The following is a 121,896-nucleotide window of genomic DNA, read 5'->3' on the forward strand; positions in this document are numbered from 1 at the left end:
CTATATACACCCCACACTACATATATACCGCAGACCTAATAAATTATCTATATTCATCCCACACTATATACCCCAACACTAGAAATATATCTATATAAACCCCACACTATATATATACCCCAGCCCTAATAAATTATCTATATTCACCCACACTATGTATATACCCCAGCCCTAATAATATATCTATATACAACCACAACTATGTATATACCCCAGCCCCAGCCCTAACAAATTATCTATATTCATCCCACACTATTTATATACCCCAGCCCTAATAATGTATCTATATACAACCCACACTACATATATACCCCAGCCCTAATAAATTATCTATATTCATCCCACACTATATATATATACCCCAGCCTTAAAAATATATCTGTATAAACCCCACACTATATATATATACCCAGCCCTAATAAATTATCTATATTCACCCACACTATGTATATACCCCTTATAATATATCTATATACACCCCACACTATGGAGGTTATTCTGATCGGAGCGACCAAACGTGCGTACGTTCACTATTAACGTACGCTAGCCGTACGCGGCCGTTAGGGTTAGGTCCACCCACAAATCAGCCGCTTACGTACGGGCAGAAATACCGTAGAAGGGGAGTGGCGTACAAATGAGCGTACGGCACCGTACGCGGACGGGCCAGCCCTTGCACTCCGACAACAGGCGTACAACTGAGCGTACGCCGCCGTTTACGGACGTCTTTCGTCCGTCTTCCCACCGACTTCTTGCGGAGATCTGAGCGTACGCCAGCTTGCACGGACGGGTCCCTATTGTTTTCAATGGAAAACACAGGTTATGTCACCGCTCGTGAGAGTGAGCGTACGTCCGTGTACGCTGCCATACCCTTCACATATATGGACCTGCAAATCTTGCCTCTCAACTACTAATCTGACAATTGATTAATTAATCTATTTGTTATTCAATTATTGTTTTCTATTAACTCAATTGTCTACCTTAATAAAGACCTAATACAACTACATTTTAACCCTCATTACATGTATATTTGTTATGTTCTAATGTGGCATTTTAATCACTATCTATGTGTCCCCATATTGCTGTTACTTTTACATCAAGTTATGTTGGTGTTTCTGTATATGTACTAAATTATGTCCATAATTACTTTGTCCACAATGTGTAACATGTATACCTACCCTGATGTTATGTGTGATGTTTTAATCTAACAACATTAAACATGCATGCATTTTCACTATGTGTTATTTTACTCAAAAACACACACATTCACACATCAATCATTACCCCTCACCTCAAATTACAAGTATAACGTACAGTACACATCTGTATGTACCTACCCTTACAAGCCCTCTAACATATTTATTAGTAAAAACACAGGCAATTTCGAACTGTACATAAACGTTTATTTTGGGCAAAAATAATAAGGGGGGGGGGGGGGGATAAAACAAAATTAAATCCGGGCCTCCAACAGTCCAAACAGTATCTGGAGGTACAGGAGGGTAAGTAGTATCTCCCTCATTAGGGCTGCCACCTCCTCCTGCTGCTGTTCAGTGTCTGTAGTGAAGGGATAAAAAAAATTTTTTTTATATATAACATACACAAAAGTTTGTTGTATTTGTACATAATAAAAAGTTCAGAGTTATGTGTGAAGGCCACATACATTTGTAAACTACATTGAAGATGGGTCTGCTGTAAACACAGTACTAAAAAATAATATGTTAACACACACATATACTGTACATAGTAAATAACATTAATTCAATTACTCCTTCATCAATGAATGTATGCTGTATCCCAATTGGTACTTTGGTTTTGGGGGACTGTCCTCTAACCTCACAATTAGCCTGTGCTATTTAAGGGTTATGGAGGTGGTGGGGGTTGTGGAGGTGGTGGGGGTTGTGGAGGGGGAAGGGGATGGGGAAATTGTGTGGGTCCAAGCTGCACCCAGTGTCTCCAGTGTTGGGGAGGGGGAGGGGGTGGGGGTTGGGGAGGGGGTGGGGGTTGGGGAGGTGGTGGGGGTGGGGGTTGTGGAGGGGGAAGGGGATGGGGAAATTGTGTGGGTCCCAGCTGCACCCAGTGTCTCCTCTTCTTCCTCCTCCTCTTCTTCCTCCTCCTCTTCTTCCTCCTCCTCCTCTTCCTCCTCCTCTTTCTTCTCCTCCTCCTCCTCCTCTTCCTCCTCCTCCTCTTCCTCCTCCTCTTCCTCTTCCTCCTCCTCCTCTTCCTCCTCCTCCTCTTCCGGCTGCTCCTGGGCTGCCTGGTCCCGGCGTGCCTGCTCCCGGGCTTCTCTGGCGGCTCTTGCCCGTGCTGAAATGTTCATGTTGATGGCATAGAAATCGAAGATTGGGTTTCATAAAAAAGGGGGAAAGAAAAATTCACATTAGTCATGCTCATAACCTTCAAAATTATCATTGCTGTGATATTTCAGACATTTATCATGCAAACTATTTGATATCCTACACCCAAAAACTGATCAACTACTTAAACCCCCCCCTATACACCCCCTATACACCCATATACCCCCCATATACACCCATATACACCCATATACACCCCCATATACACCCATATACACCCCCATATACACCCATATACACCCCCATATACACCCATATACACCCATATACACCCCCATATACACCCATATACACCCCCATATACACCCATATACACCCCCATATACACCCATATACCCCCCATATACACCCCCATATACACCCATATACACCCCCATATACACCCCCATACTCAGCAACATATTTATAAAAAGTACACAAAACATTGCTAAAAAACGCTGACATACTAGTAATCAAAACTTACATCGGGCAATATGGCGGCAAAGGGTGCTCAGCAAAACTGGCTGCCGCCGGCGCAGGTCTGACCAGCGCCGCTCAACCTGCCCCAGGCTTCTGCGGACGCCGGTCGTCGAGAAGATCAGGCGGCGGGCAGCAGTATACGCCCGCCGCTTGTCCGCATTGCTAACATATGGGCCCCTGGGCCCCAGGTGACGGTCCATGACGTCGACCAGGGCCAACAGCTCAGGGGTGGAAAATGGCCTAGCTCTGTTAGAAGTCATATTGGCAATGGCGCAGTTATTAATTGCAGGTACATATATCACTTTTGGTGCTTGCTGATTGGTCGAAAAAATTGTTTGTTTGGTATTAACTTTATTAATCCCTCTTACATTAACAAACTGGATGCGAATAGAAACTTACGCGGACCGTTCCGATATACACACACCACAACCAACAGCATGCATTCAATGAAGAGAGTACTGTATTTACAGTGTGCGGAAAATAATACACGCAACCCTCTACTTATAACTACGCTGCTTAAAGGGGGCACGATACACCGATATCCGTGGAGAGGAGTACTGTATTTACAGTGTGCGGAAAATAATACACGCAACCCTCTACTTATAACTACGCTGCTTAAAGGGGGCACGATACACCGATATCCGTGGAGAGGAGTACTGTATTTACAGTGTGCGGAAAATAATACACGCAACCCTCTACTTATAACTACGCTGCTTAAAGGGGGCACGATACACCGATATCCGTGGAGAGGAGTACTGTATTTACAGTGTGCGGAAAATAATACACGCAACCCTCTACTTATAACTACGCTGCCTAAAGGGCCACAATGCAACATGTTGCTGTATGACAATTTCATACACATTACATATGTAAGGAAAGCATTATAACGTGATGTTTTGAAATGTGATTTACAAAGCATACACGAACTCCAACAGATACCAGCTGACAACACTCGTCATTGGAATGACAGGTGCCCACATTTCACGATGTAGCACAATGCTCCACAACCTGTGTATGTGCATATACAGGTGTTTGATCAGGTGCGTTGAGACCTGCGTAATTTAAGCGGGAATTATCGGCGGGAAATATCGGCGTAAATTTGCATCTACATTGCGTGGAAAAATATACGCCCCCTTGTTCATGGCGGGAAATTAACATATAAATATTCAGTCAGATGCAGCCCACAATTGCTGCAAACATGTCTGACTCAGACGATTCCGCAGCTGAGGACGCTCTGCAGAGAGCTACAGCACAATCCCTGCTTGATGCACTGAACAAGAGGGAACAGGAGCGGAGAAGGAGGGCCCAAGAGAGGAGTAGCCTGCAAGACCAAGCGGGCCCCTCAGTAACAGGCCCTGTTGAACCTCCACCAACTCCACAAGGGCCAAGCAACCAGCCAGAACAAGAGGTTGCATCTCTCCAAACAGGTGTGACCCAGCAGGTGCATGGTGAGAGAACTGGGGCCACCAGAAAACGAGCTGCAACATCGAGGGTGAGGACTGAGCAGGATACCACCACCAAAAAGAGAAACCCTGCATTTGTAGAGGCCGAAATGCGAATTCTAGTGCCCAGGGCACGCGAATGGATTGAATTGGCAACCAGGAAGCCTAGTGCCAGTGCAAGGAGAAACCTTTGGGAGAAGATCACAGAGGAAGTGAACCAGGTGGCACCAGTGGTCAGAAAATGGGACGCGGTGAAGAAAAGGTTAGTGTGTTTGTCAGGGCTATTTTTCAGCAGTCTCCAGCAGGAACTGAGGCCCTTATTCTAGTTCACTCTTTCTGGCCAAATATTTCTTAGATGGACAAAACCATGTGCACTGCAGGTGAGGCAGGTGTTACTTGTGCAGAGATAATCAGATTTGGGTGGGGTTTTACACCTGCCTCACCTGCAGTGCACATGGTTTTGTCCATCAAATAAATATTTGTGCAGAAACAGTGAACTAGAATAAGGGCCTCAGTTCCTGCTGGAGACTGCTGAAAAATTGCCCTGGTCTTTGTCCCCCTGATGTCATATGTGTGTACATATGTTACATGTATGTTTTGAGACTAATAGAAAGGTGTGTTTGTAGATAGTGCTACACTTCAATGTCACATGTGAACACAACCATGTCTAATAACCCACATTGATATATGAAACATGCACCATTGGTGTGATGTGAGGTTATGGGCACAGTTCTGCTCATGTGAAGTATGTGATGGGACAAGAGAAAGTGTGTTTTTGAAAGAGTTGTTGTAACATGTTCCATATGATGCTACTGAAACAACAATGACCAAACTGTGCACATGTAGCTGCTGAGAAACTACACATCCCAGTATGCCATTCCATAGTTAAATTACTCCATAATAACCACATTGTCAAGCTATGGTGGAATGTGTAGTTTCACACCAGGTGGAGGTGCATAATTTGGCCATGGATGATGTCATTTCTGCATAGTGATGTATGTATGTGCAGTTAGTGGCCTAATGAATGAGATGAGACACTGAAATGCCTCCTAATTAAGACATGAATGTGTGTGTGGGACACATATGGCCAAAAAACATTAGATCACCCACACTAGGAAATGTCACGTAGCTAGGGGTACCACATAGTCCCTTTAATTCCGGACACATATTAATTACACAGGTTCTGTGGGTGGCTGACTTCAAGACTCCACTTCACCTAATTTTAAACTGCCACAGAACCTGTGTAATTAACATGTGTCCGGAATTTAAGGGACTAGGTGGTAACCCTACACGTAGCACAGTGGTGCACATATCTCATGGTGATATTTGTATTTTTAAACTTGTAGGTGGACTGACTTCAAAACGGCAATGAAGAGGAAGATGACTGACCGGTACAACCACAGCATGTCCACCGGGAGAGGTCCTATGCCTGACCATTTGGAGTATACCCCCCTGGAGCAGGACTCCTTGGACGTGATTGATGTGGGGGAGGTCAGGGGGATCTCCAATATGGACAGTGAGCTCCCGGCGGAGGTCTTTGCTGCTGCTTTTGATGGTAAGTCACAGTAATGCATTGTATTTAGAAAGATATTTTTTATTGCGTATGTGATGGTGACATTGTTTTCAATTCTTTTCCTAGAAGAAGCAGAAACACAGTATGTACCGGCAGCATCTTCCTCTGCAGAGCCACAGGTGGAGCAAGTGGTCCAGCCTCCACCAACACGTCGCACCCAGCACCAGGAGACATGGGATGAGAGCATGTTGGTGATACTGGAGAGGATAGAGCAGCAAGGGTTGGATGCTGCGATCCGTCAGCAGCAGGTGGGGGAATTTCTGGCGGAGTGGAAGGCCACAAACAGGCTGCAGTGTGAGGCCTTGAACCGCATTAACGACACTCTGGCGGCTGGCATAGTAAGCATTGGCCAACACCTCAGCCGCCAGAATGAACTTCTTGCGGAGCAGCTGTCCACCGCCAGGTCCCTAAGGGACAATCCCCCATCTGCTGCCCCACCCCAAGCTGCTCCCCACCCTTCCACCTCTGCTGACCCTCCTGTGTCGACTAGTGGAAGACGCCGCAAGGCAGCTGAGCCAAAGGCCCCTGTCCCCAAGGCCCCATCTAAAAGGGGGAAAAAAGGGCCCAAATAATGAGACCTGGTTCACTTCCTCTGTGGTTGGACCCCAAATGTTTAAATTGCACTGGACATCCGCTTCCTGAGTTGGCCATCTATCCATTTGCGTGCCATGGGCATGAAAGTTCGTATTTTGACCTCTACAAATGCAGGATAAATTTGTGGTGGTGTGTATCTTGCTTAGTATTCACCCTGGTTGTTGCAGTACGTATTCTGGTGTCCCCATTTCTTTCACCATTGCATTTGCAGGGTTACACATGTTTGGAGATATGCAACCTCTTGTTCTGGCTGTTTTATTATTTGTGTGTCTATTTTATTTGTTTATTTGATTTCTCACATTAAAGTGTGAAATAAGCTGTGATGCTGAACAGCAAATAAATTTATTTTACAAATTAAATCAAAATTGTGCTATGTGTCATTTCTTGTGTGAAACAAATACTAGATTTATGTGTACTTACTGACCAGGGTATTTTTGAACATTTGTTGAAGTGTGGTAGAAGTTTCCCATGTGTAACCCTCTCCATGGCCATTCCCATGTTCCTATCCAACTTTTCCCTGCTAATTAGTTTGTGTCAGCACATGTGCAGAGCAACTTAATAGGTGAGAAAGCAGTTTGTGTGCAGGTGAGGTAGCTCCTACAGTAGTAGGTAAAAGCAGGTCCAGAACAATGCTTTCCTCATGGAGTGGGTGAGGCAGACAAACAAGGGTGAAAAGGTACATTTGTGTAGGAATGCATATGTGTCCTCCCTAAAAAAAGATGTGTGAATGGGCCAAACATGATAAAATAGCTTGTGAACAAACATGCATAACTTTTTAAATATATATGATTTTACAGTGTCATAAGCAGATGTAGGAATCCTTTGTTAGAGAGATGAGAGTGCAATAATGTGATTGGTGGCATCTTACATCCAGAGTGTAGTCAAATCCAAATCATAGCAGATGAGATAGTGGTACAGGTCATTATTTTGGGTACTATACAAAGATTGTGTGCAAAATAGTGGACATGGGCTTAAAACATTGCTGAAACATCCTTTGTAGGTGTTAGATGTGGTTTATGTTATTGTATCCTAAATACAAAACCTATGTTAGTATTAGAGTGAACACGTTGACACATGTCGACTTGTGTAGATTGAGTGTGCTACTGTGTAAAGTCTATGAAAGCACGTAGTGAATGTGTCTAACTGTTTAGCAAATAGCTACCTTAGCGTATATAAGCAGGTCTTAAAAAGATTCTTACCTTAAATTAAACAAACCTTTAAATGTGGAGAAGTATAGAAAATAAGCTTCCAATGTGTTTGCGTGCTGTGTGTGGCTTGCAGGCAGTGAAATAATGGTTTGGACTTAATAGACTGCAGCATTGCTTATTACATTCAGGTGTATGTGTTTGAGTAGTAATCAGCGTTAATTAGCAAACTCAGGCGCACGCCGGCATGCGGTATCTGTAGGGGTGGTCTGAGCTGGCGGTTGGCGGGCGCTTGTCTGGTGTCCGAAATGAACGGTGCTTTAGTAGATCGTGCGGTAGTAGCACCGCTCATTTTTGGTGCACACCCCCGTGTACGCCCATATTTACGCCCATTTTCCCTCATTATTTCGGCCGCTCCCCTCAACACGCCCCTATGCCGCCCCCACTACCGTACACTCGCGTACAGGTTTTTTCGCACGTTGAGACCCCGTCCGAAAGCGTTGTTCAGTGGTCGCGCCTGCGCATTAGCGAATCTGCACATGCGCAGATCAAGAAAAATCCCGGAACGTACGCGTACGGCCCGGCCGCACCAACCAGAATAAGGCCCTATGTCTCTACCCCCACCCTAATAAAATATCTATATATACACCCCACACCATATATATCCCAGAACTAATAATATATCTATATACACCCCACACTAAATATATATCCCCGAACTAATAATATATCTATATACACCCCACTCTAAATATATATATCTATATACACCCCACACTATATATATACCCCAAACCTAATAGTATACACCCCACACTATGTACCGTATTTGCCGGCGTATAAGACGACTTTTTTTCCCCTGAAAAACATTCCTGCAAGTGGGGGGTCATCTTATGCGCCGGGTACACTGGGATCAGGACAGGATGCGCAGGGTTAATGGAGGGGAGCCGGGCGTAGGGATCAGCTGTATGATACCTGCACCCACAGTACAGGTGCAGCGGGGATTGCAATGGCAGACGGCTGCAGCGAGCCAATCAGCACTCGCCGTGCCATACTCAGCCTTGCCCCCGGCGTCTGACGTCAGACGACCCCGGGAGGGCGAGGAAGTAAGTCCCCCGGCTGAGGAGCAAGAGGACGCCGGAAGCTGCCAGAGGACGGCGCAGAAGACTGCGGCGGGGAGAAGAGCTCCTGCGGCCGCTGAAGAGGCCAGAAGACGCCGGGATCAGGAAAGAAGATCTCCAGCGCCTTCTGCAGGAAGAGGAGAAGCAGCGCCGCCGCTGGCCAGGACAGGCCAGCAGCAGAAGAAAGATGGCGGCCGGATCCGGAGAGGCCAGCAGTGGTGGAAAGCAGAAGAGCTGACGAAGCTCCCCCCTGAGGCCTCCCCCCTATACACCCCACACTATATATATCACTGCTCTAATAATATATCTATATACACCCCACACTATATATATATATATATACCCCAGCCCTAAAAATATATCTATATAAACCCCACACTATATATATACCCCAGCCCTAAAAAAAATCTATATTCACCCCATACTATGTATATACCCCAGCCCTAGAAATATATCTATATAAAACCAACACTATATATATATATACCCCAGTCCTAATAATATATCTATATACACCCCACACTACATATATACCGCAGACCTAATAAATTATCTTTATTCATCCCACACTATATACCCCAACCCTAGAAATATATCGATATAAACCCCACACTATATATATATACCCCAGCCCTAATAAATTATCTATATTCACCCACACTATGTATATACCCCAGCCCTAATAATATATCTATATAAACACCCCACACTATGTATATACCCCAGCCCTAATAATATATCTATATAAACCCAACACTATATATATATATATATATATATATATATATATACCCCAGTCCTAATAATATATCTATATACAATCGCCACTATGTATATACCCCAGCCCTAGCCCTAATAAATTATCTATATTCATCCAACACTATGTATATACCCCAGCCCTAATAATATATCTATATACAACCACCACTATGTATATACCCCAGCCCCAGCCCTAATAAATTATCTATATTCATCCCACACTATTTATATACCCCAGCCCTAATAATATATCTATATACAACCCACACTACATATATACCCCAGCCCTAATAAATTATCTATATTCATCCCACACTATATATATATATATATACCCCAGCCCTAAAAATATATCTGTATAAACCCCACACTATATATATATACCCAGCCCTAATAAATTATCTATATTCACCCACACTATGTATATACCCCTTCCTAATAATATATCTATATACACCCCCACTATGTCTCTACCCCCACCCTAATAAAATATCTATATATACACCCCACACCATATAAATCCCAGAACTAATAATATATCTATATATACCCCACACTAAATATATACCCCAGCCCTAATAATATACCTATATACACCCCACACTAAATATATATCCCAGAACTAATAATATATCTATATACACCCCACACTAAATATATATATCTATATACACCCCACACTATATATATACCCCAGACCTAATAGTATATCTCTATACACCCAACACTATGTACCGTATTTGCCAGCGTATAAGACGACTTTTTTCCCCCTGAAAAACATTCCTGCAAGTGGGGGGTCATCTTATGCGCCGGGTACACTGGGATCAGGACAGGATGCGCAGGGTTAATGGAGGGGAGCCGGGCGTGGGGATCAGCTGTATGATACCCGCACCCACAGTACAGGTGCAGCGGGGATTGAAGCGGCGGCGAACAGAGCGGTGCTTTGAATCTGGTGCCGCTGCGGCCGCCAATCCAAAGCGCTGCTCGCGGTGGTTTAAATCTCCCGCCATTCGGGAGCCAATCCGGGCTCCCGCCATTCGGGAGCCAATCAGGGCTCCCGAGTCGGGAGTCAATGGAAGACGGCTGCAGCGAGCCAATCAGCACTCGCCGCGCCATACTCAGCCTCGCCCCCGGCGTCTGACGTCAGACGCCCCCGGGAGGGCGAGGAAGTAAGTCCCCCGGCTGAGGAGCAAGAGGACGCCGGAAGCTGCCAGAGGACGGCGCAGAAGACTGCGGCGGGGAGAAGAGCTCCTGCGGCCGCTGAAGAGGCCAGAAGACGCCGGGATCAAGAAAGAAGATCTCCGGCGCCTTCTGCAGGAAGAGGAGAAGCAGCGCCGCCGCTGGCCAGGACAGGCCAGCAGCAGAAGAAAGATGGCGGCCGGATCCGGAGAGGCCAGCAGGGGTGGAAAGCAGAAGAGCTGACGAAGCTCCCCCCTGAGACCTCCCCCCTATACACCCCACACTATATATATCACTGCTCTAATAATATATCTATATACACCCCACACTAACTATATATATACCCCAGCCCTAAAAATATATCTATATAAACCCCACACTATATATATATACCCCAGCCCTAAAAAAATATCTATATTCACCCCACACTATGTATATACCCCAGCCCTAATAATATATCTATATACACCCTACACTTTGTATATACTCCAGACCTAATAATATATCTATATATACACCACTCCCTATGTATATACCCCAGCCCTAATAATATATCTAAATAAACCAAACACTATATATATACCCCAGCCCTAATAATATATCTATATAAACTCCACACTATATATATACCCTAGTCCTAATAATATATCTATATACACCCCACACTATGTATATACCCAAGCCCTAATAGTATATCTATATATAACCCCCACACTATGTATATACCCCAGCCCTAATAATATATCTATATACAACCGCCACTATGTATATACCCCAGCCCCAGCCCTAATAAATTATCTATATTCATCCAACACTATGTATATACCCCAGCCCTAATAATATATCTATATACAACCCCCACTATGTGTATACCACAGCCCTAATAAATTATCTATATTCATCCCACACTATGTATATCAGAGTTACCGACTTTATAATTCTCCTCTCCGGGAGAAGCCCGGAGAGGAGAGTTCCAGCAGCCACTCAGGGGGGCGTGGCTTAAGTGTGACATCCCTAAGCCCCGCCCCCACGATGACAAACTGCCGAATTCAGATCTCCGTGGAGGGGGCGGGGCTAAAATAACACGATTGTGTCATTTTAGCTCCGGCCCCTCCTCTGAGACCCGAGGATTGCGGCATTTCAATGCCGCGATCCGGGGCGCACAGGGGGGGGGGGGGGGTCCCAATTTTCGGGAGACTATATACACCCCATGCTATGTATATTCCACAGCCCTAATAATACTATATATATCTATATAAACCCAACACTATATATATATACCCCAGCCCTAATAGTATATCTATATAAACCCAACACTACATATATATATATATATATATATATATATATATATATACACCCCAGCCCTAATAATATATCTATATACAACCCCCACTATGTATATACCCCAGCCCTAATAAATTATCTATATTCATCCAACACTATGTATATACCCCAGCCCTAATAATATATCCATATACAACCACCACTATGAATATACCCAAGCCCCAGCCCTAATAAATTATCTATATTCATCCCACACTATGTATATAACCCAGCCCTAATAATATATCTATATACACCCCACACTACATATATACCGCAGACCTAATAAATTATCTATATTCATCCCACACTATATACCCCAACCCTAGAAATATATCTATATAAACCTCACACTATATATATACCCCAGCCCTAATAAATTATCTATATTCACCCACACTATGTATATACCCCAGCCCTAATAATATATCTATATAAACCCAACACTATATATATATATATATATACCCCAGTCCTAATAATATATCTATATACACCCCACACTATGTATATACCCCAGCCCTAATAATATATCTATATACAACCCCCACACTATGTATATACCCCAGCCCTAATAATATATCTATATACAACCGCCACTATGTATATACCCCAGCCCCAGCCCTAATAAATTATCTATATTCATCCAACACTATATATATACCCCAGCCCTAATAATATATCTATATAAACTCCACACTATATATATACCCTAGTCATAATAATATATCTATATACACCCCACACTATGTATATACCCAAGCCCTAATAATATATCTATATATAACCCCCACACTATGTATATACCTCAGCCCTAATAATATATCTATATACAACCCCCACTATGTATATACCACAGCCCTAATAAATTATCTACTGTATATTCATCCCACACTATGTATATCAGGGTTGCCGACTTTATAATTCTCCTCTCCGGGAGAAGCCCGGAGAGGAGAGTTCCAGCAGCCGCTCAGGGGGGCGAGGCTTAAGTGTGACATCCCTAAGCCCCGCCCCCATGATGACAAACTGCCGAATTCAGATCTCCGTGGAGGGGGCGGGGCTAAAATGACACGATTGTGTCATTTTAGCTCCGCCCCCTCCTCTGAGACCCGAGGATTGCGGCGATCCGGGGCGCGCGGGGGGGTCCCCCCTGAATCCGGGAGGGTTGCCCGCCCTTCCGGGGGGCCGGGAGGGGGTCCCGATTTTCGGGAGACTCCCGGCCATTCCGGGAGAGTCGGCAACCCTGATGTATATACCCCAGCCCTAATAATATATCTATATACACCCGATGCTATGTATATACCTCAGCCCTAATAATACTATATATCTATATATATATACCCCAGCCCTAATAGTATATCTATATAAACCCAACACTACATATATATATATATATATATATATATATATATATATATATATATATATATATATATATACCCCAGCCCTAATAATATATCTATAAACACCCCACACTATATATATATATATATATATATATATATATATATATATATATATACCCCAGCTCTAATAATATATTTATATACACCCCACACTATATATATCCCAGCCCTAAAAATATATCTATATAAACCCCGGCCCACACTATATATACCCCAGCCCCAATAAATTATCTATATTCACCCAGACTTTGTATATACCCCAGCACTAATAATATATATATATATATATAAACTCCACACTATATATATACCCCAGTCCTAATAATATATCTATATACACCCCACACTATGTATATATCCCAGCCCTAATAATATATCTATATACACCCCACAATATGTATATACCCCAGCTCTAATAATATATCTATGTAAATCCCACTCCATGTATATACCCCAGCCCTAATAATATATCTATATACACCCCACACATTTCTTGTTCCCGCTAGGCTGTTTTAGCAGTGCGCTGCACCCTGCCCGATTTTTAAAGGGCAAAGTGCGCACTGTCCCTCTGGCAACGCCCCACTAAAACAGCCTGCCTTTGACCCCTCTGGTGTGACCGGGGAAGCCCGGTGCCGCTGTAGATAGCGATGCCCTTCGCTTCCCCCTGCAGTGTAGAGCCTTTGGGGTGGCTGAGACTGCCCCCTTACAGTGACCCGGCGACCGAGCCTGCCTCTTTTCTTGATGGAGGTGGCCAGGCCCGCCCCTATTCGTCACGGCCACGCCCCTTTTATGACGTTGGCAGCCCAGGACAGCCCAAAACAGTGACGTTGGCGGGCCCGGTCCGCACCCCGTATGCTACCATCGTGCAGTGGCGCCCTGTCCGCCCTAGTTCATAGAAGCAATACTACACACTATATATACCACAGTATTCACACACACTTGGGTAGGATTAGGAAGTTGCTGGCTTTTTTTTTTTTTATTGCATCGAAAGATTTTTAAACTTTACCCACACAGTAAGCCACATATTCGGGAGACATGGTTAGTGTACATTCATGTTAGTCCCTTACCCATGAAAGGTTATAGACTACATTTCCAAACACATAGGCACACAAACACCTTGTCACGCTAGGGGTACCTTGTGGATCTGTCTGAGGCCTGGAGGTTGGGTTTTTGCGGCTTGAAGGAGACTGGAGAATAGCAGGTTTGATATAACTCTTTATTATAGCACCAACATAAGAAGGCAAGACCATAAATGAAACTGTAGATCAGAAAGCCCAGTGGAATACCTGGGTAACAACTGAGAGTCCAGAATGATGGGATTGATCCCAGAGTCTCTGTTAGCTTACTGGGAAAACAATGACTGACTGTGGGAGCAGACGGCAATGGGCTGAAGCACTGACAGCAGGTGCAGATGCAGACAGCAGGATGGAGAAGCGTCAGCGGGCACGGAGGGCTGGCAGTAGATGCGAAAGCATACAGCAGGCTGGTGAGGCGTCAGCAGGCACAGAAGACTGGCAGTAGGTGCGGATGCAGACAGCAAGATGGTGAGGCGTCATCAGGCACGGAAGACTGGCAGTAGGTGCGGAGGCAGACGGCAGGATGGTGAGACGTCAGCAGGCACGGAAGACTGGCAGTAGGTGCGGAGGCAGACAGCAGGATGGTGAGGCGTCCGCAGGCACGGAAGACTGGCAGTAGGTGCAACTGGACCACAGGCAGACGTGATGGTGTGTCAACGGACACGCAGGACTGACGACAGGTGCAGCGGACCGACAGCGGGGGTGGAGATGTGGCACGCAGGGCTGGCAGCAGGTGCAACTGGTTGACAGCAGGAGTGGAGATGCATCAACAGGCACGCAGGGCTGGCAGCAGGTGCAGCGGATCGACAGCAGGAGTGAAGATGTGTCAACAGACACGCAGGGCTGGAAACAGGTGCAGCTGGTCGACAGCAGGAGTGAAGATGTGTCAACAGACACGCGGGGCTGGCAGCAGGTGCAGCTGGTCGACAGCAGGAGTGGAAATGTGTCAACAGACACGCAGAGCTGGCAGCAAGTGCAGCTGGTCGACAGCAGGAGTGGAGATATGTCAACAGACACGCAGAGCTGGCAGCAGGTGCAGCTGGTCGACAGCAGGAGTGGAGATGTGTCAACAGACACGCAGGGCTTGAGAGACTGTAGCAAACCTGAAAGGGCTGGAGGCAGAATGCAATTTGCAAAGTCCAGGAAACAGGTGTGACGCTGTAAGGGCTGGGAGCAGAATGCAAATGCAGGTATCCAGGTATCAGGTGTTGAACTGCAGGAAACGAAGACAGGGATATCACAGGGCAAGGACAGGAGCACAGGCTGAAGCTTCCTCCACAGGGATAGACAACAAAGTACTGGCGCTTGTATGCCCCAGAGGGCTCTGCTTTATCCCCCAGGGTAGATCTTGATTGGAGGAGTTGAACTGGAGCTCTGAACCATTGGCTGGCTACAACAACATGGCGGCGCCCGGACTGGAGACAAACAACCTTGGCTGGCTGTCATGCTGGATGCGCGTGCTGCAGGCCCCAGGAAGATGGTCGCGGCCGGGAGACCTAGACGCCGTGCTCCCCGTCCTGCACCCAGACGGATGGCCCGCAGGCCCCGCCGCCGGAGATGAACAGGTGAGCGGTGCGTCCTAACAGCGGCCGTGACACACCTACTGAGTTGCATGAATCATTAATTGCACCAGTGCTTGCTGGCAGGGTGGTTTTTCAATAGGGCGCCTATGTATTATGCCTTAAATTCTACAAAATTAGGTGGAAATGATGAATTTTACCTACTTTTGTAGAAATTAAGTAGCGCTGCTATTCAATAGAAAGGCAATGCAGGAAACATCACTGATATCTCCTGCACAGATCTCAGTCCTGATCTGGCTCGCTATCCACATACAATAATATGAGGGCCTAAATTCAACACGCTATAAAAATACTATAAACAAGAGGGCCTTTAGCAAATATACATTTTTGATAAATATCCATGTATGCCAAGAAAATATTGTCGCGCCTTTTTACCTGTTGTGGGTCAGCTGCTCCTGCCGTTCGATCTTCCATATATGTAGAGATGACCTCACAGAAGCCCAGAGAGGTAGCTGGCTTTGCTGTTGGCATCACAATTCACTCAAGGAGAAGGCCCAACTGAAAAAAAAAAGACAGAGGCGCGATAATATGTTCATGGCATACATGCATATTTATTATTACTGTTTCTTTCTATCGTACCACACATAAACACAGTGATGTACAGACAAAACAATCATCCATATTAGTCCATCCAGTCTAAATTTTCTAACACAAACACACACACACTTTTGATCAAAGGAGACAAAAAGTCCTAGCATGGCACCCTCTGAAGTTTTTGGAAAAGGAACAACCCTCCCTACTGTCCTAGAAATATTGTGGCAAATGTATTAAGACTTAAATGGGCTGATGTATTAAACCTGAACAAGAGATAAACACGAGGGTGATAAAGATAGATAAATGTCCCCAGCTCCTAACTGTCATATTTTAAACACAGCCTGTAACATGGCAGTTAGGAGCTGATTGGCTGTACATTTATCTAACCTTATCACCCTCAAGTTTATATATTTTTAAGGCTTAATACATCTCCTCCATCATTCAAAATATTATTTGTTGCAAAGGGCTGCAGCCATGATGGACCTGCCACTATTAATTACAATGGGGGGCGGGGTGGGGGGCGGCAGATTGCGCCCATCCCACCTTTGATTATATTATAGAATTATTTAAAGTGGTAAAACCCGTGATGTGTAGATAAAACCCCGTTCCCCGAACCCACAGACCCCATAACTGCGGTACATACTTCACACACACAGGGCTCGCACCGCAGATGCACCGGGACACGGGACATGTTGCTTCTGTAAAAAGCCGTTGAGCTGAGTGGGCGTGGCTTGTCGCAATGGGCGTGGCTTATGAGTGACGCTGGAGACGTTCCCGGTAGGCGTGGTTAGGCCTTGGGATGAAGCTGCTGATGATTCGCAGGCGGGGAAGCAAGGGCGTAACTACCATAGGTGCATGGGGTGCAGCTGCTATGGGGCCCAGAGCTGAGAGGGGCCCACTTTGCCTGTCAAAGTATCATGTGCTGTATACATTTTTCAGCATAAGGTAATAAATAGGGGCCCTTACAAACTTTTGCTATGGGGCCCACATGTATCTAGTTAAGCCACTGCGGCGGAGAGTGCGCGCGTGAGCGTAGACGTCGACGCTGCTGCTGTTGGGTGATAGATGCAGCAGTGAGGAACTCCTTCTCCCGGTACCCCGCAAAGCCCTTTCAATCAATCCCCCGGAAAATCCAAGCCCCCATGTTATAATCCTGATACTGGCCGCGATGGGGGCGGAGCTTGGCACAATAATAAGCCAGCCAAGCACCGCGTGGGCTATATAGACACTGCAGTGTGAGAGCCTGAGGCGAGCCGTCCAGGGCAGCAGGGAGACCTGACAGCGCAGCTCCCTCTCCAGAGCCTCGAGGTTGTGGCAGCAGCGATGGATCTCTCCCTCTCCTCCAAACCCCCGCTGCACGCTGAAGACATACAGGAGGGGGAGTGACGGGATCTACTGCGGAGATCAGCTGCTGGGAGACTGACAGTGAGGGCCAGCTGGGAGCTCCGTGGAGAGGATTGGGGAGGAGTAGGAGTGCCCAGGCTGCAGGTTCGTGCATGTGTTTTTTCCTCAGCAGCTCCATAGGCTGCACTGTGTCAAGCTAGGTGTGTGATGTTCTATGTTTGTGTGAGTGTGTGCGCGCGCACAGTAGCTTGGTACTGATCCAATGTGTGTCTATAGGTGACCCCTGTGGGTGCGTACAGAGTAGCACTGACCTGTGTGTGTCTGTGTAAAATGACCTTTATGTATGTGTGTGTGTATGTATAGGCTGACACTAAATCTTGGCACTTACCCTTGTGTGGGTATATAAGTGATCCCTGTGCGTGTGTGTCAGTGTAAGCTGGCTCTGTCCCCTTTTGTTTATGTGTGTGTGTGTGGTGTAGGCTAAATCTAACCCCTGGTGTTGACACCTGTATGTGTCTATAGGTCACCCCTGTGTAGTAGGGTAACTATAGAGGTTTCAGGGGGTACACTGGATATGGGGCCCTGCAATTTTAGGGATAGGCGGCCCAACAAGTAACCCCACTGCACCGTATTCCCCCCCCTCCCACCACCAACTCAGGGAGTTAAGTGTGTCGGCCCCTTGCAGCTAGTTTTCTGATCACTCATTGTTATCTTATTATAATTTGACCATAAACAGCTTTGTGTCTTATATGTAGATTCATGGTGTAGTGATGTTCACAGATCTGTTGTTCACTACACCATACCATATCATGTGCAATGTTTTAATTATATTAGTGTTCACTCTAGGAGTGACACCGGGCAGGGCGCTGGGGGCGGACCGGGCACGTTGACGTCACAGCTGGGGGCGTGCCCGGGCCGCCGATGTCATGAAAGGGGCGTGCCCGGGCCACCGACGTCATGAAGGGGGCGTGCCCGGGCCGCCGCCGTAATGAAAGAGGCGTGCTTGGGCCACCATTGTCATCAAAGGGGCGGGCCCGGCCGCTACAGTCATCAAAGGGGGCGGGCCCTGCCCCTCCGAATCCACTGTGCTGCCGGGAAGCCCCAGGCATCGCCGTCAACGGCGACGCTGGGCTTCCCCGTGAGGCTGTTTTAGCGGGGCGCTGCGAGACGGGCAGGGCGCATTTTGCCCTTTAAAAATCGGGCAGGGCGCAGCGCCCCGCTAAAACAGCCTAGCGGGAACACTATTTATTGTACGTCCTGATGTTATTTTTCTATTAATTGTATTTTTTTTTGGTTCACGTTTCTGCCAACATTGTGACTGCTTAATAAATGTTATTATACTGTACCTAACGCTAGGACCATTCTGTCATATATAGACACAACACCCCACGGTCGACACTCTACATTTGGCACGTGCAGCTCATAAACCAGTAGGTGCATATAATAATATATACAATAATGTGAAATGGGCATTACAGTGTGTTTAGCGTAATGTTTAATAAGTATTACGGTGTGTGGCATAATACAGTATGTATTAAACATTTTGGAGTGTGGCATAATGTGCAATAAAAATGATGGTGTGGCTCAATGTGGCCTTGCCCTTATTATCATTTAGCCACTCCCCTAGTTTCATGTAACCACTCCCATTTGACATATGACCATGCCTGCGGCGTGCGCTACCAGTACCACTGAGAAAAATTTCTACTTGCACCACTGGCTAACACTTTTGTGTGTGTGCGTAACTTGGCGTCCATCCCTTCGTACATGACACACCCTTTCATCCGCGTGCCATGAAAGCTCTCACACCATCTAAAATCTCCCTGAAACTAGTTTCCAAAAGTAGGCAAGTATGTGTAGTGGGGGTCTCTGGATGGAGTGACACGTAGCAGTAAGGTGGGTAGAGGCTGAGTGACAGTGTACTTTTTCTGAAATAATAGTGACTGACATTGCATGCTATACAGTAAATGGCTTGTTAAGACTGCTTGGTTATACTGATTTCACCAAGATTTGTTTACTGGCTTATTAACTTGCTTTACACATGTCTGTGGACATTCACTTATTAATCACATCCTTTAATATGTTTGGATTGCATTTTTTCTTGTGTTAAAAGGTTTCTTTTTTATAAAGACAAATTTAGCAATTTTTTGGGAATACAAAAGGATGACCGGCAGGTGGCGGATAGTGTAGTAACCTTTACCCTGCCATCCCCTAACCCTCCCTTCCTACAGCCTAACCCTTAAGGCCCATATACACTTGTCTGACTTGTCGGAGGCACAAATCGCACCCAATTTCCCTTGAACTTCTCCCGGCATCCCCCCAGGAGGCTTCCACACGATTTGGCACTTGATGTGCCTTGTTTTACATGCGATAGATCACATGCAATTTACGGCATGGAAGAGGAATCCCAGAGGAGCTTCCCGGGGGAGTACAAGGGATATCCAATGCAATACATTGCAGAAGCTAAAAAGCTCCCTTGATGTGCACCTGATGGCTCTGGTTTATCCTATGTGCTGCACATACGTCCTATGTGCTGCACATACGTCCTATGTGCTGCACACACGTCCTATGTGCTGCACATACGACCACTGACTCCGATGCGCAGGCGAACAGGCATCGGCTCCAATCAGATGTCAAACACCTGCGATTTGGCTCCTTTTATACGATTTCTCGGGGTGATCGAATGAAAACAATCCCTGCATCCCCCTACCCCCGGCCTAACACTGACCCGCCCTGCATACCTATACAATCAGAAGGACCCGTAAGTCCAGGGACAGCACCACATCGTAAAGGAGCACTCTTATTACAAGAGCTGTCCTTTGCATTACTAATAGAATATGTTGGTGGTTATGCATATAGTATGGATGCGGGAGGGGCGGTGGTCCCGCCCAGATTGTTGGGTGGGGGCGGAGCAAGAGAGAAAAGGGGATGGCTTGACATTTCAGAGAAAAAAAGAGGAGGGGGGAGAAGAGGGGAGAGAGATGTGAGAGGAGGTATGGGGGGGAGGAGGAGTGCGATTTGAAACGGTTTACCTGCATGCCTTTGTTGCAAGCCCCCCCCCCCCCAGTTCAAGAGTTGTTGTAGCAGGTCTTACTCTCACCTCTGCGCAATGTTGGGTCTTCTGTGCCCTGGCTCCTGCAGTGGCTGGTCTTCTGTGCTGCTGCACCATTCTCCTGCAGCGGCGGTTCTCCTGTGCCCCCTTTTACTGCATCGGCGTCCCGGCTCTGGCTCCTACAGTGATCTCCTGCGCCCTGGGTCCCACATATCCTGGCTCAGCCTCCAGCAGTGGCAGGTCTCTTGCCTCCGTTGCCCGGCAGCTGCGTCTCGGCTCTGGCTCCAGCATTGAGTCACGTGGGCCAGGGTGGCAGTGACTGGTCTCCTTGGTCCTGGTGCAGGGGCACCTTTTCAACAATGCTGGAGCCACTGAAGGCAGGTCATTTAAAAAAATGTAAAAAACAATCAAAAAGGTGCAGGGTATAACCTCCTGGGTCCCCCAGCCACCGGGCCCCATAGCAGCTGCATCTCCTGCACCCTGCATAGTTACACCATCTGTCCCTGGCACTAAATATGTGCAAGAAAATGATTTCTTAGCATTCAATCTCAGTTCCAGGATAGTACACAAACTTTCTTTCATGTTTTGAAACCTTCATGCCCAAATAAAACCTATTTGTGTGTATCTCATGTGTTTGATGTGTTTATACAACATAAATGCATTTTGTGTTCACACATATATCCCGTCCTCAAGATAGTGTACCTCATTGAAATATAAAAATATTTTGAACTATGGAATAATTCTGGTCCCAAGCATTTTGGATAAGGAATGCCCAACCTGTAGTACTGCATTGGGTGTACTTGCTGATGGAAGGGATTTGACAAACAGTACTGTAGCAAGGCTTCAATACCGGTTATTGCTATAGGAGGTAATTTCAGAGATGGATGCCAATTGTATCACTGTTGGATCTTTTAAGGGGCCAGAGAAATATAGTGGGAGTTTGGTATGGACTATTAAAAAAATCGGCTTCAGCCTACACTGGCACTAGGATCCAGGACACACAGCTTGCAGAATGGTGCCCACATAGCCACCAGTGGTGGCGGCGGCACAGGTAATCTAGGCAGCTGCTGCCAAATGCAGTTTTCACCGAATTATTTTAGATTAAAAAAAGAAACGTGACTGACCCTGCATCACTGGGAGTATGTCTGATGTTCTGATTACATCAGAGTGGCAGTGCCCAAGGCAGCTGTAACTGGCATACAGTCTCACAGACTGCATCTGGCTTCACTATAGTGGCGGATTTTACCTGGGGCATAGGTAAAAACCGCTACTGGTTGCAACACATTGATGTGATCTCAATAGTTTCTTTAGTAATGTGCTCCAGAAAGTCTTTGAGCTTAATATTAATAGACCATCGAATGATGTGGGTGTTTACCTACAGGCTGCAAATGGATGTTTATGTTAAACATCCATTCACAGGCCCTGCGTGCGAACACACACTGAGCGGGATTCTCTAATAAATGCGGCTGCACATCGCCAGCATTCGCATAGTTAATAATCGCTTATGCACTAACACACGCGATTATTAAGGCAAAGGACAGCTCTTGCGATAAGAGCTGTCCTTTGCGTTGTGACCGGCGATGTGCAGCGGGTCCCCTCTCCCTCCCAGGACCCGTAACTGGATCCGCTTCCTCCTCCCTGCACTCGGAAGTGGTGCAGGGAGGAGGAGATCACTGGTCCAGGCATCAAAGCAGGAGGCTGCCCGGACACAGGTGAGGGGGGTGGCGGGGGACGCGAAGGGAAGCCCATAGGCATCTTGAACTGGCGTTACCCCCCGCAGCGAAGCCCCGGCGTCTGGGCTTTGCTGCATATGAAAATATGGTAAAAACCCAGAAAACAGGGTTTTTACTGCATTTCTTGTTTGCAGCATCTCGCCCACTGTGAGGGGGGCGGGCATACCACCATTTGCAGGGCGGGTTCTGGTTGATTCGCAAGGGTGTGAATTCACATCCGTGTGAATCAATGAGAATAACCCCCTGTATGTTATCTTAAGGTAATTGAATCCCTCATCTGTTATACGTATTGACAAAACTGTTCTCGCAGGTGGCAAATAGTTTGGGCTATTTCTTTAGTCTGCTAAAAGTTTATAATGTCTCTGGCATTGTCCCTCTCTGGACCTGTGGGGTGTGCGGCTAGTAATGCAGGACTACTGACCTGTAGCATACACTGGCATTGGATCCAACCGATAACTGTGGGCTGGCACGATGTCCTCTGTATCTGTAGCCACTGCTCTCTACACGGAACTGGATAAGTCATTTGGCCACCCACGAGTTCCAGTCCTGGGATATGCCCTCCGGTCACTGGGACTGGGGTAAATAACACACAGGCACCACATAGCTTTCCTGCCACAGCCACCAACTGCCGTTCTGTCCAGTTCAGATCCTTGAGCAGCAGAGTACTCAGAGCATCTGTAATGTCCACCTCCGCCGAGGGACCCAGTGCAAATAGTCCCTGAACTCCAATGACAACAGTGAAATTATGGCCTATACTATACAATGACAAGAGACCAATTATAATTTTACATTTTTGTGAGAGCACCTCAGTGTGTGTAGACACACAGGGTGATGTGCCAACAACAGCATCCATGATATAACAAGTATTAAAGTTAGTACAGAAAAATAAGCTTCATTTTGCCCAGTCTGATGAGTGTGGTCTTAAAAGGGGAGGCAGAGATCAGAGGAAGGGTGCAGCCAATTTGAGTGCAAACAACATATCGCTGTTGGGAATATCTACAAAGTATTGTGTGAATCCTCACGCAAATGCCAGATTTAATCGCAACGATGGCAAAAAGTAAGCAGAGACTATACAATAATAAAATATTGAGTTAAGCTCGTACACACAGAGTAATCGGTCCCTCAGTGACCAAATTGTAAGTGGCCCGTTTTCATCAGCAACCAGCGGGGGAAGCCGTTGGTCACAGAAGTTTCTTCCAAACATGTAACTTGTGCTGAAAAAAGGGGCGTAATGGGAAGGATTTTTAGCGTAACCTAAATCCACCGACTTCAAAGTAACAATATTTCACAGTAAGGCCCATTGTAAGTGGAAGAGGGGAGAGAACCAGAAACAAAGACAAAACTGGGATTTCCAATAATTAGTTTACCTGAGAGACCACCAACTTGCCTACAGGTGTGGATTATTATGTTGACACTGTCTAGGTCAACAGTTAATAGATCAATTACTATTAGTTGACAGGCAATAAATCAACATAGTCTGGGTTGAAATGTCGACATAGAAAAGGCCAACATGCATTTTCTCTTTTTTTGGTGTCTTTGTCAAAATGGGCTATAAGTGTGCTGTACTGCGCTCGCCATGCTCCGGGCACGGTACCTCTATGCCTACTTGCATCATGAAGTAAGAACAAGTTTGCGAATATGGGGTGGCGAGCGCAACGAGCCCGAAAGGCGGGGGGGCAATACACGGCCCCCCCTCCTTGTCGGCATTGCGGCAGTCAGGATTCCGGCGTTGATATTCCGACCGCCAGGATTTCATACTGATGCCCCATATACACTTGTCTGACTTGTCGGAGGCACAAATCGCACCCAATTTCCCTTGATCTTCCCCCGGCATCTCCCCAGGAGGCTTCCACATGATTTGGCACTTGATATGCCTTGTTTTACATGCGATAGATCACATGCAATTTACGGCATGGAAGAGGAATCCCAGAGGAGCTTCCCGGGGGAGTGTAAGGGATATTCAATGCAATACATTGCAGAAGCTAAAAAGCTCCCTTGATGTGCTGCTGATGGCTCCAGTTTATGCTATGTGCTGCACATACGACCACTGACTCCGATGCACAGGGGAATGCGCATTGGCTCCAATCAGATGTCAAACACCTGCGATTTGGCTGCTTTTTATCTGATTTCTCGGGCCGATGGAATGAAAACAATCCCTGCATCCCCTAACCCCGGCCCAACGCTGACTCGCCCTGCATACCTATACAATCAGATACCGGCACCTGTATTCTTGCTGCCGGGCCGGCATCCCATCCACCTGGATGTTAACCCGAATCCCATTCATTGCTGTGTTTACTATTATTAAATATATATGTTTAATAATAAAATATATGTTTTAATACGTAATGCCTTTATATGTAAGTAGTTTATTTATTTGTGTTCACATAATTATTAGTTGTCTTCCTATATTTATTTGTTGTGTATGGATATATCGTACCTACATCTTACTACAGTGCTTGTTCGGCTTTTTTTGTGTTTTTGGTAAAATAATAGGATGCAGGAGGTGTTAAGTCTGGAGCACAAGTCATGGTGTATTCTCATACTGGCATAGAACATACAAGCTTATGGACCTGGGCTTACTTTTTATTATACAGGTGGTGAATCCCTTATCCAAATACCTGTTCTACAAATTATTCTGAAAACTATAATCTCCAGAATGTACTTTTTGATGTTGTTGCTAAAAGCGACTACTGGGGACATCTGTCACTGGCACTACTGGGCACATCTGTAATTGGCACTACCGGGGACATCTGGCAATGGCACTACTGGGCACAACTGTAATTGGCACTATTGGGGACATCTGTCAGGGGTGTATCTAGAAATTTGTGGGCCCCATAGCAACATTTTTAAAGGAGCCCCCCTCTACCATGTCACTAAAATGTCACTAAAATGCGGCTTACAGGGGCAAAAAAAATGGGGGAGTGAGAGACAAAGGCTGGGATGTATTAAAATAGTAAAACCTGCAATTTCTAATGTACTAAAGCCCACTCCGGCAGGGCTAAACTGTGGAGGGTAACGCCAGCTTTACCTGGCTTTACCCCATAGAAGCCTATTTGCTTCTCTAAACAGTGCTGCCAGGGGGATCAGTACTTGTTTCCTAGAACGGCGCCCGTCAGGTCCCATCGCACACCTTAACTTAAGGTATGCGATGGGACCCGACCGACCCGATTTCGGGCTTTTTAAGAGCTTTCCTTACAATTTGAAAATCGGTCGCATCGCATTCCATTATAATGGCATGCAATGCAACCGATGCGATGGACCCGTTTTGACATTGTATGTCATGTTAAATGGCATTTGCCTAGGGGCGCCGGCCACTGGAGGGCTGTAATGAGCCGCCGAGGAGAGATACCATAGAGGTACCATAGGAAGCTGGGAGCGAGGAGCAGGTAAGACAGTGGGCTCCCTCCCCCCCCCCCCCCCCCCCATCCCGCCCATCAATCAACGCGGCCCTGCTCCCCCCTGGACACGGTATCGCCAGCAGTATCCGTATATTGTATAAGCACCGTAATGGGTGCTTACAATGTTAAAAGCACCTCCACGCCACCCATACTATCAACGCCAACCCGAAGCATGGCAAGCGCATGGAGCCCGCGAGGGGCGGTGGCACGCGTCCTACCGTTTTCATACCCCCACTATCCACGTCGGCGTGGAGTTGATTATATATAGTGTGGCGAGCGCAGCGAACCACCGAGCCCGAAGCGTGGCGAGCAGACGCGGAATACATGTGAAGTGATGCTCGCCACGCTTCGGGCTCGGTGGCTCGCTGTGCTTGTCACACTATATAACATCAACCCCACGCCGACGTGGATAGTGGGTGTATGAAAAGGTCGGAGGATGCGTACCGCTGCGCTCGCCACGCTTCGGGTTGGCATTGATAGTGGGGGTGGTGTGGGGTTGCATTTAACATTGTAACCACCCATTAGGGTGCTTATACAATTAAAGATCGTATAGAGGCTTATACAATTTAAAATCGCATTGCATGCCATATGCCCGCATGCGATGAGATGCCATATAACTTAATATCGTGGGCACCGTGCTAGGAAACAAGTACCAATACTACACTGTGGGCTCACACATAGAGGTGTTCAGGATGGGAAGCTGCATCAGTGGATGCTAGACTAACATTGGATACACATTAGCCGATATAGCACTGGTCCATCAGCCAGTGTGTACTAGAAATATGTATGTGAATGACATCGTTCACAGACCTATTGCATTGGCTGTGTGGTATAGCCTTGGCTGATATAGCTAAAGATATTTGCACATCATGCGGTGTGTACGAGCAATCCACTGACTGCCCATACACCTGCTACACAATCTGCTGGTGATTGACAACACAACTAGCAGATATATTTAATTCCCTGATGGTGAGAAGTATTAAACTGCGACCCCTCCTCTTGTTGTTTCCACCTTGCCTGTTCCCTGAGGTGAGGTGGAAACGGTGAGTGCGGCCATTAAAAAGGCAGGGCTTGCCACAAAATGCGCCGGATTCACTTCATTGGTGGCAAACCTCACCATTTAAAAGGATCCTCACCGTCCTCTCACGGCAAGGATTTGGGCCGTACATGGAATATGGAGAGAGGGTTTAACGGTGAGGATGGCTTGTTTTCGGTGAGGTAAAGCCATCCTCACCATACAAACCCCCTCGCCAAAACCATTGAATACCGCCTTAGGTATGTAAATGCACCCACCCAGTTGTGAAATCAGTTACGTCTGATCGGGCAGTGTGTATGTAGAACACACTGGCCAATCTGTCTGCAGATGTATCTGCAGATTATTTGATCTCCACATATATCTATAGGTGTGTACCCAGCCTAACTAGTCTCTGGCAAGCTAGTAATTGTACTCACAAACAATCTTCATATGCAACTAAGCAGGTTATTCTGGGTAATGATGTTAAAGGTTTGTCTAGTACAAATGCTGTAAATCCACAATTGCCTCATTATACTTGCAAAAAGCTTTAATTCGTGCTGAATGGATGGTTGAAGTGAGATTTTGCAGTTTAACTATATAATTTGTAATCAGTGGGTGAGTACGGGGCAATATATAAAATCCTTTAATGAAAGAATGGGACAAAAAATTGATGAACCTGAAAGTCCCACCACAGGGCTTGTATAGAGATACAACAGATGCAAAGGGGGAATGTTATAGGGTGAGAGAATCAGAAAGTCAGTGATTTGGTAAGAAATCTCCAGTTTTTTTAAAGCGGCAATCATTTACTGCGCATGTACAATCCCCGGATCCCAAACCCAAGGCATCCCAGAGGGAGGGGACACCTCCCAATGGGACTGTCTTGGTGACTGGCAGGTCGGACATCCAATAGGAAGTCACTGCCAGTCGCAGTGAAGCAAGTGCAGTCTCACAGACTGCATCTGGCTTCACTATAGTGGCGGATTTTACCTGGGGCATAGGTAAAAACCGCTACTGGTTGCAACACATTGATGTGATCTCAATAGTTTCTTTAGTACTGTGCTCCAGAAAGTCTTTGAGCTTAATATTAATAGGCCATCGAATGATGTGGGTGTTTACCCACAGGCTGCAAATGGATGTCTATGTTAAACATCCATTCACAGGCCCTGCGTGCGAACACACACTGAGCGGGATTCTCTAATAAATATGGCTGCACATCGCCAGCATTCGCATAGTTAATAATCGCTTATGCACTAACACACGCGATTATTAAGGCAAAGGACAGCTCTTGCGATAAGAGCTGTCCTTTGCGTTGTGACTGGCGATGTGCAGCGGGTCCCCTCTCCCTCCCAGGATCCGTAACCGGCTCCGCTTCCTCCTCCCACCATTTGCAGGGCGGGTTCTGGGTGATTCGCAAGGGTGCGAATTCACATCCCAGTGAATCAACGAGAATAACCCCCTGCTATGTATTTGCGCATGTACAGACCCCCTGCATGAACACCTTTGGTGAGTATGAATTTACCTGGCATACAGATAGATATTGTTCTATGTATTGTATTGCAGCTGAGAACAATAGATGATAATGAGCCTTGGTGAGCCATGGCACACCATGGCTCTCCAGAGAAGGCTAGTTTTAGAAGGTTCCATCTGTATGCCAGGTAAATTCATATCAGAATCAGCTTTATTGGCCAGGTATACTTGCGTATACTAGGCATTTGATTTGGATTTCTGTGCAACAGCTGTTTATATTTCAGTGTTATGGAAGTGGTAAAATGGAACGTATCGGGCAGAGTGCGCTTCCGCTGCTCTGTAAATTATCCTGTATTCCAGGTGCGGCTGACCTTTCAACAGATTCTGTGCTGCGGGCTTTGTGGATGTATGACTCCTGGTTGTAGATCAGGGGCTTTGGTGGGTGGTAGGTACGGGGAGACTGTGGGGTCAAGAGGTTTGCTGGATCAGTGGAGAGTCCTGGACCGTGGTGTGCTCAGCAGGCTAATCTCCTGGGGTTGGCCTTGGTCAGGTCCGCACCTCTGTCCAAATCATGCAGCTCTGCCTGTGGTCATGGACATGTTAGCCAGTTAGCGGTGTGTTTAAACACCACGTCCGGTGCACAGAGGTCCTACAGGACACTTACCCTCTTCGACCGTTTTTGTTCCTTTTGATATAGTAACTTGTATTTGATTAATAAATGCAGTGTATATATGTAAATGGAGACAGTCAAAGTAATTAAAGATAATAAATAATTATACAAAAAAATGTATATAAAGAAAATAGAAATTACAATAATACAAATAATAGAAAATAATGCAGAAATAAATACTCTAGGTGTGAAGGAAATAACCTAATGTAATTATTTTTGGTTTGTTTGAAGTAATCAGCTTATATTTGTTTAGTATGTGTGGTGTATATGAAAAAGGATATAAATAAAATTAATTATAGAAAAAATAACAAAATATAAGAATAGGAGAATGAATATAAATCTCTGCATGAGGGGAATGGGTAGTGATCACATTTCTCTTGCATACAAGCACTTAAATGAATAGTGTAGGAAATTTAAATATACCTAATAAAATTTACGTCTTATACAGTCTATATACATAAACACTAAATAACACAATATCCTTGAGTTTTGCTCCCAAAACGAGTTGATCTTTTCCCATTTATACATTGTTATATTAACTCTTAAGAGCACCGCTGACAGCCACCGTATATATACCTATGTGAACGCTCACTTTATTGGTGCAAGGTGAACAATTCACTACACATGTTTTTATAAGATTATTTGTTGTCAGCTACACCACGGATATACCATATCTAATCATTACAACTTCTGTCTGTGTGTACTGCGGGTTAAAAAGTATGCACAGATCAATTTGCAGAATTTTACAGCGGAGTTGGCATGTTGCAAATTAATGCCAATTGTGTCATCCAACCACCAGGCTACTCACTTCAGTAAGAAATTTTGACATGTTGACATTAGGGCCACCATTAGAAATTGTCAGCCAGGGACTGAAAAAATAGGCACTGAGTTTATTTTGGTCTCCTATATTTTACAATCCGGCCACCCAGACCCTCTCTGTTAGGGCCAGGGTCTCCAAAGCCTGCAGCTCCTGATGGTGGCTTTGGTTGACTTTTTGAACTTGTCAACTTTATTAATATTGATATAATTCTGCGGTCATTCTTAAGGTGCCCATACACGTACCAATTACCCGGTACTTTTTGTGCTATGCTATGCTATTTTAGCACAAAAAGTACCGGGTAATTGATACGGGTATGGGCACCTTATATGTTGAGATAAAACACTGTTATTATTACTGCGTAATCACCCTTAAAAAATGTACTTAACCAGACCTTGCTCTTTTGATTTATTAAACAATTTATACACATAATTATATGAATGCAATATAATGGATTTGGAAAAAAGAATTGTTCAGTCTTCTAGGATGCATAATGATTCAACTCGGAATTTGTGTTCCACACAGCTGTAACTCTGGAGCTCTGTTACATCACTGTATGAGTGCATTCTGTGTGGGCACCTTCAGACCAGGCTGCAGGCATGCCACCTCGCAAAGTGCTCCTCAATCGTGTACACTATTGAAAAAACTGGCAGATAGCAATAAAGACACTGAATAAATCATACAATTCTGTACATTGCCATTTTATTGAAAAAAGAACAAAAAATTGTGTAAAGTGCATACATCCTTTGTATGTTAGTGGCACAATATGCAGAAAAGAAGGATGCCCTCATCCAGTATGTCCTTTCCCCATAACCCTAACCCAATAATATCTCACATCTTACAGTGTTCCCCAGTCTGTAACTGCCAAATGTCTACACCACAGTTCAATGGTTATCACAATTCTCTCTGTACATCTCTGTACAAAATAACAAACAAATGCATTATTTCAGCAATAGAAACCATTGGCCAAATGAAATCACTTCAGAGGTCTATTTTAAAGGGGGCAGTCATTTACCAAGCAAAATTATGCCTTGTAAAGGATTGCCTCTTTAAAAAAAAAAAAAAAAAACTTCCCAATTCAACTGACATCCCGCTGACCACTGAACTCAGAAGCTATTACATTTGGTAGCATGGTTCTTATATTACTGCCAACAATAGGACAATGGCTAATATGTATCAAGCTTCAAAAAGTGATAAAATAGAGAGTGATAAACAACCAGCCAATCAGCTCCTAACCTTTTTTTCAAACCTAGCCTGTAACCAGGCAGTTCAGAGCTGATTGGCGGTCTGTTTATCACTCTCCATTTTTTCACTTTTTGAAGCTGGATACATATGGCCCTAAATAACTTTACTTGAACCTTGCTAATATAGCCATCTAATACATTTACTGTATCTAAATAGATAAGCTATTTATCACAAACATACTTGCAATAGTTTAATTCAATGTCCGTCTTGCCTTAAACCCCAGTTTTATGAATGTATCAAAACTCAGGTAGCACAACTTGTTGTCATTGGTGCGATCTGAAGACTGTATGGAGTAATGGTAAAAGACTTGTGGTTTAAATCTGTATTGCCACATAAGTGGCAAAACATTTCAGTTCCCCACTTTCAATTTGATGTGGACCAATTACATAACAAATTGAGGTTATCCAATTACCCGCAGCATCCAATTATCCTATGGCTAGTCAATTAGCCCCTATAAACCGGTGTGAGATGCCACTTTTTGGGGGTTTTCTTTCACCCATGACTGAAAAAACATATAGGGTTCTCTGAAGCGGTGTGTTTGTTTCTGTGATAATATTTTGGGGGGGCAACCAAAAAAAATAAGTTAACAATAAATCATGGAAAAGTTCTGTGTTCCACTTCCATAATAAATTTTCACTCTTATTTGGATACTAACCCCCACCCCCCAATGAATAATGGCAATATCTACTTCGGATTGATCTCCCCAGCCACACCTGGTCTCCGCAGAGCGCAAGATTTTGTCTGGGAATCTTGGCAAATAACAGAAACTTGCATAACAGCAGCTGGATAGAGAAATGTGGGCATTAGGGTGACGAACCCTACTCAGGAGGGACAAATCTTCTCAATTTTACTTTCTCTGGTGCTGTCTTGTAACCAGCTTTAGTAAAGGGAATGAAAAAAAAGGGACATTTCTGTTATTCTTAATTATGTGAAAAAAGGGGAGCCACTCTATAGCAGATCTTTCTTATTTAACTATATATAAGCAGAAAAAAATATATAATTCTACCTGCAAAAAGAGGCTATTGAGGTAGATCTGATATTTCAGAGGGGTTTTGAGCAGATCTCAGTTTCTCTTTTCCCCATTCCATGAAAAGAGACAAAACAGACCTAGTAATACCTCTTTCACACCAGCCAAAATTCACGGGTTGGTTCCTGGAACAACCCTGGGCTAGTGCTGGTGTGAAAGGGTCCAGGGCCAAAATCCAGGGACTGGTGCCCTTGGATTCCAACCCTGATAGCTACCAGGGTTGGTCCAGGGCCTTACATAGTTACTGGCTGGTATGAAAGGTGCAGGGACTTGTGCCTCCTTCCCGTGTTGCCTCTGCTGATTGGCTATGCTGGGCAACTTCCTGTTGTTGTGGATTTCCAGAGACACGCAGAGGCATCACACAGCGTGTAGGAAGACACTGTGCAAGCTCTGTGGCATAACCCCAGCAGTGCTATTTAACCCCTGAAAGCCTGCAATGTCTGCACTGGCAATCACGCAGCATACAGGAAGACACTGAAAGCTCTGTAGCACAACAGACCCATTTAACCCTTGAAAGCCTGTAATGTCTGCAAAGGCCTCATCTTTGTAGGCCTAAAAAAGTAAATTTCTAATGACATTCTCATAGAAATGCAGGGTCATCCCAGGTTCAGAATGAAAGGTGCCAACCCAGGATATCCCTGCTTCAAACGCATGTGTAAATGGTGCCCAACCCGGGAATGTCCGTGGAATTTAATTGCCGGGTTTGTCTCTGCATTTCTGGTGTAAAATGGGTATAATTGTCAGACCGTAGCCTGCAGGAAGACTTTACAGGCTTGTTCCCACCTAGCTGTTAATGCTATTCCTGCATGGAATAGGGTGATTTTTATTTAATTCTTATTGGGCGTGTTCCCTCCATTGCAGTGTAAAGATAGAAAGCACTACCTATTTCTCAGGCACTAATGCACAATGGTTTCTATTGGCAACAGGTGCAACAAACGTCACACCTGTTTCCCGTTACCCATTTCCCCAGCTCATATCAGTGAGCGAGCACTAATGATCTGTTTACATAATAGATCTGATTAATCAAAGTCTCTCTTTTTTACATGACATTCTTCACCATTGTAGAAAATCAGAACTGAAACCTATTTGTTTACTAGAATATACAATGTGCATTTCTTATATTAGGCACCAGACACACGCTCAGCTTGCAATTCCAGTGTTATATTTCTATATTGCCCATTAATAACAGAGACTACATAAACCGCCCAGCATCATGTAGGACTCATGTATTCGGTCCACCAGACTTTCTATTTAAATGACCATTAATTAAAAAGTCATCTTTTTTTCCCTCTTGTATGTAATAAGTCCCACTGTATAACATAGCATACCAATTTTACACATTTGTTTGGAAACTGAAAGGCACAAGTCCACTTCCTGCCAGCGTGGTCCAGTGTTCATTATCACATTGTCTCTGGGTGCTTGGCGATAATCTCTGCGATCCTATATACACCACAGGAAACTGTACAAAGACTTAATGTGCAGAATTCATGGCTGTCTATTCCATTTTCCTCATGGTTTCTTCATTTCCCATTCCTGGAAAGAAAAGCAAGACATCATATATACACAGAAAATAAAGAAATAGAAAGGGGGAGGAGGGGGGAGTCACACAACCATGTACGGATGGTGTAATGGTTAGCATAACTGCCACACAGCATTGAGGTCATGGGTTTGATTCCCACCATGGCTTTAACTGTGCGGAGTTTGTATATTCTCCCCGTTGTTGCGGGGGATTCCTCTGGGTACTCCGGTTTCCTCCCACAATCCAAAAATATACTGGTAGGCTAATTGGCTTCCAACAAAATTAACCCTAGAATGTCTGTGTGTGCGTGTATATGTGGTAGGGAATATAGACTGTAAGCTCCACTGGGGCAGGGACTGATGTGAATGTTTAACTATACTCTGTAAAGCGCTGCGGAATAAGTGTGCGCTATATAAGAAACTGTTAATAAATAAATAAAATAATATCCTTATCTAGAGAGCCATTAACAGAGCAGCGAGCAAGAACCAGTGAACACACTCCACCAGGAAGTTGCCTCTGAAAATATACGTACCAAGTCCAAATTGACACAAATTTCCCTACCGAGTCATGTAACAGCGCAGTGATATATTCCATGGATGCTGCAAACCAGACTATGTTAATTACAGACTGAATGGATGGGGCAGCAGTTTATTTCCAGTTTGTTGCAATCAACAATCTGGTTGAGTTAAGTGTATGGCCACATAGCTTGCTGTTGGGGTTTATGGTCCCATCCACTGGTCTGCAAATAGAGCCATCAGGGAACATTTGGGGGTCGGGGAATCAAATCTCTTAACCAGGAGAGAAAAAATACAAGCCGCATTTCTAAAGGGAGAAGCCTCACCTTGGCCTTCTGTAGCACTTTTCCTTTGTTGGACGTCACTATGGATGGGGTCCTTCTCCTCATCTCTGCTGCACTGTTGACTGGCACAGGGCGCTCGGTCTCTTGCTGGGTTTTGGAAATCTGTAGAAACAATGGAAGATTATTTAGTGACCCCATCGCTGTTCTGTTGGCCATGGTAGGTACTTCTCCCTCTTGGGTGGGATGTACAAAAGAGAAAAAGCATCCAGAATCCCCAAAACTAGTTTTTGGCTGCATTTTCCATATGTACTAAGCCCCTCAATTCCTGGCTTTATTGTGGTGGGCAATGCCAGCTTTTGCTTGTGATACCCTATAGAAGCCTATGGGCTTCTTTCTGCCTTCTGCCCTGAAAGAGGTCCAATCAGATCCTTCTTACCCCTCCCTTAAGACGGCTGTGTTCCTTTGTGCATTTGCAGAAGAACTCCAGGGGCCAAATCTCTGCAGTCCTGACACTGCAAAGCACAGCGGTTATCGGGAGAGCTGTCTTTTATGTTCGTTATATGTACTTACTAATTGCATATGTAAGCACGTAAGCGATTAGTATAGACACAGTAAGTGGCGGAATGTACCGCATCACAGGAGTATTGTTTAGTAGCTTCCTCCACTATTCACAATACTAGTCATTACTGTACAGACACTGCAAGCATTCACTCAGTCTAATTATCTTTGTATTCATACATTCCCAGCTTCGCTGGAGGATTTTAGGCGTCTTTACTCAATGTGATCACACAAACAGTACGCTAGAACTGCACACACACCTCCAATGGGGTTTATACTCAAAACTTTTAATTCCCACACACAATACAAAAGTGAAAAGGAGAAAGAGAAAAAAAAAGAAAAGGTGCACAAATATCCAAGTTGAACACACAATAACATAGTTACAACAGGAAACCTGCAGACAAATATCTGGAATACTTGCCGAACTCTCTGCTTTTCCCATCACAGCCAACCCAAGGGAGGGACCACCGGCCAGAGACTTCTTCAGATTCTCCTTCACCTCTGTAAGCTGCAGCTCCAGGTCTACTCGGCTCTTCTCATTGTCCTTGCATTGCTCCTCCAGTGCTGCCAATCTCACCTCCAGATCCTGCTTCCCTGAACACAATAGTGCAACTACTGTGAGTAATCATTATATATATATATATATATATATATATATATATATATATATATATATATATATATATATATATATAAAAAAAACAGAAGGAGACCCTTTATTTGTGCTTAAAGGTAGGAGCAGCACTCTATGTGAAATTACAGAATAGATGTTCAATGTAAAATTTATTAAAAACATTAAATTCACAAATCAGACATGGCTTCCTTTGTACTGTTATTTCAAGATGGCAAAAGACCCAACATGTTTAGTCAATAATGGCTTCATCAGGGGAGCCGATACTGGCTACAGTATCGGCTCCCCTGATGAAGTCATTGATGAAACGTGTCATAGTTCCAGCTATATCATTGTTGTATGATGGTTACAAACCACTAATACTGTGATGCACATTAGTGGAAATGCCATTAAACTGCCATTGGGACCAGTAGACCCACTTCCAACTTTTCTGTAGAGTTCCTACTTCAGTCACATATCCAGAAATCTACTGGTAGGTTAATTAGCTGTAGTTAAAGGAAATGAATCGTAGGGTTTATGAATACATATGGTAGGGACACTGGTGTATCTCTAATGGGTGCAGGGTGTGATATACTCATGGGCTTCTGGGTCCATGGGGCTACACACACTGCGCACCTGGAAATCACCGGGAATAAGGTCTCAGCACCCATTGGGGCAGATGTATTAAGCCTTAACAAGAGATAAATTCAAGGATGATAAAGAGAGATAAACGTGCGGCCAATCAGCTCCTTACTGACTTTTTTCAAACACAGGCTGTAACATGGCAGTTAGCAGGTGATTGGCTGGGCGTTTATCTCACCTTATCACCCTTGCATTTATCTCTTGTTAAAGCTTAATACATCTGCCCCAATATTTGCAGTAGAGAAGACCCCTGGAAACAGGGCAGAAGAGCCATGTTCCCGGAAACTCTACTGCGCTGCCAGAGAAGAAGAGGGCCGTACAGGTCCTGCATGCAGGTCCTCTCCCTTTAAATGAATCCTGGGTCAGGGAATGAGTATTGTAAACTCAATAGGGCAGGAACGGATTGTGAATGACTGTAAAATGTTGTGTAACATGTACACTCTATATAACTAGTTGTTAATAGAATTGACCACAGTGCCCATTAGAGTGCAGCTGATGCCCAGTCTCAAAGAAAACGGAATCACTACTCTATTACTTCAATACGACTCTAATACTTCAGTAAGTAAGTTAGAAAACAGTGCAATTTTTTCTTCCTCAAAAATGTTGTATTCATTAACTATAAATGAATAACTATGTGACTGCGGCTGATTCAGTTTGGATCACTAATCTGCAAAGTTGCAGTTGACAGAAAGAAAACCCGCTCTATGCAGATCTGCGAATGAATGGTAAAACTATCACAGATCCATATCCATTTGCAAATCTATACACAATTCCCAAAGGACTTTGGGGTCTGTTCAAATCTGAGTAGCTCTGAGGCTGTCACTAATCTGAGATAGGCTCATCAAGGACAGCCCTGAACTCCCTTAAAAAGCTTGAGCATGCCACTCCCACAAAATGGTAAGTTTTCATCCCCAAACGCCAGCTTCCAGTCAGGCAAGCTCTGGCCGCTTTACGTTTATGATGCATATGCATTTTCTATCGCTAATCACCCTTGCGCGATGTGTAAATTCGAAACTGTCTTCGTTCTAAATGGCACAGCAGCATGGCCTCACTTTCAGCTGCCTGGTTCACCTAGCCGGTGGTACAGAGCATTTAGCAATGGAAGACTAGTGTATAGAACACTAATTAGAGGTTCAGAATGTTGGCACATCAAGATGTGTCCTTATACAGCTTCATGCCAAACAGCCCCCTCTTGGCATGCCAGGTCAGTAGAGAAATTGTGAATGTATTTTGCTTCTTTCTTGACGAAAAATAGGATTTATGGTCTTACCTTGATAAATCCCTTTCTTTGAGTCCATTTGGGGCACAGGAGTTCACGCTGGGTATGAGAGCGTGCACCAAAGGGTTACAAAAATGTACCCAGCATGCTCCCTGCCTCCCTTCTCCCTCATAACCCGCCCCCTGACCCTGGGTCACCAGTTTCGTTAGCAAGCCCAAGGTAGGAGCAGAGCCAGAGAAGAAGGAAGAGCAAACGCACACCCACATAGCATATAGGCCCTAAAGCCATGGAACTTTCCTACATAGGAAGCCCCGCTACCAGGTGCGTCTGGGAGGGCGTCCTGTGCCCCCTATGGACTCAAAGAAAGGGATTTATCAAGGTAAGACCATAAATCCTATTTTCTTTTTCGTCCACTAGGGGGCACAGGAGTTCACGCTGGGACGTCCTAAAGCTGTCCCCTCACGGGTGGGGGACGCTCCTGGACTGCGGAAAGCACATGTCTACCAAACTGGGCATTAGCCGATGCAAAGGTATCAAATGCATAAAACTTGATAAAGGTCTGGGAAGAGGACCAAGTAGCAGCCTTACAGAGCTGTTCAGCCGAGGCGCCTCGATTAGCGGCCCAGGATGTACCCACAGACCTGGTAGAATGTGCAGTAATCCCCTCCGGGGGAGTAATCAGTGCGGAAAGATACGCTTGGCGAACCACTGATCTGAGCCATCTCTCCAAGGACTGTTTGGAAGCGGGCCAGCCCCTCTTATTGGCCCCATAAAGCACAAACAGTGAACCTGACTTACAAGTTGACTTAGTCCTGCGAAGATAAATCTGCAACGCACGGACTACATCAAGAGAAGCTTCAGCTTCAGAAGAACCTGGAAAAGAAGGCACCACTATTTCCTGGTTAAGGTGAAACTCAGACACCACCTTTGGAAGAAAATCCAGTTTGGTACAAAGAACTGCCCTGTCCGGGTGAAATACCAGAAAAGACGGTTTCCATGATAATGCACTCATGTCAGACCCCCTTCGTGCTGAGGAAATAGCCAACAAGAAGCCACCTTCCAGGATAGCCATTTCAGATCCACCTCCTCCAGAGGCTCGAAAGGAGACGATTGAAGTGCCCGGAAAACCTCTAAAGAGGGACACCTCAACAGCCAGCCCGTCAAAGCCAGGCGTCCGGGTGTCGGAATGGCCCCTGTGAAATTAGGTCTGGACGCAGAGGTAGACTCTGAGGAGAGGCTACCAACAGGTTCCATAGATCCGCGTACCAACCTCGACGGGGCCAATCTGGGGCCACTAGGATCATCATTCCTCCCTCCTTCCTGAACTTCCACAGAAGGCGAAGTAGGAGTTGAAACAGGGGGAATGCGTACACTATCTTGCCGACTTAAAAAGTCTGCCTCAAAATTGAGAACCCCTGGGATGAAGACTGCAGAGATTGCTTCTCCGCCCACCTGAATATCTTGGAGACTTCTTTCATCGCTCCTTTGCTGCGTGTCCCGCCCTGCCTGTTGATAAAGGCCACGAGCGTGGTGCTGTCGGACCGGATCTTTACAGGGCACCCTCGGATGAGGGACCCCAACCTCTGAAGAGCCAGAAGGATTGCTCTCAATTCCAGGAGATTGATCGGAAGGCAACTCTCCTGAGCCGTCCAGCGACCCTGAAAAGATTGAGAATTGCAAACCGCTCCCCAGCCCCGTAGGCTGGCATCCTTGGTAAGCAAGACTCAGGTTGGAATCCAAAACGGGCGGCCCTGAGACAAGTTGTCTGTCTTTAACCACCATGTGAGAGACAGACGAACCTTCGGGGACAGTGTGATCAATTGACACCTTAGACGAGTTTGATCTCCTGTCCACTGGCTGAGAGTGTAAAGCCGAAGTGGGCGCGAGTGAAACTGTGTATACTCTACCATGTCGAAGACACCACCATACACCTGTGTACTGAGACCCTTCTGTGACCTATAAGGGAATGAATCTTCCTCTGAAGGGAGTGGATCTTATCCTCTGGAAGATATACTCTCTACAACCGAGTGCCCAGCCGAGCTCCCAAGTGAAGTGTCCTTTGGGAAGGAGTAAGAAACGAATTCTTCCAGCTTATCCTCCAACCGTGAGATAACAGAAGTGTAATCACGACCTGCAAATTACTCCGTAGTAGGTCTGGGGACTTTGCCAAAATCAGTGGGCCGTCCAGGTATGGAATCATCCGAACCCCCAGCCGGTGCAGGTGTGCAGCCCTGACCGCCATCACCTTGGTGAACACCCTGGGAGCCATAGATAGACCAAAAGGTAGCGCCCTGAACTGGAAGTGTTCGACCCTAAGGGTGAACCTCAAAGTGCTGATGTTCCTGACGGATGGCGACTTCAGCACTTGTCGTTTCGCTGGGTCCTTTGGAAGACCCGTGCAAAAATAACACTGAGGAGGGGGGAACCGGAATGTCAGGGCATAGCCCCTGGATACCACCTCCCTGACCTGTTTAGCCACTGGGCGTCTGGTAGCCCAGGGCTGCTTGGTGCAGGGCTTGGCTCCCTTAGTGGATGAGGAAAATCTAGAGGAAGGACTAGTGCCGTCGGACAAACCTCTCTCCGCCTTGCCCGTCCACTCAGACACTGCCTTGGCCACCCATGACGCGGCCAGCGTGGTACACCTAATGGCCCCTGCCTGTGAAAAAGCAGTCCTGAGGAAATTCTCAGAGGGGTCCTTCAAAGATGAAGAATCCGAAATGGGCAGTACTGAAGCGCGAGCTAATCGCGCAACATGATCATCCGCCAGGGGAGGATTTTCCCACTTAGCCCTCTCTGTGGGAGGAACAGGTTGAAAAGTAGTAAGTCGCTTGGAAAGCTGGAACCTTCTAAACGGTTGAGACCACGCAGTCTCCAATAAATCCTCCATGAGGGCCGAAGGCGGGAGCTGGGCCGATACTTTCTTAAGATGCTTAAAAAGCAGGTCTTTACTTTTAGGGGCAGGAGCCTCATCCTCCCTCTGGAGGACTGCCTTAACCTCCTGCATCAGAGACTCTACCTCCGCTGAGGACAAAGTGTCATCGGCCCCTGCGGATTCTGCCACTGAAGAGTAAGAACTCCCCTCTGAGCTGGAATCCGAATCGGAACGCGGAGAACCCGCATCGGGACTCGAGGAGAGGAGAAATACCACACACACACCAGGCTCCAGGAGCAGGGTGTGGGGGAGAATCCCAGCAGCCTCCGTCTCTAAACCCAGCAAGTGCCAGAATGGCTGCTGATTAGGACCTTAATGAGGAGCTGGGACACCTGGGGCAATCCTACATCACCTGGTGTTCCTATGTGGTCAAGTACTAACCAGGCCCAATATACAGCATTAGCTGTAGATCCCAGGCTGTCTTCAAGCTTCCAATGATATTGGAAAGAAGACATTAGCAGAGCTCAACAATCCAGCCAGCAGCAGGAGAGGAGAAATACTACACACACACCAGGCTTCCAGGAGCAGGGTGTGGGGGAGAATCCCAGCAGCCTCCGTCTCTAAACCCAGCATGTGCCAGAATGGCTGCTGATTATGACCTTAACGAGGAGCTGGGACACCTGGGGCAATCAGAGAGCAAGCCTCAGCACTTCCCCAGGGGTGGGGGAGGGACTAACCTACAGCACCTGGTGTTCCTATGTGGTCTCCCACTCAAGTACTAACCAGGCCCAATATACAACATTTCCAATGTGTATGGCTGTAGGTTACCAGGCTGTCTAACCTCCCCCTCAGGCATCAACCCCCGGGACATAGCCTGACTAATTGTCCCTGGTGATCTATTGGAAAGGTGGAGCAGTCCAGACCCCCACTGCCTGCCCCCCCGCTGACTCCCATACAAACGGGGGGGGGGGATCGCTGCTAGACGCGGCTCCCTGCAAGCAGGGAACCGCCGCTTACCTGCCCGGGGACGGAGTGCAGCATGTGGGAGCCTCCGAGAGAGGGTCCCGCGACGGAAGTCCCCAGCCCAGTCGCCAGCGCTGCCGGCGCCGCCCCGAGTGATGGAGCTGCGCTGCCGGTGATTCACTAAAAGAGCAACCGCCGCAGCAGCTCTAACCCATGGCTGTTCTAACAGCCGCGATAATGGTGCTGCTCTCTCCTTGGCACCAAAGAAAAAACTGGTGACCCAGGGTCAGGGGGCGGGTTATGAGGGAGAAGGGAGGCAGGGAGCATGCTGGGTACATTTTTGTAACCCTTTGGTGCACGCTCTGCTACCTCACCTCTCATACCCAGCGTGAACTCCTGTGCCCCCTAGTGGACGAAAAAGAAACAGGTTTTAATTCGCAACGCAATTGACTAGGGCGTACATCTGTGTACAACTGAGTCTCTGAATCTTTATACAAAGTGCCACAATGCAGCATCTTTTACCCAATACTGTTCTATTCCATATACAGACTCCATCACACCCACAATATACAATGGTCATATAAAATTAATCAGCACAGTTGCACTGTGCATCCTAGCCCCATAGCATTGTGTGTAAGACACATTTTTGGCAAAAAAAAAGAAGCAAGGTGTTAGCAGAGCTGCATGGGACCTGGCTGCTCACTTTTGCCAGGCATCCTTATTTGCGTGGCGTATTGAGGCTAAATGTAGGACACATCTGTAGCAGATGCTCTGGTCATTCTGTATTGTGACATGCAACATTTTGACAAGCCTATTTATTCCTCTGTAAAGTTAGACGGTATATAGTTGTGCTGTCAATGTCACATTAGTTATGTACACATACTGTAAGTAATCCAGTGCAAGTAGGTTGGTGACCTCTGCACTAGGGTGTAAATTCACAAATTCTTATTGTACCGGGGCTAGTCTTCAGCATTTCCTTCAGCTCTCTCCTTTCTTTCCTGAGGGCTACTAGTTTATGTCGGATTACTTCTTTCTCTTTTTCCAGACGTTCTTTTTCCATCACAAACTTCCGTGCATCCTCTTCCGCTCTGGTCTTGCCATATTTGTATTGGTTGGCATCTGAAAGATTGATAATAATGCGCTAAATATAAACTGACCTTATACTATGTAAGCATTAATGGGACATTACACAAAATCATCAGTAACACTCAAATAACTGGTTTATATAGTGCAGGTGTTTATCCAAAATGTCCGTGGGCAGATGTTTCTCTGCTGTGTATGGTGGTAATGGGGCAGATGTATTAAGCCTTAACAAGAGATAAATGCAAGGGTGATAAAGCGAGATAAATGTCCAGCCAATCAGCTCCTTACTGCCATGTTACAGGCTGTGTTTGAAAAAAGTCAGTAAGGAGCTGATTGGCTGAACATTTATCTCTCTTTATCACCCTTGCATTTAAGTTTATTTTGTTAAGGCTTAATACATCTGCCCCATGAGTGAAAACGTGCATCCTCACGGACCCGCTTTGGTCGCCATGCTTCGGGCAAGGTGCTGCACCACGCTACAACTGCGCTTAGCACAGGTTTATATTCCCATTCCTAGTCCATGTGGATGGTAAATGATAATAAAACCTGTGTAGACCATATATGTGTCGACCATTGCTATGTTGACCTTTTGAATCTGTCGACCTTTAGCACTATCTACCATTTACCTTTCAACCTTTTGCATGTTGACCATTTGGGGTTGACCTACTTTTCACTTTAGATCTATCAACCGGAAACCGTTTGGGGCAACATGAGGCAGCAGGATGATGGCAATAAAAAGGGAAACAAAAAAGAGCTTGTGGTAAATGATGTACTGGGTAATACCCCTTTTACATCGCAACTTATTACTGGGTAAAAGCCATTTTGACCCGGTAACTAGTGCCACGTGAAAGAGGTTACCGTGTTCCTTAAACGGGTAGCAACACAGCAATACAAACCAGTAAACAAAGCAGAGTTCTTACCGGTTTGTTGCCTTGTTGCTTGGGGGTGTGAATTAAACGGGTCAAGCGACCAGTTTCCCGTTCACACTATGGAGGAGGCAGTGCTTGGAGCTGCGCCAGCTCTAAGCGCTGCCTCCTACCCCCGATGATGTGCCTACTCCCTGCCGCACCCCCGGATGACGTCAGCGAACCGGCATTATTGCCGGTTGGCTGTGGGGTTGTGAACATCCCAAAATGAAAAAATGATGCAGCATGTGGATTATACACACACACACACATAATGGTTGTTAGTTAATAGGTCAGCCACTATTGGTCAACAGCGAAAAGGTCGACAAGCAAAAATGTTGACAAGAAAAAGGACCACACATTTTTTTTATGTTTTTTTTTTTTTTTGTCTGTCAACATGGACCTCCAATTAATGTAATGCATGACTCGCTTCGCCGGCCAAACTTTACTGTTCTCACTTGTAGTCGACATGGATTATGAAGTAGGAAAAGTTGGGTAAAACTCATGACCACCTTTTCACGTGTTGACAATTGGAATGTTGACCTTTTGCATGTATCGGCTTTTTGCCTGTCGACCAATAACAGTCACCCTATTGACTGTCGACCCACACACTGTCAACCTATTAATCGGAACCAGTGTTCCTTATGGACCATGCCGGGGGGAAATACAATGCAAGAGGACATGCCGGGGGGAAATACAATGCAAGAGGAATAGTACTGTCTAGCTCAGCAGATCAGGGACTCACTTGATGCATGACGTTTAACTTTAATCTCAGGGTTCAACCTGTGAGATTTTTCGCTACAAGACGAGGCGTGACGCTTGACTTGTGTTCCCCCTTGTGTGCGTTTGTGGTCCTCCACCTTTAAAAAACCAAAGCGTTACTAAAACCAACACCCACTTCAAAAACTGTCACAAAGTTCCATATAGAAAATATTTCAACACTCATAGGAACAGTGTGTGTTCTGATTGAAAGACATACATTAATAAACATGAAATGCTAATTTTGTGGTTATTAACAGCAAAGTAAGATGAGTAATATTCAAAAATTTACTTTGTTATATAATCAATAGCACACATTGTTATTCATGAGCACTCTACAATCCTCATTAACATAGAAATACTTAACGACACAAGATGTGTAAATTTCCACGTAGACCAGACCTATGAATGAAGTGCAGTAGCTCCCCCTAATGGACACTATGTAATCGCCACACAATTCAATAAACCAGGTTTGCAGTTCTAAACAAGAAAAACTGTATGTAGCTAGTACAGGATTTCATTTGCATGAAAATATGGCAGCCAGTTATTTACCTTTTCATAGGCCACATCATCATAGACGCGAGAGTCACTACTGTCACTGTGTGAGGATTTTGCCCACCTGAAATTAAAAAGATGTTCTTTCTATACAGTATGATAAATAGCAGTGATGGCACGGTTAGGGGTAAAGATGGCCATACACCGACAGATTTATTGTCAGATGTGGCTGGTTGGAACAAAAATCTGGTCATTTCTGAATGACAGTTTGGCAGTTTTCCAGCATTTCCAATCAAATGGTCACCTGTCATTTGCTCTCATCTGTAACCAGGTTTTTGTTCCAACCAGCCAAATCTGACAATAAATCTGAAGGTGTATGGCCAGCTTAATAGTTTGCTTACTGCAGATTACAAGTTCTGTATTCCATGCAAACTATCAGTTAGGATTGTTTTGTAATGCCCACATACGCAGAAGCCATTTTTTGATTATGGGTCTTTCTTACTAGAACCAGGGGCGAATTTAGGGATCAGGCCGCCCCTAGGCACAACATTTTTGTGTGCCCCTCCCTATTTTAATGTAATCATATATGTATGTACAATGTTATTTATATATTTCATTAAAATGTAACTGTAGCCCACCTCAATATTTTTTTAAGCACTGCTGGACTGCTCACTGTACGGAGGACCAGGAGGGAGGGATGGCACTTATTAGTACAGTGTTTTACAGCACAGTGTGTCTCACTCTCCGTCAGTCTCTCTCACACTGTGACTGATCTGCGCGCTGCTCAGCTCAGCTGCTGGATACACAGCAGCCAATAGACTGTGTGTGTGTAGAGTAGCCAATGGGCGGGTGCCGGCAGCAGTGAGTCTGAAACATTTCCGGACGCGCAGGGGGACCATCGGACCCAGCCACTAAGCGGTGATGTAATGTGCATGGCACAGCGGGTGGGCAGTGGCGGGTGACGAGCGGCGCTGCCGCCTACACATGATAATTCATGTCTGCGGCGGTGGAGCTCGTTACTCGCTGCTGCCCACCTGCTGTGCCATGCTGCTATTTAACAGAATGTCAGCCTGCCTGCCGCCCTTAATTAGTGCCGCCCTGAGGCCGGTGCCTCACGTGCCTAGGCACAAATCCGGCGCTGACTAGAACACTAAACTTTGTGTTTAGATTCTTTATCGACCGCACTCATAACTAGCACTCAGCCCGAGATACACTTTCTAATGAATGGCTTACCCAGAGTTCAATGAATAGAGATAACTGCTTTGCCCTTGATACAGATTTGTTCATGGGTTACAGTATGTTTGCTTGTTGTGAGATGTGCGATTATGTTCTCTGTCCCAATATAAGTGCATTTCTGTTGTGAAATGGTAACATGATAAGAACCGTACATACGTTTCCCAGCGTCAGGAGTGCCATGTGATGATCGGTGATTGTTTATGGGACGCATGGCACCTGCAGCGTGTGTGTCTCATGTAAGGAGTGCAGGGTTTTTCCTACTTGTGTACAAATCAGTAAATGACTTACATAAAAGAGTGTTGCACAGCAGTGACTATGTTGGCTATCGTTTCCACATCAACGTAGTCATAGTGCAGCGCCTCTGGCCGAGTTTTGGAGCCTGTCTGAGCAAGCAGAAGCCCCAGCCATCTGCCCATTTCCTCAGAACAGCTCGCCTGCAAGTGACAGGGAGAAATATACCAATCAGAGATGCTCCTGTCTAAATGTGCGATACTCCACAATGGTGTAATTTAGAGTTAGTACTCATAGGGCAGGCATGTCCAAACTGTGGCCCTCCAGCTGTTGTAAAACTACACATCCAAGCATGCCTTGCCATAGTTTTAGCATTTCCTAATAGCAAAACTGCGGCAAGGCATGATGGGAATTGTAGTTTCAAACAGGCCATAGTTTGGACATGCCTTTCATAGGGGGTATTCAATCCAGAATTGCGACTGTTGGAACGCCCCAACAGTTGGAATCCCGTGTCGTAAAACGTCCTTGAATTCGACAATCCACAGCCATTTCCAACAAAACAGATCCGACTTTGAATCGGATCTCACAGCCCTCAATGCTGTTTGTAACGACAGCATTGAATAGGCAATTGCTGATATTTCCCCTGTTGGGATAAATCAGCACAGATTGCAACCCCCCCCCATAGTCATGTTCCAAGGACACATGGACAATACTGGCACTTAGCTGGGAATAAGATGTAAATAGGTAGAAGATTCTCAGCAGCTGATGTATTTAAGGTATATATTAAGGGATGAATGTGTAAGACATGCTTATATCGCATATATATTACAATGGTGCTCATAGAGATTACAGTTTGTGCAGTTCCAATGTCTTCTCTCTCTTCTGTTGATTTCCTTTCCAACCTCCCAGAACCATCTTATCAATCTGACTGTGCTATTCCTCCCACAGTAAGAGGCTAGGCATCACCTCACTGGGAAGACCAGTTACACACATTTGCCAGACTATGGGACCTACTGTAGCATTTGGCATACACAACTCTGGCAAAGTTCTTTGTATGACATATACAGTATGCTATATAGGTCTCAGAACACACCATGCATTTATTTTAGTATTAGTGGATTTAGTGCAGAGAAGTGTTAAATGCAGGCATGCAAAATACTCTACAACCATTGGCAAAGCCACCAAAGTGGTTTACGTGTATAGTATACAGGACCTGATTCTGGTTCACTTGCAAAAGCAAATGATCTCTCTAATGGACAAAACCATGTGATCTGCAGGGGGGGCAGATGTAACATGTGCAAAGAGCATTACATTTGGGTGGTTTTTTTTTTAATTCAAACTGGTATCTATATTGCAGTGTTATAATAAAGCAGTCAGTATTTACTCTGCACAGAAACAAAATAACTCACCCAAATGTCAGTCTCCCTGCACATGTTACATCTGCCCCACCTGCAGTGAACATTGTTTTGTCCATTAGATAGAGAATTTACCTTTCCAAGTGAACCAGAATCAGGCCCACAATGTATTTGGTGAAGCAATACACTTCAATAACTCTAGTTGACCACAATCTTTGGGCCAGGCATGTCCAAACTGTGACCCTCCAGCTGAAACTACACATCCCAGCATGTCTTGCCATAGTTTTAGCATACTCTAATAGCAAGACTGTGGCAAGGCATGATGGGACTTGTAGTTTCACAACAACTGGAGAGCCATAGGTTGGACATGCCTGCTTTAGGCCAATAACACAAAATATTTTGAATTCTAACTTTAAAAGTTACCATGAGATAAAATCTATTCTATTCAATGTAGAATGTACTCTGGATTATGTTTATGGAAATGCACGGTCTACATACAATATAGGCAAATATTCTATTTATTTCTATGACTTATTCATTTCAATGCAGTTATGCGCTGCATGCAAATCTCATTGAAAAGATAATTGAATGGGACAAATACATCAATGAAGCTGCATAAATATCCATCCTATTGTAGTGTGACTGCCCATCCTTGGGCTGGATTTTACTTTAGCTGGGAGACCCGACATGTCAAAGTAAAAGGCCTTTTACATTATTTAGTCTGTGAATCAGGAATGTACAGGAAACATTGTATATTCAGATTACGCTGAATTATTTATCCCAAATAACAGTGTATTTTATTATGGAAGTCACCAAAGATAGTATACACCCTACACATGACTAGTGGTTCCGGGCATTCTTACATACATGTCTATCACTGTATAAAGAAATACAGAATCTTAATGAATTCCAACACATTATAGTATTGGAATACATACAGTACCTCAAACACAGTGATTTCTTTACTTTGGCGTAGGATACGGAAAGCAAATGGGTGCTTGGGTCCAAATCCTGGTGACACCTCACAGCCCCGAAGTGCAATAGAGTTAACGTGAGTACGTAGATCATTACGGTCCTTGTGCAAATAGAGTGTTTGTCCCTTTAAGCGACACCAGCGTTCCTTCCAGCTCTGGCTTACAAGCACATTGAGGAAGCCTATGGCAGACAACAGGTATAATAACTGGGGTGATAATTTTTTACAATTTAAAAAAAGATTTATTACATTAAAAACAAGTCATCATTATTAATGATCCCTTAATGGACAGGCTACAGCAGGTGCACTACCCAGTAGGAATGTCAGGCAGACTCATCCACCTGTTGGGAAGATCTCAGTCCATCAGCTGCAATTAGTAACATGGGCTTATTCTCACCCACAGTAGAACAGGCCTCCTTCATTAAAGTTTGGAAAACTATTACCATCCAAGAAGAGCCATCTGCTTGTGGGAAAGCTTGTAAACGGGAAATAGCCATCAAGGTAATATCACTGCCAATTTATTGAGAAGACCGTACATATCGCATGGTAACGCACAATTAATATTAATTATTTCCCAATGCTGCCGTAGTGTGGCCTAAAACATCCGCATGCCCAGTTCTAAATGTAAATACTCCTGTATGTAATAGATTATACACTTTAACTCTCTTCCAAACAAACACAAATTGTGTCACAGATTTATCCGGCGCTTTGTAGCGTTTTTCTTCTGCTGAAATTCTTTCAGCACATACTCCACATGTAGGGAATTTAAACAGAATCTCTCATGGTGTAGTACCACATGTAACAAATTTATTACATAAGAGACATAACGTTTAAAACAATTAAAACAATTGAACATAAAAGTGTATCCTCCGTTGTCAGCATATAAAGGGGGTAATTACCAGATCCAAGGGAACTGTAGACGCACAGTTCAAATGAGCATGTTATTCAAATTCTCTGGAGTCAGGATACCGGTTCTCCTTTTCTCCTCTGTCGCGCTGTCCTGTTCCCCCAGTGTCTGGATCCCTCCTTCTATTTAGCTGCACAAACGGATATTCGGTGCGGGCTCCACCACCAACGCGTTTCCTCCCCGTCTGGGGACTTTATCAAGGTGTGTATTTTGCCCGCTGCACCTGACTTTTAAATCCGTGTTAGCCAATCCTAATGAACTCCGGCAGCGCGGTTAGATTCCTAGACAGATGAATCCTACAAGTCCCACAATCCTCTCCGCGGCTGCCGGCTTCCTGTCGCTGGCGTTGTCACGTGATTTCCAGCGTCCAGGGTTACCATAGCACCGCAGACGCCTGAATGCAATCTAGGCGCTGCGTGTTTCTATTGTAGGCAATGTCATTTATCTCTCCCTAGCACTTTTCTATTCAGTATAAGCACTGCAGTTGTAAATGTTCTATAAAGATTATATTTGTTATATAGGGATTACATTTGTTCACAATATAAAACTTACATGCTGTTTTTATCTTTTTCTTAAAAGCATCCAATGCATAAACTGGAGTAAATGATGGACATTGCCTACAATAGAAACACGCAGCGCCTAGATTGCATTCAGGCGTCTGCGGTGCTATGGTAACCCTGGACGCTGGAAATCACGTGACAACGCCAGCGACAGGAAGCCGGCAGCCGCGGAGAGGATTGTGGGACTTGTAGGATTCAACTGTGTAGGAATCCAACAGCGCTGCCGGAGTTCATTAGGATTGGCTAACACGGATTTAAAAGTCAGGTGCAGCGGGCAAAATACACACCTTGATAAAGTCCCCAGGCGGGGAGGAAACGCGTTGGTGGTGGAGCCCGCACCGAATATCCGTTTGTGCAGCTAAATAGAAGGAGGGATCCAGACACTGGGGGAACAGGACAGCGCGACAGAGGAGAAAAGGAGAACCGGTATCCTGACTCCAGAGAATTTGAATAACCTGCTCATTTGAACTGTGCGTCTACAGTTCCCTTGGATCTGGTAATTACCCCCTTTATATGCTGACAACGGAGGATACACTTTTATGTTCAATTGTTTTAAACGTTATGTCTCTTATGTAATAAATTTGTTACATGTGGTACTACACCATGAGAGATTCTGTTTATATTCCTACATGTGGAGTATGTGCTGAAAGAATTTCAGTAGAAGAAAAACGCTACAAAGCGCCGGATAAGTCTGTGACCCAATTTGTGTTTGTTTGGTGGTTTTGGTGGAGGTTTGTAAGGAGAGCCTTTTCTGAGGTTGTGGACTATTCTGGTTGCTATTTGCGCACATTGTCTATCCTGTATAAAACACACAGTCCACTTTAACTCTCTTGCTCTGGTTACTCCTTGTATAAGCGATTGGCAATACTTACCACAGCAGGGGACGTCTTCATCTGTAGATGAAGTGTGCTGCTCCTCTGCCGAAGGCTTCTTCTTAGAGAAACTAATTATCCTTGTAATCTTCTTCCCTGCAGCCCGACTCATGGACCCTTTCAGGTCAGCCAGACCACTCCTCCGACACTTCCCTGCGGGCAACATAACACTTTCTAATATGGCTCCTGAGAGGTGCAAACTTATGATCATTATTATCATTTCACCAGACATATTGTACACCATAGATTACGAAGGGCATTGGCTGTCTGCAGGCTCAGCAATTTTATTTTATATCTTATAAGTGTTACAGCAGTTTCCTTGAAAGTTTGATTCTGCCAATGGCAAAAAAAATCCTAAAAACCCCTACTGCGCATTTGTAAATGGGCGTATAAAGGGAATGTTGCAGGCAGGCAGTGACAGAAGATGGGCAGCCCATGGGTGTACACAAGAAAAGTAGATTGTAGATGCAGCTACATAGAGCCGCCACTAGCTGCTGCTGTGAGCTCTCCCCATCAATCTCTGAGTCGGGTACATAGGGGGAAATTTACTAAAGGAAATTTGTAAAAAATTGTTGTATTTGTATCCAGAAATACACTTATTTTTTACATTTACTATCCCGAAAATACGGAAATTCGTATTCGTATTGATAGCACATCAATACGAATATGTAAGGGTATAAAGCCTAAAACTGGGGCTGAAATTTTATGGAAATCTAATATCTAAAACATAAAGCAGAGTTATAGGACTTAATGCGTATATAGCTCTATCTGCACAGTATCCTTAACACTGAGCAGCTTTTGAGGACAAAAATGATCTTTCTGGGTGTTAATGGGTAACAAAAGCCCCCCTGCAGGCGCAGTAACAGCAGGAATCAGCTTTGTACAGGAAATCATTCTGTACAAGTAGCTACAAATAGGAGGGGAAGCGAGCTCTGGTTGGGAATACAGCAATTAGATCATCTCACATCAACGTAAGTAAAGGACTCACCATTGTCCCTGTTCTCTTTCCCACTGCTGGGGGAGCTGTTGTCTCCATTGGCAGCGCTGTCAGAGTCTGATGTCTTGTCGTGGGAGAGTCTCTGAGGGAACACAATCAGGTTACACAGACTGGGGATACTGATAGACGCTAGCATCACCACATGATTCTTTATCACCTTCTTCTTCTTCTTAGATAATGATGCTCAGTGCTGAAACCTGCAGCCATGCTGCCAATGGGAGCTGTCAGAGCAGCGGCATGGCATGGAAGGTGCAGTGTGGTCCTTCTGCCAGGGTGACACCACACCCACACATGTAATCACAATGCACTTTGGATACTAAAGGCCCATACACACTGGGTGACTTTGAGCTGAAAGTCAGTCAAAACAGCAGGTGAGCGGCTTTCAGGACGGCTTTGCATAGTGCGCCGGGCAGGGGGAAAGCCGCTCAGTGTGTATGCACTGAGCGGCTTTCCCCGCAGCGATGAACGCTATCATCACTGTCCATACACGCTGGGCATAGTCGCCCAGTGTGTATGGATCTTAAGAGAACATAATAAAAGTGGATCTGACCGATGGTTTTCCCTTCTGGCATATCATTGGAGGATCTCACCTTGTCCAACTCTAGTCTATGACGCAGTGCTGGTGACGCAGAGAGCTGCATTGTGCTTGGGCTGGTGGCTTCCTTTATCACCTGCATGAAGATATATAGAAGTAAATAATACAGATGAGAGCACAGGGTACCACATAGAACTGCTTAACAGTCCTAAGAATGGAAGAGCATGGAAGAATAGCTTTTATTAATGACATTTAATCACTAGGGGATGGTATTAGGATGACAGAAGGCAGACAGCGGCATTCTGATGTGCAGAATCCCATCACCAGGTGGTAAGTATTCTAACCCTAACCATCCCTTCTTGCGACCTTTGTTCAAGGATAACAGTAGATAACAACAATATTCAAGTCCTCACCCGCATCCATTCTTCAGCCTGCTCGCGACTCTGGACCGCCAACACCAGAAGCTCAGAATTAGGGAGGCAGAACCGCAACTCGTGTTTCTTACGGCGCCCATCCTTGGGAACATACGTGACACTGCATAGGGCCAAAGGCATCTCCAAGTGAGGCTGCTGGTCTTTAGAGCTCTTGTAACACTGCAGAAAGACAAAGTCAGTTAGCTGCCACAAATCCAGTGGTGTAACTACGGAGGGTGCAGCTGCTATGGGGCACGAGCCATCCCTGGGGCCGGCAGATCCCCCCTTCACCCAGTCACACCAGTATCATAATGCTATGCCGACTCAGGCTCCTATACTGTATGTCACATTGGCTGCCGCATAGAGGATGCGATTGCTCAGTGCCGTAGGGAGGGGACACAACTATATACAAACATTGCTCAAATGGTCCCATTTGTGTGCTGCTGCCAAAGCTCCGCCCAGCAGGGGCCCATGAAACCCCGCCTCCATGTTTCCTAAAGTTCGCACACCACCATGCACAGGCAGCTAGCCCTGGGAAGGGCCATAAGAAGGATAGAGCTACAGTCAGAGGCTGAGCACAGAGGAAATGCAGGGCTGAGGAAGACAGTGCAGCGGTCACTAACTGTGAGTGGAAGTCTGCATGCATCCCCCAGGCCAGTGATCTAAGCTGGTTCTAGACCAATTTCCCTTACCTGCGAACACCCCCCTTACCTGCAAAACTTTTACCATAGCAGCACACGCCCACTGGCCGTTAGCCACTCACGCACAGTGCCCCATAGACGCACATGCACAGTGCCCCCATAGCCATAGACGCACACTGTCCCCATAAACACACACTGCCCCCATAGCCACACTTGCACACTGTCCCCTAGCCGCACACATACTGTCCCATAGATTTAGCTGCACATGCTGGCTACTGCCGCATATATATTTACATACACACAGTATTTATACATACATATGAACATACATTTTTACTTTGACCCACTAGTATTAAAAGCAGGCTTATATCATACTTGCCATGTGTAACCAGTGCAGGGACGTGTGGCTGGAGCAGGAGTGGGGGCATTAAACCACTTTCAGGGAATATTAGAGAACTGATCCAGCAGCTGAATTCTTTCTTACGAGGGTACTCTACAATATGTGCTCAGATCTGTGGCAGAGCATGTGACATTGGTACAGTGCCAGCCATGTGTTAAAGGTGTACCATACCACCTGCTACCATTCTGCCTAGTAATCCTTATGTGCCAAGCAGCTTCCTCCTGGCTGCACATGGGATGACTCCGGCAGTATCGGGAGCTGTATAACACCTCCTCTAAATGCCTAGTTTGCATTCTCACAGTTGCAATTTGTTTCCATTCCAGTAGCCACAAGTGCCTAGATACAGGAAATCCCTTCTGGCATTCACAATATTTTGATTCCGTGGACGTAACAGAACACATCCCCTTCCTTCCTTCCTACTCTGTGTATTTGCTTTATTCTTTCAGCATCTTTACTCTAGGATTGTACCTTTCACCACTTATTTCCAATCACACTTAATTCCTCTTACCAATAATTTATTGTCCCTGATGAGTGTCAGCTGCTTGGCCCATTGTCCAAAGCGTTTCTTGCGCAGCAGAAATGCACAGATCCTGCTGTCCCGAACCAGATGCAGAGAAGCCTCTTGCGAAGGCCACTGATGCATTAATCGCTGAGCTTTACCCTCTTCATCTTCCTCATCGTAGGACTCATAGGAGCTGCTCAGGCCATCGGACTCATTATCTGCACATAAACATGTAACACTGGTGTTCTATAACCCATAGTATCCAAACACATAGTAACTTTCATTAGAATACACTAAATTGCTAAAGGAATCGGTCTGAGCAGTTACTATTGGTAATATATACTGTATAGTAACAATTATGCTTATGTGCGTACCACTAATACCGCCTTCCTACAAATCTGTCCACCCGAGGGAAGGGCAAGGACAGTGCCCCATTAAGTCTTACTTCGGAATAGTTGAATAAGATTTTAAGATTACTTTTATGGTCAATTTCCTAAAAAGTTGTTGAAAATATAATATTGTGTTAAAAAAAAACAGCATCCATTATTGCGATATGAGCACTTCTCATGTGATTCCGACGATTTGATGTGACAGATCGCTTGAAAAGGCGTCACATTGCATGACCTCTTCCTGTGATGGACACGTTACCGTGTGCATCGCAGATCAGAAAGGCTGCCATGAATATTTATCGCAGCCCTTGCTGGTATTGCATAAGATACATCGTATGCAAAAGGACCACATGCATACATGGTCCTGCTGCCGGGGGAGTTGGTGCGGTATCACATACGATACCTCCCATTAGTGGATGGCTGCCTTTATCCAGATTGTCCCACTGTGGTACCCAGAACTTATTGGTCAGAGACTAAAGGTCGATGTTGATCGATTTTAAAACTTGGTCTTAATCAATGTTGGACTTCCAGGGCTAAACAACACATTTTCTGACAGATTCATTTTTATGTTCATTTTGAAATATAAGTAATACCACTTTCAGACAGAATAACCCCTAAATCCCAGCTTTTACTCAGCATTTGAATACCGGGTTGTTTTGCAGGTCCCAGTCTGACCCCCCTTTTACATGGAAAGGCAAATCACAGGGTCAATCATTTCTACCCGGTAATTTGCTGATTAACATGGGTATTTCTTCTGTGTCAAAGGGTCAACTCGGGTCAAAATTCTTGGATCTTCAACTCGGTAAATACAAGAGGACCAGTGTTAAATGGCAAATAAGCAAGTAGAAATGTTTGACCTGGTACTTTGCTTTTCTATGTGAAAGGGGTATAAATGTGTGTCAATTAAGATTGATTTTAAATTGATCAACATCGACCAGAATAGCCCAACATTAACGTTATAAAAATATACCCCTTAAAAGAAGCAATTTTCCAACAACTACAAATAAAAGATGTGTGAGAGAGGTTTAGCACAGTGGAATGTGTTGCTGATGTCACTTACAGGAGTGCTTCTGCTCCCCATTGATCTGAGTCAGAGGGTAATTGTTATCTGCTTCCTCATAATATCCATCTTCTATGGAATTGGGAGGGCTGGTGCTATCTGTGCAAAACAGGAAGACACACCAGGAAGAAACATTACAAAAACACCAAGGCTGGACCTGGGAGCAAGACGCGCATTTACTGTATAATGCAATACATTAAAAGAATGATACATTATACATTGCATGAATACAGATGTGTCCTTATACACCGTTGCACCATAGTCGTCTTCACTCAATTATGCCTCATAGTTGCAATGCCACAAACCTGCTTCATATATCTGTGTGAGTGCGAATGAGTCTGAATCTGTATACAGAGTGCTACAATGCAGCAGCTGTTTTTTCACGCCAAGTTCTGTTGTGCTTCATCTGTGACAGTACATGGTTAAAATTTATTCCAGTGTGGTTAAAATCACAGGCTGGTGTCTCTGGTACAGATTGAGCAATGTAAGAGGAAAATGTAAAGAAATTCTCTAGGCCAGCGGTTCCCAAACTTTCCTGAATCCCGGCACCTTGGAGCATCAGAATTTTTTCAAGGCACCCCTGGTCCAAAAGTTTCTTATTGAAAAAAAAATAAAAAATTAAATGAAGTGTGCTTAACTCTCACCTTGGGTTCTGTTATGTGGTGTGGTTCTAATTGTAGACATATTTTATAATGGTCAGCCACCACCTCTGGTTTTGACTATCACTTTAAGCATATACAGTATATTTTTTGTGATCCTGGTCCACCAACCCGATGCACCCCAGGGTGCTTAGGCACACAGTTTGGGAACCACTCTTCTAGGCCAGGGGTCCTCACACTATTTTGCTCTGGGACCCCATCAAACAATAGAAATAATGACAGGACCCCAGCAAGTTACTGCAGAAGTTCATCACATCCCATGTGCAGTCAGCAGAAAGCACATACACGGCAGCACAAAATGATGGGAGGAGTCTGAAGTAACAGACAATTCAATAGATTTTTCAGACTCCTTGAATCCATGACTGAAATTAGAAAAGTCATTGAACTGATGGTCAACAAGATTGAGTCGCAACCCCATGATGAGAAAGTCGGGACATGACCCACAGTTTGAGAACTGCTGCTCTAGGCTATACTGTGAGGCCTCTTGCAAAACATGGCATATAGGAGGTTAGGTGTCTGAACCTTCCATTTATGAAGACCGGCGCCAGAACATCAAAAACATTAGGATGCCAATGCCAGAACACTGGAAGCCGACATCCCAATCTGTGAGAATGAGGGGCAGGTAAAGGTCAGACCAGGTTAGGTTTAGGCACTAGAGGGGGTTGCATTGGTTTAGGCTGGGGGGGGTTGCGGAATTATCGAGGAGAGTTGGATACTATCGAGGAGAGTTAGTGTCAGGATGAAGGGGGGGGGGGTGGTAGGCTGCTAGAAGAGAGGGTTGGGGGGCTGGGGCAAGAAAGGGTAAGTAAATTTACCTGCCCCCTGTCTGTATTCTCTCCTTCAAGATGCCAGCATCTGTATTCTGATTGCCGGTCACCTGTATATATCATGGCATTTCAGCAGAGGTTTCCTCTCCACAGCCAGTGATTAGCTGCACGAGTGCTCCCTGTTATAATGCACTGGGCTAGATGAGGACATTTAATCTTGGGAGCAGCCAAGAATCCTAGGGTCCTTTTTACTTCTATTTCCACTAACTTTGGTGCTTCAGTCATTCTGTGTACATGTTGGTACTTCAGGGTCCAGCTAACATTACTACCTTGCCTTTAGTCTGCAATTCCTATTCACTTGTGTCCATGCGCAACTTCGAGTACAGAACTTGCACATCTTGGTAAAATGACATTTTACTTTATTGCGTATATACTATCTGCAGTATTATTAGCAGTGATTATAAAACACCTGAACAATAGTAGATTACTTACTGCGAGACGTTATATACTCAGTGGATTTCCCTGGCCCAAGAGGCACAGCTTCCTCATAGTAATCCTCTGGAGGTGGAGTGGTTGGTAAAGGAGGTGGAGGGACAGAAGGTGCTGGTGGGGGTGGAGAAGACGGTCTCTCTGTCTCTCTATAATCATCTTGTATATCACGTAAACCTTGCAGGTCACAATCTGTATAAAAGGAAAAGTTACAAAATCTTAGCATTGGAGCCATTAACAAAGTATTGCAGAAACACAGTCATCATTATCATCGACGCCTGGCTACACACAGAATACATTTTGCTGTAACGGGACAGCATTAGGACTACACAAAGACGTGTTTCCCATACACTATTTATAGAGTTCCATGAAAGTTTTACAACAGTGAGGCACACGCAATAGTGATGGCATTGGGTGGCCGGCATGTGAAGTTTCTAAAAATCAGTCTACTGATAGACATCTCAGTGGTGTTTCCAACTTAATGATAATAATGAATGCTGGTTTCACACTAACATTTCACAGCTCACTTTGATGCCGTTAGGTACTTCATATATGGAATACAAATGTCTTTGTAGACTGGAACCCACAACCTTCAGCTAGACTGCTAGAGGCATTACCCCGACATGCACCTGAGGAGCTAGATACACTATGGAGCAGATTTATCAATGAGTCATGCTATGTTAAATAATGCTCCAGCCAATCAGCTCCTGTCATTTCAAACACATGACAATTAGGAGCGGCTTAGAGGGAGCACCAGTTAACATTCATACAAATAATAACAAGAATATCACTTGTTAAATCTGCCCCAGAAATCAGTTTTAAGCCAATGTTTCCCAACCTCACTTTTTAAGGCACACTAAGCGTTCAGGTTTTGGAGATCACCATGCTTAAGCACAGATTCTTAAAATCAAAATAACTGAGGTACTACTTAGGCAAGTATGCTCAAACACTGTATAAGTGTACCACGTCAGCTCGCCATGCTTTGGGGACAGTGCCGCGCTACACTCAGCACACCATTATATTCTCACCCTATGCCCACTTGGATAGTCAAGTATACAAAAACACCTTTTTTTTCTCCCAAAAAAATTGAAACATGTCAACCTTCTTCATGTCGACCATTAGTGGTTGACCTAGTCACTGTCAACCTAGACATTGTTGACCCAGGGCCCGCATACCCTTGTATTCATTACTGCCTTATGTTTAAAGATACAGTGGGTGGCGCTAATTATTTCATGCTTTATACTGAGGAGATCTATAAAACATAGACTGGTAGAAGTCCTTGCAATTTGTAGAGACACCATATAATCCAAAATGTCAAATATTAAAGTATCAGATAATAGTGAGGAAAATATCTTTACATAGGCTATCACAGGGAGAAGCCACGTGGGCTTGTTAATGATCCTCCCCTCGTCTGTACATGCACAGACTATGGTGGGAGTCGGTAATCATTCACGGGGATGTAAATCACTCATTGGTGGAGGCAAATGCCTTGTAAGCAACTGCCCCTTTACAAATCCATCTGAACTTAGCTCCGAACTCGGGCGGCATCTAGGTTTATCAGTCAGACTTTTGCTATTTATTGATAATTGAAGAATTAAATTCCATAAATTATTATATGAGAGAATTTCTCACGTTCACAACATTAACCACCCAATCAACATATAGAGAACATACCAAATTCCTCAAAGAGAGACTCCACAAAGCTGGTACCATTGTGATATGCGGCAGTGTTCATATACTGAAAGTCCAAGTCGTCTCCTAGAAAAACACAAAACACATGTTGCTAGCGGAAGAAAGGAAAATGTCATAAACAGTCAAATCTTAGTCTTGTTTCCACTAGAGGGCAGCAATGTATTAATAAACCCTAACCACTCTGCCTCCACACTTTTACCTTAAATAGTCTGTCTAGAACTCCTACATTTGTCACTTTTGCCCACTCACTACTTCGCTCTCGATTATAATCCGGATTTAGACCCAATCGCAAATGCTTGAAAATCTGCCTATGCTTAAACACTTAAACTACATTCGCCTGGATATCGCAGTTCAAGTTCCAACATGACCAAGCGTTGCACAGGCATGGGGGGCCATGGTGGCTGTAACTAGAAACTTGGCTGGCCTGTGCCTGGCTTCGTAGTGAGGCTGCACAGGCAGCGAGCAACAAGTCATGTGCAAGGGCTTCACCAGACTACCGCTGGAAGTTTCAGCTTTGCGTAGTTTCACAAAACTGCAACTGTGTCTGAATCAGGCCCCTTAGATCTTATAGCACAGTTTAGAAAACAAGATCAAAATGTTTGATTGGTGCTATGGTTTATCTAATTGAATGACTTTCCCCCTACTGTATACACCACTGATACCTTATTATCACATGAATCTAGAACAACAAAGCTTTGATGCAGTGTGATACTCAGCATAAACACAAAAATAATATCAGCCCTAAACCTAAAAATACACTAATTCTTATATGATTATTTTAGGGTATGGACCATATATGCTGCTGCACTTGTACACTCTTTATATATGTGTACAAAGTTCGCAGCAGGTTCCAGCAGCGTCTATAGAGGAAATTAATATTTTCCAAAATGCAGATACAAAAAAACACATAAAGACGCCCTAAAAACAGTGGTACTCTTTACCTAGATGGGCGCCCGTCGCGGGCATCGCGGGTACATTTATGTGTGGCCGCGACGCGACCGACGCGATGCCCGCGATTTCCCATTGAAACCCATGTTAAACATGGAAATCTTGTCGGTCGCGTCCGGCCATAAATGTACCCGCGATGCCCGCGACGCGATGCTCCCGATTTGCCATAGGAATCAATGTTAAAAGGCCCGATGGACACGATTTTACTGTTAAATGCCTCAATGGACCCGATTTGGCCATAGGAATCAATGTTAAATGGGCCACAGAGCCCAAATAACCACAATTAACCCTTAAATGTCCCCCCAAATTTTTAACGCCACCCCACGATCAACGTGAACCCGAAGCGTGGCGAGCGCAGCGAGCCCGCGAGGGGCGGCGGTACGCGTCCTCCGACCTTTTCATGCCCTACTATCCACTAGGGCGTGGAGTGAGAATAGAATAGTGTGGCGAGCGCAGCGAGCCACCGAGCCCGAAGCGTGGCGAGCGCAGCGAGCCCCGCGAGGGGACGCGGATACCTTCACAGTTATACGCGTCCCCTCGCGGGCTTCACAGGTGTCCGTGGCGACGCGGACACCTGTAAAGCCCGCGAAGGGACGCGTCTGCCTGTGAAGGTATCCGCGTCCCCTCGCGGGGCTCGCTGCGCTCGCCACGCTTCGGGCTCGGTGGCTCGCTGCGCTCGCCACACTATTCTATTCTCACTCCACGCCCTAGTGGATAGTAGGGCATGAAAAGGTCGGAGGACGCGTACCGCCGCCCCTCGCGGGCTCGCTGCGCTCGCCACGCTTCGGGTTCACGTTGATCGTGAGGTGGCGTTAACAATTGTGGGGGCCATTTCAGAGTTCACGGTGACTATTAGGGCTCTGTGGCCCATTATACATTGATTCCTATGGCCAAATCGCGGGCATTGAGGCATTTAACATTAAAATCGCGGTCAATCACCGTTTTTAACATTGTACCCTATGGGAAAATCGCGGTCATCGCGGGTAGCAGATTTTTATGTACCCGCGATGGCCGCGATTTTTACCCCCGACGGCCGTGATTTCAATCGCGGGCGCCCATCTAGGTAAAGAGTACCAAAACAGTATATAAAATTAAATGAATATTTATTATGCTATAAATCACTGGCCATGGATAAGAAAAATGCATAGAATTATATAAAATACATTAAAAGTATTAACTCTAGGAACAATTTATACGAATTTAATGATCATACAGATAATATAGTTCTAGAGGTCTCTAAAACGTTTTATCACAGTTAAATCTGAATACCAGTCCCAGTGGTTATATGTAGGGGTAGTTGTTATTCCCAGTTATGTATTACCCCTCTGGGAGGTGGGTGAGATGATGTTACAGTCCTCTATATGATAGACATGTGATCTCTATATTTAGTCTGGCCAGACATGAAATAACTAAAGGATGGGAGCGTCCTCCCTGTACCTGCAATATTGAGCCTGATTTGGAATTCCTGGTAGCTAGATTTTGCAAAGTCACGCTCTGTGTGGCCTTAGAAGCGCGGGCTCCTTGTTATCATGAGTCTCGGTAGTCCCAGGATCAAATGGCTAGATGCAGGTAGCAGAAGTTGGACCTCCTATACTCCGGAGATAATAAAAAGAAATATTGCTCAATGACGCTTTTCCGAGCAATATTTATTTTTATTATGTCCGGAGTATAGGAGGTCCAACTTCTGCTACCTGCATAGGTGCAGATTCTGTGGGTGTTTGAGGGCCCGAGCACCCACGGAAATTGATGAGCACCCACCCGCTCAGCAGCAGCCCACCTGCCCGTGTCCCACTGCACTCCCCCTCCGTCATCGCTGGCACAGGTACTGTGTGGGCATTTATGTATCTGCACTGTGGGGGCATTTATGTATTTGGCACTGTGGGGGCATTTATGTATTTGGCACTGTTGCCATAATTTGAATATTGGAGACATCTGTGCTGCGTAATATAAATCAGTATTATTGTGTGGCCACGCCCCTCTACCATGAAGCCACGCCCCTATATTTTTGGCTTGAGCACCTACCAGCAAAAACATAAAATCGGCACCTATGGCTACTTGCATCTAGCCATTCGATCCTGGGACTACCGAGACTCATGAGAACAAGGAGCCCGGGCTTCTATGGCCACACAGAGCGGGTCAAATCTAGCTACCAGGAATTCCAAATCGGGCTCAGTATTGCAGGTACAGGGAGGAAGCTCCCATCCTTTAGTTATTTCATGTCTGGCCAGACGAAATATAGAGAGCACATGTCTCTCATATAGAGGACTGTAACATCATCTCATCCACCTCCTAGAGGGGTAATACATAACTGGGAATAACAACTACCCCTACATATAACCACTGGGACTGGTATTCAGATTTAACTGTGATAAAACTTTTTATAGACTTCTAGAACTATATGGTCTGTATGATCATTTAATTTGTATAAATTGTTCCTAAAGTTAATACTTTTAATGTATGTTTTATAATTCTATGCATTTTTCTTATCACTGGCCAGTGAGTTTTAGCATAATAAAGATTAATTTATTTTTATATATTGTTTTTAGCGCATCTTTATGTGTTTTTTTGGTTTTTGATACTCAGCATGAATGATAGAACAGATCCCTCCTACCTGGAGATGGCTGCAGTTGGCGCAGGATGCTGCATACCGCGCTCTGCTTCTCTCTAGTTGTGGCACTCAGGAATTCATGGTCTAGAAGCTTCAGTAGAACATTCAGTTCTGGCAGCAGCTGGTCCAGAACTGAAATAGACAAAACATTCTACATTACTTTAAAGATATCAGGGATGGAATAGGAAGAATGGTTAATCCGGAGACTGGACCTAAAGTCTCAGGAGTAAAACTAAGCAAATGAGTGGTTTCAGTAATAGAATGGAAGAATGCAAAAGTGCCCAAAGTGGGACACAACATACCATGAAGACATTTCTATACACTCTATGTTATTCCAGGTGAACATTCCAGGTTACCGGATTTGCCAACACCTGCTTTAATCCAATGTACCACTCTGTTACATGATGTAGGGAATATAGGGCCTTATTCAGACCAGATCCCTGTTGTGTGATGTCTGAGATCAATTAGCCACCACCCCTCTAGAGTGAAATCCTGCCCCTTGCATGTCTGCCAATGGCTTGCGAATTGATCAGTGTTCTGCAAATCAATTCACAACTCACTCCACAGCTAATGATTTCCCTGGTCTGTACAAGTGTGTGGACAAAAGCTGTTTAAGGCCTGAGATGACATCACATTCCCTCCCCGCAAATGCCTGCGACTTTCCTGACGCTCCCCAAAAATGTCCAGTTACTACCCACAAATGGCGACTTCCTGTCAATCAAACTGCGGACAGATGTCAAATAAATTTAAAAAATTGCTTATTTTTACTATGTTTGCAGTTGTGCAATCATGCTGCGGTCCAGTGGCATATGCAGTCCTTTATATAATCGGACAACTTGCAAAAACACACAACAGCCGCCAGGTTTGAATGACCCCCATAGATTGTTTGTTTCACTGTGGCAGGGACTGTTTGTTTCACTGTGGCAGGGACTGATGCAAAAGTTTAATTATTATCTGCAAAGAGCTTTGTACTAGGTATGCACAATATTAAATAATAGCTGATTTAATACATTTATTTATATGGGATGTGAAGGCCTTTGAACGCTATGGGGGAAAGCAGTCAGAGGGCAGTATTCAATGAGAAAAGTTCTCCGTGTTTTGTGGAGAATTTGTGCTTTTTTCGCCTTGACCGGAGCATTTTGCTCTCCAAAAGCGAGCAACCCTATTCAATGTGAAATGTTCTCCGTCTTTCTAAGTGATTTTCGCCGTCTCTCTCCGTGTAGAAATTCTCCATCTTTTGATGGAGAGCTGGAATGTGAACTTTTAATCTAAAAGGGTTTTGTATTTAATTTTGGTGTCAAAAAATCAGTTTTTTTTTTCTGTGAAGGGGCATGTTATTTTTATTCATGTGCTTATAGCACATGATTATATATTTAATAAAAAAAATATATATTTTTTTTAAATAATTTTTTTTTTTTTTTACACAGTGCAGCCAGCAGGGGGCCGGAGCGCTCGAGCCGCTCATTAGATATTCATATATTCACTGCACCCGTATGCACGTTCGGGTGCAGTGAATACTGGGTCCCCCGCTGGCTATAGGGGGGGGCAGCCTGTGCTGCCTGGGTCCCAGGGGGGCCCCCTACCCTCACATATGTTCTGGGGCATCCAGGGAGACTTTAATCTCCCTGGATGCCACGTCCCACGGCTCCCTGTCGGCTCCCTGTCAGCTCCCTGCCGCGGACGCTCGTCCGCTGCAGGGGTTAAGACTCGCCGCGAGTGGCGGCGAGTCTTAAATACGTTGAATAGTGGGAGCAGGAGGCTCCGGAACACGGAGAGTGCATGGCGAGAGAAAAAATCTCTCGCCATGCACGGAGAATTTTCTACGTTGAATACTGCCCATTGAATAGAGTTAAATCAATAAAAACAATAAGTTGGGTATAATGAGTTAACTGCAAATATTCCATTAATCAGATATGTGATCAGCATCACCTAACTTGTACCAAATCATTTGTAATTACTGATTAGCACTATGCAAACGAAATATGAGAATAAGAATACAATTACTTGAGGCCAAAAATCAGTATGGAGTAGGCGGCCTACAGCTCCTGCCTCATCTTCCCATCAGCAGGTCTGATTCACAGGAAAAGCAGGGGTACTATGGGCCAATGTATCCCCAACCTCTATCCTAGTGGGTGAAACAAGAAACCATTACTGTCTGTGAAGAACATGTGTGAAACCTATATTAGGAGGACAAGAAGCAGGTGGAATGTGTGGTATGTGAAGAGGTCTAGGGTAGTAGAGAAGTAAGAGGCATGGCTGACTGTTTTATCTCATCTGTGTACAATGGCAGAACACCAAGGCTGAGGGTGTATGACTAATACCACAGACAGGCGACAGACAGCTCACACACGATCCACGTCAGCAGCACCCCCCATCCACTACACAGACATATATGAAGCTACAAATCTCTTCAGATTTCCCTTGAACTTCCACAGATATCTGATCTGACCCTGGGCTAATTTTTCACTCTATTCGCTTCAGATGCATCTGATCAATTCTATGTTAAACCCCTGACAGCTTCAGATCAGATGGATCTTTGGTGCAGCACCAAGGATTTTTTGTCAGATGGATCTGAGACTCAGCTGCACATCTGATCTGAGGGAGCTCAGATTTGGCCTTTTTTGGCAGATCGGTCTGTCATATCCATCTGAATCTGACGAAAACAGGCCAGATCTGACTAGTGGATGATGGGATGTGGGGGGGTTTCCTGCACAGGGGTGCAAGAAAAAGACTGATTGTGTCTTTTCCGGGGCACTCTTTATTAATTGATAGGTGTGATGATGTTAATTAAAAGTTAACTTTTATTAGGTATGCTAATAAAAGTTAATAATAAGAATAAATGCTTTAATTATAGGATGTTCTTTAATAATGTCAAACAGAGGGTTGTTTGATCTCCCCTCTGGTTTCCCAGATCATTCCAGTTCGCGAATATATTACTGAAAATTAGGAAGTAAAAATTCCCCTACTCAAATAACTGGGGTAATAATTGCTTCTTGTCCCAACACAAATTCCCTTACTTTCTGACTTAAAAATAAAAGACAGAAAGGTCTATAATGACACCAAATTAGTAAGCTGCACCAGTGAACACTTTCTACCACTTTTATTTCCTGTATATCAACAATTTGTGACAGAGTAGCCAAAGGTTGATTGTTTAGATTGCCCCAGGTTGATACTGTTGCAAAGTGAGATCAGAAACAATTCTATTTGTCTGGGAACATTTTATAGTTAGCCTTGTGGGTATGGTACAGAGGGAAAGAAAGGTAGTGCAATTCTCTCACATTGGAGCCTTTCTGCTTTTCAGTATCATGTGTGAACGTAAAATACTGAATGAGAGTTGGTTCTGTTCGTACCTTCAGCACTGTAGAGGAAGAAGATAGGTATAAAGTGGTGGGAGTTCTCTGATTTGTCAAATATATACTGCTCAGAGTGTTTCTGTTGCAATGTGTATGCAGCGCAGAATGTTCACCCGGCTATTTTGACTGAGAGTGCTCACACTGAACCTGCGTGGATAGAGGAGTTCAGAAGTGCTGCTACCTCAAAAGTAATAAGATATCAGGGTTTGTTCATGCTGATATCATTCTGCTGTCTGACATCTGCCTTGCAGGCATAGAATGACAGATGAGAGATAAACATCAGGGGCCAAATGTAATAGGGTGAGAAGATTTTGGGAGACTTTTACCCTTTTTTTAAAGCAGCAATCAATTACACTGCAAAACCAGGTTGATTTTGCCATGTAATTGATTGCTGCTTTAAAAAACATGGGAAAACTCTCCCAAAATCTCTCACTTTCTGAAACTCTCACCCTATTACATTTGGCCCCAGATGTCACCCTGAAAGAGTATACATAGGTTACAGTTTTCTGGTGTTCTGTCACCAGTCGCAAATGCTAATTCTGATGTTATGCACATTTGCAGAAAAATAAGAGCAGTGGGTAACTTTGTGCTCACGGGCCGGTCACCCTAATGAGCAGGTTGGTAAGTAACAGAAAAAATCTCAATATCTGCGGTTCCCGGTTTTAACAGTTGCACTTGGGATATCCATATAAGAATATTGGAAAGACCTTTTGCGCTTTAATTAGCGCTATGTACGTGCTGTGCCGGTCACCTTATACTACTTTCAGACCACAAACCCGTGTTCAACCCTGCATTTTGAACACGGGTTTGTCCTTCTGAAGAGCCGTGTCAGACTCTTAAAACACCCCTTTCACACTGCACTTCAACCCGGGTTTTCTTAGGATTGGTGCTTACACACTGAACACACACTGAACCCGTGTCCGGCCTGCAAAACCTATGTGTGTCATTAAAAATTTACTTTTTTTCTGGCTCACAATAATGATGTCACAAAGGAAATAAAAGTGAGGGGCGGAGATTGTTCACAGCATTGCAGCAGCAGAAGCAGCAGCTGTAGCAAGTTGCAGGCTGTAGCAGTGTGGAGCAATAGGCTTCCAAAGTGTGGATTGCAGGCTGAAGAAGTGTGGAGCGCAGGCTGGGATGGTGCCTGTGTCCCGTGGTCCGCAGCTCCAGCGTGCTGCTTGTTGGTATCCGGGGTCAGACTGCTGACCTCACAGGAATCCACCAATAGCGGCATTTCAGAAACAGTAGTGTCGGATGACACGGGTCGGGGCCTTTCTGACCGCACACAAACACGTGTTAGAGCTGTGTTCAACCCTGGTAAAGACCAGGGTTGAAAAGCCGTGTTGCTCAACACGGGTTTTCTGAGTGTGGCGCTTTCATACCGCACCTTCACCTGTGTTTAAGCCCCGTGAACACGGCAATAACCCATGTTCACAGTGCGGTCTGAAAATGGTATTAGTGAAATAGCTAATGAGTGACAGAGAGATTTTCAAAGGCAATGTGGAGTATAGTGCAATTTACAAATATACTGCGCTCTTGCTGGACCACCGACACTGGGGACCCGGACCACCAATAACGCAGTTGGAGGAGGACCCAGACCCAAGTCCCCCCCCCCCTCCCCGCTGCCTAGGTTCCAACAGAAGGGGAAGGGTGGAGGGGAGCATCACCGCATTTTATAATTTATTTACATGATTCCATTGGACTGTAGATAGAAGCCAAGTCAATACAAGACTATTTAGGATTAATTAATAACTCGCTAGGTACAATGATTGGAGACTAATGAGAAGTGCTCAATGTCACCTTCAAATGCCTTCTGTCACAAGTCTCATGTAATCACACTTCAGCTATTTAGCCTGGAAGTGGGCTGACTGTCAACAGAGTGCACTCCCTAAACAAATAGTCCCTGGGATCACACCAGGTCTGGCAAACAATGCTGGGAACAGAAACAGAGATTGAGGCCTCCACAAAAAGTCAATTACAAAAGCAGGAGCGGGCAATGTGCAGGGCACAGGCACCTGGAGATAGCAATGCAAATCCATTCACTGAAAGTTAATTTTTCTTCCCACACCACTCCCTCTTTTATTCCATCTATCTGCACTTCCTTCCAAACTTCTCATGATTGTGTCTCTCATTCATTCCTTTTCTATGAATATGTCGTCCCGCTGTGCAGGTCATGTGACTGCTTCCTTATTGCTCAGACAAGCAGTTTCCTTCATTTGTGCGCAGCACTTTTTGTTTCAATGCCGGGTCTAAAACATGCACAGAATATAATATATCACATTGTGAACCAAGCAGCAAAAGGACATATGTGTTGGAAAGTGTTTAAAATACATGCAAAGCATTTTCCTGTTGGTTAAAGCTCCATACACACTCCCGATGCTAGCCGTGGCCAATATATACTGAACAATATTGGCCGCAGGTCGCCGATATGGAGTGCACACAATGAACGATATCGGTAAACGACATCGTTTAGTGACGCACCGGGACCCGCTGAACATGCAGGTTTTTGCCTATGAAGCTAAATTGTCCAAAATGTTCATTAGATGGGAGGGTTTGTTAATGATGTGCGGGAGCCACAGCTACCAATTGTGTATTCATTTTTGTAATGCTTACACAATAAAAAACAGTACATTTTTGATCATGGTTTTCAGAAATGTCTCATACTGTAGATGTAGATGGTAATTGGCTGGTTTGAATGATAATCTGGCAGTGTGTGGGAGCAAACAATAATCAGCCATTCCCAAGTTCCCTGCTACGATAAGTAGGTGGACACTAACTGGCAGTATACATCTACTTTTGTGACAGTCACCTCTCGATAGCATGTCAAGCATTAGCTGAACCTCAGCACAGGACAGCTCATTGGAGAGTCAGTACCACAGCTGTGGCCTTATTCATACTTGCCTACCCTCCCAGAAAGGTCGGCAATTGCGGTGTACGTGGAGGGGCTAAAACATGGAAACCGCTGCCTTTATGACATCAGACTCTGGCCCCGCCCACAGAAACACTACAGAAAATTAGCGATGGCCATCTACACATACTCGATCGATGGTTGCCATCTATGGCATTTTGAGCAGAAAACATTGATGGTGATAAAATATTTTAACATCTACCTTCGATGGTTCCCACGATCGAATAGCCACGCCTGCGCAGAAGAACCCTTGAGTGATCTAATTAAAGTTTCTTCTGTGCAAGCGCGCACATCCCGGCGGCCGGCATTCAATTTCACCATTGCGCTGGCTAGGATGGAGGGAAGGACGGAAGAGGTTGGGACTTGGTGTATCGGAATATGGATTCGGCCCCCCTGTACACGCCCCCCGCAACCCCATACTATAGTCTAGCTGCCAAGAGCTGCGCTGAATGGCTGATTAACAGCCAGGGAGAGAGTGACGCAGTGGCAGTAGTAGTAGTAGTAGTAGTACGTTTATTTATAAGGCGCCGCAAAGTGTCCGCAGCGCCGTACATAGCAAACAAAAAAAAAAAAAATTACAAGGTAACGTACAGGGTGTGTTGAAAGATACAGTATAAATAGGGGTATAGCTGGTCGAACTAAAATCAGCATCAGTTCATCAGTTCATCAGTGTTAGTAGGCAGGGAGAAACGGGACACGGGGACAGACATGGCAGTAAAAAAAAAAAATCACCATCGGATGCGTCCATGGATGGCTGAAAACTATCCGACCATCCACTATCGATGGCCAATAAATTGAGCACTAGGTCACAACCATGGATGTTTTGGGAACATCGATAGTCGATGTCCATCCCTACTGAAAATCTCCTCTTCGGGTTTCTCCAAGAGAGGAGAAGCTACAAGTCGGCAAGTATGGCATTGCTGCATCCTGGCCTGGGCACTACCAATTTGCATTTTGTTATGCCAAGTCTTGTTTTAGGATTCGGTGTGTCCATGACTAACAGCGGATTATGCACAGGCTATAGTAATAATGTTAATACATATTTGACAGTTCTAACTAACTGCATCAGAATACAACATTGGTATTCACAGTCCTGCTCTCTACAAAAAACTGTCGTACTGAGGTTTGTAATGTAGTTCCCTTGTTGTGCATTTAAAACAGTGGATGCATACAGCTGGTGCCTCCCGTCACATTCAGCATTATAACATAATAAAGGTGATATAACTTCGGATGACCCAATATGGGTCACTCTTCACATTTTGCCACTGTGTTGGAGAAATACTGAACAGCCCCCCTCACAAGCACTGCCCTTCCTGCCACCTCCTGCTGTAAACACATCAGCAGCTAATGTATATCTATCTATGCAGTCCTTCTGTTTCCTTTTAGCTCATTCCAGCCAAACGAAACAGTGGCTGCAGCTGAGCTCAGCACATTTCACTTAGGGAGCCACCAAAATTTACTCTAGACTTGGACTGACCGAGACAGATTTATCAATGAAAAAAGTTTCCTCCCCTCGAAACAGGAAAAGTGGTTGCAATGAGTTGTACTGAGCTGCCAGTCTGTCAGGACGTGCCAAACACATGGCCAGAGCTTCCTTACCTTACATTGAACCCTGGAACAACTTGCAGGTTTATTCAATGTCACAGTTACACAGTCCGGAACATACCCCTAAATGAGTATGGTAACCGAAAACAATGGTCTGAAGTCAAACCAATCACATAATATTTAGAAGACTTAATCTGGGCTGCAGGTGACCCCCTGTGTGGACATCTGCCAACTACATTGTGATCCAGCTGATCAGGCGGAGCAATGAGGAGCCAGGATCACACAGAGCGGTCTGTGAAAGTGTCATCAAATTACAAAGTGGTTCAGTCAGTCAGAACTTGGCATAAGGCCTGTGTATGGCCGGCTTTAGGTCTATTTGGTTGCAAAGTGGACTGTACAGTCATTCATTCCAATAGTTTATTTCCAAAAATCTGGCCTGTAATGTATAACCAACCAGAAACCTCTACACAGTGTCGGACAGTCAGAATAACAAATAATACAAACCCCAAAAATGACAATAAGAACAAGGCTGTATAATCCTCTGCAGGAGAAGAATGCATTAAATAGGGGGAATAAACACTAGCAATAATCAACACAAACAAGGGTCAAATATCACATTAATAACCAGAGACTATAAGGAGAAAGTATGGCAAAGTATGAAAATCAACATGTTAATAGCAAGGTGTTCTGCCTATAGCAGTTTATACCGCATACTATATAAAATATCATGAGGCACAATGTAATCAATGAGAAGTAAAAAAATGTCTCCATGACCAGCCAGTATAAATAGTTGGAGCCCCTTTCCATTTTTGATATGAGAATTTGGCAAAGACTTAATTATATGCACAAGAAAAAACAAAGAAAAAGGGGAGAGAATGACAAGTGTAAAGTAAGCAACAGACCGCTTAGGAGGAAGCATCCAGAGCTGCAACCTGCTGCCTCACAAAGGGCAGCAAGTTAGGATAAAGGGAGAGGCCGTAACTACCTGTCTACTACAGGGAAAGTTTGGGGGGCACGGTGTAATTTAGCAACAACCCCAGCTGCATAGGCATTTCTATAATGGGTGCAAGGTGTACACGGGACCCTCACCCCACTCTCTGGAGTCCCGGGCCAGCCGCTGCATTCATGGCTAAAGTCGGTGCCGCCTATGCGCAGTACTGATTTTAGTCTCCAGGACATGGCGGGTGCCATATTTCTGAAGAAATGCGCAGTAGTATCTGCCATATTGCCTACGTAGTGGGTCTACGGTAGTGGGGAGAGGAGCCTACACACGGGCTCCCTCCTCTGTTAAAGCGCCACTGCCCAGTTGTACTTGTCATTCAGTAATATTTGGGTTTCATGCTTTGTCGTTAATCCTATTAATTGTACAGGGTGCGAGGTACCATTGCATTTAACCCCTTAACTGACTTACCCCGCCTGTCCAGGACCCCCATAGAGGGAGAATAGAATAGGTGGCTAGCGTAGAGAGCCACTGTGCCCGCAGCGAGCCGGCAAGGGGTTTTGTTGCGCTCCTCATGCTGTCTGAGTACCGGCCAGTCAGGATCCTAATGTCGGGCTAATGACTGTCAAGATCCCGACTGTCGAAACCCTATACCACACCCAGCCTTCTGGTCTGTCCAAATTTCACCTTGTGTATAAAGCTTAAGGGCCACATGTATCAAGCTTCACAAAGGGATAAAATGGCGAGTGATAAACAGTCAGCCAATCAGCTCATACCTGCCATGGTACAGGCTGGGTTTGAAAAATAACAGGTAGGAGCTGATTGGCTGGCTGTTTATCACTCTCCACTTTATCACTTTGTGAAGCTTGATACATCTGGGCCAATGTCTCAGCTATATAGCACATCTTAGTAGGAGTAGCTAGGGGGTGCAGTCCAAGACCCCACCCTTTGAACTGCTCCACCATCCCTGACAGGATAGTATTTAATTTAGTCTAACTTTATGGCATTATTGAAGTTTGGGGTGTTTTTCTTAATTCTATTGCCGGTACTTGTGTATTATCACTACTCCATTTGCATAGAAGACTATTCACGGCAGTGAAATCGCATTGCATGTCATATTGTATGGCATGCGATGCGATTTTCCTATCTAATGTATTCACTGCTTCTTCAGTGAATCCATTAAAAAGATATGATGCGATAAAAAAATCGCATCGCATGCCATTATTGTATGGCATGTGATGTGATGAGATATTGGTTCAGATGGAACCTAGAATAATGGGTACTTGTTTCCTAGCACGGGGCCCGTCGTGGGTCATCCCATACCTTAAGTTAAGGTATGCGATGGACCCGACCGACGCGATTTTGGGCTATCATTATAATGGCATGCGATGCGACCGACGCGATTTAACATTGAATGCATTGCACTCAATGTTAAATTCCTATGTAAAATCGGGTCCATTGTATGCCATTATAATGGCATACAATGCGACCAATGTGATGGACCTGATTTTACATAGGGAACAATGTTAAATGGGCCAATGCACCCGATTTTTTATTGTATACCCACCCTGATGGGTAATTTGTATGTAAAATGCCCCCCCCCCCCCCATTGTTAACGCCACCCCACGATGAACGCCAACCCGAAGAGTGACGAGCGCAGCGGTAAGCATCCTCCGACCTTTTCATACCCCCACTATCCACGTCGGCGTGGAGTTGATTTTATATAGTGTGGCGAGCGCAGAGAGCCACTGAGCCCGAAGCGTGGCGAGCACAGCGAGCCCCGCGAGGGGATGCGTAATACTTGTGAAGTAATGCACATCCGCTCGCCATGCTTCGGGCTCGGTGGATCGCTGCGCTCGCCACACTACATAAAATCAACTCCACGCCGACGTGGATAGTGGGGGTATGAAAAGGTCGGAGGACGCGTACCGCTGCCGCTCGCCACGCTTCGGGATCATGTCGATACTGAGGGGGGAGGGGCCTTAATAGATGACATTATATGTCATTTAATGCTATACTACATTAAATGCCATTATAAGCGTCAAAATCTCATTGCATGCAATACCATAACGGCATGCAATGCGATGCGATTTAACTACGTTTGCATACTTAGTCAAATCGGGCGCCATGCTAATACACAAGTACCCTATTGCCTATGGAAATACTGTTGCTCTTTTAATATGTATTTTCTTTATGACCAGCACCTACTATTAATCCAAAACCCCTAACATTCTGCGATGTATTAAATAAAGTAAGGCCCCCCATACATTAGCCCGACTTGTCCTAGGGACAAGTCGGACCCGATTTCCCCGGCAGCTCCCCGGGAGGTTTCCATCATGATAAGGCACTTGATGTGCCAAGTTGTGCATATGATAAATCGCCATGCGATTTATCATATAAAACTCCCGGGGAGCTGCAGGGGGAGAGCGGGGTGAGGGACACTGGGGAGCAACAGGGGGGGAGCCGGGCATTGTAGCTGTCAAATAGGCAGCGGGCGGTGGGGGGGCGCTGGAGAGCCGGGCTGGGGACACAGGCAGCAGCGGGCGGGGGTGGACGCCGGTGAACGGAGCTGGCCGGGCGCAGCATGACCGGGGACGGGGAGAACGCTGCAAAAAAAAAAAAAAAAAACATTACAAATGAATTGGAAGCCAGTGATTGGCTGAGAGCTCTCTCAGCCAATTGCTGATTGGCTGAGAGAGCTCTCTCAGCCAATCACTGGCTTCCAATTCATTTGTAATGGTTTTTTTTTTTCTTGCAGCGTTCTCCCCGTCCCCGGTCATGCTGCGCCCGGCCAGCTCTGTTCACCGGCGTCCACCCCCGCCCGCTGCTGCCTGTGTCCCCAGCATCGCCCTCCCCAGCGTCTGTCACCGCTGACGCTGCCCGCTCTCCCCCTGCCTGGCTCTGGCGTCCCCCGCCCGGAGGCTGCACATAAGATTTAGGAAATCTTATGTGCAGCCGGTCCGACTGCCCGAATCCGATCCGATGCGCACGGGACCGCGCATCAGATCGGGGGGGCTGTCAAACCATGCGATTTGGGACGATTTCATGGCCCGATTCATCCGAATCGGGTGAAATCGTGCCCAAATCGTATAGTGTATGGGGGCCTTAAGTTTGTGCAGTCGCAGAAGTTTTGAATCTCCTTGTACTTGCGGCAGCGGATTCCAGTTATAGGATAGGTCGACAAACACAAGGTCAATAGGTCAACCACAAACGGTTGACAGGCAAAAGGACGACACTGAAAAAGTGTTATGTAGACAAAAGATCAACATGGAAAAAAAAAAGATGATTTAATTTTCATGTCAACATAGACACAGTATAAAAGTGTGCCGTGCTGCGCTCGTCATGCTCCGGGCACGGTTCATTATTTTACTCACCCTCTATGCCCACTGGAATGGTAAAGTATGAACGAATCGGTTTAAAAAAAAAATCATGAAAAATTCGGGTGAAATCGGCCCATAATCGCATGTGTTTGACATCTGATCTGATCGCGGTCCCGTGCGCATCAGATCGGATCAGGGCTTCGGACCTGCTGAAGATAAGTTATATCGGAATCTGGGCATATCTTGGGTGCTTAAAAGCACCCATGATGGGTCAGATCCGATATATCTATTGTGTAGCTCTAGAGTGGACCCTCCTCCGCCTGACCCCCCCGCAGCACGTCACCGGAAGAAGCAGGGAGATGGGAGAGAGGAACCACCGCTGCTGCAATGTCCTGAGCCGAAAGTGAGTTGTTCGCTCTGTATACATTACACTTACATCAGGCTTGAGGTCCGTGGAGTACGGCGCCTGATAGATTATGCAGCTCTCCATACACTGTGTTTACATTTTAATAACACAGGAGTCGACGGAGAGCCGCACAGGCAATCAGGCGCCGTACTCCGCCGGAGCTCAAGCCTGATGTCAGTGTACCGATGCTACCTGCACAGGAGTCCATGGAGAGCCGCATAACCAATCAGGTGCTGTGCTGCTACGGAGCTCAAGCCTGATTTCAGTGTACTGTATATAGGGAGAACAACCCACTTTCGACTCAGGACATTGCAGCTGCGGTGGTTCCTCTCTACCATCTGTAGCAGTGTCCACCATGTATTGTAGTTTTTCTTTGTCTGAATATTGTGTGGCTAACAGCTTAAGTGACCTAATGTACTGTATTGCTTGGTACTGAACATCAATGTGGCAGGGAAATAAGACGTGTCAGCTGATGAGAGTGCTTATCTGTCTTTGCTTGTCTAGATTTTTTTTGGGGGGGGGGGGGGGGGGGGGGGCAGGCAATGTGGAAATTTACTAAGCAGAAATGGCATAATCATAGCCATTTCTAGCCGTATCTAGCCAAATTTACTATGGTCGATATACATTCGTGTTCCAGGTGAATTCGTATTTAAAAATACGGTAAATTACGGTACATCCAATTCGCATCAGATAAATCACATGAGATTCATCTGACGCAAATTGGATGTAAAAAATGGCACATCATGTGTCAAATTGGATGTAGCCTTCCTGGGAAGCTGCCGGGGAAGTTCAAGGGAAATCAGATGCAATTTACAGGTCAGACAAATCTTTCTAGTGTATGGGGGCCTTTAGCCTTCATTGTCGATTTATTGACTGTCAACCTTTTGAATGTCCACCTATCGACCACAACCCTGAACTCCTATGTGAACGCTAAACAATAACATACCTCCCAACTGTCCCGCTTTCTGCCTGGGGCCGGCAGTGTCCCACGGTGGGGGTGGGGCAGTTGGGATCCCCCCTGTCAGCCAGTGAGCCTGTCAGCCGGTGAGCAGCGCTGAATAGACAGCGTCTATTCAGGCAGCCAGAGGGGCTGGGGGCATGGCTAGAACCTCACAGAGCTTCTCGGCCATGCCCCCACAGCGGCAAAACAGGGGCATGGCCTAGCGCAATGACGTGACTTGTAAGCCACGCCCCCTTTCCGGCAGGCCGCGCCCCTAATTTCGGGTATGTGTCCTGCAGGGTCAGAGAAAGTTGGGAGGTATGCAATAATGTGATAAAAAGCTTTAGACACTCGCATTTACCAAACATTTTTTTGCGCTTTAAAAAAATGCTTGTTTATGAGTAGAATATAAAATGCTCTACTAACTGCAAATAAAACTGCTCATATTTTAACAAAACTAGTTACCCAGTATACTGTATATTAGACATGGCAGCAATGGCCTGTGAAGTTGTACCATATGCAAAAGAAGATTACTTTGATTTTCCAATCATCACCCATGCTGCAAATAAAAGTCCAATATGACACAGTGATGAGAGGATGGAAGAGCCAGCAGCAGAATGGGGTTTAGGCAGCGGCATGGGGTCGCGCAGTCACTGGACGGATTAAACATTTCCTGCTGGCAAGGAGTTCACTTGGTTTACTGTAATATCGGATTACCCAGCAGGGAAAACAGACTCCTTTTGAAGTCTTTTGTTTGCAAAGGAGCAGATTAATAGGCACAGATAGACAGGCCCCTGAGCACAAGATAAAACAGCACACAGGTTTTAAGTGCAATAGAGCAGAACACACCACTTGTCTGGGAAGGATTTACACTGCTGCACCAGTATACAGAATGATGATATGGAGCAGTGCAATGGCATCGTTATTTATAAGGCATTGTAATAAAAGAATGCAGTATGCCAATCACAGCGGCCAAGTGACCTTGATTAAGCAAAAAATTCCACATCGCATGGCATGATACACAACATTGTTTTCTCTATTAGTTTCCCTGTATTTAGACGGAAATCTGGCTTATATTTAGCAAATTGTATTTTTAGGTGCGCAGTGTCTCCTTTCCTGACATTCCTGCAGATAGAGAACTTACTGCTTCCTGCACGTGTGACCGTTCAAGAGAATGGCGGTCACAATTGCAGTCACAGATATTACAGATTACTGCAAGGGTTGTGGTCGGGATTTCAGCGGTCATTATACCGACATCAGAATCCCGACCGCCGGTATTCTTACAGGGAGGCGAGTGCAGAGAAGCAACTTGTGGGCTCGGTGCGCTCGCCACGCTGCGGGCTCGGTGGCTCGCCACAGGTTTTTTTCTCCCTCTATGGATGTCGTGGATCCCCACAAGGTACTATAGTGCTGCCCTGTAAGTCGGAATCTCAACTCAAGGCATTTTACAGTCGGGATTCCAATGTCAGTGTTCTGACAGTGGGAATCCTGTCTGTCGGAGCGTCATCCCACACCCTTTTGCAAGGAGAGGGAGCAAATTATTGAATAAATTAAGGAGCTCTTGGTTTACCCATTTTACCTGCTCAGGGAAGTCAGTAAAAAGTATAGGATTTGCCTAATAGTAATATTGGGCAAAATAAAAGCCATCCGTCCTCATCATTTATTTATTATTTATATTATTGTATATTTGGTGTCACCTTGCTCCACAGCCGCACCCACTATGTTGAGCAGTGGTTCCCAATCTTTTTTCTCTCTCGTACCCCTTATTTATTATTTATTTATTTGCAGTTTCTATATATAGCGCAGCAGATTCCGTTGCGCTTTACAATAGTAGACAGTGATAAAACAAACTGGGTAACAGACAGACTTGGAGGTTAGAGGGCCCTGCTGCAAGCTTACAATCTATTAGGTATATCGGAGGGAAACCTTGATTAGGCTTTTCATTTATGAGTACCCCCCTCCTCTCAATTTAAAAATTCCACAGTACTTATGAGTGTAGTGTAAGTGAGTGGTATGCATGTCCTTTTATTAAGGAGTAGCGAAGGAGTAGTGTGTAGTCAGGAATCAGGTCCCTCTGTGTCCAGCCGCTGGCTGTGTACTGTCTCTGGGATTCCCACTAATGCATGTAGGATTAATGCCGCTGCTTCCTCCACCCGTGCCAGTGCGGGGCAGATAAATGCTAATGTCTGAGGGCAGCGCAGGTAGTTCCCAGTGGATTGCTGTGCTGATTGGGCCAAAGCACGAGGAGGTGCTGATGATGCTGCAACTGGAACCAGAAGTGAAGTGGCGTGGTTAATATCCATGGCAATGGGAGACTTCTTTCTCTTCCACAATTACCAATATTATTTTCAAGTACCCCCAATGGTCTGCAGCATACCACCAGTTGGGAACATTAGTGTAAGGCATAAACTTGCTGCTATATAAAACACACTTAGCAAACGTCCCTCCTAGAGAGGCTTATTATCCTTTGTTTCCAAATGGATCATTACCTAAAAAATCTCTAAAGACAGAATCAGCCTTGAGTTCAGCAGTGTGAAATCCAATGCTACATAAAGTTTTACTACTTCTGTGCAACGTTTCCCCTTCCTGCTGATCCAACCAGCAGATATTAATGATTGCTGATCTATTGAAGAATCTGGAAAATTCAACATACAGTATTCCAAATCCATGACTCGCTAAATCCGGCCATTTTTTCGAGTAAGAATCTGGATTCTAGCTTCTCCAACAAGTTGAATTTCTCAGATTCCCCAACCCCAGCAGAATGAGGAATTGCCTCGATACAGACTATGGGTCCTTCAACTGCTATATAAATTCATTCAATACTTAATGAGATAAGTTTCATCATTCCTTTAGAGATCCTGTAACAAAATAATTGCTATGATGTATTAAGTCCTGCTGAGGCACTTTGTCAGGGTGAGCAACTGATCTACAGGAGTTTTAGCACAGACACCAGTGAAGACACAAGGTGAAGGGAAACTATAATACTTGTACAGACTGTGAGATTTGGCCAGGCACAGGGGCGTAACTCCCAGAGGCAATAGAGGCTCCAGCCTCCGGGATACAAGCTGCATATAAAGCAGCACCTGTGTGGAATCCAAGTGTGACCACTGCTCTTGCTATGGAGCTCTGTGGCGCATCTGTAGTTAATTGGCTCTATACCAGGAGCCCTCTAACACATGCAATTGGGGACAGGATAAGTCCTGCCTGGTACCACTCAGCCTGCGCTGCAGCAAGCAATGCTACTGGATTCTGAGAGGATATGATCAGGTGAATATTGACACACACCATATTTGGGGTGGAGAGGGGGGGGGGGGTGCACTAAACTGCAACTTGCCTCAGGGCAACTTAGATGAATTTACACCCTGGCCAAGCAATTTTGACTAGATAGAAAATTTGGCTTGAAGATTAGACAAAATCGCACCATGTGTACACTGCGGGTGACAGCAATGTGTGGCGTCGCTAGCTCCCAGGCCATATAGACAGGTTTAGATAGCCGCACATCTGTTACCTATGACTGAATACACGCATAGCCAAAATGGCTCAGTGCACTCAGCAGCCTGCCCGTGCATACACCCCTTTAGGTTTCAATACACAAGAAGCAAATGGGAACATATAGTATGTGTACGTTTGTCCGGGTTGGAAAGGGACAAGTTCAGAACAAAAGCTCCAGTCTTGCTGAAGAGGATGTGCATCCTTACTCTCACAGACACATTGTAGACCTCTGAGCTCATAGTAGAATGTGTGCGTCAACCACTTTAGGCAATGCTAAAATTAGCAGGACAGAGACAATGTATGCAGCCAGTGCACGAGCCTACATTGACCCTGTCACCTATACAAGGGTGCAAATGCCATGCAGATGTCAACACAGACACTAGAGCACAGAAAAAAAAGCAAATATATTGTAAGAACGGTTTCATGATAATAACACTAAAGTGATCATGCAGCCAACAGATGTTTTCAGGAGAGGTTCAATGGAGCAACATGGCAAAGGGAGGCAACAGTTTGCCCACAGCACCACTGTGGGCAAAGGACGGAGTTACATATTTGAGTGCAGCTGCAGTGTTGGCTATCACATATTTGCCATTTATTTGTTTCCAGGCCTTTTTGGCAGATGATACTATGGCAGTGGTTTCCAAACGTTTTCGGTTTAAGGCACCTTTTGGGGCTCCATGCTTTCATCAAGGTACCCTTAAGCCAAAATAATTACCAAATTGTCTGTTTTTTTTTCAAGTATTTGGGTCACAATAATGCTTGGTACTTGTGTATTATCACGGTCCCCGCGAAATACAGCTGCAAATCGCATGCAAAAATCAGATGCGATTTAGCAGCCGATTTGCGGGTGATTTTCTGCATGCTATTCCATCCTTGCACACCACTATCCAAGTTAGCCCGAAGCGTGGCGAGCGCAGTGCCCCTAGCGGGTAGGCATCCTCCCGACCTGTTCATACCACCACTATCCACGTCCGCGTGGAGTTGATGTTATAAAGCGTGGCGAGCGCAGCGAGCCAACGAGACCGAAGCGTGGCGAGCGGCCGCAGAAACCGATCCCAAAGCATGGCGAGCGCAGCCGGATTACTTGATGTGTATTCCGCGTCCCCTCGCAGGGCTCGCCACGCTTCGGGATCGTTTTCCGTGTCCGCTCGCCATGCTTTATAAAATCAACTCCACACCGACGTGGATAGAGGGGGTATGAACAGGTCGGGAGTACCGCGTCCGCTCGCCACGCTTCAGGCTGACTACGATAGTGGGGGTGTGGAAGGATGGAATACTGTAGGAATACGCTAAATCGTATGCGATATTGTATGCGATTTAGATGAAATCGGGCGCCGTGATAATACACAAGAACCTGATGCTTTTAGTATTTAGAGGAGCTAAAAAATACTTAACTTGTTAGCAAAAATGATAATAAACATGAATCCAAGAAAAAAATATATATTTTATATAGTTCTTGACTTCTCCAGCGGCACTCCAGTCCGTGTACTTTAGTATGGGGAGTGCAATTCATGAAGGGATAGAAAGTTTTGCTTCTATATGGCTGCACTCGCCACACTTTATATTCTCAACTCCACGCCGACGTGGATAGTAGGGGTATGAAAAGGTGGGAGGATGCGTACCGCCGCCCCTCGCGGGCTCGCTACGCTTCGGGTTGGCGTCAATCGTGGGGTGACGTTCACAATGGGGGGGCATATACAATGAGAAATGGGCCATATTGGCCCATTTCCCATTTTCTTGCCTATTACAATGTTAAAAATATTTTAACATTGAACCCTATGGCATAATCGGGTGCATCGCGTGGGTCGCGTCGCGTGCCATGTTAATGCACCCGACCGACGCGATGGACCCGATTTTGCCTTTGCCGGCAAAATGGACCTGATTTCAAAGGAAATCGGGTCCATCGGGGGTAATCGTGTAATTTAAGTTAAGGTACACGATTACCCCCGATTGTGGCCATTCTAGGAAACAAGTACCGCCCCGCCTCCCAGTCGAGGCCCGTATAGCTCCCTATTCACCCTGCTGGGCGTTTCGAGCGGCTGAGGGGAAAGGGAGGCTAGTTGAGGGGGAGGCCTGCTTCGGGCTCCTCAGATTGGCGGGGCTCAGGAAGGCTGTCCTCTTTATTCCCCCAGGGAGCTGCAGCGCACAGTTAGGGAACCACTGTATTCAGGTATATTGAAGTAACATTACAAGCATGTCACTTCTTGTAATGACAGTTACAAGATGGCGGTATCACACCTAAACCTAACCCTCAAAACAGCCCTGGATGAAGTGGCTCCAGTTACCCACCACACTCCACGTAGGCCTAGACGCCAACCGTGGCACTCTAAATTAACGAGACACCTACAAAATATCTCACGCAAAGCTGAGCGTAAATGGCGTAAATCTCACAGTCCAATGGATTTCTTTACATATAAGAATATCTACCAGTACTATAGTTATGCCCTGGAAACTGCCAAACAAACATATTTCCAAACTCTCATTTCTGCTCAAGCTTCTAACCCAAAACGACTTTTTAATACATTTAAATCCCTTCTCAACCCTCCCTCACCCAAGCCACCAACCACTATCCATGCACAAGATCTAGCTTCCTACTTCAGGGATAAGATTGACAAGATCAGAGATGAATTGGTATGCTCCAACTCAGTTGGTGATATGCTCAATTCCATACCTGAGCCCTCTGAAGCATTTGCTTCATTTGATCCCACAAATGAAGATGAAGTATCTGCACTTTTCTCTGCCTCCCACTCTACTACTTCTCCTCTTGACCCTATACCCTCGCAAATAAGTAAATCTCTGTCTCCTGTGCTCATTCCAATCTTAACTAAAATCTGTAACCTCTCTTTCTCTACTGGTGTCTTTCCTTCATTGTTCAAACAAGCAGTTATTACTCCGATTCTGAAAAAACAGAATTCTGATCCAAGCTCTCTCTCAAACTACCGTCCCATTTCTCAACTTCCATGCACCTCCAAACTACTTGAAAGACTTGCTTATACTCGCCTCACACACTTTCTTAACTCGCACAACTTAATGGACCCGCATCAGTCAGGCTTTCGTGCCCAACACTCCACAGAGACAGCACTGACTAAAGTTGTGAATGATCTGGTCACTGCTAAGTCTAAAGGCCACTACTCACTACTAATTCTTCTAGATCTCTCTGCTGCTTTTGACACTGTTGACCACACACTTCTCATACAAACACTACAATCCATAGGTCTTAAAGACACAGCCCTCTCTTGGTTCTCATCCTACCTCTCTAACCGCTCCTTTAGTGTTCGTTTCTCTGATTCTACCTCCTCTTCGCTACCTCTTTCAGTTGGAGTACCTCAGGGTTCAGTTTTAGGTCCCCTGCTTTTCTCAATCTATACCTCATCTCTTGGCAAACTAATCCGCTCTTTTGGATTTCAGTATCATCTGTATGCGGATGATACTCAGCTCTACCTATCCTCCCCGGACCTGTCCCCATCTGTATTGAGCCGTGTCTCTGAATGCCTTTCTGCTGTTTCATCCTGGATGTCATCTCGCCACCTCAAACTTAATATCTCAAAAACAGAATTAATTATATTTCCGCCAATAAATAGTAGTTACCAACCTGATATCTCTATCGCTGTTGAGAAGATGACAATCACTCCTACCTCTCAAGCTCGCTGCCTAGGTGTTATCCTTGACTCAGAACTTTCCTTTGTACCCCACATTCAATCTGTCTCAAAATCATGCCACATGCACCTAAAAAACATATTTAAAATTCGCCCTTACCTTACACAAGACACTGCAAAAACTCTAATCCATGCTCTCATCATCTCACGCATTGATTATTGCAATAGTCTCCTTATTGGCCTTCCCCAATACAGACTCTCACCGCTACAGTCCATTATGAATGCAGCTGCAAGGCTAATCTTCCTAGCCAGACGTTCATCGTCTGCAAAGCTACTCTGTCAGTCACTTCATTGGTTACCTGTATTCTACCGTATTCAATACAAAATTCTTCTACTTACACACAAAGCCATAAACCAAACTACACCAACATACATATCTTCTCTTATCTCAAAATATCATCCAACACGACCTCTACGCTCCTCCCAAGATCTGCGTCTCTCATCCACACTCATTACCCGCTCCCATTCTCGACTGCAGGACTTTCTTCGTGCTGCACCCACTCTGTGGAATGCCCTCCCAAGCACAATAAGACTCTCCTCCAGTCTCCAAACCTATAAGCGTTCCCTGAAGACTCATCTCTTCAGGCAAGCTTATCAAATACCAGAACCAGTCATAGAACCTTGCGTTCTGGTGAAATCGATGCAATAAAGAATACAGTATCTATCCTTATGTATCAATGCCTATTTCCCTATAGATTGTAAGCTTGCGAGCAGGGCCCTCCTACATTTTGACTGTCTGTAAATACACTGTTTTGTTGTATCACTGTCTGCTATTGTAAAGCGCAACGGAATATGCTGCGCTATATAAGAAACTGTTAATAAATAAAATAAATAAAATAAGTGTATACATAGAGTCAATCAACTTCTATGCCACATACAGACATATAGCTGACAAAGCATGCTGGGACTTGTAGTTTCTCAACACCTGGTAAATCAAAATGAATCCAAGCCTGAACTGTTTCATTTTGGCACAAATAGTGGTGTTCTGCACTGTATATTACTAGCAAGAACAAGTGACGCTGCTGGTGTGTAGGCCATAAGGAGTGCCAGACGTGGTCCCGACAGTCGGGATCCCGACAGTTATTTACCCGACGTCGGGATCCTGACTGTTAAAACACCGACAGAAGGGTTCCGACGGCCACCGGCTATTCTCCCTTGTGGGGGTCCATGACCCCCATAGAGGGAGAATAGAATAGGTGGCGAGCGTAGCGAGTCACCATGCCCGCAGCGTGGCGAGCACAGCGACCCCGCAAGGGGCTTTGTTGCGCTCGCCATGCTGTCTGAGTCCGGACAGTCGGGATCCCAATGTCGGGCTAATGACTGTCGGGATCCCGACTGTCGGAACCCTATACCACACCCGGCCATAAGTGGGCAGTTTACATATTGTTCTGTACAGGACTGAATATAAAGTCCCTGATCTTGCTAGTACCTGTCAGTAACAGAAATAGGCTTACACAGGCATTTCTATTTGGTGGCTCTTTGTGTACCATGGCAATATCAGTGTGACTGCCCAGCATATCTAAAAGGATTATAGAAAACAATCAGAAAATGACCAAACTAGCTGTGAGTGGGCAATTATGTTAACTCATAGGAAGAGAGTAGTTAATTGAGTGAGAAAGGAGGGGGATTCATGGATTTCTCATTCACCCTAGGCACTGATAATCATATCTCACTTTAGGACATAAAAGAGAACTGTTTACTAGGCTTGGGAGGTCACACTTTTATGTTTCGCTCATGAGTAGACCTAATTCATGGTTGGGAACCAGTCATGTGGAAATATTATAAAACTTCTCTTGGAGAGCAGTGCAAGATTACAATCAGCCTGGGACCAAATCCACCTGCCCCCGCAGAGGACTACGTTCACCTCATACACTGAGCTTTCCCATAATGCTTTACAATTGTACGTACACACAAGGTTCTACCATACAGCCTTGTAAAAGGGCCACAACTAGGGCAGGGGTGGGAGACTGATGGGGAAAGATTTCTGGCACTCAGATGAAGCCTGGAGAAGTGGTATCTATAAGAACGTTATGTGCAAGGTGAAAATCATACTTACCTACCCTCCCGTAATAGCCGGGAGGGTCCCGAAAATCATGTCTCCCTTCCGCCCCCCAGAAGGGTGGGTAAGACTCCTCCATTTAGCGGCGTCATTTGGTCCAATATGGTACTGGATCAAACAGCCCAATATCAAGCAGGTCTCCAAACTGTTTTCATATCAGATAAAAAACAAACACATCTGTCTGTCTGAAAAAAAAAAACATTAGACCATTGCATACCTCCCAACTGTCCTGTTGCAGGGTTGCAATGTCCTGTTGGGGGGAGCAGGAAATCACTGCTGCTCGGCAGAATACCGTTGATTGCTGAAGAGAAGCATGGCATTACTTCAGTGCAAGGGGGAGGGGGCCAGTGGCTGCCCAAAATTATAAAAAATGGGGGTCGCCCCATTAACCCGAGGACGTGCCCACTTCCCCATTAGCACCACCCCCTTTTCGATCCGTCGTCGGCGCAGCAGGTCCTCATTTAGAGATTAGCAAAGTTGGGATGTATGCATTGTGTTAACCCCCATGTTTTTATTCCATCACTATTTGTATAACATACAGGCTGAGTATCCCTTATCCAAAATGCTCGGGACCAGAATCATTTTGGATAATGAATTATTCCGTATTTCCGAATATTTTTATATTTTAATGATGTGTTTATACAACATAAATGCAAAATATCTCAAGATACATCAACCACATGAAATACACACAAATATATTTCATGTGTACATGAAACAAGGGTTCAAAATATGAAACAAGTTTGTGTACAATCTCAGGTACTGGCTCTGAATGCCAAGCAATCATTTTCTTGCACCTCTTTGGTGCCACTTATATAACATGTCCTCAGTAGTGCTATTACATATGTCCCCAGTAGTGCCAGTTACATATCATGCCGACAGTGGTGCCAGTTACATATCATGTCCTCAGTAGTGCTGTTACATATCATATCCCCAGTAGTGCCAGTTAAATATAATGTCCCCAGTAGTGGCAGTTACATATGTCCCCAGTAGTGCCAGTTATATATAATGTCCCCAGTAGTGCCAGTTACATATAATGTCCCCAGTAGTGCCAGTTACATACCATGTCCTCAGTAGTGCCAGTTACATACCATGTCCTCAGTAGTGCTGTTACAGCTGTCCCCAGTAGTACCAGTTACATATCATATCCCCAGTAGTGCCAGTTACATATTATGTCCCCAGTAGTGCCAGTTACATACCATGTCCTCAGTAGTGCCAGTTACATATAATTTCCCCAGTAGTCCAAGTTACATATCATGCCCCCAGTAGTGCTCTTACAGATGTCCCCAGTAGTGCCAGTTACATACCATGTCCTCAGTAGTGCCACTTACATACCATGTCCTCCGTAGTGCTGTTACAGATGTACCCAGTAGTATAATTTACATATCATGTCCTCAGTAGTGCTGTTACAGATGTCCCCAGTAGTGGCAGTTACATATCATGTCCCCAGTAGTGCCAGTTACATATCATATCCTCAGTAGTGCTGTGACAGATGTACCCATTAGTACCAGTTACATATCATATCCCCAGTAGTCCCAGTTACATATCATGTCCCCAGTAGTGCAAGTTACATATCATGTCCCCAGTAGTCCCAGTTACATATCATGTCCTCAGTAGTGCAAGTTACATATCATGTCCCCAGTAGTGCCAGTTACATACCATGTCCTCAGTAGTGCTGTTACAGATGTACCCAGTATTACCAGTTACATATTGTGTCCTCAGTAGTGATGTCACATATGTCCCCAGTAGTGCCAGTTAAATATCATGTCCCCAGTAGTGCCAGTTACATACCATGTCCTCAATAGTGCCAGTTACATACCATGTCCTCAGTAGTGCTGTTACAGATGTACCCAGTAGTGCTTTTAGCAAAACAACATTTTTTTTCTTTCTTGAATGTATGGTTTTCTGAATAAATTTTGATAAGGGATACTCAATCTGTAATATACTTTTGGTACGTATATGTTAGTTGGGCGCCCACTAAGCTATTTTCTTAGTTTTATGGGTCCGCTCACCACACTATGTAAAATCAACTCCATGCCGACATGGATAGTGGGGGTATGAGCGTATTTACTATAGTGGGCGCCCAACTAAAGTACCATACTTTTATTTGCTTTCATACTAGCCCAACACCAAAACTGCTCTCTGTTCATCATAGACAAGGTAAAGAAGACAGTACCCAAATGGATGTAATTAATCTTGACACATTTACTAAAAGTACATTTACTAAAAGGATCTAAAAATTAAAAAAGGTGATGATAATAATAGCAACCAATCAGATTTGGTCTATCATTCCTCTATTGCATCCTGGAAATTGATAGATAGGATCTGATTGGTTGCTATGGGCAACATAACTCTTTACATGTCTAGAAACGTAATAGATGACAAACTATGAAAGTAGCATGAATCTTGCCTATAACATACATGTGTGCACAGAAGAATTACAGTATATTTGGTATCAAGTGTATTGATCATCTACAAGCAAGATTACACATACTTTCTCCTACTGTAGTTTTACACAATAGAATGTACGTGTCCTGAATAACAACTGACCGTTTCTTTCTACATTGTAACTAATATTGGGTATGTAATGAAAGCGTATTTTCCAAGCAACTAAACCCTGCACACGGGTATGGATCATTGGGTGATGGTCGACAAGCATTAGGTCGAAACCATTAGGTCGACATGCATTAAGGTCAACATGGGTTAGTCGACAGGGTCATTAGGTCGACATGGGGTTTTTCGCCTATTTTCTGTCCTGAATCGACATGGACACTGAGACGTAGCAGTACGTCCCCTCGCATGGCTCGCTGTGGTCGCCATGCTTCGGGCACGGTGACTCGCTACGCTCAGCACACTATTTTATTCTCCCACCACGCCCCAGTGGATGGTAGGGCATGAAATACCGCCTATCGGCTCAAAAAAAAAGTGAAAAACCCCAAGTAGATCTTCCCCATGTCTACCTAATGCTTGTGTCCACCTAATGATCCTAATGCATGTCTACCTAGTGACCATATCCCCTGCAGGCACACACACAGTGCCAGAAATGGAAGGTTCCGGTTTGGAGAACATGTAAGTGGCATCCTCTGTGGGGAAAACACTCAGCGACCCTAACATCACATGTATGATATTTCTGGTCTCTGGCTTTTTTCCTAGCGACAATAATAATGACCTTGTTTCCGCTTCTAGTGCAAAATGCAGCGGATTGCAGAGACCCCAAGAGAATGTGAAGAACAATGTACAGTTTATTTTTATCTATAAACACGGGGAACATCAGGTTCTCTCAGATGCTACAGACTGGATTTTAGACAATCTTCTGAATGCGTAAACAACACAAGGACTGAAAATGAGAGTTGGCTTCTAGTACAAGGGGGCTCCCATAATGAGGAATACTAACAGGGCACTAAAAATAACTTATCTGGTGTGTTACTTTAGGTCCTTATGTACAAGGTCGTCATCAAAATACTGACACATGAAAATGTCGACATTAGTTTTTCTCAGAGCACTTCACGGTTCCCAATCAGAGACCACATGGAAGGTAAAATATGAAAAAGTTCAAAACATTACAAAAATCTCCTAGAAACCTTTTCATGGGTCGATCAAACCATGTTGATCCTTGGCCAACCTCTCCCTGCTTGTTCAACAGCCTGTATGGTGATAACAAGACTTCACTTGGAAGAAGTGAGAGGACAGGAGTCAGGACTGAGGCGGACGGACAGGAGTCAGGACTGAGGCGGACAGACAGGAGCCAGGATTGAAGTGGTTGCAACATTCATAGAAACTATACGATCAGTTTGACCTCTTTCACACATAAATCTGCGGTCTGTTAAACCACGGTTATTCCTGGGTTGTCCCCTTTCACACTGCACCTGTAACAGCCCTAGTCAATAAAAGTGGACATTTTACAATAAAATCCTCAAATCCACAAGGAGTATGGACTCCTTGGTATTCTTATTTTAATAGACAACGTTCAAACCTAGAACAAACTTTATTTCAGTCATTGTTTAAGGCTTACTGATGGCACATGAGGTCTAATTGGGTATTTGCTTCTGATCAATGCTTTCATGATTTGCTACCTGGTGTTCCCCTTCCAGACAAGCTTTTTTTTTTTCTCTACCATTGTATCAATGAGATGTTTTTGTTTAAGTAGTGTTAGAAAACCCACAGAGTCAATAAATGCAGTGCACAATGAGAAACCATAAAAGTAGTTAGAAAACTGATTTTATTTTTGTCGTAATATTATTGCTACAAATATTTTGATGGCATCTTTTATTTCTTTATGGCTATGTAGTGTTTGATGTGGTTATATGTTCTTTGTATTATCATATGTTCTCCAAATCATCTACCTTTACAAATGTAAAGATTACAAAAAGAGTAGTGGATGTTACAGGCTGGGTCATTTCTACGCAACCAGGGTCGAGGACACAGGTTGACCCTTTCACAAATTGCAAACACCCGGTTGCTCTGGCATTGAAATAGCCATGGTAAATTGCCGTGGCTATTTAACTCTCCCAGGCCATCCAATCATCCTTGCAGCCGGCACTGATCGGAGATAATTATGAAGTCACAGAAACGCATTCTACAGTATCTCAAATTTTATGTTTTCACACAAAGAAAAAAAATTGTGCACAAAAATAGGGGCAAATTGAAGAGGCTGAAAAAAACATTTGCACTAAAAATAAAAATTGTGATTTAATTGAATCTCTCCAATAAGGTGGTAAATAATCTTTAAATGGAGTAACATTTCAGTATTTTCACAATATCTAATAGGGCCTAGACAGCCTTTAGGTACCCAGCCAATATCTTCAAATATGTCGTCCCACTTTGGGAATCACATTTATGGGGCTGATTCAATTCCAGAGGATTCCTTTGTTACTGTTGAAACAGTTGCTACAAATAGTCCAGATCCAACCTATACAACTTCCATGCTGGGTTCAGGTTGATATTCACAGTTTTACATTCAGTTTCCCCAAGTTGCTCACTGTACAATTACAGTACAGGGGCCATGATGAGCATTTTCTATTTGATTAGTTAAGCCGGGTACACACTAGAACAGGCATGGTCAACCTGTGGCTCACCACCTGTTGTGAAACTACAAGTCCCAGCATGCCTCGACACTATTATTCTATAAGGGAATGCTAAAACTTTGGCAATGCATGCTGGGATATGTAGTTTCACAACAGCTGGAGAGCCACAGGTTTCCCATATGATCAGACAACATCGTTAACGACCCTCAGGAACACGTATTGTTAAACATACTGAGCGATATTGGGAAGGGCCAAAATTTACAATATTGTATAATGTATTGCTTTGTGTGCATGGGGCTTAATGGTCGCCGTAGAACACATGATGAAAATATGTCACAATAGGTGTGTTAAATTGATCAGCGGTAAAATCTTAAATTTTTGTTCTTCCCTATGTGTAAGGGGAGTATAACTGCAGGGTGATGGTGAGGTGCAGCAGCCCCAGCTGGCAGTGGGAGGTTAGAGAATATTGTCCTGTTTTCAACTGAGCAAATGGAGACTGAGAATATAGATAATCACAGACGTTGCCTCAGTTAAGGCTAGAAACGTGTTTTCGGGGAATGGGATCATTGGACAGACAAGCATTAGGTCGACAAGCATAAGGTCGATACCACAGTGTCAACATGCATCAAGGTCAACATGACTGAAGGTCGACATGGGGTTAGGTCAACAGGGTCATTAGGTTGACATGGGGAAGGTCTACAAGGGGTTTTTCATGATTTTTGTCCCAAAATGTCGGCATGGACACTAAAAAAAGTGCATTCACCATGCTTCAGGCTATTTTATTTTATTCAGGATGGTAGGGCATGAAATACCACCTGTTGGCACTAAAAAAAAAAAACCATGAAAAGCCCCATGTCGACCTTTTGACTGTGGACCTTCCCCATGTCAACCTAATGACCCTGTCAACCTAACCCCAAGTCGACCTTCATGTATGTCAACCTAGTGGTGTCGACTTAATGCCTGTGTATCCAGTGATTATATTGTATCTTTTTTTCGGGGGGTTGCAGCAGGTAATTTATTTTGCCACGTGTGCCCAAACGGCACTGCTCTGCAGCACTACAGCGAGGATTGACAGTTGAATCAGTACTGCACTTAATCGGACAAAATTGGCAAAATGTACTAGAATATAGTGCATGTCTGAACAAAAATAAATATATAACCCCCTAATGACTAATGTTATACAGCTGGGATAGCCAACCCTAGTCCTCGAGAGCTACCAACAGTGCATGTTTTGCAGGTCTCCTCACAGAATCACAAGTGAGCTAATTAGCTCTATCTGTGGATCTTTTAAAATGTGTCAGTGATTAATGAGTGCAGCAGCTAGGTTGTCTGGAAAATGTGAACTGTTGGTAGCTCTCGAGGGCTAGGGTTGGCTACCACTGTTATACAGTATTAACATGACAAAAAAAGGGTCATTCGGTAAATTCAATACACCTGGGGCGAAATGTAATAGGGTGTGATTTTTTAGACATGTGCGATTTTTGGTCAAAAACGGCCGAAACCGCACATTTTCCGAAAATCGCACATTTAATAGGTTGAAAATCGCGGTAAAAAATCGCACTTTTTACCGCGAAATCGCACTTTTAGAAGTGCGATTTTTAGTCACATTTCAATTCGCATCCAGATGTTTTCCCATTATAAAGTATACAACTCGCAAATGTAATAGGGTGCGATTTTTGGTAAATGTTATCAAAAATCGCAAAAAAAATAGACCAGGTTCTGACAGGCGAATTTGACAGAACCATGCACAGATCATTGAGATCTGTGCATGGTTCTGTTAATAAAAATGTGTAAAAGTGTTTTTATAAAAAAAAAACGGCGTGGGGTCCCCCCTCCTAAGCATAACCAGCCCCGGGCTCATTGAGCCGGACCTGGTTCCAAAAATACGGGGGGACAAAAAGCATAGGGGTCCCCCGTATTTCTGAAACCAGCCCCGGACTCTTGGACCGGTCCTGGTTCCAAAAATACGGGGGACAAAAAATCTGGGGGTCCCCCGTATTTTGAAACCAGCACCGGGCTCCAACAGCCCGCGGTGTCATGCCACAGCCGGGGGACACTTTTTATACAAGGTCCCCCGGCCAAAACATGAGCACCGTGGCTGGTCAGCCTTGGACGGGGTACCTGGAGGAGTGGGGACCCCCCCAATAAAGGGGTCCCCCCCCCCCCAGGCTTCACCCGTCCAGGGCTAAAGCCCGGGGCTGTCACCGGCGTCCGTGGCCAGTGGACGCCGGCCTGATAGGGTTAAATCCATCATACATATCATTACATTGCTTTTTACTGGCGAACTACAAGTGCCAGCAGACCTCCCCCGCATGCTGGGACTTGGAGAACCACAAGTCCCAGCATGCGGGGCATTAATGGGCCCGCTGGGACTTGTAGTCCACCTGTAAAAAGAATGTTTATAAAAAACACACACACAGAGAAGTACAAGTTTATTACACACACACACCTCAATTTTACACCAGCATACTTACCATTCCTGGATCCAGCGCTGGTCTGGCTGCTTCACAGCCGGCTCCCCCCGCACTGACAGGCAGCGGGGAGAAGCGGCTGTCTCCGTCGCTTCTAACAGCCTCTGTAGCGCTGTCCGAGTGCTACAGAGGCTGAGAGCGTGATTGGCTGAGCTACAGTATGCGTCTCCATGGAGACGCATAGCTCAGCCAATCAGGACTGAGCTATGCGTCTCCATGGAGACGCATACTGTAGCTCAGCCAATCACGCTCTCAGCCTCTGTAGCACTCGGACAGCGCTACAGAGGCTGTTAGAAGCGACGGAGACAGCCGCTTCTCCCCGCTGCCTGTCAGTGCGGGGGGAGCCGGCTGTGAAGCAGCCAGACCAGCGCTGGATCCAGGAATGGTAAGTATGCTGGTGTAAAATTGAGGTGTGTGTGTGTAATAAACTTGTACTTCTCTGTGTGTGTGTTTTTTATAAACATTCTTTTTACAGGTGGACTACAAGTCCCAGCGGGCCCATTAATGCCCCGCATGCTGGGACTTGTGGTTCTCCAAGTCCCAGCATGCGGGGGAGGTCTGCTGGCACTTGTAGTTCGCCAGTAAAAAGCAATGTAATGATATGTATGATGGATTTAACCCTATCAGGCCGGCGTCCACTGGCCACGGACGCCGGTGACAGCCCCGGGCTTCAGCCCTGGACGGGTGAAGCCTGGGGGGGGGGGACCCCTTTATTAAGGGGGTCCCCACTCCTCCAGGTACCCCGTCCAAGGCTGACCAGCCACGGTGCTCATGTTTTGGCCGGGGGACCTTGTATAAAAAGTGTCCCCCGGCTGTGGCATGACACCGCGCGCTGTTGGAGCCCGGTGCTGGTTTCAAAATACGGGGGACCCCCAGATTTTTTGTCCCCCGTATTTTTGGAACCAGGACCGGTCCAAGAGTCCGGGGCTGGTTTCAGAAATACGGGGGACCCCTATGCTTTTTGTCCCCCCGTATTTTTGGAACCAGGTCCGGCTCAATGAGCCCGGGGCTGGTTATGCTTAGGAGGGGGGACCCCACGCCGTTTTTTTTTTTCCTTTTTTTTTTGGAACAAAATCGCATTTATGAAAATGCGCACATTTTCATGACTGAAAATGCGCACATTTTCATGACTAAAAATCGCGGCAAATCGCGGCAAATCACATTTTTTGCCGCTAATTCGCATCTCATTACATATGCGAATTCGCTGCAAAAAATGCGATTTTTAAAGGTGCGATTTTTTTTTAGTCTAAAAATCGCACCCTATTACATTTCGCCCCTGATGTCTGGAACTAAAATCTCCATATAGATAGCGAGCTTGCTTGCAGGATTGATTTCAGCAAAGGTTTAGTGAGGTGTAAAAACAAACAAAAAACCCTTTACCTTGTGCCCAATTTCAGACTACTGCGGGTATGCGCATGTGCGATACCCGTGATATCCAATTTCTAAAAGAATGTTACAGGGTTTTCAGAGGTCACTTAATATACCCACTTCCTTGGAAGCAGCAGTGATAGTACTGTATGGTAGGCATGTCCAACTATGGCCCTCCAGATGTTGTGAAACTACACATCCCAGCATGCCTTGCCACAGTTTTGCTATTAGGAAATGCTAAAGCGATTGCAAGGCATGCTGGGATGTGTACAGCTGGAGGGCCGCAGTTTGGACATGCCTGCTGTATGGTGATGCTATTACAAGCAGACTCCTCGTGCTGCAGTAATTATCCGGCCTGCATCCTAGTGGCGCAAACATTGGATCACTCCATTGCCTCCAGGGCAGCTTTCGGCACCCATGGCCAGGAAATCACTGGTGAACGACTGAGATCCCTGGACCCTTCCTTCCCCCTTAAACAGCAGTAACACCTCAGCTTTCACAAACGAAGGCTGACTCCACCCCCTCCCTCACCCCAGACAGCAGCATACCGTCACAGGACCTGTCTGCGCATGCACAGAATGCACATGCCCAAAAAATTGTTACTTTGCAACAATCGGAGCAGCTCTGACTATTAGACTAAAGATAGATTTTGGCACAGGCAATAACAGACACAACATTGGTGTGTCACACATGTTCATAAACAAAGGACCCCAAGTCATTTTGATACAAAGCACTAAGAAAAACATTGTTACAACATAAAACCTACAGGAGTCTTTCCCAAAGATTGTCTTCAAGTCTTTAGGGCAGTGGTTCCCAAACTTTTTGATTCACGGCACCCTACAGTATAGAGAGTTTCAGAAAAAAATATTAAATTAAATAAGTTGTTATTAAATTCTATCCTTAGGTCAAGATGTGTGGTGAGGAATATGATCTACTTAAGTTTACCCACACATTTGATAATTGGAAACTACAAGAAATTATTTTTCCTATTTCATTAACCATCAATAATTTGAATTGGTTCTGGACCACAAACCTGAGGCACCCCTGTAAGTGCTCCGAGGCACCCCAGGGAGCCTAGGCACTCGGGGGTAGATTTATTAAGCTCGGTGAAGTGATAAACTGTCTGTTTTTTTATCACCGGCCAATCAGCTTCTACCTGTGAAGTTACAGGATTGGTTTGAAAAATGACAGGTAGGAGCTGATTGACGGTGATAAAAACCAGACAGTTTATCACTTCACCGAGCCTAATAAATCTACCAAACAGTTTGGGAACCACTGCTTTAGGGTGATACAAGGAATGAATCTTGGAAAACCCTGATGCACAGAATATTGTTCTAAAGACAGCGTTAGAAAAACCCAATCTAAAAATGTATTTGTCTGCCATGTCTACCTAGTAGTAAGTATACAGATTATGGCCCTAAGGCAGGGGTGGGGAACCTCAGGCCTGGGGGCCGTATGCGGCCCCCGTAGCCGGTCTGAGTGGCCCTCCCACCCGCCTGCCTGCTTTGCCAGGAGTGAAGTACAGGGGAATTCTCGCGAGAGGTCGGTAGTTATTGCAAGATTCCTCTTAATCAACAGCAGCCAGAGACGGTCAGTCCTAGTCAGCGGCAGCTGGCAGAGCGTGGGACGGCTGCAGCAGGACAATTTGTAAGATAAATTTTTACATATGGCCCCCAAAGGATTTTTTCCCCATACAAACGGCCCTTGGCATAAAAAAGGTTCCCCACCCCTGCCCTAAGGCAACCACACATGGTTCAGGCTACAGCTCAGTGTTGTCTGACAAGACTACGATCTAAAGTTTATGAACTTTGATGATCTGCTGGGTAGCACACAGTGCTTCAGTACTATAGATTACCTTGATGCCCACCAGAGGCGTCACAAAGGGCTGGGGCCTTACCCGGTTATCACAGAAACCAAAATCCTGTCTATTCCACAGTGACAGCAGCCGTGGGTTGCAGTGTGATATTGTCCTGCTGCGTTCAGCTCCTGTCATTGAGAAGAAACTGGCAGTTCTGGAAGACTTTCCATTTGCCACCACGCCTCCTTTATGGAGTTGTCGTGCCTGCCATCCACCATAGTGGTCTTTGTGGCTGTAGCAAGGATGATGCTATTAGTGTTGTCGAACATGGCACAATGCCCTGGTGGATACCTGGGATCGGGGGTGGGTGCTCACTCGTGCCACGCATGATACTGTTTCATGTCTGGCTGTCACTTCTAGTATATCTACATACTTGTGATAGTTTTGTGTTTGGCATCTTGTCTTTAGTCCAAATTCATCTGAATCTAGTTACCGTATTTTTCGGACTATAAGGCGCACCTTAAGTTTTTGCCAAAATAGGCCATTCGCCTTATAATCAGGTGCGCCTTATGTGTGCACTGAGTATGACTGTCGGACCATTTCCTGCTGACACCGGGACGTAATACGTACACAACGCAATGTACACTGACCCCAGAAAATGGCACCAGTGAAGAGACATGCTGTTTTATCATGCGCCTTATAATACGGTGCGCCTTATGTATGGGTCAAGTACAGAAATAGACCCCATAATTGAGACTGCGCCTTATAGTGCGGTGCGCCTTATAGTGCAGAAAATACAGTATGTGCACTACTGTATATCCAAGAAACTGTCAAAGGTCAGTATTTGACAGTTTCTAGTACTATATTATATGCTTTGGGACAGAAATTGCTTTATGCAAATAGCCTGATAGAAATATAACATTTAGCAACATGATAGAACATAATCACTGGTTTGGTTTCCTCTATCCGGAAGAGACAATGTGGAAAGACAAAAGAAGAACATTTTAGGCTAATTTTCAAAGGCCCCTAAATCTCCACAGAACAAATCTATTCTTGGCGTATTTCTTACATTAAAGGGAACTTGTTTACATGTTAATGTTGGTATTTTGAATCTTTAATCAGTAGTTTAAAAAGGTCAAAAAAATCATCACAAAAACTACAATATATGTTAACTTATGTGCTCTGTTAAACTGGCCATACACTATTGCAGACCATATGCCAGATCTGGCTTGTTGGAGTGAAAATATGGTAATGCATGGGAGCAAATGACAATAGATCATGTGCTCCCAATCCTTGGACATTGTACAAAAACTATTGTTCAGACAAATTGGTTAAATGAAGGATTAAACTAATTTGTCTTAATGACAGTTTTTGTCAATTTTTCCATTGTTTGGGAGCACATCCATTATAAAGGGGCACTACTGTGGGCATTATATGCATAAGAGGTACTACTGTGGGCATTATGTGTGATGGTCACTTACTGTGGACCTTTTGTATAAGGGGAATTTACTGTGGACATTTTGTGTAAGGGGTACTATTGCTGTGTGCATTAGGTGTACAAGTGGCAATGCAACTGTGGGCAGTATGTGGCATACATGTTTAAGGAAAATAACTGTGTAGCATAACTTGAATAAGGGGCACTTATTGTGTGTCATAATATGACTAAAGGGCACTATTATGTGGTGTAGTATGAATCAGGAGCACTACATGCGGTGCAATGTGAATTTGGTTATTCTACTGCGTGGCTAATTGAATTGGGGACACTTGTGTTCAATTAGCCATGCAGTAGAACAACCAAATTCACACTGCACCGCATGTAGTGCTCCTGATTCATACTACACCACATAATAGTGCCCTTTAGTCACATTATGACACACAGTAGTGCCCCTTATTTAAGTTACATATGTTCCCTGTGTGATAACTGTACTGTCTCTGCTTGTATTGTTACCTACCTGGCTGTAGCAGTAACCAGTGGCGCCGCTGATGGCTGCCTAGGCGCTGCGCAACTCAATGGGTATGTGTTCCCTGTGTGATAACTGTACTGTCTCTGCTTATATTGTTACCTACCTGGCTGTAGCAGTGACCAGTGTCGCAGCTGATGGCTGCCTAGGCACTGTGCAACTCGGTGGGCATGTGTTCCCCACATGTAATGTATGTAATGCCTCCCCCCCCCCTTCATCCCTGCTTGATGCTGCACTGTAAATCCACAAAAAATTCCTAGTGTGCGCAAGCATACATGGCCAATAAAGTTGATTCTATTCTATTCTATTGTGTAACCACACCCTTTCCTTGTGAGACCGCTGTCCCTTTATAAAGTATGGGAGGAAGGGCACACATTTATAGTTTGCAGGGGTTTACCAAAAACCCTGGCACTGGCCTGGGCTCTGCCTGGGAGTGTAAAGTGGTCCTCTCCACTTTAAACCCTGCAGATAGGACCCCCACACAGTGCATGTTTTGCAGGTCTCCTCACAGAATCAAAAGTGAATTAATCAGCTCCACTTGTGCATCTTTTTCAAATGTGTCAGTGAGTAATTAATACACCTGTGCTCCTGCCAAGTGACCTGGAAAATGAGAACTGTGTGGGGTCCTGAGGAGAGAGTTTGAGAACCACTGAGATAAACCATGCTAACAATGTGAATGAATACAATAGCTTTAGTGCCATGTACTCCTGATACATGTACAAGTATATGTAATATATCACTACCTCCCTCATAATTTTGGATCAAAGGGTCGACAGTGTCTATATAGACATATAATAGGCGTATGCACAAGGTCGCCACAAGCAAATGGTTGACAGGCCTTTTTGTGTTAATGTTGGCACCAGAGCACGTGGACCCCCAATAAGTGTACCATGTGCGTGACTCGGTTCGCTCACCATATATTTCAGACCAGGTGACTCGCTCAGCTACCACCTTGGCACACTTTACCATGCCCAATCACAGTCTACGGGGTTGGTAAAAGTATGAAAAAAGACAAAAATTTGTAAAAGACTCATATCAACCTTTTCATTTTAAAAGATTACTAGAAATAAATAAGGAATAACTACCAGCTGTCCTGATATAGGCAGGAAGCTATACCCCACAGAACACCATTTTGGGAGGTAAGTCCTGTTCAGTGCAGTCAGTAGTGCTGGACAGGCCCCAATATTATGTGTGCCGCGGCATGGCAGATCTCTTATAAATCTCCAAGTTGGAAGGTGTGCAGAGGATTGGTGCAGCCAGGTAACAGAGAGCTGTATTCATTGTGGCTTAATCGTTGAGGACCGCCGAAAACAAGCGACCCACGACGTTTAACCCCTGCGCCGGCCGCTCACCCTATTCAAGGTTCCGGGGGTGTCTTGGCTGTCAGAGGATGGTGAGGATTCCCGCAAACGGCGAGCTTCATGGCTAACGCAGGGAGCCCCACTGCATTTAGCCACGAGCCTCACTGTTTTGGCAGCCACACACGCCGCTTTTACCTCGCTGTAAAAACCCAGTGAGGTGGAAATGGCGTGAGCAGGGGGTCAGTTGAATACCGCGAGCTGTGACAGCGAGCAATCAGCACTGCTTGCCGTCACAGTTCGCAAAAGATAATTGAATATGAAAAGGTCTGACTACATCCAGATCAGGCATCACCCCCATGTTCAAGTGTAGACATAACCCTTGAACTCTTATCAAAACCTCTCACCACCTCATTTCAGAATCTGCTGTTGCCAGGTGACAGAATGTTTTAATACAGAGGAAGAAAAATAGACAGCGCTGTACTCAAAATAGCAGCAGCTAATATGGGATAGCATGTGTGCACTTCTATGCATTTTGACAAATGACCCAGAAAAGGATAAACAGGCAGACAACAGATAAACACAACTGGAGACATCAGTGGACACAGCAGGCACCAGGCACACGATATGGAGCAGCATTCGCTGCCTTCACCTGGAACTGGGGAAATGATCTCTCAGAGGAAGGAAAGGCTCTGATGTCATTGCATTGCCGGTCAGTGGGAGCCAAACACGGGGGAGAGGCAGAAGAGGGATATGACAGCCAGTGTAACCAGGAAAGCACTGTATGACCCATCCTCAGCTTTAATGAATGGTGGTTCTAAAGCACCATCCAGCTTTGATTGGTTTGATTGCGAATTATGTAGGAATCAGAAATGGACAGGCTTCTTGTGACTCTACAGCTGGTCACTCTGCAAAGTAAACCAGCAAAGATTACCCAAATGTAAGGCCTAAAATGCAGAGGCACTTTTGGAAATGCCCACAGTACATACAAATGCTTAGACAAGTGAACAAACCAAAGTGTGTATGTGGCACAAATACTGGTTATTTAGCATGTGACCCTAAAAGCAAACATTCAAATCCTGGCAGGATAAGGCAGGTGGATAAAAGCTAAAGTTGCCCATACACGTCCCGATGCGGGCAATGCGATGCGATACACAGCAAGTACAAAAAGTATGTGCTGCACATACTTTTTGTACTGTGCGATGAAGTGCCGCGGGAGCGCGCACTTCAAAGCACAGATCACACCACCCGCATCGGGACGCAGGGCTGGATTTGTGCCTAGGCCCGTGAGGCACCGGCCTCAGGGCGGCACCAATTAAGGGCGGCAGGCAGGCTGACATTCAGTTAAATAGCAGCATGGCACAGCAGGAGGGCAGCGGCGAGTGACGCCGCCGAGACATGAATCATCATATGTCGGCGGCAGCGCCGCTCGTCACTCGCCACTGCCCACCCACTCTGCCATGCACATTACATCACCGCTTAGTGGCTGGGTCCGACGGTCCCCCTGCGCTTCCAGAAATGGCTCAGGCTCACTGCTGCCGGCTCCTGCCCATTGGCTACTCTACACACACACACACAGTCTATTGGCTGCTGTGTATCCAACAGCTGAGCTGAGTGGCACGCAGATCCCCCCTGCGCTCAGTTGTTAGTCACTGTGTGTGAGCCGGAGAGAGACTGACGGAGACACTGTGCTAATCACTGTACTAATAAGTGCCTCCATCCCTCCGGGTCCTCCATACCGTGAGCAGTCCAGAGTGCTTAAAAAAATATTAAGGTGGGCTACAGTAAAATTTTAATGAAATATATAAATGTATATACATATGATTACATTAAAATGGGGGGGGGGGGGGCACAAAAATGTTGTGCCTAGGGGCGTGACCCCTAAATTCGCCCCTGTTGGGACGTGTATGGGCACCTTAACCGCTACCAGCCTGCGGGTGCAATGCCACCCATACACGCAGCGATCCTGGCGGTGCGATGTGTGCTTTGAGGTGCGCGCTCCCGCAGCACCTCATCGCACAGTACAAAAAGTATGTGCTGCACATACTTTTTATACTTGCTTTTCATCACATCGCATCACATTGCATGCACAAGGCATGCAATGCGATGTGATGGATGCTATTTAAGCCCAGAACGCATGTCGGGATCAGCACGTGTATGGGCAGCTTTAGATCTTCCTATCACACACTGCAGAACACAGATCAGCCAGACGCAAATATAAGTTTGCTGTTCAATTTTAAGTTTGTGAAAACCCATTTCAAACTCACACTATCAAGACCCTGTACCTGTTCATTAGGTATGGTCTGTAAAAGACACAGATATGCAGTCAGGATAGGTCACCTTCTCACGGTTCTAGAATAAGTTTAGTGTGGTCTTGCTGAATCGCTTAGATATTCTATCTACCTATATAAAACTACACAGACACAAAGGTCAATGTGGGGGTCAGCAGATGAGTTACTTGCACTGGTAAAGATAATTGCTGTAATGTCACAGCAAGATCAAATACCCATGAAATTGGTCAAAAGGCTTTACAACAGAAGATCTAGCCTGCCCCTCAGCTTTTATTACATAGTTAAAAAACAAATGGAAAAAGTTGCACTTTTAAATATTTTTGAAGACTATGCATCACCGATTCTAGGTGGGTTTTGCTTTTGGTGGCTTTGACTTGACTCAGAGGGCAGTATTCAATGAGAATTTTGACGATGTGCAGCGAATCCTGTTTAGGATTCGCTGCACATTCGCCACTGCCCGCCGCGTTCCGGAGCCTCGACGGCTCCAGTATTCAACGAGTCAGGGGCTCACTGCCCCTGACTGGCAAATTTTAACTCCTGCAGCGATGCCGCATTGAGCCTGAGGATGGCGGCAGGCAGGGAGATGGATGTCTCCCTGCCTGCCCCAGAACGTTTGTGGGGGGGGAGGTGGGCTCCCCGGGAGCCAGGCAGCACAGGCTGCCCCCCGGGATAGCCAACAGGGGACCAGGTATTCACTACACCCGATCGTGCATATGTAATGATCGGGTGCAGTGAATATATGAATATCTAATGAGCGGCTCGGCTCCAGGCCCCCTGCTGTGTAAAAAAAATATATTATATATATATATTTTTTTTTATTAAATATATATTCATGTGCTTACAGCACATTAATAAAAATAGCATGCCCCTCCTCAGAATAAAATTCCTGATTTTTTTTACACCAAATGTAAAAAACAAAAACACTTTATTTTAAAAGTTCACATTCCACTTCACCATAAAAAGATAGCGATTGCTACTCGGTGAATCATGGCGATAAAAACCTTGAAATGTATTCGCCATCTGGTCATTGAATAGGGTGATTCACCGTTTTAGTAAAAAATAAATTAAAAAAATCACCGAACAGCACGAAAATAGTACAAAATCGCCATAAAACATGGCGAATCAGCCTCATTGAATACTGCCCAGAGATAGGGGGGCAGAACTATACTCACATCAGTATTTGAAAGATTTTCAGAAAAAATAATTTTATTATATATATGTATAGGTATATGTATAGGTCTCTGTGTAGGTCTCTGTGTGCTGTGGCAGAAGGACCTCAGGATTGCTGGCTTTTTTTCACTTTCTTGCTGATATTGGTGACTTCCCCTTGATAAAGATCCCGGATTGGGATCGAAATGTCGGGACAGTTTGTAAAACTGACAGCTTCACTTGGTATGTTTAAAACTTTTTTTCTGAAAAAATTTTTTTGTTTGCAATAAATGTAAAAGTTTTTTAGACAAAAACTTTGAGGTGAGTGCTCATTTCCTTCAGTGGATACTTGGACCATAATTGGCACACTGCGGTGTGACCATTTGGGCACCCCTTAGGCTGACTACCGGTAAGTGCGAGTGCAGGTATTACTTTGTATATGTATATATTGCAGCATGCAATGCAAAGCAATTCGATTTTTAATTGTACAAGCACCCATGCCATGAGATGTGATGGGTGCTTACAAAGAGATGTAACCCCCAGTATCCATGCCATCCCGAAGCGTGGCGAGCGGCGGCGGTACGCGTCCTCTGACCTTTTCATACCCCCACTATCCACGTCGACGTGGAGTTGATATTACTGTGTGGCCACCGAGCCCAAAGCGTGGCGAGCGCAGCATGCACCGCGAGGGGACACGGAATACGAGCCCGAAGCGTGGTGAGCGCAGCGAGGGGACACGGATTACTTTACATGTATTCCGGGGCCTCTCGCCACGCTTCCGGCTCGCCACACTAACTAAAATCAACTCCACGCCGACGTGGATAGTGGGGGTATGAAAAGGTCGGAGGACGTGTACCGCGGCCGCTCGCCATGCTTTGGGATGGCGTGGATACTGGGGGTGTTACATCTCATTGTAAGCACCCATCACATCTCATGGCATGGGTGCAGTGGCATAGCTATAGTTCCGCAGCCCCCGCGGTGGCGGGGAGGCGCAGAGACTATGTGGGCGCCGGGGGTCTGCGGGGCTATAGTTACCCGCTGCTGTCTTGCCTGCCATCATGGTCCCGTCTCTCGGCACCTGCTGCTATAATGAAAACTGACTCTTAGAAAATGGCTGCCCCCATACTGCTGACAGGGGGGGGGGGGGGGGGGCGCATAATAGGTAGTTACGCCACTGCATGGGTGCTTGTACAATTAAAAATCACATTGCATCCCATTTGCTGGTATGCAATATTTAATTGTACAACCATCGCATCACACACCACTAAATAAGGTACACGATGGCATGCGATGGGTGCCGTGCTAGGAAACAAGTACCTATATTTTCAAATGTAGTGAGTAATTTGTAAGATTCATGTCAATTTATAAAGTGAAAATTAGTAGAAGTACAAAGTTCTAATAAATCTTTAATTTCATCGATACACAACTTCCTAACACCTTCACCCACTCCCTTCTTCATTTATTATTTGAATAGGTTATTCTTTACATGTTTTAATAATTTGGATGAATTTAGCCTTAATCATGTAATGCATACAAATGTGATACAGTGGTGGGGATTAGGTCAAAAGGAGAACTGTGAGGTGGGGGAGGAGAGGGGGATTATGGAGGAAATTTGATAAAGGCAGTAGTGTGATTAGTTCATTTAAAAAGTAGATCACATTTACCATGAAAAAATGTTACAACAGTTGCTCAATCCGTAGATTACATTTACTGTAAATGGAAGCTTTCTAAATATAAATGTATACACTTGTGGATATTTATAAAGGATGGAAGAGGGGCTTTCCATACCCCATATAAAGTTACAGTAAAACAGCTGCACTTAAAGTAAAAGAAATTGCCTATTAATTGTCTGCAATCCCATACCCACACTTCTACCAGCAGGGGAATGCTGACAAATTGTGGTAACACAGTAATGATATTAGTGTGATAAATATTTAAATGCTGTGACAGACAGATAACACACTTCTGGCCATAGAATCCAAAAGGATTTTCCATGCACACAATCCCCCCCAACACACACCTACACCCATTCAGCTGGATTAAAGTGCCACTAAACTCATATGTAACTATATAAAAGTAGGAAATGCTATCTTATAACATTTGGTGCACAAAAAGGGATACACATTTACAATGGGGGCCTTTGTGCAAATGATATGTGTGGTCCAATTGTAGAACCAGGGGTGATATATGATAACTCTCAGATAGATTTGGTTACTGACTGCTAATCAATATAGTCACAGTAATCTCTAACAATAAATGGTGTTTTTTGAACCAGTGTTTTGTTACTCAGTTGGGGAGATGAACAAATGCTGAAGTCTATGGCCTCCACTGGTATTATCAATAAGCTTTATTTGCTAAGCATACCTTTGTATTATTTATAGCATTTGTTGGTCTGTATATGTGCAGAACCTGTAGTTGTACAGTCATTTGAGACATTGGTTAAAGGACTTTACAAGAAAGTTTACTACATGCCTCTGAGATGTCCTAAGTTGGGGTCCACATCTGGTCAGGTGTAGCTTTGCACAAACATACGCTGATATTCATATTCACAAGGATAAGGCATAATGGATATTTGAACTCTATTGTCTCATTAATATAAGGAGACTTTTGACCTAGAGCTAGAACTGCCATGCATTGTGAGCACTGTGTAAACCAAGAGCGACTCCTTTAAACAAGATATAGTATAGACCTGAGGGAGGAACAAACGGGTGTTCAGGTTTCTACTCTTCTCCTTATAAAGCCACAAAGCACTCAGTGTAAACACAGGCTGGCTGCTGAACAGCAACCATAGCTTTGGACATCTACCCAGGCCAGCCACAGAACACCTGGGGGAGGGTTGTGGGTCAATAAATGTGCCATTGTGGATTCAGCCATCGGAGAGGCTGCAGGAGAGACACATATACCGGTTCTACGGAGGTGACTAGCACTTCATTCATACAGCACTAATTGTGCTGTAATCAATCACTCATAGACTGCATGTTATAGAGAGGACTTTGTTTAACAAGGGCAGATGTTACCGATCAAATCATCTTGGCATTGTACACAAGACCCAGGTCTCTACATTCAGTATGAATCTGCACATTATAAAGCACCCAAATCAATTCCTTTGCAATGGTGTCCAACCACTCCTGAGAGGAAGAGGGGTATGTGGCTTCGGGTTTGTGTTGATAAACCTCAATCTTAATCTGGATTTACTCTACATTTATTGATCTAAATTAAATAAGCAATACCTTTCTAATGACTTCTAGGTTTGGCCAATACAATAGTCCACACAAATAAAAGGACAAGAAATTAACATGAAGGCGAGGACTGCTGTATCCAATCTCATGTTGTTACTTCAAGTAAAATGAAATGGTAAAATGCAGTAGTGACAAAATCTAGAGAAACGAACAAGGGTATATTTGGCAGTATGTTGTATATATGTGTGTGTGTATGTATGGTGTTCTTACACACCCTTGTGTAATCCCTAGGATACCATGCTTGCTTTGGGTGGTCAGTGTGTCTGTACATGCTGCAGCCCCAGAAATGAATTTATTACGATCCTAGATCCTAAATGTAGAAAAAAATGGCAGCAAAACAAGAAATTCTTTGAAAAAGCTGCAAACACCTGAATGCTCAGAGCAGGCATTCCCAACCATGGTCCTCCAGGCACACTAAGGCCTGTATTCATTGCGGGTTGCCGCGGCCGGCTAGGGGGTTAAGCAGCGAGCATCCATCATTAGGCAGTGGAGGTAGACTATAATAGTGTGTGAAGTGAGGCACCATGTCTGAAGCATGGTGAGCGCAGCAAAACGGTGTCCATGACGACTTACGTCCAAATTCGGGACCAAAAAAAAGTGCAAAACTCATGTTCACTTTTTAACTGACAACCTTCCCATTGTCTACCTAATGCTTCTGTCGACCTGAGCCATGCCGACCTATTTCAAGTGTCAACCTAAGCCCTGTCGACCTTTAGCGGTCGACCTAATGTATGTTGACATTCGTAGTGTCTACCCTATGACCTATATCCCAATAAAAATAAATGTTGTTAAGTCATGCATAGTTAGGGTGACCAACTCATCCCTTTAATCTGGGACACATATTAATTACACAGGTTCTGTGGCTGGCTTTCACCTGGTTTTAAACTGCCACACCTCAATACTCCATTTCACCTGGTTTTAAACTGCCACAGAACCTGTGTAATTAATATGTGTCCCGGATTAAAGGGAGGAGTTGGTCACCCTATGCATAGTATTGAATATTTGCTGATTATATTCCCAGCCATCCATGCTGTATATACAAAGTTACTCTGCCCCTGCGCCCATTGTAGCTGCTGTTCCTGTGGCAGAAGTAGCCCTTCCCTTCCCTTGCAGCATAAGACAGGAGGGGGGTAGATCAGGTGCAGCACCAAGGTCAGAGATTTCAGCTCAGGAGTTTCCTGTGCAAGCAGCATCCTGTGCTGGAACCAGGCCTAGCTCGCAGTGGGGGCAGCAGGGAACAGGGCCGGAAAACAAGGAAATGCTCCTATCCTGTAGAATCAAAACCCAGGGTGGAGGTTGAGGTGGAGGTGCGGAAGGTGGGAATATCCCATAAGCCGTATGAGCTAAGCATTGAGACAGAAGGTGGTGGGAGAACAGGCTGCTAGTGGGGAGGGTTATGGTGGGGAAGGGGGTCAGAGGTCAGGTAAGTATACTTACTGGACCCCTGTTGGGATTCCCTCTTTCAGGATGCTGGCATCGGTATCCTGACTGCTGGCATCTGTATGTATTCTGATTCATGCACTGCTATCATATGGAGCAATAAATGGAAACGGACTGGATTATTTTAATGCCAAACCCTTATAGGTATAAGTATTTTTTACTGACACAGACCTAACAACACAATATTTACATCTGCCTCAGTATTGCTGGTGCTTGTAGATGTCAGCAAGCAACAAAGCCTCACATTTGTTATACTCCTTACAGTATTACTGTGGGGCTTCCAACAATGGTCCTTTGTGTCACATAAAACTGAGATCAGCATCACATCAACCGCAGCTTTGATCAGATAACTCAACAAATTAACATTTTTAAAGAGACAGCGACTGTCTTGCCGACCCTTGCAAATTGCGGGCTATTGCATTTGGCCCAGTATTTCTCAAATCACTTTGTAGAGTAGTATTCCTTATGTGACCAGATTCGATCTACTTTGTTACAGCAATATTACCAGTCCAATCATGTTTTATATATAGCTAGTTATTGTGCTGGAAAGCATGCCATATTAGGCCGGATTCAGGTGTGGTTGGAGTAGTGGATGCCATGGCGTACATGGAACCAGCAGTGATAGCATTTATGCAGCAATGCAGTAGGTGTCACGTCTCCCGCTTGCATTGGTGATCTGCATGGGTGCCTGATGACCTCCCGACAGCCGGGATCCTGACTTACCGGGGCGATTCTCCCTCAACCCCCATAGAAGGAGAATAAGGACATCATAGCGAGCCATCGAGTCCACAAGGGGTGTCTTTGCTCTCTCCCCGCTGCCAGAGTACCAGTAGTCGGGATTCTGACGTCAGTATACTGACAGTCGGAGTCCGGATTGTCGGCCCGGCATACAACACCATCTGTATTGTATCGTAGGTCACAGCATTAGATCACCTGCGACACATCTTGGGAGATCCTGGCCTTGTCCCTCCCCCACAATGGCGTGTGAAAGAGACTGACTGCAGGAGAAGTGTGCTAGATGCGGAGGAAAAGGCTTGCATCGAGTACAGGCAACAGCCAGAGGACAGCAGGATTAGGCAAAGACTGGTGAAGGATGTCTGGGGCTGCTGAGGCTAAGCGCACTGCATAGGGATGGCCATCGACCATCGATGATTTGGGTGGTTTATGACCAAGGTAGAATAGTTTTGACACTGATGGGGGAGAAACAGATGGTTCCCCTCCAATGATGGCTCACTATGGGCGGGATGTATTAATATACATCGCCGCCCAGCCACCACGATGCTACCACATATGTACTAACATATGTGGCTAGCATCGGGGTTTGGTGATGGAGGCCCCCGCGATACCTGTAATGTGGTTTGCGGGGTCTCCGTCACATCCCGGCGGCTGTCAGTGTCCCCCTGCGTCTCCTCCTCCCTGCAGCCGGATGTCCTCCCGGCTGTGACACCTGCTGGGGGAGGAGGAGGGGAGGTCGCGCGGGCAGCGATAGAAGCCCAGAGGGTGGCGATACCCTGCCCGGCGGAGACGGGGCGGACGGATAATGGTACATAGGAAAATGCGGTGAAACCCCCGTTTTACCGCATTTTCCCTATAGTACATCTCGCCCCATAACTGAATAGTTTTATTTCTATACTCCCCAAGGTGCCGAGACATGGAGCATAGCTCCACCCCTAACAACCGTAAAACCACACCCCCATGTTTTGATTGGGCCTGACAGTCAAAGAAAAGCGATGGCCATTGATCAGTAATATCTAATAATAATAATAATAATAATAATACCTGCCCATTCAGCACTATTAGCATGTAGACAGCTTGCAGGAAGCAGCCCGGGAGAAGAAGGGCATACAGAGGTGGTGGGTGCCAGGATGTCTGCACTACAATCACTGGCCGGGCACTCTATGGTAACTGACAGCAAACAGCCCATGTTGCAGCTCCACAGATCCCAGCGGTCGTCTCAAGTAGCTAAATAAAAATGTGGCTTTCCGGGAAGGTGGTGGGTTTGCATTTGTAATCTGGCCCAGCCAGCCACTGGTGCTCTGCCTCCCTCCCAGTGAGTAAAAGGTAACAAACTGGTGCCATACTAATAATTTAAACAAACAAACAAAAAACATAGTAGCTGTACGACCACTGCTTCACCCCCAAACAGCAGCAGCCTGCCAATCACTGACAGTCCGCAGCTGATATGCATCCGTCGCAGACCTGTACTGCACATGCACAGTACGGGGTCCGTCATATGCACAAAGCACCAAATATCATACTTTGTGACCTGTCCTGAATGAGAAAAACAAAACAAAAGAAGCAGCGCTACAACCACAATGAATAAAAGAAACCAATTGTTAAGTAAAATTAATTTATAAATATATAACACAATTTAATTGACATATACACATACAAAACATATAATAATAAATAATAAGAAATAAAAATTCATACTGTATAGGTGCCCACAGACGCATCAATTATCGAATGCGTTTTGTACTTTTTAAGCACAAATTGCATCTTATGTACAATTATTGGATGGTGTTTATGTTCCCGGGAGCCCGATATTGTATGTCTAAAAAAGTACGTGCTGCACGTACTTTTTAGACTACATCTGAAATTTAACATTACAAACATGGGTTCATCACATGCATCCAAGTGCACATCTCATAGCAAGCTGTAAGAAAAATTGTATAGCACCATTGTACAGTCAAAAACGCATAGCACAGTACAATTGTAGCATCTGTGGGCACCTTAAGATGAATTTGTAAGCCTTAATTTATTGTATGGCTCTAGGTGAGTCATGGATTAAGAGGTAAGTGCACTTTACCAATTCAGCTGAAGTTTCAAGAAAAGATGAGTCCTCTCTATTTGTACAGGTCCCAGTCTGGTGCCGCTGGAGGAATATTTGAAACAAGGACCCTCACATATTCCCACCATATGGCCACCTCTGAAAAAGCTACAGCCAGTAAGGAAACGCATAGGTGTTTACAGCCTCAGGACTCTAGGACCACTGCCATTATTTCAACCTTACACCGCTCTCCCCTTTCATGTTGGTGAACCCCCAACAGGACCCACTGCGCCTCTCACAGGACCTTAAGCCATTGGGACATCCTCAGGTGACTGCATTCAATCATCATCACCTGGAGAGGACTCCTCCCACTCTGCATTACCTCATACACCCTCTGTTCCTCCAGCGGTAACTGGGGACACCGTATCACCAGAGAGGACATTGGGAATATGTGAGGGTCCTTGTTTCAAATATTCCTCCAGCAGCACCGGACTGGGAACTGTACAAATAGAGAGGACTCATCTTTTCTTGAAACTTCACTTATCATCTTCTGGCAGCTGAATTGGTAAAGTGCACTTACCTCTGCTCACCATAGAGCCATACGATAAATTAAGGCTTCAAATTCTTCATATGAATGAGGCTATTTTTTATTAATTTGTATTTCTTATGATTTATTATTATATGTTTTGTATGTGTATATGTCAATTAAATTGTGTTATATATTTATAAATTAATTTTACTTAACAATTGGTTTCTTTTATTCAATGTGGTTGTAGCGCTGCTTCTTTTTTTTTTTTCTTGCAATATTTCTTATAGGGCCTGACTACCCCTATACCCCAGCAGCTGCTCTGAGAACCAACTCATATCATAGCCTATAGGCGCCCATTTCTAATGTTAGTACAAAAACCCTTGCTGTCCTGAATGAGGCCCACAGTTCCTCTTACAGTACAGAAAGCACTCACACTGAAATGAATGGACCCTAGCTGACATACCGGCAGCTATATGTACTGTAGTTAATTACATTTGTGAAGTACCAGCCGCTTGCTCATTCTCTATTATTTATAGTGACAGAACAAAAAAGCACCAGTTTTACTATGTGATGACGCCTCCCTCTCCACCTAAACACCATAAAACAGCACCGGATGGTTGGTGATGAGACATCCTTATTACAGTCTGTGGTCAGCAGTACACCATAGTAACATAAAGAATTTACACCCATGTGAGATCTTTCCTCTTTCTTTAAAAGTAGAATGACACTACAAGCACAGACACGAAGGCTTAAAGAATGGATAAAGGCCACCCACAGCTGATAATAGGATTGTATAGGTGGTCTACATGTCAGAGCTGGACAGTGGAAGATACAAGTGTTTATTTAAACAAGTGAATGTGTCACATTACAGTCATGCACAGTCTGTCAGGTATTGGTGCACTTTACTACATTATTTCCCCTGCAGATGTATTTCTATTTCACGGTTAAAACATTGCAACCAGCAACTGAAGTTGCCTAAAGCTGGGCTAAAGAGTTGGTCATTCGGCTGACCTAAATTTACACTTACCAAATGTTTGCCCGCTGCCACAACTGGGCAGACATTTAAATGTTGCAGTAAGTATTATACAAGTTAACAGAGCCAGATGTGACAAGATATCAGCTGTGCTACGCAGACAATGCCTTCCCCCATCTATCATCTATACTGGAGGTAGGCTTCCTATCGGTTGATGGAAGCATACAATTTTACACTAGGTGAGTAGAGGATAACTCATATACAATAAAGACAGGAAAAGGGTAAGCTTTAATTAATTATTGAAAGAAATGAAAACCTATGGTGGCGCAGAAAGAATGGCCTTACAAACAGTATAACAAACCAACACCTACATAATCCAATAAAAGGTGCCGATAGGGGCTAACTGCTAGCGCATCTCCAACAGCTATTGGTCCTGACATGTTTAATGAATGAATTAATGTGAGTTTGGAAATGCAGTTAAGCAAAGTGAAAGTACATTGCGGAAGCCGTCATTTTGACAGGCTTTTGGCTAGTTATAGATAAAAGCTTGGGTTTTATCACAACCTCTGATGAAAGCTTATTAACCTAATATAGAAAAGTAATATATTACTAGTCCATTTAAAATCATTGTAGTTGATGTGTAGGTTAGTAAATATTCTGTATAAACTGTGCAATTAGAAGAATACTAAATACACACTATAGATTGTAAGCTTGCACCGGGGCCCTCCTACCTCCAAGTCTGTCTGTTGGTTTTTACCCAGTTTTTTATATCACTGTCTACTATTGTAAAGCGCAACGGAATCTGCTGCGCTATATAAGACACTGTAAATAAATAAATAAATACACACATGATGAGATATTGGCTAATGGCCAATTTTGACTAAGCAATTTTGGCTAGATGCACAAGAGATTTTGACTAAGCAATTTTGTCTAAGTAATGATAGTCTATGATCAAAATTGCCTTGCCTGCACAGTCTATCTATGCTAAGCAATCTATGCCAGACAATATTGACTAAGCAGTAGAAAAAGAATGTGAGATTTTGGCCAACCCTCTAGGAGATTTTGACTAGTTAAAATCTCACTGTGTGTACACTGCTTAAAACTTGCAGGGTTATTGCTGCTACAAATGTACCTTTGATTGATGTCTGCCTTAGATCTCAAGGCCTGCTACCACCGCTTTTTAGGATCAAAGGAACTGACCTCTGCTGTGACACTATAGTACTTCACTCATGTCATTTAAAAAACTGTGACAAAGACATACACAAGTACACACACACACACACACACACACACACATATACATATAGGCCCTCATTCTGATCCATATACTCCCCTGCATGGTTGTACATGGGAGTGATGGTTTGGGACTGCGCATACGCAGTTATGCACAACCTGCAAGCGGGCACAGAGAATTGATTATTCGCCGACACATTCGCACGGAGCAGTGCCGGCGTGGGGCGGGTAGCGCCCACGGGGAAACTCTGGGTGTTCCCATGCTAATGTGGCCATGACTCAGGTGCGGGGGGGGGCAGCTGACATCATCGGGTCAGAAGGTGCACAGAAGATAACACTAACATTGGGATCACAAGCATATAGTATGGCAGTAACGTATATACTTCACAACCAGAAAGTATGAAAGCAGTAGAACACAGATCCTGAATTTCCAGGATCCGAAATTAGAGGAAGGAGGGGTGTGTGTGTGTGTGTGTGACAATGCTCACCTTAAAGAATATACTGCTCCACCCACCCGATTATGATACCAATGGTGGCACCAAGTCACACCTTCTTTTATAATGACCCTCCTCACCCCCTGTAAGTCGGGTAAAAAGTTAGTGAGTACTGTGGCGTAAACAATTTGTGATAAATGATATGTGCCAATATCAAGCACTGTGTCCCACACTCTACTGCTGTACATACTGTGTTCTGTGCTAATGTATATTTAATAAAATATCAAATATTGCGCACACATATATGATGTAACAAAAAAGCAATTTCCTTTTTCACGTCCCCCACTGAATGTAAAGCGGCCTATCCATGGGGAGAGACGGGAATTAACTTGATTTATCCAGCATGCATAAAGCGGCTGCACATGCGCATAAAAATTTATGCGCATGCGCAGTTGCTGACCATCGCTCCCCTTTGCGAACACGCAGGGGAGCGAATGGATAAGAATAGCTTTCCCGTTTCCCTGCATTGTGCAATTGTGCCCAGTTCCTTCCAGTTGCACTGTGCATCAAGCTGCCCCTCCAATATTCCCATAGGACAGGAAAAAATAACAGTTAACACTTGCAGGGTGCGATGTATTAATATACATCGCCGCCCTTTGCCGCTGTGATGCCAGCGCATATGCGGCTGGTATCGCACTGCGGTGATGGAGGCCCCCCACGATATCTGTAATGGGGTGTGCGAGGGGGTCTCAGTCACCTCCCTGCTCCCTCCTGCTCCCCTCCCCTGCAGCCAGAAGGACGTCTGGCTGCGTTACTAGCGGGAGGAAGGGTTTACATATAAAGCTATTAACCATACTGCACCAGCATATATCTCTGCACTTATCACAAAATATCTCCCATCTCAACCACTCCGCTCTGCACAAGATCTGCGTCTCTCTTCTGTACGGATCACTAGCTCCCATTCACTATTACAGGACTTTCATCGGGCTGCTCCCATCCTATGGAATGCTCTTCTACGCACAATAAGACTCTCCACTAGCCTCCAAACTTTCAAGCGTTCCCTGAAAACTCACCTCTTCAGGCAAGCCTATCATATTTAAGTTCTACATGCATAACCCTCAGAGGCACTCATGTATCATATAGCTTCCCTTCTGGACTTGTAACTTGGTGGGACTGCTATGCTATTACTGGTGCCTGTCCTTGTGTTTCCCTCCTATATCCCTATAGATTGTAAGCTTGCAGCAGGGCCCTCCTACCTCCAAGTCTGTCTGTTGTTACCCAGTTTGTTTTATCACTGTTTACTATTGTAAAGCGCAACGGAATCTGCTGCGCTATATAAGAAACTGTAAATAAATAAATAAATTTACCTTCCTGGTCCAGGAGGACATGGACTAAGGTAAGCCAGAGGGAAGGGGGGCCGGCGGGTTTGCGGCGGAGGCGGCTAAAAGAAGCCGATAGGCTTCTATAGGATATCGCCACCCAAAGGTGGCGATACCCTGCTATGCGGAAACGTGGAGGCGGGGTGTTCGTACATAGGAAAATGCGGTAAATTGGGGGTTTTCCCCTTAGTACATCCCGCCCGCAGTCTTCAAGAGACTCACAAACACATTAAACAGTCAATACACAGAGGAACACCTCATGGTTTAATCTTCATGTTTCCTTCAATTGTAAAACTTGCGACATATCCAGTGATAATGCTTAACTCCTTTTTGTGTTTGTGCGTTCTCTGAAAAGTACTTTTGCATGTTTTAATGATATTTAGTCTAAAATTGGTTTTATTGAAAGATTCCAAATAAATCATATCAAAGCCTAATAACTTTGATTGTTAATGTTATAAAGCATTAAACCATGGTTGATCAAGGTTTCTAAAACATAGCAATGTTTTGCAGTATTAAAACAAATAGGATCACATTTTTTCCATTGGTTTAAAACCCTCAAAATTATTATTATTATTTTTTTTTTGTTGTTAAGTTTTCCCCCCAACCCTGACTAATTATAGTACTAATGCCACTATAGTGGAGACTACAAAAGAGGAAAGAGATTAGGAGTCACTTTCAAGAGACAAAGGCAGGTAAGCAATGTAACAAAGCAATGAGCAAAGCGAGTCAGATGCCACTGGTCCATTGGTACGACCTGATCTATGGTACTGTGTGCCTTTTGAGGCCACATCTTCAGTAGGATATAAATACATGTAACATGGTACAAATAATGGCAACTAAAGTGGTGAATGGCCTACACCACAAAAGTACAGCAAAGGGAACAGGTCAAGATATAAACTTTCAAATATAAAAGGAGGAAAACATTCTTCAAATGAAGAGTATTGGAACACTGAGAATGAGACTGGAGGTAGAGGCTTTTACAGTAGAGCAAGTTAAATGTGCATGGTATAGACCAGTGGTTCTCAAACTGTGGGTCCCAGCCTTCTCAGCATGGGGTCGCAACTCCATGTTGCTGACTGTCAGGCTGATGACTTTTATAATCTCAGTCAGTGATTCAAGGAGTCTGAAAAATATGTTGAATTGTCTGTTATGTTAGACTCCTCCCATCACTCTGTGCCTCCACAATGCTGCCATGTATGTGCTGTCTGCTGACTACACACATGATGTGATGACCTTCTGCAGTAACTTGCTGGGGTCCTGTAATTGTTTTTATTGTCTGATGGGGTCCCAGAGCAAAATAGTTTGAGGATCCCTGGTATAGACACAAGAATATCCTTACAAAGAAATAAGGGTCAAATAAGGTTGTCAGTTAACAACCAAAGATTAGAAAGCGGCAATCCAGATGGGCCAAGTGATTCTCGTCTGCCATCAAATTCTATGTTTCTAAGGTGGTTTATCACATATTGTAGCATTGGCGCATCATCTATGGGCTGCTGAGTCCAAGGTAACCCACACCTTACACCCTTCACCCATATAATTCTACCCATCTATACATCATCTCCAGATTCCCTTTGGAGGTAGGCCTATGTGCTGCAGGGACGGCTTGATAGATCTGTGAATGATGTCATTCACAGACATTTTGGGTGTACAAGTAATGGCTCAGAAGGCAGCATGCAGCCCAAAGGGCTCTGAGTTGCCAGTGCCAAAATGAAAACTGGGCAGCAAGGGGAGGCTGCACAGTGAGCCCCACACTCACAGATAATCCTCCATCTTGCAAGACACGGTGGCATGATGTGAACTGGTGCCACAACAGTGTATGGGTAAAAACCAGACAGGACCCTGGAACGCTGGGCCGGACAGGCTCCATTCATCAATTTCTGTCGTTCTGGAGCTTGGGGGGGGCGTCCCCTTGGACAGGACATCCCCCCCCCCCCCCAGTCGGCGTTTAAAGGTCTTAGTCGTGTCCGGTTTAAGACACATGGGAGCATTTCCACATTAAACGTTGTAAGAACCAGGCCAGCATAATGTATTGAGAATGTTATTGGTGGGAGTGGGACCCCCACAAACCTTAATACAGCATACTGTACCTCCCAACTTTGCCCGAGTAGGATGCGGGACACTGTCGATGCGCGCCGAAATTTTCGGGGCGTGGCCTAATTTCGGGGGCGTGGCCTATACTCAGAGCTCTCCTGCGAGGTCACGCCCCCATTTTGCCGCTATGGGGGCATGACCCAGAGGCTCTGTGAGCCTCTAGCCATGCCCCCAGCCCCCTGGCTGCGGGAATAGATGCTGTGTGCAGTTTATTCCCCGCTGTTTAGCAGCCGACAGGGGGGACTCCCAACAGCCCCCCCTCACCGCGGGACACTGCCGGCCGGAAGGGACAGCGGGACAGGTCCTGATAATCGGGACTGTCCCGCTAAAATCGGGGCTGTTGGGAGGTATGATACAGTCCTGTTGTTACTACTACTAACACCAAGTCCTGGCAATGCTACAGACACTGTTATTGTGTAGTCAGTAGGTTATAATGCATTTCGCATGGAGAGCATGTAATTCAGACCAACTGCACAACAGCACCTGTCCTCTCTTCCTCTCTTTCTCAAACATCATGCCATGATCACTATGGTGTGTGTGTGTGTGTGTGTGTGTGTGTGTGTGTGTGTGTGTGTGTGTGTGTGTGTGTGTGTGTGTGTGTGTGTATATATATATATGTATGTATATATATTTACACAAACACAGGGGGGCCAGCACCTTCTGTATCTATATATCTATATCTATCTATCTATATAGATCGATGGCAAAGCAAGACTGTGGCACTCGTGGGACTTGTATTAATCAGGCATTACAAAAAATGTAGAGCAAATGAAGAGGCACCTTATTTAAGGTAAGCTAGCACCATTACACTTTGGGCCTTATTCGAGTTCACTATTTCTTACAAAATCCTTCTTAGATGGACAAAAACATGTGCACTGCAGGTGGGGCAGATGTAACATGTGCAGAGAGAATTAGATTTGGGTGGGGTTTTACTTCAAAATGAAATCTATATTGCAGTGTAATAATAAAGCAGTCAGTATTTACCCTGCACAGAAACAAAAGAACTCACCCAAGTCTAATTCTTTCTGCACATTTTACACCTGCCCCCCCTGCAGTGCACATGGTTTTGTCCATCTAAGAAGGATTTTGTCAGAAAGAGTGATCTAGAATAAGGCCCTTTGTCTCACTTAGCACCTTGAAAACGGAGCGAGGCTCCGAAACGTCAGGTTCACTTCTGCATTTTTTTGTAATGCCTGATTAATACAAGTTTTGTACAAGTCCCACGAGTGCCACGGTCGTGCTTTGCCATCGATTTACCTATACGTCCAGGAGGAACCAGGGCAGCTGAACCAGTTGAGGAGAGTGCCAGTCCACAATATCCTCTCTCTCTCTATATGCCGAAAAACCGGCACTCCATTAGTAGATGCTTAAATACCGGCCCAGGTGCCTTCCTAAGACCGGAACAAACTCCGACCGCAATATGGATGGATAGAAGGCGACACTCCGAGACGAATTACATTAAAGTGCAAAAATGCATATTTATTGGCAACGTTTCGGGGATAATTCACCCCTTTCTTAAGCTTTACAACAAATATATATATATATATAGTGATACGATGCAATGTCCGGCACTCCTGTGTCGTAAATAACGGTGCCCGGGTGCCTTCCTCTTCTGGGGCAAGCCCATACACACAACGTCGGTAAATGTCACGTGACACCGCTTTTTCATATAAAATTTGGTTGACACTAAGCCCCGGAGTGACGCCTATCATTTACCGACGTTATATATATATATATATATATAATTTTAGACACACATACACACATCGTTTTTCTAATATTAATATTTCCGTATTTAGCATGCATTGTGGAACTACAGGTCCCAGCGCACCCTGCAGGTGGAGGAAGGGAAGGCATGCTGAGTCTTGCAGTTACAGTGCAGCAGAACAGCAACAGGTGCCTGCTATATACTGTACAATGCATTACACTAACCTTTAATTCGCTCCATGCCCTACTCAGTGCAGCATTCCCAGGTGTGATCCCAGTGACTGGACGGTCCCAGTGGTCTGTGGTCCCCTCAGCACCCTGCCAGCTATTGTCCTGTCCCCAGTGTAAGCAGCAGATGTTTCAGTGTGAGCAGTGGCAGTAGTATCTCTCCTCCTGTATCAGCTGTTTAGCTGGTGATCATCAGTCTGCCTGCACATAGATCCTCATCCAGGTTATGCATCTGATTGTGCACATGTTCCCCTAGTTCCTAATTGCTTCTCTAGGAGTGTGATGTGAGCAGTGCTGTCAGGGACCTCTCTGGAGTAGAAGTTGCTGCTGCTGCTGGATTAGGTGCCTGGTCCCGTCAGTGTGCTGTCATCTGTCCTTCTCCCTTACAAGCGGCAACAAGTTTCACCAACTAAGGTTCTTCCTGAGAGTTGTCCTGTGCCTCCTCCTCCCTGCACATTAGAGGACACAGGGTCTAAGAGCTTCCCCACCCCCTGCACTCACAGCCCCCCACACATAGCTGACAAGCTTTCCCAGGGAGGGTCTGGGATTGGGGAGTGCCCTGCCTCACCCTGCTGTCGGGGAAACCATTCCACTCCAAGAGCCTCTCACATTCTCTTCCTTTGGCAGCACGGAGTATGCTTTCCAAAAATATATCCCTTGTAGCAGTGAGTGTGCAAGTGACAGGTGTGCTGCAGCCAGGAGAGGGTTAATAATCTACAAGTTGCTACATAGCATAACGTTTGCTACCCACCCTAAGAAATGCATGATAATTAGCCCTCCACGCAGGAAATGCCCACGCCACTCAGCTAATCCTTGCTGCTTTCTCACCAGTCCTGTTTCAACGTTAATACTGGCTGAGGGCAGCAGCAGCAGAATAGCATTAGCTGTCTGCTCTGATGTGTGGGAACAATATGGCAAGTGAGCGGTTAATCACTAGCACTGGTGTGGGAGTGGGGCAGATTTATTAAGCTCAGTGAAGTGATAAAATTTCTGGTTTTTATCACCAGCCAATCAGCTCCTACCTGTGAAGTTACAGGCTTGGTTTGAAAAATGACAGGTAGGAGCTGATTGGCCGGTGATAAAAACCAGACAGTTTATCACTTCACCGAGCTTAATAAATCTACCCCTGTGTCCGGTATTATTTATTCATTCCTCCTTATTTATCGGCGGCAAAATAATTTAGTGTTTGTTGATAATTCATAATCATACTTGCCTACTTTCGGAAACTGGTTTCAGGGAGATTCCATACCTCACAAGTTGTGCATGGTTAAAACCAGGACCTGCATGTCAGAGGCGTGGCTAATCCGGGATGGGGGTGGGGCTACAAAGAAGGTGGGTGTGGTCTCCAGTAAAGTGGGCATGGCCCAGTGCAGCGACACCCATTTTCTTAATTTTTTTCTCTGGTGGCTGGCCACTAGCAGGCTTTGCTGGCCTGGGTGGCTCTTGTGCGGACTACGGGCAGCGGTGCTTGGCAGGCCTCTTAGGCATGATTGTGCCAGGCTCCGCTGTGCTGTCCAGATTTTTAGATGGGGATTGATTATTCTGGGGGTATTGGGAGGGCTATGTGGGGCATTGGGGGGACTGGCGGCTAAAAGCTGAGCCTCCTGCCAGCTACCAGCCTACACATAACACACGCGCACACACACAAATACAGACAGACACAGGACAGTGTTCTATACACAAACACACAATGCCAGTGTACTCACACACACTAACAGGGATCAGTACCTAACTATATACACACACACATACAGGGGTCACTACCAGCCTACACACACACGGGTCACTGCCAGCCTACACACACACGCACACACATACACACACACACACACACACACAGGGGTCACTGCCAGCCTACACACACACAATCACACAGGGGTCACTACCAGCCTACACACACACACACACAGGGGTCACTACCAGCCTACACACATACACACAGTGGTTACTGCCAGCCTACACACACACAGGGGTCACTACCAGCCTACACACACACACACACACACACACACACAGGGGTCACTGCCAGCCTACACACACACACACACACACACAGGGGTCACTGCCAGCCTACACACACACACACACAGGGGTCACTACCAGCCTACACACACACACACACACACAGGGGTCACTACCAGCACACACACACACACACAGGGGTCACTACCAGCACACACACATACACACAGGGGTCACTGCCAGCCTACACACACACAGGGGTCACTGCTAGCCTACACACACACACAGGGGTCACTACCAGCCTACACACACACACACAGGGGTCACTACCAGCCTACACACATACACACACACACAGGGGTCACTGCCAGCCTATACACATACACACAGTGGTCACTGCCAGCCTACACACACAGGGCTCACTACCAGCCTACACACACACACAGACTGGCCACTACCAGCCCACACACACAGATTGGCCATTACCAGCCTACACACACACACACACACACACACACACACACACACAGGGGTCACTGCCAGCCTACACACACAGGGGTCACTACCAGCCTACACACACACACACACACACACAGGGGTCACTACCAGCCTACACACACACACACACACGGGTCACTGCCAGCCTACACACACACACACACACACACACACACACACACACACACACACACACACACAGGGGTCACTACCAGCCTACACACACACACACACACACACACACACACACACACACAGGGGTCACTACCAGCCTACACACACAGGGGTCACTACCAGCCTACACACACACAGGGGTCACTGCCAGCCTACACACACACAGGGGTCACTACCAGCACACACACACACACACAGGGGTCACTACCAGCCTACACACACACACAGGGGTCACTGCCAGCCTACACACACACAGGGGTCACTACCAGCACACACACATACACACAGGGGT

General features: G+C 45.2%; 1 protein-coding gene across 1 annotated transcript; it reads right to left on the minus strand.

Moving 5' to 3' along the window:
• Nucleotides 1–30,706: 30,706 nt before the first annotated feature.
• Nucleotides 30,707–119,838, minus strand: AFAP1L1 (actin filament associated protein 1 like 1). Its single transcript, XM_083181968.1, has 18 exons — nt 118,968–119,838; nt 62,972–63,100; nt 59,395–59,478; nt 57,724–57,912; nt 55,806–55,904; nt 54,363–54,574; nt 52,814–52,993; nt 52,456–52,536; nt 51,857–51,947; nt 50,869–51,021; nt 48,500–48,711; nt 46,259–46,404; nt 44,792–44,858; nt 44,226–44,340; nt 42,447–42,611; nt 35,608–35,780; nt 34,671–34,790; nt 30,707–33,843 (listed from the first exon to the last, which is right to left on the minus strand). The coding sequence occupies exons 1-18, from the start codon at nt 118,981–118,983 to the stop codon at nt 33,820–33,822; spliced, it is 2,256 nt and encodes a 751-aa protein (XP_083038094.1). The 5' UTR covers nt 118,984–119,838; the 3' UTR covers nt 30,707–33,819.
• Nucleotides 119,839–121,896: the final 2,058 nt, after the last annotated feature.

This window comes from Crinia signifera, chromosome 4 (assembly GCF_055691185.1).
Source record: "Crinia signifera chromosome 4, ASM5569118v1, whole genome shotgun sequence".
Lineage (NCBI taxonomy): Eukaryota > Metazoa > Chordata > Amphibia > Anura > Myobatrachidae > Crinia > Crinia signifera.

What these genes read in the sequence shown, in the direction of transcription:
- AFAP1L1 (XM_083181968.1), bottom strand. An exon ending in ATAGACTAGAGTTGGACAAG is followed by an intron (nt 51,948 to 52,455) that starts GTGAGATCCTCC and finishes GTGTTCCCTCAG; the next exon opens with AGACTCTCCCACGACAAGAC. An exon ending in AGTTAAACGTCATGCATCAA is followed by an intron (nt 42,612 to 44,225) that starts GTGAGTCCCTGA and finishes TCAATCTTTCAG; the next exon opens with ATGCCAACCAATACAAATAT.